The sequence below is a fragment of the Macrotis lagotis genome, chromosome 1, assembly GCF_037893015.1.
Source record: "Macrotis lagotis isolate mMagLag1 chromosome 1, bilby.v1.9.chrom.fasta, whole genome shotgun sequence".
In the NCBI taxonomy this organism is placed as follows: domain Eukaryota; kingdom Metazoa; phylum Chordata; class Mammalia; order Peramelemorphia; family Peramelidae; genus Macrotis; species Macrotis lagotis.
The window spans coordinates 866,789,384-866,933,562 of record NC_133658.1 but is presented as its reverse complement, the minus strand read 5'-3'; the positions used below and the strand labels follow the sequence as shown (position 1 = coordinate 866,933,562).

Below are 144,179 nucleotides of genomic sequence, written 5' to 3'. Positions count from 1 at the left end.
ATTGTAAAAATGACTTAATGTCAACTGGCAAATAAGCAGTGAGAACACATCAGCTGGGGGCTCATGGAAAATAATATTAAAAACTCAAACCCTCAGGGTTATGCATGGAATACTGATCTTTGGAGATCCAGTGGGGTGGGAAGGAAAGGGAAGAAAATGAGGCCAGAAGGGGTGCTATAACTCATCCTTTCCACCACTAACTTTAACCTTTCCTGCAGCCTCCTTAATGGAATAGCAGCTACAGAAACAAACTGGAAAGTCCTTGAAAAAGCCTAAACTCACTACCTCCACTCCCTGAATCATTTATTAGCCCTTCGCAATCAGGCTTCTGACCTCCTTGCTCAACTGAAACTGCTCTCTCTAGAGTTACAAGGATTTTTTTCTCTCTTTTTTCTTTCTCTCATTTTAAATTGTGAATTTGAAAATTATAAACAGAAAATTTTAACATGCAAAACAGAAGAAAATTGAATATGAAACTGAATTCTGTTACAGAGTTCTAAAAAGTGCAAATAAACCTAACCAGATAACAACAAAACTGCCTGTGTACTCCTTCTAAGTATTTTGAGGTTTTTCTGGATGTTTTAGACATGCTTTATCATGCTCTCTTAAAATTGTTCTGTACTTCTATCACTACCTATTAATTAACCTTCCACCCTTAACAACTTTTTCGGGGGAGTGGTTTCAAACCACACCTTCCTTGTCTTAGATTTCTGAGGTTGAGTTTTTGAATCTAAGCATAAGACTTTCCATTATCCCTAATAAATTTTATGTCATGAAATTCATTCTAATGTTTTAGCCTAATAAGATGTTTAGGAATCCTGTCCATCATCAAATATAGTCAGCTAATCCTCCCAGGGTCAGCTGACCTGAAAATTTGATAAGTATGACATCTATGTCTTCATCAAAGTAATCTGGTATTAAACTTCCAAATATGAATATTTATCACTAATATTAATAATTATCAATACTATTAATTAAATAATGGAATAATAAAACCACTTAGATTGAAATACAAATTATTGGAACACTCTATTTCAGACCTTCCAATCTGATGTTGAGTTATTAATATCTTCTCTTCCAGTCTGACCATTCAATTAGCTCTGGATGTCTTTAATTGTGCTTATATCTGTCCCATGTTTCTCCAGACTTTTTCTATGTAGACAATTCAAATGTTTTCTTAAAATCTAGGGTGGGGGGTAGCTAGGTGGTGCAGAAGATAGAGCACTGGCCCTGGAGTCAGGGGTTCCTGAGTTCAAATCTGGCCTCAGATAATTAATTGCCTAGCTGTGTGACCTTGGACAAGTCACTTAACCCCATTACCTTAAAGAAATATATGTTTTAAAAAAATCTAGGTAAACCATAGCTACAAGGATACATACACACCAAATTAGTGATCCTGTGAAAAAAGAAAATAAGACTAGCACATAACTTGTGATTTAAAAAAGCTAAATAATGATTTCTTATTTGCCAAAGCTAATGGTCCTTTCCCAATCTTTTTAACCTATCCACTACATTTGACATGTTGATGACTCTCTCCTCTGGATTTTGGTGACACTGTTTCTTCTCCTATTTGTCTGACTGCTTCTTCTCCATCTTTTTTACTATCCATATCGTTCTCTTTAATTATCTATTGCTGTTTGCTTTTCATTCATTCATTTATGCCAACCTCTGTGACCCCACCCAGGCCCTTCTATCCTCCACTCTCTCTCCAAGTCTATCCAAGTTCATGTTTGTTGTTTTTATGACGCTATCTGTTCCTCTCATTCTCTGCCATTCCCTTTTCCTTTTGCCTTCAATCTTTTCCATCATCCATTTTCTAATGAGTCCTGTCTCTCACTGTGTAGGGAAAGAATTTAAGCTTCAACTGCAGTATTTGACCTTTCAGTGAATAACTTGAATTAATTTTTTTTTTAATATTGACTGGTTTGACCTCCTTACTCTCCAAAGGACCCTCAAAACTCTTCTCCATCACCAAAGCATTGATTCTAGTACTCAGCTTTCCTTATAGTCCAACTCTCACAATCATACATTGTTAATGGAAAAAAAAAACCTTTGAATACGTGGACCTTTGTCAGAAAGGTTATGTCTCTGCTTTTTAGTATGCTGTCTAGATTTGCCATAAATCTCCTTCCAAAGAGTGTCTTAATTTCATGGCTGAAGTCATCATCTGCAGTGATCTTTGTGCCCAAGAATATAAAACCTTACTGTGCTACCATTTCTTCTCCTACTATTTGCCAGGAAATGATGGGACCAGTTGCCAAGATTTTAATTTTTTTTTATGTTGGTTCAAACTAGCTTTGGCACTCTCCTCTTTCCCCCTCATCATAACCCTCAAGGCTATGCATGGAATACTGATCTTCTTAGAGACTTAGAGACTTCTTAATTTTACTTGATCTTCTGCCATCAGAGTGGCATCAACTGCATATCTGAGATTGTAGATATTCTCCTGGCAACCTTAATTTCAGCTATTGATTTGTCCAGTCTTACATTTCACATGATATACTCTTCATATAAGTTAAATAAATAAGGTATAATAATAAATAAATAAATCTACAGCCTTGTCACACCTCTTTTCCTATCTTAACCAATCAGTTCCTTGTTTGGTTCTTGACTCACATACAGTTTTCTCAGGAGACAAGTAAGATGATCTAGTACTCCTGTTTCTTTGAGGCCTTGGTACATTTTGTTGTGATCCACCCACTCAAAGACCTTGGTATAATCAATGAAGCAAAAGTAGATATTTTTCTCCATAATCTGGAAAAAGTTGGAAATTTGGTCTTTAGAAAAAAGAACAAAAAAATCCCAGTTTATACTTCTGGTGATTCTCAGTTTATATACTGCTGAAACCTAGATTGCAGAATCTTAAGCATAATCTTACGGGTGTATGAAATGAACACAATTATTTAGTAAACTGAACATTCTTTGGCATTGCCTTTCTTTAGGTTTAGCACATAAATTGATCTTTTCTTTTCTTTTCTTTTCTTTTCTTTTCTTTTCTTTTCTTTTCTTTTCTTTTCTTCTTTTTTTTTGCAAGGCAATGGGGTTAAGTGGCTTGCCCAAGGCCACACAGCTAGGTAATTATTAAATGTCTGAACCCGGATTTGAACTCAGGTACTCCTGACTCCACTGTGCCACCTAGCTGCCCCCAAATTGATCTTTTCTAATCCAGTTGTGTTTTCCAAATTTGCAGGCATATTGAGAAATTTAATAGCATCGCTGTTTTGGATTTTTAAATAGCTCAGTTGGCATTCCATCACTCCATTAGCTTTATTTTTAGCAGTATATTCTAAGGCCCACTTGACTTATTTCTTCATGTCTGCCTCTAGATCATTAACCCCACCATTGTCGCTTTTCAGGGATGTTAAGATTTTTCTTATATGGCTCGTTTGTGTATTCTTGCTACTTCTTACCCTCTTCTGCTTCTGTTAAGTCCCTAACATTTTTGCCTTTTATCTTGCCCATTTTTGCATTGAATATTCCTTTGATATCTCTAATTTTCTTGAAGAGATCTTTTGACTTTCCCATTCTATTGTTTTCTTTGCCTTATTCACTAAAGAAAAATCTTTTCATTTCTCCTTGCTGTTCTCTGGAATTCTATAGGCATTTAAGCCTATCTTTCTCTTTCTCCTTTCCCTTTCCCTTTCCTCCCTTTCCTGTTTCATTAGATACAAATTTTGCTTTCTTACTCTTCTTTTTCTTTGGTATATTTTCTGTTGCTGCCTCCTGTGCAATATTGAGAACCTCTCTTCATAGGTCTTCAGGAACTCTTACTTATCAGAGCTAATCCTTTAAATCTATTCATCATTTCTACTTCATAAGGGATATACTATATAGATTGTACCTATATGGTTGAAGGATTTTCCCTACTTTTTTCAATTTGGAGCTGAATTTTGCTATTAAAAAGCTCAAAATTAGAGCCACAGTAAGCTCCTGGTCTTGTTATGTCTGACTTTGAACTTCACCTTTGACTGAAAAGTCTATAATCAATCTGATTTCTGTATCGATTATCTGATGATGCCCATGTGGAGATTTGCCTTTGAATCATTGAAAGAGAGCCAGTTGTCTTGACAGAACTCTGTTATTCTCTGCCTTGCTTCATTTTGTACATTGAGCCAAAACTTGCCTATTATTCCAATTCTTTTTTTGATTTCTTACTTTAGCATTCCAATCATTTATGATTAGACATCATAGATGACACATATAAATGTGACATATTTGGGGGTGTTATTTCTAGAAAATATTGTAGGTCTTTGTAGAACTGATCAATTTTGACCATCTTTGGCAACAATGGATGGAGAATAGACTTGTATTACTGTGTTGTGGAGTGGTTTTCCTTGGAGTCAAACAGAAACTATTCTGTCATTTTGTGACAGCTCTGGCTGTCCCCTATGCTTGGAATGCTCCCCAACCTCATGTTCAAGTCATGGAAAGCTTGGATTGTACATGAAAATATTCAGGGTACCCTCTCCCTGAGGGTCTTTCCTGATCTCTTCACTCCTTAGAGCTCCTGGAGGGCAGGGCCTGTTCATCTTGGTGTCTGCATCTCCAGTGTCTGGTGCATGGTAACCATTCAGTAAATGTTTTTGCAATAAGGAATAATGTTTTTGATTGCACTGCATTGAATTGAATGAATGGCACACATAGCTTTTTAGGGTTAGAGTCATTTCTGAACCCAGGTTATAGGATTATAGATTTAGAGCTGGAAAGGATATTAGAGATCATTCTGGCAGTTAGGTGACTCAAAGGATAAAGTTTAGAATCCAGTCCACACCATCAGGAACAATGGCATTGCTGGCAAGCATCCCCTACTCCCCATCCTTGAGCCCTCACACCACTGATCCCATTGACTCTGTCTTCCTCTGCCTCCTTTGTGAGTCTTACCCCCTCAGTGGGTTTTTATCAGCCTCCCAAATGTTGTTCCCTCTGGATTAAACTCTTAAGGAAGGACAGATCCCTGATTCTTCTGGGCTTCTATGCAATTGAACCAACCTTTGTAAAGCAATGCTCAGTGTTGTGGATACAAAGATGTACAGACCCTACTTTAGTAGTGAGGAGAGGAAAGGATACCTTCCTGGAAGACTTGAAGTGAGTTCAAATTTTCCCAACCTAGTACATCTGACTAGTCCTGGACACTAGACTGAACAGAGTTCTTTCACCTGCACTGTCCATTTGTCTAGTTGGGCCATTTTGCCATCTGTCTTCCACCACTAGCTTCTTCCCCCTGGGATCATTGACCTCTAAATGGGATGTCCATTATCCAGGTCCCCAGCTGGGAGGAAGTTAACACAAATCTTTGGAATTCATCTCCTGGGACCAAACCTTCTTCCTTGGTGACAATTCAAATTTATCTAGCCTACAACTTCTAGGAAGAGATTTGTCAATTGATCACAGTATGGAGAAACTCATCATGTGTGACTCCCTCCCCAAACCAAAATTCCCTTCCTACCAATCTCTTCTGTGAGTTATTTCTCCCATTAACACGTAAACTCTCTGAGGTCAAGGACTGTCTTACTTTCTGTATTTTGAATCTTTAGTCCTTTGTGTAATTTGACATAAATGTGTTTAAGAAAAGCTCATTCATGTATTCCAGGCCTTTCTAGTTTTCTTACACCTTACACTCTCCATCAGACCCAAAATAAGTTTCCTAATAAGTCTTTATTAATTGATATTCATCTAGAAGGCATCTGTGTCAAACCTTGGCAGATTTAATAGGCAGAATTGTATATGGAGAAAGTCACTCAATCAACCTCAAACTATTAATTAAGAGTTTACGATGTGTTAGTCATTGGACATTCTTCCAGGCTGGGGATTCCGAGAAAAGGCACAGACACCAATAAAAAGGAATCAGAGATGAGTCAAGTTTGTTTAAGAACATCAAGTATATGAAAAATAGTCCAACTGTCTAATACTAGAAAAGTCTGTTGGAATAAGATTTCAGATAACCTTGAATGCCAAGATTAAGAGTCTGCGTTTCTTATTTGGTTGGTTAATTGGTTGGTGTCCTTTGGTTTGAAGAGGACCAAAATGACATCACTGTGTTAGAGTTTTTGCCCTATATCAGACTGTGACTGATGAGACCAATATGAGCTTGCAATAGTCCACCCCAGGAGAGGCCCAAATGTTCATGTGACTTTGGGGATGAATTCTCTAGATTTGCACATCTTGTTTTTCTTTTGAAACAATGGGGAGCTACTAATGTATTTTTTTTTGTTTATTTTTAGGTTTTTGCAATGTAAATGGAGTTAAGTGGCTTGCCCAAGGCCACACAACTAGGTAATTATTAAGTGTCTGAGACCGGATTTGAACCCAGGTACTCCTGACTCCAGGGCCAGTGCTTTTTCCACTACGCCACCTAGCCGCCCCTGCTACTAAAGTTTTTTGAGTCAAGGATTGGCATGATTATAGGGGAATGGAATAGACATTTATATAGTGTTTTTTTTTACAAATATCCCCTTTTTAGCTGTACATCATCAACCCTAGGATTTATATGCTGATTATCCTCATTACACACTTGAGAAAACTGAGGCAAACAGATTAAGTGACTTGCCCAGGAAAATTCAACTAGTAAGTTTCTAGGCTGAATTTGAACTTGGGACCCCTGGAACAGGGCTTTTAAACATTCCACTATCAGCTACTTCAGGTAGGTTCTAATGTGAGTGATATGCTGGAGAGATGAAAGAGGAAAATAGAGGACTTCCCCTAATAGCAGAATAATAATAATTTGAGACTGTTGTTTGTCCTTTGTTCTTGAAGAGGACCAAGACATCAGGGAGGAGATACTATGGCAAGCATGTGAATTGTATTTGAGAGAGAGGAGGCTGTGCTAAGTCATCAGCCTCACTTTCTCCTCTGGGGCCATCTGGGGCCATTGTCCAGATATCTATCAGGATGAAGGGAGATGGCCTGGATGCATTTGGAGACCTTGGTCTTTTTGAAAAGCTATTAGAATAATAAAGACAGAAAGAGATGAAACCCAGAACCGGAGTGGTGATGAAAGGAGAAAAATGCAAGATATTGCAAAGGAGGAGTCTGACAAGACTTGGCAATGAATCAGAGCCCAGAATTTAAGAGTTGGCAGGGACTTTGGAAAGCACCCATATTCAAAAGGAATTTCCACTCCCAAGTGCATGAGTGGTCTTCTGTTTTCTGCTTGAAGTTGTCTAGTAAAGGGGAACCCACTCCTTCCTGGGGGGAGGGAGTTCAACCTATTTTGGGAGAGCCCAATTTGGAGAGTTTTCCTTGGGGACAGACAGAACAAAGCCATCCCCTCACCCACAAGACAGTCCTTGGATTACACAAAAATTTTCATCCTAAGCAAGCTAAAGAAAGATGGTGGGTTTCTTTAACTAACCCTCACAGAACACAGAATGTGAAATATAGGTGGCACTCCTCCCGAACTCCTCTATTCATTGACCTCCGTAAAATGAGGATGCCCAGAAATGAGCACAGCGCTGTGAGGGGTTGCAAAGGGCAGAAGAGTGAGGGACTCTCTCTCTCTCTCCTCTCTCTGTCTCTCTCTCTCTGTCTCTCTCTGTCTCTCTCTGTCTCTCTCTCTGTCTCTCTCTCTCTCTCTCTTCTCTCCCCCATCCCCTTCTGTCTCTCTCCCTCTCTGTCTCCATCTCTCTGTGTCTCTGTCTTTCTGTCTCTGTCTCTCTCTCTCTCTCTCTCTGTCTGTGTCTGTCTCTGTCTGTCTCTCTCTTTCTCACTCTCTCTCTCCCCCTTTGTCTCTCTATCTTTATCTGTCTGACTGTCTCTCTCCCTCTCTCTGTCTCTGTCTCTCAGTCTCTCTCCCTCTCTCTCTCTCTCTCTCTCTCTCTCTCTTATTTACGATCTCTCTCTCTCCTTTATCCCTTCTCTCTCTCCCTGCTCTTCCTTTTCTCTGTCTCTGTCTGTCTGTCTGTTTCTGTCTTTCTCTCTGTATCCTTCTTCTCCCAAGTGCAGCCAGACCAAGGAAATGTTTTAACAAAAACAAATAAAAAAAATAAAAAGGCAACATAATATAGATAATGTTAGCTTGTGGTTTTTCTAAGACAATATGGGGCCCTGGTATCTGTTTCTGTCTGAGTCTGGCACTGCTCGTGTAGAGGCATGCAGACCCCAGGGCAGCTAGGTGGAGCCCAGGACCTGGAATCAGAAAGAGCTGAGTTCAAATCTGCCCACAGACCCTCCCTGGCTGTGAGGCAGGTCACTTCACCTCTGTCTGCCTCAACTATAAAACAGGGATAATAATAGCACCTAATTCACAGAATTGTTGTGAAGATCAGAAGGAATAATAATTGTAAAATGCTTCATGAAGCGCTGCTATGTTGGCCACAAAGTAGGTGCTAAATAGACGCTTGTTCGCTTCATTGCCTCATCTGTAAAATGGTCACAATGTTTGCCCTATCTCAGGATCCTTGTGAAGCAATACAGATTTTAAGGCACCAAAAAAACCCAAACAAACATTTGTTATTGTTAATACAGGTATATATATATATACCTACACATTTACTAGTTGTATGACCCTGAGAAGTCACTTAAAAATAACTCTGCCTCAGTTTTCTCATTTGTAAAATAAGAATAATAATAGTACTTGCACCACAGAGTTGTTATGGGGAACAAATGAGATTATTGTAAAGTATTTAGTGTAATACCGGGCTACATACTGGATAGTTGCTGCTCCTGTTGCTGCTGCTGCCATCACCATCACTACTGCTAGTGCTTCTGCTGCCACTTTCACCACCACCGGCGCTGTCACTATTATCACCACGACCACTACCTCTCCTACTGCTGCTACTACTACTACTTATAGTGCTATTACCACTATTGCTACTACTGTTACTACCACTACTGATACTACTACTACTACTACTACTACCACTACCACCACCACTACTACTACTACTACAACTACTACTGCTACTACCACCCACTACTACTACCGCTACCACTACTACTACTACTACTACTACCACTACCACCACCACTACTACTACTACTGCTACTACCACCCACTACTACTACCGCTACCACTACCACTACTACCACTACCACTACTGCTACTACAATGATGTCCATTCTATTTTTGTTTTATCCTCCTACCAACCCTTCTATATGTTCCTTGAGAGCAGGGTCTGGGTCTTAGCTATCTCTGTATCCTGCTCAGTCATAGGGCCTTTGCCCAGGGTAGTTGCTCAGGAAATGTCTGTGACTGGTACTGGGCTGTTGGTGAGCGTGACAGGACAAGGGTGTCCCTTCCCTCATTCCCTCAAGGGAGCAGAGTCACAGGTAGCCTGCAGAATGACTTTTACTTATTGCTTTGATTCACAGAGGATGCTTGCTGGAGGCCTAGCAGGCACCAAGGAGATACTTTTGGGGGGCAGGAGTAGGCAGGGGAGGAGCAGAAGCCATTGGGTGTCAGGGATTCTGAACTGGCTGCTAAGAATCCTCTTGTGCCCCAGATCTCATAGAACTTCGTGAAAAGCTGCTGTAATCCTTGGCTCCCACAAGTGAAGTCCAACTTTTGGAGACCTCTCAATAAAACTAAGTAAATGGTTCAGAACACGCTCAGACTTCCAACTCCTCACAGTGGCTGAATTTTGCCTTGTATTTCTGTGGGTTCTGGCACCTGTTTCTTCCTGCAAGCCGTAAACCTTACAAATACTTGACAAAGACTAAGTTAGGGAGAAGGTAGAAAAAAATTCTTTTTAAATTGAGCTCCCTTACCCCCAGTGTCCCAGGACTCTAACCTTGTCATCCTCAACTCCTCACTCTCTTCCGCCTTTGTATCATCTCTGCAGCGTGACCCCTTCTCATTCTGACCCTGCCACCCTTCCGGGGTAGCCCCTCACCTGGACTATTGCATTAGCTATTGTCTGCCCCGATCATGCAGTCACTGAAGTGATTTTCCTGAGTGACCTTGCCACCTTACTATTCAATAACCTCCACTGGTTCCATATTGCCTCCAGGATCTGCCATGCCTTCCTATCTAGCCTCATCCTACCCTTCCAGTTTTCTTATACTTTCCTCTCCCACCTAGAAACTCTGTGACCCAGGGACATTGGCCTTCTTGTCATTCCTTGAACAAGATATTCCCTCTCTCGGCTCCGGCCATTTTCTCACCATGCCTGCTGACCTCCCGGCGTCCTTCAAGTCCCAACTCAGACCCCATTTCCCACCGGGCCTTCTATTCCCAATCCCTCTTCATTCCGGTACTTTCCTCTCTTCATTATTTCCTATTTATGCTACATATAAATTGTGGGTATCTAGTTATTTGTTATTTACTTGTGAACAACAAATGTGAAACGACTTGTGAAAACTTGTGAGTTCCTTCAGGAGTGTGACTTTTTGTGTCTTTGCAGGTATCCGACTTGACACTGTGCCTCACACACTCACACAAACTCACACACTCAGACTCACACTCATACATATGCACATGGGGACACATTCACACTTAGAAATATACACATGTTCTCACACACACAAACACACCCTCACATTGAAATACACACTCACGCTCACCCACAAATTCTCACATTAAAGAACACAATTACTCACAAATACTCTCATACACACTCACAAACACATTTACACACACAAATGCAACCACACTCACACATAAACACACACAAACACACAATCACACTCTCACAAACATTCACACATAAATACACATTCACAAACATTCACATACACAAACAGAATCAGACTCTCACAAGCACACTCACACATAAACATACACACTCACATACAACCACACTCTCACAAACATACATTCACACAGAAATACAGTCACACACGCAAGACAACCACACTCTCACAACCACACATTCACATACAAACACACTCACACATACAAACATACAACCATAGTCTCACACATTCACACACAAATACATGCTCACACACACAAACACAGTCACAGTCTCACAAGCACACATTCACACACAAATACACACTCACACACATACAACCACATTCTCACAAGCACACATTCACATACAAATACACGCTCACACACAAACACACAATTAGTCTCACAAACACACATTCACACACATACATACTTGCACACACAGAAACACACAATCACAGTCTCACAAGCACACATTCAGATACATACACGCTTACACACAAACACACAATCACAGTCTCACAAGCACACATTCACACACACACACACACACACACACACACACACACACACACACTCTCTCTCTCTCTCTCTCTCTCTCTCTCTCTCTCTCACCCCGCCCACACAGAGAGGCGACTCATAAACACGCATGACCTCATCGCTGGTCTCTAAGCCCCGCCCAGGGGCGGGGCCAGCCATCCTGGCCCCGCCCCGGCCCCGCCCCTGGCCCGGGCGGGGTCAGTTTCGGAAGCACGCCCCCCCCCGCCCCCCACGTGGCCGCCCCCCTCCGGCTCTGCTAGGGGCTCCCCTGGGGTCCTCCCTGGCCCAGGCTCTTGGGAGCCACGCCCGCTTTCGGAGCTGGTCTCCCCAGGCCCAGGTGCTGCAGGTGTTGCAGGTGTTGGCGGGTGGGGTGCTGGGAGGGGGAAGCCCGTTCCCACACCCAGACATGCAAAGCCTGGGGCTCCCAGCCAAGGCCTGGTTTTGCCCCCACCACTGACTCCATTAGTCTTTGGCAGTCACCCCGTCCTCCCCTACCTATTTCCCAAGGGCTTTACTAGTTGTGGATTAAACCTCCTGGTCACTCCTATGAAGCTGGTGTCGCCCCCATTTTATAAATGAGAAAACTAAAGACCTAGGTGAAGAGTTGGGGGGGGGTCAATGCACTCTTTGGCCAGCTGAGATGGGGAAAAGCTCATTTCACTTCTCTGGGACTTGGGTCAGGAGCCTAAGGACTCAAATCCCAGCTCTTACCTTTAAGGCAGAGATGTTCCTCATCCCTCTAAGTTCTAATGCCTTCTCACTCCTGATGATTTCCAATTTATCCTGTTTAGATAACTAACTTATTTGTACACAGCTGACTGCATGTTCTCTCTCTTATAGCTCCTCAGGGACAGAAATGGTATTTTACCTTCCTTTTTATATATCAGGAGTGAATTCACAGTGTCTGTCACAGTTGTTACTGTTAACATCAGGAAGGTGATGCCCTGACAAGCAAATGAACTGGATTTGAGTGAGGGGGTGCTGTACGACGTCACCAACCTCATTTTTTTCTTTGGAGTCATCTGGGGCCAGTGGCCAGATATAGATCTGGCCAATTAAAGATGGCCCTGGATGCACACAGTAGGTACTCAATAAATGCTTATGGGGTAACTGAATAAAGCCTGGACCTATAATTTCAATAATTCATCAGAGGACCTCCCTCCCCCACAAAGATGAAGAAACTCTACCAAAACAGACTGGCATCTTCTTTCACCCTTTTCTTTTTTTTTTATTTTTAAAATTTTACTTACTTAAGGCAATGGGATTAAGTGACTTGCCCCAGGCCACACACAGCTAGGCAACTATTAAGTGCCTGAGGTTAGATTTGAACTCAGGTCCTCCTGACTCCAGGGCCAGTGCTGTTATCCACTGTGCCACCTAGCTGCCCCTCACTTTTTTCTTTCCTTTTTTTTTTAATTTTTAAAATTCGGCATCTTCTTTCAACTGAGTATTGAGAGATTTTAGTGACTTACCCTTAGTTACAGAACCAGTATGTGTCAGTCTGAATTTGAACCCTGGCCTTTCTAGCTCTAAAGTCAGGATCTTTCTCCACTCTATCAGGCTGAATTGAACTGAATTAAAATGATCTGTAAAAAAACTCTGGGCTTGGAATCTGAAATTCATCTTCATGAGTTCAAATCTGATCTCAAATACTTAAAGGTAGCTGCGTGACCCTGGGCAAGTCACTTTACTCTGTTTGACTTAGTTTCCTCATCTGTAAGATGAGCTAGAGAAAGAAATAGCAAATCACTCCAGAATCTCTGCCAAGAAAATAGGGTCACAGAGAGATGGAAAAAACTGAAATAACTCAACAACAATAACCATTATAGACACTGGCCTGGACTCAGGAGGACTTGAGTTCAAATATGACCTCAGACACTTAGTAGCTATGTGACCTTTAGCAAGTCACTTAACCCCAATTGCTTCCCTCTATCAAAAAAACAAACAAAAAACCCAACTCACTATAGAAAAGCAAAAGTTGTTATTAATTTGTTACTTTTCCCCAGTTCAAGTCAAGAATTTATTGGGGAGCGGGGCATGACAGATGAATGAAAAAGGGGGGTCAAGGAGGGGCAAGCCAAAGCTGCACAAGAAAACAAGTCCAAAGTTACTTGGGAGGCGGCTCCCCCTCCCCCAGCTCCTTCTCTAGATCCCCGGGGATGAGGGAAACAAAGGCTTCATTGAACAATGAACTTGCTGCTGGCAGGGGAGGCTTGCAGCAGACAGAAGGCCTGGCTGTCACAGTGAGCTCATTGAGGCTGCTTGGACCCGGTTTGCCCGATGCCTACGGGGCCATGGGGGTGATGAGCAGTGGGGGGGGGGGGGAGGCGGGCAGGGCTGATGCAGGACTGCCATATAAGGATGCCATCTTGAGCAGAGGCTTTGTAGGAGGCAACTCTCCTTTGCCAACGCCTTGTACTTCCATTGCCAGGCTCCTAAAGCATTTAGACAGCTGCTTCTCATTTGTGTTTCCCAGCTGCTGCTCGGGTCTCTCTGGCCTTGGTACCTGGCAGTCTCTTTTACTTGACTTTGGACTTCAGTTTAACTTTTCTCATCATGTCTTGGACCATCACCTTTTCTTTACCCCCAACTCTCTTGACTCTTTTTCTTTCTCATAACATTACTTATTCCTGATCATCAGAATGCCCCCCAAGGGAATCCCTCAGAAAAAAAATCCTCCAAGTTCTAGAACATTTCCAATTAGTATTAGTTTCTCAGGCCAATCTCAGAAGCCATCCATAATCTAGAGTCCTGACCAAAGACCGTGACTGTATCTTTCCCAAATTCAATGCACATTGTACTTAGGTTTTTAAAAATACCAAATGAAAGAATAATCATTTTATAAAAATTCATGTAGCTGGCTGGGCCTGGAGTCAGGAAGACCTAAATTTAAATTCAGCCTCAGACACTTACTAGTTCTGTGCCCCTGGGCAAGTCACTTCACTCTGTTGTTGGTGGTATAAATTACTTGACTTCTCAGTCTTTGCTAGATTATCTTCCTCCTCCCACCCAGTGTGAGAATTCCCTAAGATTCTTTCCTATCCCTCCTGTTCTTTCTCTATACAATCCACCATCCTTGTCTTTTTTTTTTTTTTAGGTTTTTGCAAGGCAAATGGGGTTAAGTGGCTTGCCTAAGGCCACACAGCTAGGTAATTATTAAGTGACTGAGATCAGATTTGAACCCAGGTACTCCTGACTCCAAGGCCGGTGCTTTATCCACTACGCTATCTAGCTGCCCCACTGATCCTGTGGAGTCAATGACTATTTCCACGAAGATTATTTCCATATAACCAGCCATAGTCTCTTTCCTGAGTATCAGCACCACATAACCAAATACTTGTAGATACTTCAAACTCATCACATCCAAAAGAGAACTCATTACATTTTCCTCTGTATTTATCCCTCCCCCCAAATTTCCTCTTTTCTGAGAGGATACCACTATCCCTTCAGTCATCCAGGTTTGCAACACAGGCATTGTTATAAACAAATGAAAGAAAAACCTGCTAGAGTGAGAGAAAATTGTACATTTTATTCACGAATCCTGCAAGATACAGGTACCTCACCTAGCATGAGGCACAAGGTAGCATTTGAAGGTCAGATAATTTATGGTCTTCAGAAACTCTTTCCCCTCCCTCTTGGATTTTCATAGGCTCTCAGAGTTTGAGTTACAATCTAAGAGGTCTGCCCAATCCATGACATGCCCTTAATATAATCCTCCTCCCCATCATACGATGCATGATATGCTGATGAACCCCAATCATCACAGGTTTGTGTGGGATAATATTCAATTACCTAATTGCGCAAACTCAATTGTATTAGGTCTAGATCTCTAGGTCACTGAGGACTAGTTTCTTCTAATCTTGGGTTTGTCATCTCTGGAATGGGATTAGGAAAACTCTCCCAGTTTTGTGATTGGCTGGACCATTCCTCCTTTGTAATGGATTCCATAGGGACTCCCCTCCACCCTGTGAATACCAACACCCTACATTCCTCACCGGTACCATCCTTGACTTTTCCTCTTCCTTCATCCACCATGGTCAACCAGCTGCCAAGTCTCATTTATTCTTTCTTCACATCTCTTAACTTGTGTTCCTTGCTCTCCAGTTCTAACACCCCATCTCTATTTAGACCCTCATCACCTCTTAACCTATATTATTGAAATAGCTCAATAAGCTATTGGTTTTCCCTTCCTTCATTCTCCTCTCTCTCTCTGTGCTCTATTTTGAGCCTATGCTCTTGAAATAACTCATTGGTTTTTCCTTCCTCCAAGACTCTTCTCTCTCTGATCCATTTTGCTTACCTGCCAAATGATATTCTTTTTTTATTTTGAGTTTTACAATTTCCCCCCCAATATCGCTTCCCTCCCCTACCCCCCCCCACAGACGGCAGTCTGATAGTCTTTACATTGTTTCCATGCCATACATTAATGAAAATTGAATTTGTTGAGAGAGAAATCATACCCTTGAGGAGAAAATAAAATATAAGAGATAGCAAAATTACATAATAAGATACCTTTTTTAATATTAAAGGTCAAAATGATATTCTTAAAACACAGATTTCACCCTGTTGTGCCTTTCCTCCCACTAGAAAAAAATCTTTTTATGCCTCAAGGATCAAAAATGAAATCTGTCCTGCATTTTATATTCCAGCTAGTTTTCTCATCTCATTTTATCCCCTTTTACATATTCTCCAAACCAAGTGGCCTGGACTACCAGTTGTTCTCCCATACATGATGACTCATCTTACTTTCATACCTTGGCACAATGGTCTCCTCTGTCTAGAATACACGTCTTCCTCACCACCTCCTCAACAGAGTTCTTAGCTTCTTTCAAAGTGCAGTTCAGATACTCCCTCCCATGTATTGCTTTTCTTCTAATAACTAGAAATCTCTTTTCCTTGAAATTACTTTTACATGCTTATTTACTGATTTGTTAGATTCCACCTCCACTCCAATCTCTAGAGGTTGAGCTTCTGGAGGCAGGACAATTCAATTTCTACTTTTGTATTCCCACAGTTTCTAGTACACAGTAAGTGTTTAATCAATGCACATTTAATTGCACTAAAGTTTCTTTGCTTCATTTCTTCCTTACCTGCCTTAATCATGGAATCATGTAATAAGGTATTGCCTCAGTCAAACTGAATCCTGGGAAAGTCCCCAGCTTAAAAAGGCACACGTCTCCCATTGCATCTAGGACCATCTCTAGTCATTCTGATTCATATCTGGTCCCTGGACCCACATGGCTCTGGAGGAGAAAATGCGACTGGTGACTTAGTACAACTCTCCTCACTCAAAGCCAATTCATGTGCTTGTCATGGCATCGCCTCCCTAATGTCACGGTCTTCTTGGAGAATGACGGACAAACAACAACAATAATTGCCTAAAGCATGAAAGAAGTCCTGGTTGCTCTTCCCCGTGATGCCTTCTCCTGCCCTTGATCTCCTCCTCTAAAGGTGAGATGCATAAGATGGCCCCATTCATTGTCTGTATTCTTTCCCTGGATCTGTTTACTTCATAATGCATCAAGTCATGTAAGTCTCCTGATGTTTCCTTGTGCTCATCATATTCATCATGTCTTACAGAACAATAATATTCTATGAGATTCATGTCTGATCACATGTTTAGTTGTGCCCTATTCTGTGGACATCTACTTTTGTCTCCAGTTCTTGGCTACCCCCCAAAAAGTGCTGCTATAAATATTTTGGTATATATGGGGTCTTTATTTTAGTCACTGACCTTCTTTGAGTATGTAATAGGGATTGGGTTCCTATGTCCCAGATATGAACCTTCCAGATGTCAGAGGCATTCATAGGAAGGGCTATCCACTTGACCTTCCATAACTCAGGGGCTGACTGCAGGGCTCAGGCTCACTCAATCACTTTGCTGGGGCCAGAGAGAGCAGGGTAGATGTTAATGGGAGTGGGAGAAAGTTAGATGGAGGAGTTAGAAAGTCCATGAGTGCTATCAGAAGGAGGATGAGGAGGGGAGAGGAAGAAATTATAGAGTGGCAGAATCTCAGAGTTGAAAAGAACCTCAGAGGCCAGACACTCCAACCTGTGCCTGGCAAAAGATTCCCTCTACAGCAGCATTTGCTTGCAGATAGAGTCTGCCCAAGGCAGCCCATCCTCCTTGGGGGAGGGGGTGGGTGGACCTGCGATTTCTGGCCTAGAGAACTCCCAGGTGAGGGAACTCCCTCTACCAATATAGGTCACCACCTTCTTCATTACCTGTTCTCTTAGGCAGTAGAGCCCTAATGGACCCCATGGTCGCATGACCAATATGCTTCAGAGGCAAGACTTGCATTTGGGTCTTCCTGGCTCCATGGTCAAATCTTTATCCACTTTGCCACAGTGTCTCTTCTTATTGTCCCTGGGAAATTTCCTCTTGACAGTAAGCCTAAAATTGTCCCTGAAATTTGTGGTCTCCTTCTTTTGTCTATGAGATCCTTAAGAGCAGGGTATATCATTTATCTTTCTTTGTATGCCCAGGCAGAGCTGCTGGCATGCAGTATGTGTTTAATAAATGCTTATTTCTTTCCTTAGCAGAGTTCCTAGCATCTTACAGATGCTCATTTCCTTCCTTAGTGCAATTCCTGGCATACAGTAAGTGCTTCATAAACATTTGTTTCCTGCACATAGTGGGTACTTATTAAATGCCTGCTGACCCTACCAAGGGTCCTATACAGACTTGGTTTATAGTTATAGACTAGTTATATACAGACTTGGATTCAATCCTGAATTAGGGGAATGATCATTTATAAAGCACCTACTATTGGACAGACACTGTGCTAAACATTTTATAAATATTTACAAATATCTTATTTCAGCCTCATAAGAACGCTGGGAGGTGTAGGTCCTGTTATCTTCCCCATGTTACAGCTGAAGAAACTGAGGCAAATAGAGTTTTTTTCAAAGTGACTTTTCCAGAGTCACACAGATAATAAACATATGAGACCAGATTTGGACTCAGGTCTTTCTAACCCCAGACCCAGCACTATCCACTGTGCCACCCAACTGCTTCTAAGTTGGGAAGGAGGATGGAAGTCACACCAAGCTCTAGACCACGGGAGGCTTTGTATTATTTTTCGAAAATTTAAAAATTAATTTTTAAAATTTAAATCTATTAAATTTTATTTGTTATGTTTTAAAATAAAATTGTATTACTATCTTTTATTTTTATATCACCTACATTTCCTTCCCCACTCCCTCTCCCAGAGAGCCATCCCTTATAAAAAAGGAATGAAAAATGACATCAAAACTAACCAACAGTGCCAGCTAAGTTGTTTAGAATACTGCCCTTGTGTCAGGAGGGCCTTAGTTCAAATCCAGCCTCAGACACTTTACACTTACTAGCTGTGTGACCCTGGGCAAGCCACTTAACCCTGATTGTCTCACCAAAAAAAACCCCAAACAAATCAAAAATAAACAAAACAAAGAAACTAACCCACATATCCCAAAAGTCTGATACTATCCATGATCCTCTGCCTCCATACTGAAGCATAGAGAATGTCTGCTCATACCACTTGGGGCCAAGCTTGGTCATTATAAATTCACAACATTCTATTTGGATTAGTTTATTGTTCTTTTTTTCTATTTTCATTGTCTATAGTCTTTTCCTGGATCTGTTTACTTCATAATGCATCAGGTCACGTAAGTCTCCTGATGTTTCCTTGTGCTCATCATATTCATCATGTCTTACAGAACAATAATATTCTGTGAGATTCCTGTCTGATTACATGTTTAGTTGTGCCCTAATCTGTGGACATCTACTTTTGTCTCCAGTTCTTGGCTACCCCCCAAAAAGTGCTGCTATAAATGTTTTGGTATATATGAGGTCTTTATTTTAGGCACTGACCTTCTTTGGGTATGTAATAGGGATTGGCTTCAATGATGGCATCTCCCCATGTGGAAGAGACCCTTGAGTCTGGGAGAAATGTGATGAAATGTAATAGAAATAACTTGTAGAGACTATTGGAACATTAAATAGACCTTCTGCAACTGATGACAGGACAGACGTGCAAATTTAGAGACTCCACCTAAATGTTCACATTTGTGACCAACCTATGGCAGAACAGTGCTTGTATTGGTCTGGCCAGCCACAATCAGACACACCATAACTTGACTTTAACATGGTGGTGCCATTTTGGTCTTCTGACTCCACTGATGCAGGACGATACATAAGAATGAGACCCTGGACCCTCTTCAGTATGCTCAACTGCAACTCTTGGGGACCATTCATGCCAGTCGCATAGCATTTGTTATTGTATCATTTGGTGGTATGGGTTGTATTGTATTCATGAATGGGTATTGAATTCTGTATGTGGCCCTTGATGGTTTTTGTGTTTTTGTTGGGTGATAAGAGCCAGAAGAGTTAAAAGGTTGGACACCTGTGGTCTAGGATATAACTGACCTGGTTCTGGTAGAGTGAGCCAGAATGAATCCACTACATTTGCCCCTCATAGCTCTGGGGTAAGCTGAGAAGTTCCAGGGTATTTCTTCTTTATTATCATTGGTCTTTGCCCCACCTTTGTGTTTCTTTCACTGAGAGGTACCAATAACTAACTAGCATCCGCGTTCCATTTAGTCGCAACATCAATTAGCTTTTTTTTTAGGTTTTTGCAAGGCAATGGGGTTAAGTGACTTGCCCAAGGTCACACAGCTAGGTAATTATTAAGTGTTTGAGGCTGAATTTGAACGCAGGGACTCTTGACTCCAGGGCTGGTGCTCTATCTGCTGTACCACCTAACCGCCCCTATCAATTAGCTTTTACAAAAAGTTTTTTCCTTCATATATAAAGCTCCAAGAGACATTCTCTCCCCTACCCCTATTGCAGCCTCTGAGGAGAGTGGACTTACTTTAGCACAGTTTTTCTATAAGCTCCACAATCAAAGACCACATTCAAGTTCAGATATGGGACCATTCCAGATGAGTTCTTATCTCAGACACATTGACCTGGGTCTTGGACTGTTAGTTGGGAAGGTCATTCCTTGCTCCTTGGCTTGGCTATGAACGCACCAAGATGCTGGGACTCTTGTTCTGCCATTTGAAACTCCCAAGACTGGAGTCTCCAATGCTTTCATCTAGAATGGAAAAGCTCAAATGAGAAGCCAGTGACTGAGGTCAGTTCATGGGGATTGTGATGGCTTCATTGGGAAGAAGTCCATAAAGAGAAGAGCAGCAATAAAGACCTTTTTGAAGGCATTTACAAAGCCAGTCAAAAAGGCTTCTCCTAACCACAGGGTGAACAGACTGGCACCAGTTACAGAATGTCTCCTCAAGCTCCAGTATCTCCCTAAAGCATTTCTATTACAAGTCAGCACTATTCTCCTCTCTACCCAGAGAGATAGCATCAGAAACATTCTGCACATGGGCAGCCATACGAAACTCTAGGTCTGAACAGACTTCTCATGTCCAAATCTTCTTGGATTGAGGTCTGCAAAGAATCTATAAAAGAATGGTACCTCTGGGACCAGGGAGGGCCATTTTTTAAAAATAGATTCTTCTGTCTTAATGATGAAAAACCCTTCTGCTTCTAATCTCACTGAGATAGAAGACGCTGCGATATCTTGTTTGCAGTAAGCAGACCGGTATCATGGTCAGAAGAGTATATGGTGGGGAGTAATGTGTAAGAGAACTGGGAAGGGAGGAGGGGGACACTTTGTGAAGGACGTTGAATATCAAACAGCATTTTGAATTTGACTTTGGAGGTGATATTGGAGTTTATTGAATGTGAAAAGTGACAGTCAGACCTATGGGGTTTTTTGTTTGGTTTTTTTTGGTTTTTTGCAAGACCAGTGAAGTTAAGTGGCTTGCCCAAGGCCACACAGCTAGGTAATTATTAAGTGTCTGAGGCCGGATTTGAACTCAGGTCCTCCTGACTCCAGGGTCGGTGCTCTATCCACTGCACCACCTAACCACCCCCAGACCTATGTTTTTGCAAAAAATAAAAATAAGCAGGGCCTTTGATACAGGCATTGTGAGACTTCATAAAGGTCAGGGAGCAGATGTCCAAGGATGGGGGTCCATATTAGGGCCATACCAGCATCTAAACCCAGTGCATTCACCCTGTGGTCTGCATGGTCCAACTTAGCTACAAGTCCTGGAAGTGGTCTTGGAGAAGTGAATGCTTTGTAGCAATTGATTTAAGCTTGAATCCACTCTCCCCAAGTTGGTAGAGGGAAGATTAAACACCCTCTTTGAAAGGACATTTTTATACAGTAGTTCTTGTTTTTCAATAAAGTAAGCATCCCTTTGTAGTAACTTTGTTATAATAACTAATTGACTTTAATCATTAATTACTGGGTCAATCAATAATATAGGAGAGGAGGGGGTGGCTAGGTGGCCCAGTGGATAAAGCACCGGCCTTGGAGTCAGGAGTACCTGGATTCAAATTCGGTCTCAGACACTTAATAATCACCTAGCTGTGTGGCCTTGGGCAAGCCACTTAAAACCCATTTGCCTTGCAAAAATCTAAAAAAAAATAATAATATAGGAGAGGTGATAATTGTAACTGATGATTGATATTGGGGAGGAGACACTGAGTCAGGAGCACAAACCTATAGCTTTAGAAAAATCACCACAACCCTCTCCTGCAGGGTTACCTCTAAAACTCTGAAGGGAAGATAGGGCCAGCCAAGCTCTGAGGACCTGCTGGCACCAGAGTGAGCATGAGATGTAATAAGGACCCCCAGGGCCATTCACTACACTTACATAGAGATAGACATAGATACACAAATAGATATATATGTCCATATACATAGATACTCAATACATATATACATGCATGTCCATATATTCACATACACACATACATGCATGCATGCATGCATTGTCCATCCATAGAACATTCTTGAAAATAAAGACTTTTGTACCTGTATTCTTAGCACCCACAGCACAGTGCTGATACACAATAGGAGTTTAATAAATGGTTTGCTGATTGGTTGATTAATTTGATTCAAATCCCAGTTTTTCCTACCTGACCTTAGTAGGAGCCTCAATGTTCTCATCTGCAAAATGGGAGAACTTTTGGGATCCTAGCCAGCTCTAGCTCCATAATCCTATAATCCAATAATAATAATAATGAAGATCCCCTTGTGAGAAAGAGGGGAGATAAAAGGAGCAGTCACATGGAAAGAATCCCAGATCTTTGAAGTACTGAACCACTACCAGCCAGATTAGTTCTAGTACCAGGCTGATTCTACCCAGGATCATGGGAGGCGTACAGACAAAAAGTGCTTTTAGGATCCAGAGGAGGGAGGCCACTTCCAACTGAAGAAATCAGGATTCCTCACGTCCAGATAGGGAAATTAGGGAAGGGACTGTTTTTGTCCTTGGGCCTTAAAGGATGGAATTCTGTAGAGGAAGACCAAAAGAAAGTAATTGAGGAGTGAACAGTAGAGACTTACTTAGCAGAGAGGTGGGGAATTCAAATACTGAGAATGACAGATCCTCAAATCCAAGTTTATTTTTTCTAACTCTTTGAACCCAATTATTTTTCTAATGATTGTTCTTTGTTCTAGAAGAAGACCATGACATCAGGGAGGTGGTGCCATGACAAGCACAAGAATTGGATTTGAGTGAGGGGGCGCTGTGCTGTCACCAGCCTCACCTTCTAGAGTCATCTGGATCCAGTGGTCAGATATGGATCTGGATGATTGGAGATGGCCCTGGATGTGAGGCAATCAGGGTGAAGTGACTTGCCCAAGGTCACACTGCTAGTGTTATGTCAAACTCAGATCCTCCTGATTCAGGGCCAGTGCTCTACCCACTGTACCACCTAGCTGATAATTCCTTGAATACATCTTGCACCTTTTGCTCAAGTCTAAAATTCCCTTCCTAACCAAGACCAAGCTCAAACCCCTTCTTCCAGGAAAACCTTCCTTGGTTTCCCCAACCACACTGATGTCTCCTTCCTTCAACTGAACTCCAACAGTATTTAATGTCAGCATCACTCTTAGAGATTTCCCATGTTGCACCTTGTGTTATCTCTTTATTGTTCCATGGGATCTTTATTCATTGTATATAGTTCTGCAATTTAATCAGCCTTCTGTTTCATGTCTTGCGTTTCTCCAGAAAAACTACAAAGATCCTTGGAGGCAGGGCAGCTAGGTGGCTCAGGGGATAGAGCACCAGCTCTGGAGTCAGGAGTACCTGAGTTCAAATGTGACCTCAGACACTTAATACTTAGCTGCCTTGCAAAAAAAAAAATTAAAAATAAAAACAAAGATTCTTGGAGACTAAGACACCATGACTTGGACTTCTGTGTAACATAGTCCATAAGAGGGGTTCAGTAGCTATCAGAGAGTCAAAGGATTTAGAATTCATCTAAACTCAACCTCTTATTTTCACAAAGAAGGAAACTGAGACCGAGACTCAGAATGGGGAAACTTGTTTGTTTGATGTATAGTATAGTATAGTATAGTATAGTATAGTATAGTATAGTATAGTATAGTATAGTATAGTATAGTATAGTATAGTATAGTATGGTATAGTATATGTATATGTATATATATACTATAAGGTCTATACCTGAACTTGAGTCCTTTGAGCTCCATTTCCAACCCCCTCCCTTACCTGAATCTTTTTCTTTTAATCTAGATATAACACCCCCTCCAGGGCTTCTTCCCCAGCTTTCCCTGCCATTGATGGAACAAGTCCCAGAAGATGGACAGCTCCTAACTTTAAGGTTCTATGAGGTAGGTCTGAGGGGCTGAAGTTTCTAATACTATTCTTCACAAGCCCCTTCTGGTATGATTTCCATTTTAATCAGTCAATAGATATTTGTTAACGTTTTGGCTTTTAGTTTAACTTTTATTTACTAGAATGGTACAATTAGAAGGGTAGCTTCAAAAACATTCCCCTCAAAAGTCTGGAAGAGTATCCATAAAGACACGCAGGGTTCATTGTGCTGGGAGTGAACCCAAATATAAAGTATAAAAATGGTGACACACATTTAGAGAAAGATGTCATAGAGATAACTCCTGTCTCCTAGTGTTCCTGAAGTCCTTTACTCCCTTCCTAGAGTCCCCATGAAACTCTTCTTAGGGAGAACTTTCTACTGGGGCCCAGTGGTCAAGTGCTTCTATAGAATTCATAGGAGGTTCAGCTCTCTGTCATAGAGGTCATGCTCGCTAAAACTATCTCCTCCTTCAGTTGGTCATGTTTCTGTTTGGATTTTTCCTCAGAGAACCCCGAATATATTTGCCTTTCATACTGATGGACTGGTTGCTTCCTACTCATTTAGTCTCTAATATTATGGTCATGGGAGTAAGGTGGAGTGTGACTACTACTTTTTCCTCCACCCCCCCCCATTGCGCCCCCATTCCCATTTAACTGCCCTATGGCACAAGGATCTGATCTCTCAAAGAATGCTGGATCCTGGATTGCACTGATGTTGAACTGAGTAAATAATGAATCTGCTATTTAAAATGCCTCTAGAGGCACAGTCAGTGTGTTTAGCTAGCCAATCATATTAATCTCTTCGTGAGCCAAACAAAGAGATTCATATTTCATAAGGGAATGACAAAATATAAACTATCTTGTCCAAATATTTAAACTTTTATCAAAACCTCTTATGGAATGCATTACATCAATGAGATGGGGGTGGGTAAGTAGTAGAAGAGAATGGAACTGCATTCCTGATAGTAGATATAAAAAGAATCCAAAAGAATCTTAATAGCTGACATTTATATACTATAATACTTTCGAGATTTGCAAAGTGATTTGCATTCATTTGATTTTCTAGCAACCCAATGGCCAGCTAGGTGGCTCAGAAGATAGAATGCCAACCCTGGAGTTAGGAGTACCTGGTTTCACATCAGGCCTCAGACTCTTAAGGGTTGTGTGACCTTGGGCAAGTCACATAACCCTGGTTGTCTCCATTCCTCATCTGTCATATTAGCTGGAGAAGGTAATGGGCAAACCACTTCACTATCTTTGCCAAACCCCAAATGGAGCCAGACATGACTGAAATGACTCAAGAATTCAGAGTAATGAGAATGCTGTAGGTTCTACAGCCATAATTATAGCTTTTTTGCAGATGAGACTGAGGTTTATGTTAAATGATTTGTCTAGGGTCAATCACTTGTCAGATGTGGGGTTTGGCACATCTTTCTCCTGACTGCATGTTCAGCACTGCCCTAATATATAATCCTCTAGAATGGTAGAGCCTGGAATATCTGAAATAAGGAAATCAAAGTTTGGAGAAGGAATTACAAGTGCTTCAGAGCACACATCATACCTTCTTGTAATTTATTACTTCAGGTTTATAAATGAATTTCACATATGGAACACTGCCATCAGCCAAGCTTGGGCAGCTCACTGCGGGACAGCCTATGACTTTGCATTTTGGAAGAGAGACAAGCCTTAGGGACTGAGATTTCTGAGAGTGGAAGAGAGAAGGTGGAGTCAAGAGACAGACTTTCAACATCTGATGGGGACTGCAGGTACTTAGGGTAAGCCGGCACCCCTCACGTCCCTTGGTTCCCCACTTCCATACCCCCCGCGGCCTGCTAAGAGCAGACCTCAGTTCCAGTCGTTCTCTCCAGATCTGAGCTGAGATTGCATTGTTCTCCTATCTCAGAGCTTCCTGACATTTGTGTGTCTTGCTACACAACCTAATGTGTCATTTCCCCATTTATTGCTTGCTTTGATAAATATTGACTTGTTATCTGTGATTGTCTCCTGTGGAATGTTTGGCGGGAGGGGAGCCAGGGGAGCCAAGTTTCAGCTGTTCCCCCAAAGGTAGGGGACCTTCTGGAATGATCCAGCAGAGCGGCTGAGATCCCAGACTCCCCAAACCGCTCATCTCTAGACCATGACGACCTGGCCGATGCCATCCGGAAAGTAGGATTACTCAGTCCTTGCCCTCCTCTCTGCCAAGGTGCAGATCTCAGTCTCCTAGAAGTGAGATGGGGCGCGTGCAAAGATGCCCGAGCAGCCTGTGGGCACCCTGGCATCCGCAGCCCCAGTGAAGCTCGCATTTACGGGGCGCAGGCAGGGGGTCTTCTCCCAGTGGACGGAGCACTAGGCCTTGAACCAGAAAGATGCGATTCAAAGATGACCTCAGACGCTTGTTAGCTGTGCCACCCTGCCCCGGCTGCCTCAGTTTCCTCCCGTGGACATACCGATAGCAGTCGCTTCCCAGGGGAGATGGGAGGCTCAAATGTGAGACTTTTAAAGGGACTAGCAGAGTGCTGGGGGGCAGGACCTGGGTTCCAATCCCTGACCCGGGTGTGCCCCCCTCTCTTGCTGGGGGCCTCGACTGTAAACGGGAGGGACGCCGGCTCCCTTGGATTTAGCAGCGGACCCCACTGTGCCCCTGGGCAGAGGTGGGGGGCACCCGGGGCGGGGCCGGGGGGCAGCGCGCGTGGGCCCCGCCCATGACTCACCCCGCCCCGGGGGCTCCCCGTGAATCGAGCTTTTGTGAGGCTACGCGGGGGGCGGGGCGGGGCTCGCCCCCCTCTGTTCCCCAGCTCCCTCCCCCCGCACCCCCGCAGCGCCTCCGGCTCCCCCATCTCCTCCCCTCTCCCCCCATGTCTCTCTCCATCCTCTATCTCCCCCACCCCCTTTTCTATACCCTTTGGGTCACTCAGGCCGGCCCGTTACACTGGATGCCATGGTAGCGCCAGCAGGGGAGGGGGACAAGCCTGGACTTGGGTGAGATGCCTGCCCATTGGCAGGGGGTTGAGAGAACAGGGGACGAGAGCAGCCAGCCGGGCACCTGCCCCCTCCCCTCCTCCGGCCCTGGAGCCTGGGAAGCCCTGGCAGAGGGCCAGACTCTCCAGGGCCCGGAATCCAGGCAGAGCTGGTGACTCGGCCAGCCTGGGTAGCTTCATGTCGGCCAGCGGCCCTTAGAAAGTGTCCCCTGACCTTGTTCAGTCTGGCCAGAACCTTTGGAGCCTGAGCCTGGCTTTCCCAGGATCCTCCTTAGAGGGGACTCAAGGAATGGGTGCTGTCCTTCCTCAGGCTTCCAGTGTTCTCTGCCTTCTCTCTCTCCCTCCCATCTGGGAGAAAAGGGGATTTGAGTGGACAAAAGAAATGGGGAATCTGAAGTCCTGGAGGCTTGGAGGTCTGAGTTCTCATCCTGCTTCAGAGACTTTGTATGTCCTGCCTCATGGAATATTCGAGCTAGAAGGGACCTCTGGATCCATTCCATCCTCAAAGATAACCAGTCAGCATTTCTAACAAGGGGACTCCCGACTTCTACTAGGAGACATGCTGTGACGGGTATTTCCTCCAAAAAAGGCATCAGTTAGAGGTAGCAAAGTGGTACAGTAAACAGTGGGAGAAGTCTGTTCAATCCAGGCCCAGACATTTGCTGGCTATATGACTCTAGAAAAGGTCACTTTTCTTGTCTGGGACCCCCTCAGGGTCCTCATCTGTGAAATGGGGGTCATGACATCACCAAGGTTGTCGGGAGAACCAGTTGAGATAATATTTGTAAAGTGCTTGGAGAACCTTAAAGCACTTTCTCAGACCAGTGATTATTGTTGTTGTTAGCCTCCTTGAGGGAAAAAAGGGGTGCATTAATGAGTTACTGGAGGAGTAGTGAACTGGTCCAACCATTCTAGGGAATAATTTGGAATGAAGTCCAGAACTGTTGCTTGCTAAGTCCCAGAGATCCAAAAAAAAAAGGGAGAAGGACCTACATGCACAAAAATATTTATGGCAGCTCATTTTGGGGTGGCAAAAATTGGAAATCAAAGGGATGTCCATCAATTGGGGCATGGTTGCACAAGTTGGGGTTTATGAACAAGTTGGGGTTTATGATTGTGATGAGGGATGGTTTCAGAAAAACTTGAGAAGACCTGCATGAACTGATACAAAGTGAAATGAGAACTGATGAACAATATGGTCCTTGGCAATAGTAATATAACAATGATCCCCTGGGAAAGACTTAGCAACTCTGATCAATACAAGAATCTAACACAATTCCAAAGGACTCACGATGATAAAATTCTTTCCACTTTCAGAGAGAGAACTGATAGACTCTGGATACAAATTTTCTCATTTTCTTTATTTTTCTTGCTTTTCAAAAGAGACTAACATAGAAATGTTTTGCATGATTTCAAATGTATAATTGATATGTTGTTTATTCAGAGGTTGTGGGAGAGGGATGAGAGGGAGGGAGAGAATTTGGAACTCAGAATTTTAAAAGTAAAGAATATTTAAAAAATAAATAATAAGTTAAAATGTTTTTTAAAAGCCCTCCTTGTCCAATTTTTTATTATATGAGACAAATAATTTCTCTACAACTTTTATCCATGAATTAGTGAATGAATGATTGGATTTTAAAAATTATTATGCCCTTTCAATATACCAAGCTGCTAAGCAGAGATACAAATACAAAATCCAAAGAGTGCTTGCTCTCAAAGGATTTTCATTCCAACAAGGTGATATAGATACAACTATACACACACACACACACACACACACACACACACACACACATATATATATGTATATATGTATATATATATATATATATATAGGCTGATATGTAACATATATATTATATATGGAGAGAGAGAGGCAGAGACAGAGAGAAAGAGAAAGACAGAAACAGACAAAGACAGAGAGACAAACAGAAGGAGACAGAGAGACAGAGAGAGACAGAGACAGAGACAGAGACAGATAGAAATGATTGAGTGAGCAATAGGGCAGTAGATTAACACCCTTTAATCAGAAACAAAGGTATTGTTTATTTGAAAACTGTTCAAGATCAGTCAACTCTCAGTAAACATCTATGCTTTACTGTGAAACCCAAGACAGAAAGGGACAGGCCAGAGGGTATGTGGACATGGTGGGTGGGGCAGAGAACTATGTTGTGGGGAGAGTCTGGGTCTGGCACTAGCCATGGTGGATTCTTACCAATCCAGACAGCCCAACCTTAGGTGTTACAAAACTGTGTGACTTGGTTCCTCTAGGAGGGGCTGGGGAACCTCTGGTCAGTGGTCTATTGGACTGGTGTTGCCATGGTAATCACAGATGGGGGGGCTCAAAACTCAATAAATCTAGTTTCTTTTTAGGGGTGAATTAATTAAATGTTTGAACAAATATAACCCACAAATGATATCATAAATATTCAAATAGTCCTTGGAAGAAAAAAGGTTCCCCACCCCTGATCTAGAGTATTGTCTCTGGACTGCTTTGAAGTATAGAGCAACAGAGTAAGTGGCAAAAAGATGACTGGAGGGGGGCAGCTAGGTGGAAAGAGCGCCAGTCCGGGAATCAGGGAGACCTGAGTTCAAATCCAACCTCAGACACTTAATTGCCTAGCTGCGTGACCTTGAGTAAGTCACTTAACCCTATTGCCTTAAATAAATAAATAAATAAAGATGGCTGTGATAAAGATACCTAGTTCCAGTTGTGCCTACTGGGACCCACTGAACAAATACTTGACAAATCCTATGAATCCTACTTCCATAATAATTTTGTGTCTTGCAACATCTTTCCTATGTCTACTGCTACTCCCATTACCAGCTGCCTGTGTTATTGCAGTGTCCCCCCAATAGATCTTCCAGTCTCCAATTCTCTCCACCCCTCACCTGTCCTTCCTATCAGGCCAGAAAAAATTTTCTTACCCATATGTGGATCTGCTCCTGCTGTTCCTCTATCCAAATATCTCTGATGGCCTAGAAGCAAGATTTCCTGGCAGAGAAAGGTATGGAATTTATACACTTTTATGAGCAGGTGCTAACATACTTTTGAAGTTCATTTCTATATTAATTTTTTCTCACACTCTATGCTACAGTCAAACCAGATAGCCCTCTGCCCCCTGCCTCTCTTGAACCCAAAGAGCAAGATGGAGACTGGAATTTGATAAGTCTGGAGATCTTTATTCCCAGGGACTGCCTGGTGATGAAATACCCAAATCAGACAGTTACCTGAGTGCTTAGGGGATAGGGTTTTTATAGTGTTGGGGGGGAATACTGAGAGTAGGCAGGATACATAAGCAAAGAACATGTCTTATCATATGTAAATATGGGGTTCCATATAGACAGAAAGGGTCTTTGTTTGAACATATTTCCTGAGATAGGGGGAGTCACATATTCATGAGCTTCCCACGGTTGGAGGAATTTACTATCTTATTGTTCCAGCCACACCTGGGGAAGGGGGAGGCAGTCCTGGAATTTAACAGATACAGCAAGATAATTAGGCTGATGAGAGTGCTTTGTGATTCTTCAAACAATTTTATGGTATATCCTGGATCCCAGGTCAAGTACTTGAGTACTTGATTATTTTCAGACTCAAAGGCACCTGGCCAAATTTGTATTTCTAAGGAATTCCTCAGGGCCCAGAGGATGTTGGGGACCCCTTTCTATACAGGAATGTCACAAACATTGATATTGTACTTCACCGCTATTAACCCATCCTGTGACTTATATCACTTCTGTGAATGGCTCATACAACCCCCATATGTGGGGGCTCCAGAACTTTGCCTTCTGAACTCCCCATTTCAATCACCACCTCCTTAAAGAAGTCTTCTTTAATTCCAAATGGAGATGACCTTCTTCCTCAGACCATACAGCTGTTTGCATCCCTCTAATGTACTTAAGATTTTAACATCATGTGTTTTGTGTGTGTGTGTGTGTGTGTGTGTGTGTGTGTGTGTGTGTGTGTGAGACTACACTAAACTGAGAGTTTGCTTAGCACAATGCTCTACACTGAAAGTTTATCATTCAACATGGCAGGCCCTCATTTACATGACTCTTCTAGCTCCTCATCCTTCTTCCCCATATGGCCTAGTTTCAAATTATCCTACATTATTGCCTAAATTACCCTAAAAATACTGATCATCTCCCGCTGTACATAGTACGTAGTTCATTAATACTCTTCTCATCCAGAATATTCATCCATTAATACTCTTCTCATCTCATCTGTGGCATCCAGACCCAAAGTAGCCTGGTATAATGACTTAAAATCAGGAAGACCTGGGTTGAAATACCACTCTAGATATTGAATGTGTGGTCCTAGCAAATCATTTAAAAGCTCCATGCCTCAGTTATCTCATATGTAAAAGGTGTTGGATTAGATAATGTCTGGGGCAGCTAGGTGGCGCAGTGGATAGAGCACTAGCCCTGGAGTCAGGAGGACCTGAGTTCAAGTATGATTTCAGACATTAATTACCTAACTGTGTGATCTTAGGCAAGTCATTTAACCCCATTGCCTTGTAAAAACAAATACTTTTTTTTTAGGTTTTTGCAAGGTAGGTAATTATTAAGTATCTGAGGCTGGATTTGAACTCAGGCCCTCCTGACTCCAGGGCTGGTGCTCTATCCACTGTGCCACCTAGCTACCTCAAAAACAAATAAATTTTTTAAAAAAGATAATGTCTAAGGTTCCTTCTAGGTCTAGAGCTGGGATCTTAGGTTCCCATGTGATCTAACCAGGGTAGGAGTCAATAGAACTTACATTCCCCTTCTCCAGGATGCTTCCATCAAAGTAACCCAACATCAATCCAATGCTCCAGGTCACAAAATGATGGTGGGGTACTAAATGGAGGCTACTGGTAAAATGGAGAAATGTAAAGTACATGAAGCTGGAAGGGTCTTAGTCTTATTTTACAATGGAAGCCCAGGGAGGGCCCATGGTCCATACCAGGAGTAAATGGCAAAGCTGAATTCAAACCTAGGTCCTCTTCAAATGCAATATTCTTTCAGCTATTCCAGTTAGGCAGGAATCTTAACAGCTTTTCCCCATTCACTCAATGGAAATATTGAGGGTTATCACCCTGGGGCAGGAATCAGAGTATTTGGAAGCTCCCAAAAAAATGAATTTCAGGGCAGCTAGGTAGCACAATGGATAGAGCATGGGCCCTGGATTTAGGGGGACCTGAGTTCAAATCCAATCTCAGGCCTAGCTGTCTGACTTTGGGCAAGTCACTTAACCCCATTGCCTTAAATAAATACAAAAAAAAAAAAATTAAGCAAAAGAATGAATCTCTAAAGGTAGAATTGGTTGGAGATTTTGACCAGGGGCTCCTTCCTGAACTTTTCAGCTCTAGGGTGTTCCACCCAGGACCAGGGGCTATGCTCTCTTCTGAGTAGGTGGAGGTTGCTAGAGCAGTCATATCTACCCCTTGGCCCCCCTCCCCCAAGGGAGATAGCAGGTGGACCAAGGAGACATAGGAAACAGTGAACAGTAGAACTAGGCTATTAAGTCCTGATGAGTCAGTGCAGATGGTGGTGGAGGACAGACACATCAAGCCAGCTGTGCAAGGGGCCTCAAACAATACAAGGAAGCAGTCCTTTCTTCTTGCCCACCACAGGGACCCAACCTCATTGTTTGGATTCAGGAGCAGCTAGGAGCAGGGAAGACCCAGGTATTGAGGCCAGGCCATGCTCTTCCCTCTTTCTGTATTCACCATCAAATTTGTGGGAAAAAACCATTGCCCTGGTGTGCTTTTGCAGGCTCTGCTGGGAGCAGGGGGGCTTCTCCATTCACCTTGGCTCTGAGGTTTGCAAGAATAGCCCCGGTCAAGGCTTCTGGCTGAGGAGGAGTTGGACACCTGGGTCCAGGAAGGCCCCTAGCCAAGCTGGAAAGGGAACAGCCTTTGTCTTCTGGCCCACCTCCTTCCTTTCAGTATTTCCCCTGGAGCAGAGCTGGGGCTCTGAGCCACATCCCCAGGTGAGTGATCAGTGTGAGAATACTTAAAACTTCAAGAGAGCTTATGGGGGGCAGCTGGGGGGCAGTTAGGTGGCCCAGTGGATAGAGCACCAGCGCTTGAGTCTGGAGGACTTGAGTTTATTTATTTATTTATTCTTATTTTGTACAAATGATGTTTTTTTATACATTACTAAAATATTTTTGTTTAAGAGTAACATAGTACCCCCTCCCTCCAAAAAAATATAAACCCACATGAGCGATAAAGGAAAGAGAAAAAATTAAAATTAAAATTAAAAGAAATAATAATAATAATAATGATAATAGGTGCAGCCAGGTGGCACAATAGACAGAGCACTGGCCCTGGAGCCAGGAGCACCTAAGCCTAAATCTGGTCCCAGACACCCAACAATCACCCAGCTGTGTGACCCTGGGCAGGCCACCTCAACCCCATTGCCCTGCAAAAACCAAAAAAGAAAAAAAGAACCAAAATAAAATAAAATTATAATAATAATAGTAGGGGCGTCCAGGTGGCACAGCGGGCAGAGCACCAGTCCTGGAGCCTGGAGCACCCGGTTCCAAATCTGGCCTCAGACATCCAACAATCGCCCAATTGTACAACCCCAGGCAAGCTACCCAGTCCCATTCACCCTGCAACCCCCCAAAATAATAATAATAATAATAATAATAATAATAATAATAATAATAATGATGATGATGATGATGATGATGATGATGATGATGAAAAATTTGCTTCAGTCTGTGTTCCAATACCTCCAGCTCTGTCACAGGTGGATCACATTCTTTATGATAAGTCCATCACGAAAGCTACTTCCATATTTTTCAAGGACCTGAGTTTAAATCTGACCTCAGTCACTTAATAATTACTTAGCTGTGTGACTTTGGGCAAGTCACTTAACCCCATTGTCTTGCAAAAAGAAAAAAAAGAAAAAACAAAACAAAACAAGAGAGCTTATGAGAAAAGGGAAGGAAAAACTGAAGCCTTCATCTTGAACCTTGTCTGTACCAAACCTTCACTTCTCAGGTCACCCATAGGTAACACAGTGACTAGATCTGGTAGGATCTGAAGTCAGGAAAAGCTCTTTTTTTAAAAACTCTGCTCAGGTACTTACTTGTCAGTTCTGTGAGATTCTGGAAATCTCTGTGCTTTGGTTTACTCATCTCTAAAATGGGGTTAAGATCACTTGTTCTACTTACTTCAAGGAGGATTTACAAACCATAAAGTACTCTATAAATGTGAACCCTCCTCCACTAGAAGATCCCACCTCACCCTGTAGGGAACAAATTGAGACTTCATATAATGAATTTCCTCTTTTCCCCAGATCTATACTTAATATCCCCTTAACATCTTCTCTTATAATATCCCCTTAACATCCTCTCTTATGCTCTTATGCTCCAGTCTCTGTTGAAGTGGTTCCCCTCTTCATCACCAAGGTCAACTCTTCTCCAAGGGCTCTTGATTCTGCCCTCTCTCATTGGTTTTTGGGCTAAGATCATAATGTCTTTGTAGAACAGACTCATAACTTCTCTTCCCCTCCCCTGTATCCCCACTCCCTCATTGAGTCTCTGTCTCTCTGTGCTTGGCTTTCTCTCTTTGTGTGTGTCTGAGTAGCTCTCTTTCTTCTTTCCCTCCTTTGAGAGAATGGTAGAATTGGGATTTCCAGCGGCTTAGCCTCTGTCCATTTCCTTTGTGACCATGGGCACTGTTGACCACCCCATCCTCCTGAATATTTTCTTCTTTGCAGAGTTCCATGACATTGTCCTCTCCTTTATAAATTAGCCTCTTTTGTATCATCATTATCCCTCTCCTATCCCATATACGTGGCTATATCCCCAGAGCTCTGTCTTGGGTCGCATCCTCTATCTTCTCTTCTTTTCTCTCCCCATAATCTCAGAGAGATCTCATAAATTCCTGTGAATTCAACTATCATGGATCTGGAGTCAGAAAGATTTGGATTCAGATTCCACCTCTAAAATGGAACCTCATGTGGTCATGGATAAGCTAATGTCCCTGGATAGCAGGTTATTCATTTGAAAAATGATCTCTGCCTAGCTGTGTGACCTTGGGCAAATAAATCACTTAACCCCATTGCCTTAAATAAATAAAATTTTTTAAAAAAATATGGTCTCTTCTGGCTTTGGATCTCAGATCTCTGACATCTTTGCTGATGACTTCTAGATATACCTGCCTCAATACTACACCAACCACCTGCTGGACATCTCCAAGTGGAGGCCTCCTAGACATCTCCCTCAATCTGGCCCTCATTGCCTCTCACCTGGATTATTGCCCTGACCTTCCCAATCAGGAAAACCCTACTGATCTTCAAGCCTCTCCCCTCTCTACTCCATTCTCCATACACTACTGCCAAATTGTTGGGTCTGACATCCCCCCCCCCCACCCCCGTTCAGGAGGCTGCCTATTATTTCTAGGCAGGGGTTCCTACCCAAGCATCCATACATAGATTTTGGGGGGCCCTAGAGTGTGGGGAAGAAAATGACAGCATTATCTTCACTAAGCTTTCCCTGAGACTGAGCATTTCCCTCAATTATGAACGTGGGCAGCCAACCACAATATACCAAACTGCCAGAGGTGTCTGAGTCACACACACCCAACAGCTAGGAAGTTGTTTTCGGATCAGACACAAGCTCCTCTGTTGGACGTTTGAAGCCCTGCACAGTTGAGCTCCAACCTGTCTTTCCAGACCGACTTCACAATACTATTTCCTAGAGCCCTTGATTCCAGGCAAGCCAACTTGCTGCTTCCCGTCTGCTGCTCCTCTCCAGCCCCTTTTCTTTGCTTGGGCTGCCACCCAGGCATGAATGCCCTCCTCCTTCCTTCTGCCTCTTAGACTCCCTAGAGCCCTTCAAGGCTCAGATTGCCTCAGTTCTTAGCAACACCAACTCCTGAGTACTATATCATCCTAGCACCAAGCCTGGCGAGGGAGGCTTCCTCCGCTTGGGGCCGGGCCTGGCTGGAGAGGGGCTCCCCTGCCCCCTCCTTCCGCCCTCCAGCTGGAGTCTCCTGGCAGCTGGCAGGCAGGGCCTCTCCCACCCAGGATGGGCTGTCAGCCTGGATTCATGGATCTCCTTTGGGCTCCCTCTACCTGGGCCAGAGACACAGAAAATGGTATCTGGTTGGATCAGGAGCAGACTGGCTGGAAAATGCTAGGAGGGCTAGGTTTCATGAGCTTATTGGGGGTGGGGGTGAGAAGGAGAGACCCTGCTTGATGCCACTGGAAGGTCTTTCATTCTGAAGATCAGGGCTTAGATTGTGCTTTGCCAGCCTTCAAGTGCTATATAAATGGTAGCTATTAGTAGTGGTAATTTTGCTGTTACTATTAGTATTGATCAACCATAATAACAGTATGTCTGTACATGCTTAAAATCAGAAAGGCATGAGCTCAAACCCTATCTGCTTGTGGGCAAGTCATTCAACTTCTCTGGGTCTCAGTTTCTTCATCAGTAAGATGAAAGTATTGAACACTCTGGCCTCTAAGGGCCCTCCTGGCTCTGAAATCCTGTGTTCTAAGGGTCCTCCCAGCTCTGACAACCTGTGTTCTAAGACCCCTTCCAGTTCTGACATTCTGTGTTCTAAGGACCCTCCCAGCTCTGAAATCCTGTGTTCTAAGGGTCCTCCCAGTTCTGACATTCTGTGGTCTAAAGGTCCTCCCAGCTCTGACATCCTGTGTTCTAAGGGCTCTCCCAGCTCTCATATTCTGGTTTTAAGGCCCCTTCAGATCTAATGTAAGTCACTCCTAACTCAAGCATCCCCTGGTCCTATGATTTTCCACAGAAGACTCATATCATGGAGTCATAGACTCTAGGAGATGGCTGAAATTTAAAATAGTTTAAAAACCAGTTTAGGTCGAATGGAAAAAAAACATTCCAAAAGGTCAGCATCTCTGACAAATGCTCATCCAGTCTCTGCTCATTCTCATATCCATTAACAAGAATTTATTATGTCCCTGCTATGTCCTGAACATTGTGCTAAGCAATGCAGGTATGAAGAAAATCGAAAGATATTCTAAAGGGATAGAGACCTCATGAAGACAGCTATATAGAAACTAGACAAATACACAAATTGGAGCTGATTCCAGAAGGGAGGCATTAGGATTAAGGGGGATAGTAGAAGATTTTTAGTAGGAGTTGGGGTTTTAGTTGGGACTAAAAGAAGCCAGAAAGTGAAGATGAGGACAGAGAACATTGCAGGCATGGAGACAGTCAGGGAAAATATCCAGAGTCAGATGGAGATAAAGCATCTTATGCAAGGGACAACAATGGGACTGATGTCACTGGATCCTGGATCCTGGATACACACACACACACACACACACACACACACACACAAATATACAAAATTGGAAATATAGAAAGGGTCCCATTATAAAGGGTTCTAAAAACCCAGAGAATTTTCTATTTGATCCTGCATATGATAGGGAGTTTTTTGAATAACAGGTGACATGATCATACCTATACTTTAAGAAGATCACTTAGACAGCTGGAGTTGAGTTGAATGAGGAGAGACTTGAGGTAGGGAGACCCTGTGAGCTGACTAGGGCAATAGTGAAAATGGGAGGGCATGTACCAGGTTAGAGCTGCATTCGAAGACCTAAAGGTACAACATTAACAGGCTTTGGTAGCAGATGGGAGCTGACAAGTGAGCAAGAATGAGGTGTTGAGGATGATCCCTAGGTGGTAACTCTGGGGGAGCAGAAACATGGTGGTATCTTCAATAGGTAATTTAAGAAGAGAGAAGTGTTTTGGAGGAAAGATAAGGTAATCAGAATTGGACCTGTTGAAGTTTCAGAGGTCTATGGACCTTTAATAAGCAGTTAATAACACCTCAGAAGAAGGGTTAGGACAAAATAAGACTATTTGAGACACATCTACAAAGAGATGGTCATTAAATCCATGAGAGTTGATGAGATCACCAAGTGAAATAGTTTAGAGGGAAAGAGAAGAGGATCCAGGACAGCATATTAGGGAACCCTCAAGGGATGACTCAGATGAAAATTCAGCAAAGGAGAATAAGGAGTAGTCACAGACAGAAGGAGAATCAGAGGAAAACAATATCATAGAAAGACACAAGTAACCAGGAAAAGAGGATGATCAACAATGTTAAGGTCTGTTGAGGTCAAGAGGGATGAAGACTAAGAAAAGGGCATTAGATTAGGCAATTAAGAGACCACTGGTAACTTTGGAGAGGGCCATTAAAGGATGAGGTCAGACACCATGTAAAGAAGGGAATGGGGTGGCTAGGTGCCACAGTGGATAGAGCACTGGCCCTGGAGTCAGGAGGACCTGAGTTCAAATCCAGTCTCAGACACTTAATAATTACCTAGCTGTGTGGCCTTGGGCAAGTCACTTAATCCCATTTGCCTTGCAAAAATCCTAAAAAATAAAAAGGGAATGAAGGGTGGGGTAAAGTCAAGATGGTGAGTGAAGGCAGGAAATTCCAGAAGCTCTCCCCTAGAACACTCCAAATGCCTTAAGGGCCATAGGGCTTGGAATATGATATTCCAGAAGGCAAAAGAGCTTGGGTTACAACTGAGAATCAACTACCCAGCAAAACTGAACATACTCTTTCAGGGGAAGAGATGGGCATTCAATGGAATAGTGGACTTTCAAATTTTCCTGTTGAAACGATCAGAACTGAACAGAAAGTTTGATCTTCAAGTACAGGACTCAGGTGAAACATAGAGAGGGTAGATGGCAAGGGAAAAATATGAGGGATTTAATGATATTGAACTGTTTATATTTCTTTTTTTTTAGGTTTTTGCAAGGCAAATGGGGTTAAGTGGCTTGCCCAAGGCCACACAGCTAGATAATTATTAAGTGTCTGAAACCGAATTTGAACCCAGGTACTCCTAACTCCAAGGCCGGTGCTTTATCCACTACGACACCTAGCTGCACCTGAACTGCTTATATTCTTGCATGGGAAGATGATATTGATAACTCACATGAACCTTCTCATTTATTAGAGCAGTTAGAAAGAGCATGTATAGACAAGACATAGGAGGTATTTGAATATGAAGGTATAATATATTATAAAGATAGAGTTAATGAGTGAGAAAGAAATGTACCTGGGAGAAAGGGAGAGGAGAGGTTGAATGAGCTAAGATAATTCACAAAAAGAGGCATGAAAAAACTTTTGCAATAGAATGGAAGTGGGGGGGGAAAGTGAGGGGGAATGAGTGAACCTTCACTCTCATCGTAAGTGGCTCAGAGAGGAAATAATATACACGCTCAATAGGGTATAGAAATCTATCTTAACCGAGAGGAAAGGGAAAGGATGAAGGGGACAGAGGGAGGAAATGGGGGTGTAGGTGATGGAAGAGAGGGAAGATCACTGGAGCGGGTAGTAAGATACAACACAATTCTGAGGAGGGTGAAAGGAGAGAGAGAGAGAATAGCATAAATGGGGGTGGGGAAGAAGAGGATGGAGTGAAATACAGCTGGAAATAGCAACTGTGGGAAAAAATACTGAAGGAACTTCTCTGATGGACTTCAGATAAAGAATGTGATCCATCCCAGAGACAAAGCTGATGGTATCTGAACACAGATTGAAGTATATACTTTTTGTTTTTCTCTCACTTTATTTTCTTGAGGTTTGTCTATCTCTGTGGGGGGAGGTGGGATTATATTTACTTTTACAACAACACTATTGTAGCAATGTGAAAACAAATAAAAAAAATAAACTGCTTGAAAGCAAGGAAGAAGAAAGTTTACTAGTCAATAAGAGCCTTTGCATGATTGATGAATGAGATTGGAACATGAGTGTCTTGATTCAGAAAGTGCAGTCAATAATATATTTCTTCCATTTGCATCTGTTAGTCTCCTGAGTATCTTCCTTCACTAAATATAAAAAATTTGAAATAGGAAAAAAAAAGAAAGGAATGAAAGGATGTGGAGACATTGACTGTCCATGACCTCCTCCAAGGACTCTAGTCACACCCTTTCCTAGGCTGTAACATCAATCCCAATATCCTGCAAAGCCTAATGGCTCTTCCTAGACTTAATCAGTGAATGGGCATTGCTTCAGGCAAACTGAGTTCTGTTAAAGACCTTAGCTTTAAAAGATCAAGGGTTCCCACTGTATCTAAAGTCACCTCCAATCATCCTGATCCATATCTGATCCCTGGACCCTGATGGCTCCAGAGGAGAAAGTGAGTTAAATCCAAGTCACTTACATGCAATGGCATCAGCTCTCTGATGTCATGGTCTTCTTTGGGAATGAAGGCAAACTACAGCAGGAGGAAAGACAACACAGAGAAGTGGAAAGAGAAATGGCCTTGGGGTCTCCTGGTTCAGATCTTATCTCTGACACCTTCCATGGCAAGTCACTTAATCTCTGGGTGCACCAAGGCAGCTCTCTAAGAAGTATCGACTTTATAGAGTTGTCCACATACATCAGTGATTGGAATTTCCACACATCAGAGTTTCCTACAAAAATGAAATCACCAGGGGAAAAAAGTCATCATACTGGGAATAAAGAAAAATAAAAGTTTCAATATTTAAGGAGCATACCTTTCCTGGGATGATTCAACATGCATTCTGATAAGTAAAAATATAATCATTTTGAGGAGGAAAACCTAATAACTTGGATAGAGGGAAGGAAATCAGAAAAGGTCTCATGAACGAGAAGGCACTGAAGTTGCACTGATTGCTACTCCCTTTATCTTAGGAGAACAGTAAATCATCTATAATCTGACCAGAGGAGGCTGTCATCTTCTTAGTCTTGGAAACCATGATTCTCTCAGTATAACTGAAAACAGTTTTTTTGGCTGTCCTATTACACTTAAAATGAAATCATTATCCATTAAGACCCCAAGAACTTTTTCAAACAACTCCTATGTCTTCCATCTTCTTCCATCTTATATATGTGAACTGGATGTTTAGAACCACAGTATACAAATTACACTTAGCCCCTATTAAATTTTATTGTTAATGTGACTGCCTGTTCTGGCTTGTCCAGATTGTTCTGAACCATTGCCCTGTTATTTATACCTCCCAGGTTTGGATCCTCTAATTCAATTTGTCAATCTGCTGTCTTTACCTTTGACCAAGTTATTAAAAATTTAACAAGCACAGGACTATATATGGATCCCTGAATCATTCTACTGGAGATCTTCCATGTTCTTATTAGTTGACCCATTAACATCTATTCTTTGAGCCTCATCATAGCACAGTGCTTAGTCCTTAATAAATGCTTATGACTTGACTGATTGAATTCACCTAATAGCATACTTTTTTCCAACTTTTCTACAAGAATGGAATGAAAGACTCTATCAAATGCATGGTCAAGACCTTAAGTAAATTGGATCTAGACTGTTCTTAGCTAGTTTAGTTGATGATGTTTGTCCTTTGTTCTTGAAAGCCAAAGAGGTGATGCCATGAAATGCATGTGAACTGGATTCAAGTGAGGGAGGCTGTGTTAAGTCAACAGCCTCACTTTCCCCTTTAGAACCATCTGGGTCCAGTGGCCAGACATGGACCAGAATGACTGGATGCAAGGCAAGTAAGGTTAAGTGACTTGCCCATGGACAATCTAAGGACAAATTTGAACTCAGGTCCTCCTGACTCCAAGGTCAGTGCTCTATTCACTGTACCATCTATTTCCTTCATCCATTTAAGTAACCTTGTCAATTAAGTAAACAAAGTTAGCATCTCATCCTTGACAAAGTGATTCTGACTCTTTGTGACCACTAGTTTGGAAAGTACTTTCTGAATATTATCTCCTTTGGTCTTCATAACAACTTTGTATTATTTAACAGATAAAGAAACTGAGACCCTGAATTAAATGATTTGTTCAGTTAGTAAAAGCCAGAGGCAGGAACCTAACCCTGGTTTCTTGAAAGTTCCATTCTATTTCATATGGCCCGGATGTTTAACTACCCCTTTCATTTTATGTATATAAATTCACCAGCCTAAAGTTTATTAGACCCTATTGTGTTCCCCTTTGGAAAACCTAGACAAAAATTGCCCTTTTTTAGTCCTGTGTTACTTTCTCATTCTCAAAGATCCTGACAATGGTTCGGCAACCAAATCTATTGGTGTTTTCAATCCCCATAAACAACATTCATCTGGACCAGGTGACTTGGACTCATCTAGAACATCTCAGGGCTTTTTTCAAAAACCCAGATAGAGAAACCGGAGGCACAAAGTTCCACTAGCAGATGGTTTCATTTCACAGATCAGACCACATTAGGAACTGTTTTGCTGAAATAACTTTCAGGTTAAACATTAGTCAAGCCTTCATTAAACCCCAATTAGCACAGTGAAAAAAGGGAGCTAATTCATACCTTCTAGAGCCAAGAAAAGTGACAGGGAGCAACTGCTATTTCCCACACAGGGCCAAATGAACACCTTCTGTTTGGGAGACCTTGGAGGATACAAAGAGTGGAGTTACTACCTATTGCCTCCTAAATAAGGGCCAAACTTGTTAGCCTGTCATTCAAGGCTCTCTGTCTGCCAACATTAGCTCACATTAATCCTCTGCTCAGGCTCTGTGCTCCAGCCAAACATATGCCTGGTCTGCTTCCCCACTATCTGCCTCTTGTTTAATTAACTAATGAAGCAAATCACTTATTTACTAAGTACCTACTACAGTGAGGCCCTGAGGATGGAAAGATAAACTGACCCAGTCTGCCCACTGGGAGCTAGTATTCTGGAGAAGATGGGGTTAGACTATGTGAACAAAGGATGAACATGAACTCACAAGATAAATGAGAATAAAATATGTAATTTGTAAATATAAAGTCATTCTATGGCAAAAGAAAATATTGCCTAGACTCTAGAAGAAAAGCAGGATTTCAAGAGATAGTCTAATAGAGGACAGATATGCTATTACTTATTTCTGGAGCTATAACTATTGGGGGGGGGTGCTGCCTTAGCTTTGTCCCAGGCTGACAAGTGAATAGACTTCCACCTCACTGTGGTTTGAAGTCTAATTAATGTCTTTGTGCATTGAAATTTTCCATCAAAGAGGACTTCCCCTTCCTCTACAGGTATAGAGGAGGAAAAATCAGAGACAAGAACAGGTAGAAATTAAAGAATGGGACAAATGACCAATAGTTAGACTTTGTACTAGCTCCTTACTTTCCTCCCCCTCTTCCTTCTACCTCCATTACCCCCACCTCATGACTTCAACACAAAGAGTCAGTTGGTCTCATCTTGGAACTTCAAATTCTCTTGATTATATTGGTTCTCCTGAAATCTTGAAAGGAGTATAAAAATGCTCCTATGTAGTGGATAAATCTTTTATGGAACTATGTTTAGGAAAAATAAGACTTTTAGAACCATACAGGATGGGGAGAAGAAAGTAGCTGGGACCTTCTTACCTGGGAAGAAATATCCCTTCCTTCTTCCATAGATGAGTTCCTCTCCAGGCATCCATTTTGGAAATTGGTCTTAAATTCCTTCTCCTCCTAACACTGTTTTTTTTGACTCTTAAAACTTTGCTTCCATGCCCCACTGTGGGTATCTTCCTGCCCCCTTCTCTTTTAGCCTTCTTTTATTTTTTTCCTCTTATTAGAATATAAACTCCTTGAGGTTAGGGACTACTTTTTAAAAAAAAAAAATCTGCATTGATATCCCCAGGGCCTACTACATTACCTAGTGTATCTTAAATGCTTAATAAATATTTCTTTCCTTTCCTTTTGGACCTAGGTGAAAAAGTTTTTATTTATACTATCTGCTTATATGGATATTCAGTCCCCTGGATGTGAGTCCTTCTTTTACCAGTGCAACCCACAACCTTTCCTCTTTTCATCCTGCATATTTTTTTTTCTAAAAAATCATCCATAAAAGATTCATCCACTATATTGGAAACTTTTCTCTGCTTCTTTCAAGATTTCAGGGAGACCAATATAATCATAGCAACCCTGGTCTCTCGTCCTCACTGCATAAGTGACCCATGTAAGACTGAGAGATCAGTGAAGATTAGCCATTTCTTGATTCATAAATTGCTCACTTCTGTTTTCACTCACATATCTTTAATTTTATTCTTCAAGCTACTTCTCAAGGGCAAGACATTGTTGGTAACAATGCCTACTGACTGACCTCTTCCCCCTCTCCTATCTCTTCATTGTCTATGAAATTTTTAACAAGTGTCTAACCCCTGGTTCAAAGTCCTTTTGCAACCGACTCTCCTCACTGGGGAAGAATGACTGCTCAATGGTTTGCCCCTCAGGCATCTATCATTAAATGAGGAAAATCCACTTTTGAACCCTGGGTTACATGAAGGGTTTAAAATACAGGATAGTAGTGAATATCCATTAATTGGGGAATGGCTGAACAAATTGTGGTATATGTATGTTAGGGAACACTATTTTTCTATTAGAAACCAGGAGGGATGGGAATTCAGAGAACCTTGGAAGGATTTGCATGAACTGATGCTGAGTGAGATGAGTAGGAACTAGAAGAACATTGTACACCCTAACAGCAACATGGGGGTGATGATCAACCTTGATGGACTTGCTCATTCCATCAGTGCAACAATCAGGGACAATTTTGGGGTATCTGTAATGAAGACTACCATCTGTATCCAAAGAAAGAGTTGTGGAGTTTAAACAAAGACCAAAGACTATTACCTTTAATTTTTTTTAAAAAGGTATCTTATTACATAATTTTGCTATCTCTCATATTTTATTTTTTCCTTAAGGATATGATTTCTCTCTCAACACATTCAATTTAGATGAATGTATAGCATGGAAACCATGTAAAGACTAACAGACTGCCTTCTGGGAGGTGGGGGGAGAGAAGCGAGATGGGGGGGAAATTGTAAAATTCAAAAAACAAACAAACTACGGGATAGTTTAGTGCATGGGCCCAGTGGAAGGAATGCTGAATCTGGAGTCCAAGAGAATCCTGGTTCAAATTTTCACTCTACTTATGTCACTTGGGCATGTCATGTAATCTCATTCTAAAATTAAGGTGGTGTTGTCTGGCATATAGCACTAGGAGACACATGGCTCAATCAAAAAAAGATAGAAAAGCTCTGTATTCATATTCAAATACTTATAGCAACACTTTTTATAATAGCAAAGAACTGGGAACAAAGCAGATGTCCACTGATTAGAGAATGACTAAACATGTATATGAATGTAATATGATTAGTACAGAGAAGCATGAGAAGACTTACATGAACTGCTGCAAACTGAAAATAAGCAGAACCAGGAAAACAATATACTCTTTGACTATCATTATATCAATGGAAAGAATAACCAAAAAATTGAACCTCAGAGAAGATCTGTGAGAAGACATTTCTTCATTCTTTTGCAGAGGTGGAAGATTCACATAGGGATATGTGAGTAAATGTTTTAATAGTTGCTTTTCAAATAAAAAAGTATGCAAAACATACTTTGAGAAAAAAGTATGCAAAACATACTTTGAGTCTAAGTTTAACTAACAATTTCTTCACTTTCTTAAATCTAGATAATCAACAGAGAAATAACTCAAACCCTGACTGGTAGGTTGCTGACTTCCAAGGCATACTCATACGGAAAATTTAACAGTCTGTTCTCTTGATTTGGTATCAGCTGACTCTAGAATATCCCTAAAAATAAAGGTGCAGGACGTTGCATACACTGTTCTAATTTTCCAATGTATTGGTTGTTTTGTCTGACTCCCCCCGCCTTCCTCTTCTGCTTTAAAAAAAAAAATCTTTGTTGTAAAGGATAATCCTCTAGGAGAAATGAAAGGTGGGATATTGGGAAATTCTAGGTGGTGTTAAAGTAAAAAATATCAACAAAATTTATTATTTTTTTTTTTAAATGAAGGTGTTGGATTAGATTGAATTCAGTTCAAAGGTGGTAGATACTGTATTAGACTTTGAGGACATAAAGATAAAAAACTCAAGAAAATTGAAAAGTGCCTGCCTCAAGATCTCTGAGGTTCTTATCACTCCAAGTGTCAGGGAACTTGCACACATTAAATAAAAGTTTAGAAGAAGGAGACAAATAGGAAAACAGATAGACAAGCAGTCTTTTTTCAAGCCTAAAGAGAGCAGGATAGGCTAGGGGTATTCAGGGAGGGCACACTCAAAATCTAGTAAATTTGACTCTGGGCAGGGCTTTATCTCAAAAGTCCCAAATCAATCTATGCCAGACTTTCTACTTCCTAGCATGCAACTCCAGCTGGTACTGGGAGACTCTAGTCTGGCTCTGTATCCCCTCCTGCTTGTGGGATGCTCTGGAAGCCAACAGTCCCCTGGGGGCTCTCTAGAACAAACCCACAGTACTCGAAAAGAGGGAAACTTGTGTCTGAAGGGGAATGACAGGACTCCCCTTGCATTCTTGTGATTGTTCCTCCCAAATGGATTTCAAAGCAGGACAATAGAAGAAGCATCCCTTAGGTTCAGGTCACCTTGGAAGACTTTCATGCTAATCCATACTTGTTGGATTAATTAGGTTAAGAAAATAGAAAATCTTTGTTACAGCTTTAACTGGTTGCCCATTTTAAAAAATCTTTGGTCCAGTTTAAAAAAAATGAACTTTTGGGGTCAATTCAGGGCTTAGTCAATTAGGGCAGTTTATTTTAAGACTTTTTTTTTTTTGGTTGTTTTGTTTTTGCTCACAGTTCACTTTGGTTCAAAGCCTTGTCTGAAAAGGCATTTTGCTTTCACTTGCAGTCCTGCTTTAATCGGACACCCTGTAGGTGCTGCCTGGAAACTAAAGTGAGGTGAAGATGGCACTTCAGTAGGCCCATCCAAGGCAAAACAAGAGGTCAGAGCTCTAGGAAGAGGAGAATGCCTCTTCCTGAGAATTTTCTGAAAAAAACTTAAAGTGTCAGCACTGGGAGGTATCTTATTATTTTTAAAAAACATTTTCCTTTTCTAACTACATGCAAGAATAGTTTTTAACAATCATGTTTATTGCAAAGCTTTTCGTTTCAAATTCCTTCTCCTCCCCCTGCACCCTCCCTCACAAAGAAAGCAATCTAATAAAGGCTAATCAAGAGTAGCCATGCTAAATACAGTAATCATGTTGTGAAAGAAGAATCAAATCAAAATAGGAAAAAATATTAGAGAGATTAAAAAATGTAATGCCTAAGAAAACTTTTAAAAATTGAAAATGGTAAGCTTTGGTCTACATTCAGATTCATAGATCCTTCTTTGGTTGTGGATGCTATTTTCCATCACCAGTCCTTTAGAATTGTCTCTCGTTTTTATACTGCAGAAATGAACAAGTTCATCACAGTGCATCAGCACCTAGTGCTGCTGTAAGTATGTACAGTGTTCTTCTGTTCCATTCACTTCATTCAGAATCTGTTCTTGCAAATCTTTCCAGGCTATTCTGAAGTCCAGTCCCTCATGATTTTTTTTTTCTTTTAGTTTTTGCAAGGCAGTGGGGTTCAGTGGCTTGCCCAAGGCCACACAGCTAGGTCATTATTAAGTGTCTGAGGATGGATTTGAACCCAGGTACTCCTGACTCCAGGGCCGGTGCTTTATCCACTGTGCCACCTAGCCGCCTCTCCTCATGATTTCTTATAGAAAAATAGTACTCCACCACACTCATATACTATAACTTGTTCAGCCGTCCCGTTGATGGGCATGCCCTCAATTTCCAATTCTTTGTCACTACAAGAAGAGCCGCTATGAATATTTTTGGACACGTGGGCTTTTTACTGTCAGTATCTCTTGGGGATACAGATCTCGTCGTGGTATTGACAGATCAAAGGGTATGCCCAGTTTGATTGCTCTCCAGGAAGGTTGGATCAGTTCACGATTTCACCAACAATGCGTTAGTTGGGAAGTACCTTAGAACAGTGAATGGCAGAGCTGGGAGGGACCCTGGAACATAAAATGTCAGAATTGGGCAAGATTTACATAGATCTAGAGTGTCAGAGGAGTTGGAAGAGGCCTCAGAACGTAAGGATATAGAGCATTAGAGAAGGAAGAGGCCCGAGACCACAGAATGGCGAAGCTTACAGGTGCCCTGGAATACAGAATATGAGAGCTGGAGGGGGGCTGGGGCAGGGGTGGCAAAGCCGGCAGGTGCCCTAGTGCCCAGTGCTAGAGATGGGGGCATCTTGGGCCGCAGCGTGCGGCAGCGGGCGGCCTTAGGACAGACCCCGGGCAGCGGGCAGGGCGAGCCGGGCAGATTACTGCTCTTCTCCTCCCTGAGCTCAGCTGTGCAAAGGGGGTCCCGGGACCCCCAGCTCCGCCTCGGGCCCCCGCAGCAGCGAGGAGAGGCTCGGCCTTTTCCCTTCTTTCCGCTTTCTGCAAGGCGGTGGGGTGAAGCGGCCGGTCCGAGGGTCTGAGGGCGGATTCGAATTCAGGACCCCCGACAGCCAGCCGCCCGGGGGTCGGGTCTTAGCCCCGGTTGGGTAAGGCCGGGGGTGCCCGGGGGGAGCCGGCGCTCCGGGGCGCTTTGGGGGGCTGCCGGGGGGCGGGGCCGAGCGCCCCCCCCCCCCCCGGGGCTCCAGAGAGGAAGGGCGGGGAGGGGAGGGGGCGCGGCGGAAGGAAGGGGGCGGGGGAGGGCGGGGCGGGGGGCGGGGCCGGGGCGGGCGGGGCGGGGAGGAAGGAGGGAGAACAATGGCCCCGGGCGGCCCCGCCCCTTCCTCCCGGCCCGGGACTGGGGGCGGGGGCGCGGCCCCGCCGAGGGGGGAGGGGCCGGGCGGGGCCGGGGGAGAGAGCAAGGAGGGCGCGGGGGGGGGGGGGGGGGCGGAGAGCGCCCCCCGGGGGCCCGGGGGTCCCGGCCCACCGACAGAGAGAGAGAAAAGAGAAAACGAGACAGAGAGAGAAAAAAGAGGCAGAGAGAAGAGAGAGAGAGAGAGAAAAAGAGAGACATAGAAGAGAGACAGAGAGACAAAAAGAGACAGAGGGAGAAAAGAGAGAAAAAAGAGAGAGAAAAGAGACAGAGAAAAAGAGAGACAGAGAGAAAAAAGAGACAGAGAGAAAAAAGAGACACAGAGAGAAAAAGAGACAGAGAGAAAAAAGAGACACAGAGAGAAAAAGAGACAGAAAAAAGAGAGAAAAGAGACAGAGAAAGAAGAGAGACAGAGAGAAAAAAGAGACAGTGAAAAAAGAGAGGAAAAAAGAGACAGAGAAAAAGAGAGACAGAGAGAAAAGAGAGAAAAAGAGACACAGAGAAGAGACAGAGAGAGAAAAAGAGACAGAGAGAAAAAGAGAGACAGAGAAAAAAGAGACAGAGAGAGAAAAAAGAGACAAAGAGAGAAAAAGAGAGACAGAGAAAAAAGAGACAGAAAAAAGAGAGAAAGAGACACAGAGACAGAGAGAGAAAAAGAGACACAGAGAGGAAAAAAGATAGAGAAAGAGACAGACAGAGAGAGAAAAAGAGAAACAGAGAGAGAAAAGAGAGACAGAGAAAAAGAGAGAGAGAGAAAAAGAGAGACAGGAGAGAAAAAGAGAGACAGGAGAGAAAAAGGAGAGAGAGAAAAAGAGAGAGAGAAAAAAGAGACAGAGAAAAGAGAGACAGAGAGAGAGAAAAAAAGAGAGAAAAAGAGAGACAGAGAGAAAAGAGACAGAGAGAGAAAAAAGAGACAGAGAAAAAAGAGAGAAAAAGGAGACAGAGGAAAAAAGAGAGAGAAAAGAGACACAGAGAGAAAAAGAGAGACAGGAGAGAAAACAGAGAGAGAGAAAAGAGACAGAGAGAAAAAAGAGACACAGAGAGAAAAAGAGACAGAGAGAAAAAAGAGACACAGAGAGAAAAAGAGACAGAAAAAAGAGAGAAAAGAGACAGAGAAAGAAGAGAGACAGAGAGAAAAAAGAGACAGTGAAAAAAGAGAGGAAAAAAGAGACAGAGAAAAAGAGAGACAGAGAGAAAAGAGAGAAAAAGAGACACAGAGAAGAGACAGAGAGAGAAAAAGAGACAGAGAGAAAAAGAGAGACAGAGAAAAAAGAGACAGAGAGAGAAAAAAGAGACAAAGAGAGAAAAAGAGAGACAGAGAAAAAAGAGACAGAAAAAAGAGAGAAAGAGACACAGAGACAGAGAGAGAAAAAGAGACACAGAGAGGAAAAAAGATAGAGAAAGAGACAGACAGAGAGAGAAAAAGAGAAACAGAGAGAGAAAAGAGAGACAGAGAAAAAGAGAGAGAGAGAAAAAGAGAGACAGGAGAGAAAAAGAGAGACAGGAGAGAAAAAGGAGAGAGAGAAAAAGAGAGAGAGAAAAAAGAGACAGAGAAAAGAGAGACAGAGAGAGAGAAAAAAAGAGAGAAAAAGAGAGACAGAGAGAAAAGAGACAGAGAGAGAAAAAAGAGACAGAGAAAAAAGAGAGAAAAAGGAGACAGAGGAAAAAAGAGAGAGAAAAGAGACACAGAGAGAAAAAGAGAGACAGGAGAGAAAACAGAGAGAGAGAAAAGAGACAGAGAGAAAAAAGAGAAAGAAAAGAGACACAGAGAGAGAAAGAAGAGAGACAGAGACAGAAAGAGACAGAGAGAGAAAAAAGAGAGAGAGAAAAAGAGACAGAGAAAAAAGAGAGAAAAAGAGAGACACAGAGAAAAAAGAGACAGAGAAAAAAGAGAGAGAAAAAAGAGAGAGAAGAGACAAAGAGAGAAAAAGAGAGACAGAGAGAAAAAAAGAGAGAAAAGAGACACAGAAAGAAGAGAGAGAAAAGAGACAGGAGAGAAAACAGACAGAGAGAAAAAGAGAGATAGAGAAAAAAGAGAGAAAGAGAAAAAGAGACAGGAGAGAAAAAAGAGAGAGAGAAAAAGAGAGAGAGAAAAAAGAGACACAGAGAAAAGAGAGACACACAGAGAGAGAAAGAGACAGAAAGAAAAAGAGAGACAGAGAAAAAGAGAGACAGGAGAGAAAACAGAGAGAGAGAGAAAAAAGAGACAGAGAGAGAGAAAAAAGAGAGACAGAGAGAAAAGAGACAAAGAGAGAAAAAAGAGAGAAAAAAGAGAGAAAAAGGAGGCAGAGAGAGAAAAAAAGAGAGAAAAAGGAGACAGAGAGAAAAAAGACAGAAAAGAGACACAGAGAGAGAAAGAAGAGAGACAGAGAGAAAAAAGAGAGAAAAGAGACACACACAGAGAGAAAGAAGAGAGACAGAGAGAGAAAAAGAGACACAGAAAGAGACAGAGAGAAAAAAGAGAGACAGAGAAAAAGAGACAGAGAAAAGAGAGAGAAAAAAGAGACAGAGAGAAAAAGAGACAGAAAAAAGAGAGAGAGAAGAGACAAAAGAGAGAAAAAGAGAGACAGAGAAAAAAAGAGAGAAAAGAGACACAGAAAGAAGAGAGAGAGAGAAAAAGAGACAGGAGAGAAAACAGAGACAGAGAGAGAGAAAAAAGACACAGAGAGAGAAAGAGACAGAGAAAGAGAAAAGAGAGACAGAGAGAGAGAAAAGAGAGAGAAAAAGAGAGACAAAGAGAGAAAAAGAGAGACAGAGAAAAAAGAGAGAGAAAAAGAGACAGAGAGAGAAAAAGAGAGACAGAGAAAAAGAGAGACAGAGAAAAAAAGAGAGAAAAGAGACACAGAGAAAGAAGAGAGACAGAGAGAGAAAACAGAGGAAAAAGAGAGAGACAGAGAGAGAGAAAAAAGAGACAGAGAGAGAGAAAAGAGAGACAGAGAGAGAGAAAAAAGAGAGAAAAGAGACAGAGAAAGAAGAGAGACAGAGAGAAAAAAGGGACAGAGACAGAGAAAAAGTGAGACAGAGAGAAGAGAGAGAGAGAAAAAAGAGACAGAAAGAGAGACAGAGAGAAAGAGAAAAGAGACACAGAGAAAGAAGAGAGAGACAAAAAAGGGACAGAGACAGAGAGAAAAGAGACACAGAGAAAGAAGAGACACAGAGAGAAAAGAGACAGAGAGAAGGAAAGACAGGAAGAAAGGCAGAAGGCGCGGAGACTCCGCAGCGCGGCGGGGCCGCGGGCGCAGGACAGCGGGGGGTCGGGCGGGCTGGAGCGGAAGGGACGAGGCGCAGGGGCGGCGGGCGGGGCGCGGGGGGGGAGCGAGGGGAGCGGGGACGCCGAGGCCGGAGAAGCGAGGGGGCGCGGGGGCGGGGGCGGGGGCGGGGCTCGGGGCGGGGCGGCCTGGGATAGGCGGGCGCGCGGGCGCACGAGGCGCAGGCCCCGCCCCGCCGGCCGTTGAGCGGCCCCGAGCGCCGGCCGCCGCCTCCTCCCAGTCGCGCGGAGCAGCCGGAGCGGCCGGACGGTGCCCAGGAGCCCCGGCGACCCGGAGCGAGCGCGAGCGCGAGGCGGCACAGCGCGCGGAGCCCAGCGGCCGAGGAGCCCGAGGACCCGGGAGCCCGAGGAGCCCGAGCCCGGCCATGGCGCTGTCGATGCCGATGAACGGGCTGAAGGAGGACAAAGAGCCCGTCATCGAGCTCTTCGTCAAGGTGCGGAGGCCCGACGGGAGGCTCGGGGGACCCTCGGGAGGGCGCGCGCCGCGCGGCCCCGCGGATGCCCGCCCGCCCGGGGGCTCCGTCCCGCCAGCCTCCGCGCGGAGCCAGCGTGTCGGACGGCGGGGCCCCGGGCACCCGCTCGTGGGCTGGGGGAGCCTTTGTTAGAGTCGGGGCGCGGGTGTGGGCGGGGGGCGCGCGGAGGGCCTTAGGACCCAGACTGGCAGAGCGGGGAGGGTCTGGCGGGCCCCTAGAACACGGGGCTTGAGGGTGGGCGAGGCCCGGGCCGGGCCCCGGAGCTGCCCAGAGCTGGGCGCAGTGCTGGGGGCCGCCGGAGCCACGGCGCCCGCCTTCCCTCTAACCCGCTTCGCACACGCTGACCCCCGCCTCGGCCCCCCTCAGACCCCGCTCAGACCCCCCACCTCAGACCCACCTCAGACCCCGCTCAGACCCCCCACCTCAGACCCAGCCTCAGATCCCCCTGAGACCCTCCCTCAGACCCCCCCTGAGACCCCCCTCAGACCCCCCTCAGACCCACCTCAGACCCCCCTCAGACCCTCCTCAGACCCCGCCTCAGACCCCCCCTCAGAGCTGCCTCAGACCCCGACTCAGACCCCCCTGAGACCCCCCCTCACACCCGACCTCAGACCCCCCTCAGAGGCATCTTCCCTGACAACTAATGAGGCGGAGTGAGGCCCGGACTCGGATCCTTTGATCTGAGTTCTAAGCTCCGCTCGGGCAGGTCCTGAGGGAGGTTTGTGCGGGTAAGACGATTCTTTCCCCAAATTAGAATCTATCAAGCGGGATTCTATCGGAAATACCTTGTGAGCGAGGCAGCTCGCCCAGAATCAGCAAGCCCCTGGGTTCAAGTCCAGTCTCAGCCCCATGCAAGTGGTATAATCTGGGGGCAAGTCGGGGGACCCCATTGTCCCAGCGCGGCTTCCTGGGGCTCTCTGTGAGGCTTAGCTCGGGCCCCCCAGGAGCGGGTCTTCAGTGTATGCTTATCTCCTTCCTTCTCTTCCTTGCCGCAGTTTTTCCAAGAACCTTTCTGTGCAAAGTTCTTCCTCCGCTTGTCTCCTTTTCCTCTGGTTAGACTAGAGCATTCCTTGTGGCCCTTAGCCCACTCCGACCTTCTTCCTAAATTCAGCAAAAGGCCCTGAAGCGAAAGGATCTATTTACTGACAGCTCCTTTGACCAGGGAACCAACCAGGGGAAGCTTAAGATAGACACAGAATCAAGACTATCCAGCCTAGACACTTGGGAGGAGAGAATCAGTTTTTTTCTTTTTACTTTTTTTGGTGAACCAAACATTCTAGGAAATTACAATCTAGTGGAAAGATTTCTGGTTTTAAAGCCAGAAAGTAGCTGAGTTCTAATTTTTCTGTTGATTCATAGTTATATGGCTGAGCTAAGTCATTGGACATCTCTGAATCTCAGTTTCTTTATCTGTCAAATGGGAATAAGTGATACTTCTGGTGCCTACTTCATGGGGCCATTTGTGAGCTTCCAATGAGATAAAGTATATTTATAATTTTATTGACCTTAAAGTGTTGTATATAAATTGTGATTCATAAAAATTAGAAAAAAAGTATCTCTCTTATTGAACTAATTAATTTGGCTGGCTGGGATCAAAATATAACTTTTTGAAAAAATGTTATAAAAATGGATCAATTCCCTAGCCTCTGGAAAAGATAATAGAACTTTCCTAGTTAATTCTTTGACCATCTGGTTTTCTTCTCTCTCATACATCGAGTATTTGCATGATTCAACATTTTGGACACTCTAGCATGTGTTGCTGTCACAGGACCATTGTGTGTTGTCTTTTGTTTTAGCCGAGAGGTTGTGATGACAAAAACATCCATAGCCACTGTGGAAAGGGGTTTTACACTACTCTTCTTTTATCCCTTGTTGCTATACACTTTTTGGTAGTTTCTTGACTACCAGAACAATTATTCATTATATTTCTCTTTTTTTTTAAAGTTCTTGATATTTTCACTCTAAAATGGGAGGAGAGAAATCTTCTAAGAGTCCAGGTCTGTAGTTAGCCTCTTTAACATCTTTGACATTTTCAGCTTGGTTTGTTGAGATTCACTTAAATGTTAACAGTAATTAATTCAACACTCACTCCCTCAGCAAACTTTTTACAGTGATGGTCAGTTGTATACTGAGTTTGCTTTGGGCTCTCTTAGGAAGGAAATATAATTTTTAGATCACTGTTTCTGCCCTTGTAAAATCATCGACACAACCCCAGGTCACTTAATGTAGGATGTTATGTGATAAGTTGAAGCCCAGTGCTTATAGGAAGATGGCTAGGGGAGGGGTAAGGGAGGCTGGCCTTCATCATTCCAGTGACAATGTTATTTGAAATTTTGAATTCATTTTTCTCCCTTTCAGGAACTTTCTGAGTGAAACAAAGGCAGGGAGGGGTTGGTTTTGGAGAGTGTGCTATTTTCCAAGTGATATAAATGTCCTCAAATGGAAGATTTTCTTTCATCACCTTTTGACTCAGAGAAATACCAGCCAGTTAAGCAGCTCCGGCCATCCCATGGTTTTGAGAGTACTTGGGGTGGCAGATTTTGCGAGGAGATTTGGAGAGAAGGGAAATTGGGGACGGCTTCTGAGCCTGTTTTCTCCTTGAGCATCTGAAACCTTGACTTTGAATTAGCTTGGTATGGGTATGGGTCAGTCCCCTTCATCGTTTTGTGAGTCAGCCTGCATTGACCACCAGTCTGGCACTTTTTTAGTTTTTGGGGAGACAGTGCCTGCTCTCCAGGAGCTCCATTGAAAAGAGTGAGAATACAAGACAGCTGTAGGTAGAGGAAGGATAATCCCAGAGGGAAGGAGGACTGGAGTTAAGTCTTTCTGAGTTGATCATTGTACACTAGTGCTGTTACAGTGTTTTCCTGGGTCAGCCCATTTCAACTTGCGTAAATTCATAGAAGTCTTTGAGTTTTTCTGAAACTTTCCTGTAGTAGTTCATATACTATATTCACGTACCACAACTTGTTCAGTCATTCTCTGGTTGATGGGCATCCTCTCAATTTCCAATACTTGCCACTACAAAAAGAACTGCTATAAATATTTTTGTATAAATAGATTCTTTTCCATGGTCTTTGATCACTTTTGGGGCACAGGCCTAGTGATGCTGCTGCTAGATCAAAGAATATGCACAGTTTTATAACTGTTTGGGTGTAGTTCCAGAATGCTCTCCAGAATAGTTTGAACTAGTTTACAATTCCTCCAACAGTGCATTAGTGTTTCAGTCTTTCCACATTCCCAGTGCTGTCCAGTTATTTATTACATGGTCACTATGTCTGGAGTGTACTTGAGAAGTAGACCTTCCTCTCCTTGAGAGGGGAGTTAAGACTCCCAGTTCATTGCATAGACAGGAAGGTCTCCGGAGACATCTAAGTCAGTGGGGATGATGGTTGGACCTGCCTGGACTCAAGGCCTTTCAACTTCCTGTTTGCCCTGCTATAAACATTCTCCAGATTATCAATGTCCTTTCCCAAACGTGGTGCCCAGCACTGACCAGCTGGAATCAGAGTACAGCACTGAGTAAGAGAGGAGGGCTGTCTTGCCTGGAAGTCATGAGTTTCCTGCTGCACACCAAGATCATGCAGACTTTTTGGGCTGCCATAGCACTTTTCCAGTCCACTTAGATCCCTAGCCCTTTAACTGAAGATTAACTGTGATTTAACTTTGTCTCCATCTTTTACTTGGAAAATGAAGTTCTTGAATCTGAGGGTTGAATTTCATATTTGTCCCTGTTGAATTTCCTCTTAGTAAGTTAAATCCAACTTTTTGGATGCTCTCTGTAACTCTATGTGTTCCTTTGAGCTTTGTGTCATTTGCTGATTTGAAACACATACTGTGTGGGTCTATCCAGGTTATTGATAAAAACTACAAACAGTACAGGACCAAGCCCTGATCCTTGGGGCCTGCCACCAGACACCTTTTCAGTTGCACCCTCAGGATTGCAAGTTGCATGTCTCATTACTTCTGTCACAGTAGCATCTCTCTCATCCAGCCCCTTCATATGCCCACTTCCCAAGTTGAGGTTTTCATTCCCTCTTCTTAAAACTATTGAAATAATCTAAGTGGTCTCCTTGTTTCCTGTTTCATCCTTCAGACTCTTTCAGACAAAATAATTATCGTAGGAAACAGCTCTTCTTTTTTACTTCCCTGCCCCAAAGTCTAAGGCGACTCCATGGTGGCTAGGACAAACAAGACAGACTCCTCAGTTTGGTGATTAAAGCTCTCCAGATCTGCTTCCAATCTACCTTTCCAAATGTATCTCTTATTTTCTCCTGCAAACACTGTATTCCTGCCCAACTAGCCCCCATTGCTGCTCCCCAAATTTCTCAGTCTGTTTCAGCTACTTTTGCCCCCATTCCCAGAGTACATTCCATTCTCACTGCCATTCAAAAACTTGACTTTCAAGGCTCAATTAGAAACCATTCCCTGCAGGAAGCGCCCCCCACCCCAACTCCTCACCCCTTCAAGTCAGGGGATCTGCCATCTCCTGTCCCAAATTATCACATATTTACTTATCTGAATCCTTATGATTTTTCTCCACTAATAAAATGTAAACTCCTTGAAGTTAGAGATTTTCCTTTTTTGTTTTTATGCCCTCAGTGCTTGGCACAGTGGATTTCATATAGTGTGTGGACTTAATAGATGTTTGTTGAATTAAACTGAACTGAGTGCAGAGGAGGAGGCAAACCATTCAATAGAAAGAGGAAAAGCAAAGAATGGCCAGGGTGCTGGCTCTTGACATCATTGAGAGGCAGGAAACTGTTGCAGGATTGATAGCCTTGGAAGGAAGAAGGCTGAGGATGGGAATGATTCAAACTTGTGGTGCCGGCCAGGCTACTATTTATAAAATGATGCCGACAGTCTCGGAAAAACCTCCTTCAGCTCTAGAGAACTTGCCTAGCCCACGTCCCCCTTCTCAGGATGCAGCCTTCACTCTGGATCTCTTTTCCCAGGCTGCCCTGGTCAGTATAGCTAGGAGAGAACAAACATCCACAACAGATGGGATCTTACTTTACCAGGCTAAAGTTGGGCCAGGCCATTTCCTGTCACAGTGAGGAGGGCGTAGAAATCCTCTGGGAGAAGTTAGTGAAATAACGGAACAGAAAACACCCAGGTCAGTTGCAGAGAATGTTCTCCTGGGGCTAGAGAGGTTGGTGAGCTTCTGAAAGGAGAATTCAGGCTTCTAAGCTTTGTAGCTCCCCAGTTCTTGCTCCCTAGTGAGAATGGCAAGGATCTTTACCATTTTTCTTTTTTTGCTTAGACCAATTCTGAAGCACTGATAAGTGCTTCTCTTAATGCGCTAAGGTGCAGGGTTGGCTTTTTAAAGATGAGAGAAGTGCAGCCAGCTGTTTGTCATTCAAGTTTACCAAGAAATGTGAATTTCACAGTATTACAGAATCTCAACATTAGGACTAGACTGACTTTTAGAGATCATCCGATCTGTTGCTCCCATTTTTTTAGATGAGCTATGACAGCAACTTGCCTAAAAGTGGCAAGTTCATTCTTAATCTTGGAGGCAAAATAATAAAAGAGAAATTTCACCCCTTCTCTCCATGCTATTGAACCTTTCTAGTAAAGAGTAAATAAGAGGAAAATCTGATTACAGTGTGCTAAATGAGCCTTGTGAGGGGGACTTGTAGGAGGCAGAAGGGTGAGGACTGACTGGCCCACTTCCTGTCCTGTGAGCCACAGCAGCTTGGATTTTCTTGAGGAGGGACTTAGAAAAGCCATAAAAGGGAATTGCATTAGGCAGGTCAGGAAGTGATTAAGGCATGAATAAAAAGTTCTTCCAAGAAAGGGGAAAGTTGGGGTGGGTTTGGCAGTTCTAGAACTGAACCACCAAGCAGCCTTGCAGAGGATGGAAATAACTGTTGGAAAATAGCAGCCAGGTCATCATTGCCATGGTTTCTAGCTATAAACTATGACATATAAACTATATGTCATTAAGGTAGATGTTGAAGTGCATAGAGCCTTGAGCCTGTCCTGAGTCAAATTCGGCCTCAAACTTGGACTATGTGACCCTGGACAAGTCATTTCACTCTCTGCCTCAGTTTCCTCATCTGTAAAATGAGCTAAAGAAGAAAATGGTAAACCATTCCAGTATCTTTACCATGAAATGAAGTCATGGAGATATGTACTTATTCTGATGAAGTCTAATTTTTTCGTTTTGTCTTTTTTTTTTATTCTGGAAATTAGTTCTAACTCTCCTCAGATCCCAGTTCTAGGCACTGGTAGTGGGAAGAGCAATTAGTCATATTTGAGGCCTCTTTCTGCTTTTCTGTCATTCCTCCTTTCTCTTCCGGTGTTGTTTTTTAAAAGCACAACTCGTCTAATTGTAGCCTTGTGAGAGCACTGTTCGGCAGCAACAACTAGGAACTCTGGTCTGGGCCCAGTATGAGAAGATGGAGCTCTTATTGCCTTACCTTCATAGCATTCAGGGTCAGAACTGGGGACCAACTTTGGGGACCTCACCCCTATGCTGCTGCCTTCAGAGGGACTTGCAGCTGACTCCAGTTAAGAGTTAGAGGGAGTACATCTATCTAGTATTTATGAGGTAGACCTTAGAATCGTTGATTATGTTGAATTAGATGCTAGTACTATATAATCCAGTTAGTTTTTGACTTATTCCCAGGGAAGAAGTAGGTGGGGTGATGGAAGCTGCAGAGGTGGATGATAAAATTAATATGAAATGACTCTATGACTTATTGGAAGTACCTTCCAAGGGAAGTTTCTGGAGAGAATGCTGATTCAGTTTTAGGTTCAGAACACCTTGTGAAGAAGGCAGGCAGATGTTACCATCCTGAATATGACACTGGTTCTGACTTTTAGTATCTGGGTGACTGGGTACAACCTCAGCTTCCTCATTTAAAAAATAATGTTACCTCCTCATAGAGTTGTGAAGATCAAAGGAGAGACTATTTGAAAGGGCCATAGACATCTCCTGATTTTGCAGGACTCTTTTCATTTTGCTTTTTCCTTCCTTGTAGAGCTTTATATGGAGGCTAGATTCTTGGAGGATTCTTACTCCCTTGTGATTTGTACTTTGAGGTCCCTTCAGATGCTAAGATTTTGTGAAACTTTGACCAGGAAAGTGTGTGGATCTGTCACTGGGGTGATAAAGTAAATGTAGGGAGGAAAGAGTTTGAACAGTGAATATAAAAATCAAATAATTGAGTGGATGGTGACATAATTCAGTGTTATAAAATGGCATCTATTTTTAAAGGATCATAGAATTTGGACTAGAAGGAATATAAAAAATCATTTAATATTTTATAGATGACTAACTTTAGACCTAGAGAGCTTCAGTGATTTCCCAAAACCATAAGGTCAGTAAGAAGGAAAACTGAGATTTGAATTTGGGTTATTTGCTTTGATAAGTAAGGAGTGGAAGATTAACATGGAATTTTGCTAGATTAGGAGTTCACTTCTTGAGAGCAAGGACTATTTTTTAATCCTTCTATTTTCACAGTCTAGCCTCAGTGCTTTGCCCATAGAAAATGAATAGTATAGATTTGATTTAGACTATATTAAAAAAATCATAATATTGTGAGTTATTTTTGTTTATTTGTTTTTGGTTTTGTTGCCATGTTAACTAAAGGAGAAAGAGCTGGTCTAGGAGCCCAGGGACCTGGATATGAGTCCTGGTCCCTAGTTGTAGCAGGAGGGGGAACATTGGGATTCTCTAATCTAACCCTCTTATTTTATAGTTTAGAAAAGGGAGATCTAGCAAGTTGAAATGACTCAATCGGTGTGTGAGAGATAGAGTTAGACAGAGCTGAGATTACACTCGGGGTCACTGACTCTGCCAAGTCAGTGTGCTTTCCTCTACTCCCTTTCCTCCAGGCTTCAGTTTCATTGTACATCACTAAGAGCCTTGCATGATCTAGTTGTCCTTGTGATCCCTTTTCCTCTGATGACTGACAGATGATTCTAAGCCATCAGAGCCAGAAATGCAGAAAGGATGCCTGACTTTGCCGCCCATATTCTTATAAGAGTTCATGATGGCAAACTTCTTGGGTTTTTTTTTTCCTGAATTTAATTATGGGAAGACTTAATTAAAAAGATTTTTTTTAGTCCCACTTTGATTTCCTTGATATAGGAGACTCTTCTCTGGTCATGTCATTCATACTCAAGAGCTGAGGAATTCCCAACAAGTTAAGTGATCTCTCCAGAGCCTGCAGCTAGGATTTATCAGGAGCCTGTTGTCTGCCCCCTTATCCACTTGATTCTCTTGGCAGTTGTCAACTTTTTGGTTACTGAGTTGCCTATTGGCTCACCATATATGACTTTTCCTGGAAGAGTAATGACTTTCTCTTTCTAGCCTGGGAATAGGTATGTAGTATTCTTTATGACTCAAATGACTCAAAATATTTGAAGACTCCTCAGAGTGGGAGTGAATGGAAAAGAGCAGCTAGCTCATGGGAGATGGGAAGAACTATCTCCTCTCCTCCCTATTGATATTTTCTGGGTTGGATGTTCTAACAAGCCAGAGATCCCATTGATCTGATTTGATCTTTTCAAAATTGGCACAGATTTACTTAATTTTGTGAAATCTGGCAATCGCCAACATGACTCCAGGTGGTGGGGGACAGCCTTGAGACTCTGAGGAAGATTTAGGGAGGGTTGGAGGTATCAGTCCACCTTCTTTGTTTCAGTTTTCTAGGTTCTCCTTAAATTGTTTTGTGTCTTTCTTTTATACTAATTGTGTGAGCTCTTTTAAGGAAGCTACCTCTGAGCCAGTAATTGCTATCTGTATGCAGTGGATGATTAATAAGTTTTTGTTCACCCAGTGAACAGGAAATTTGGGGCTAAAGGAGGAGAGGAAAGACCTCATTTTTCAAGTAACTTGAACTGAGTGATTTCCTTTTTAATCCTATCAAGTGATTATTCCATCAAGAAAGTTACAGTGTCTTGTTTAGAGATGAAGACTACATATAAAATGGAGATGGATGGGCTGGGATTAGCATTCAGTCTTTGTATTCTCTGGGCTTTAAAAATGTGTGGCCCAGAACCGGTCTTTGAATTAGAAGGGACTTTCTAGACTATCTCTACTGGTCCCGATAGGAACTGGGTGTTGTTGTGACCAATAGCCCTTCCACTTTTGTCTGAAGACTTCCTGGGACTCTGTTCTTTTCCAACCGAATTAAAACACCTTGCTTTTCTCATGTTTAATTGGCTATGAAAATGGAAATAACAACTTGGAAAATGATTGACATCTCTTCTCATTATCCCAGGAGAAAGTTAAAGCAGTTCAGGATTGCTTTTTAGTTAAGGCCTTTACAGACCACATTCTTCTTTCTTTGGGCAACATACTTTAACTTCAAGAAAAACAAAGCACATAAAAAAAAAGAGGGCCTAATGGCATAGTACACGTATGTGCTAAATGGCTGGCTTTCCAAGATCACAGATTGTAAATTGGAAGGGACTTCTGAGCCATCGAGTGCAACCCTTAATTTTACAGTTGAAATTGCTTTCCCTTCAGTGGTGCTAAGCCAAGTTACAGGCTCAGATTTTTATTTAGAACCAATTTTGTCTACCAGGCGTCTGTTTTATAGGTTGCCATGTAAAGAAACAAAAACAAATATCCTGGTAGCCAGCTCCTATTCTGCCTTCTGTAGGAGACAATCCTTTCTGAGATCACCTTCCGTTTACTCTTCCTGCATCTTGAATGACCTAATTATTTCCATGGTACCTGCCCTCATAGTACTAGAGCTTATTAAAGGTAGGACTATTTTTTTGTATATGTTCCCAGAACTTAGGAGATGTTATTGGATGTTTGCATGTTTATTAGATGATTAGCTATTAGATGATTAGTAAAATGTTGATAATGAACTTCTCCATCATGAGCTCAATTGATGAATAGTGTCTGGGCATATACTGGACCCTTGCCTTTTGGTAGAATTGACTAGAGCTCAGACTTGAGTGGCCTACCTTTGATAGTCAGTTTAGAGCAGCCTCTGGCCTCTTCTCCAGCCTGGTATTGAGGATTATGACCTGCCAGGTCTGAGCAGGTACTCACATTGGTGAAGGGAGTTTGTCAGATGTGGGCCTTTATGCTTCAGAACCCCACACCCTGCTCAGTGATGCCAAACTGGGTACTCCCTCCAGTGGAAGAGATGGCAAACTACCCAAGTATTTTCATCTTTACTACCCTTGTCCATTTTATTTTATTTTTTATTTTGGTGGAGGGGGAATGAGGGAGAGATGATGGACCCAACTTGAGACTCCCAATGAGGAGGATCAGTCTCTGCCAATGTTAGCCATTTCTAGTTTTAGAGAGAGTTGATTTGGGCTCCTGAGAAAGGTAATGACTTGCTTTTGTTCACAGAAACCTATTTGAAAGAGTCTGGGGGGCAGCTAGGTGGCACAGTGGATAGAGCACCCGCCCAGGAGTCAGGAGTACCTGAGTTCAAATCCGGTCTCAGACAATAATTACCTAGCTGTGTGGCCTTGGGCAAGCCACTTAACCCCATTGCCTTGCAAAAATTAAAAAAAAAACTTGGAAAAAAAAAGAAAGTCTGGACTTGAATCTGTTAGAGATTTCCTCCCAATAGGGAACTTTCTCAGGGAGAAACTGCCCTGCCATCCCCTGCCCTTAGCTTCCAAATAAAATGGACAAGGGTCATGAAGGGTGATGAGAACAGTTAAGGGGTTTACAGTCTGGGGGGGAGGGGGAGGTAGGGGGATGAAAGGTGGGAGGTGGGGGAGTGGTTGGGGTCATTATTCATATTGAGGAGAACCTGGAGCCTCTAGAGTGCTGAAGAACAGAGCCCACATCTGACAGACTCCTTCTGACTCTAAAAGGCTGTGCCAGGGAAGCCTAGAATCTGTTATACCATTTATTGGTTGTTGTTTTTTTGGAGTTGTCCTGGCACTGAAAAGTCAAACTGCTTACAATTCTAGCATGTGTATGAGTCAGGACTTGAACCCATTTCTTCCTGCCTCAGAGGCCTGCTGGAGCTGACATCTCCCATATAATAAATGTACAGAAAAAAAAAATACCCAGTCTTTTTTTTTCCTTTGTTGGAAAGGAATTGAACTCAGGAATGATCAGGAAAGACCTCATATCAAAATGGACATCCGGGCTGAGTCTGCAGTGTGGGGCCAGGACCCTAGGTAGGGAAGTGAGGAGGAAAGGAAGCCCAGGCATGTGAATGATGCTAGAGAGCTAGAAAGTGGCTGTTTGGAGCCAGAATTCTCTTAACTTCAGCTCTCAGGTCCTGGGCCAAGGAGAACAGATTACACTCCTCCTCTTCTGCAGTTTTTCTAACACTGGACTACAGTTCTCATCCCCCAGCCTAGACTTCTTTTTTTTTTTAACCTTTTTTACAATTTATTTAAGGCAATAGGGTTAAGTGACTTGCCCAAGGTCACACAGCTAGGCAATTATGAAGTGTCTGAGATCAAATTTGAACTCCGATCCTCCTGACTCCAGGTCTGGTGCTCTATCCACTGCTCCACCTAGCTGCCCCTCCCCTATTATTTTTTAAATTTCCTTCAGTTGGTACTTTCATGGCCCCTTTTCCAGTCCTCTTTGTTATCCTTGCCTGCCCTCATCTAGACACCCCCTATGTTGTTGACATCCCTTGTCCTGAGGACTTGAACAGGACAGCATGCAGGATTACCCCTTTCCTTCATTCTGGATTCTGCTCTTAGTTTTCTGAGAATGCGGCTTGCCTTGACTTCTAGATTGAATCAGAAGCAACAACTTTTAATGAAATCTCAGACTTTCCTAGCTCTGACTGCCATGTAGTGCTCCTGACCTGGTTTGAGCTTACCAACTTGCTTTTACTAACCTTTTCAAGGATTTCCTTAAGCCCGAAGTTGGGAAGCCTCATTTTCTCTGGTCAGACTTGGGAATATTTGGTCCTCGGTCCTCTATTTACAGGAAAGTTATGAAAGGATGCCAGTATTTGCTGATTCTGTGTTTAGCATTGCCCCTTCTTCATACCTGGGTGCCCTGGACCAATGAAGGACATGGCAACTTAATAGAGCAATTTGGCTAGAAAAACTGGCTGGGAAATGACTTATCTAAAGCTGTGGAGGTAGCAAGTAACAGAATGAGCATTTCAATAGAGGTCATCAATTTAAATTGTAGGAGGATCCAATTAAAAGCTTGGCTTTTGTGCCAAAAACAACTGGTAAAACCTACCCTCTTTTCTTCCCTCCTCCCCCTTTGACTGGCAATATATTGTGGAGACTTAAGCTTAATGGAAAGGAAAGGACTTGTGGCCCAATGAATTTGCTGATTCTTAGCCTTCCTCAGAGGCTATCTTCTGGCTTGATACTTCCTAGTTTAAAATCTGTTAAGAACCCTCCTTCCCATAGAGACAGAGCTCATTTATTGATTTTGTTTAATTGTTCTTGAAAGCATGGCTTAATTACCTCTTCCACTCATGCTGCTGCTCTCTGGAGGACTCCGCCAGACCCTGCATGTTTTCTCCTGAAGTTGGTGCCAGGCTCTGCTCTAAGATAAGCTTATCAGACGGAGGCCTTGACCGGCCTTTTCTCTGGGAGGGCTCTTAGTCTGAGTAGAATCTTTTAAGGATAATGTTTTCTGCACCTCAGAAATGACACTTGGTCATGGGGAGAATGCATCTGTTTGACATGCATTCCCAGATTAGTATTGTCTTATTTGCTAGCACCTTGGAAGATGTCTGATGTTTCTGATGCCTGTTCTTCCTTCCTCCTTTTTCATTGGGAATTAGTACCATCATCATAGCTAATCATTTTATAATGCTTTTAGATTCACATAGAGATCAGCAACTTAAATTTCAAAGTTATTTGAAAGTAGGAGTTTGGCTTTTGTGCCAAAAACAACATTCCCTGGTCTAACCCTTTTTTCTCCCCTGACTCCTCATTGAGAAACATCCAAGATAATAGCACCAAGGCTGCATTTGAAAGCCCTGGAGAAAGGCATTTATTACCTTGCCCCAAGAATTTCATAAAGCATAATGGTAACTGCTGTAGGGCTAGAGCTGAAAGAGATCTTGGACATTACTTGGTTTGGATTCTCAGGGAACTCTGCCTATCCCTAAAACCCAAAAAGCTGTGTACCATAGAGGGAAACAAGGGTAGGGGACAGAGAGGAAGACAGTCCATTCAGCTCCCCCAGCATTTCTTTAGCATCCTAAGGCCAGGCATCTGTACTTTTCTGCATCTCAAGTAGAGACCTCTAAGAACCCCAGGTCAGGAGGGTGAAGGTTGCTGAGGGAAGCTCAGGAGGGCAAACAGATTTTCTAAAGCTCCTGGGGGGGCCACAGAAGGAAGAGGGGAGAGAGCTGCCAACAGTAACAAGGTCCACATGCTGACCCTTTACTCTGAGTCTGATCTTTGAACCAGAAAGGGCAAAACAAAGGGCTGATTGGGAATTTTTATGCTCAAGTTAAGTGAGGAGAGAAAGTAGTGGGAGACCTGCTAGCCTCTGATGAGTTCAAGTCATGGGGCCAGATGAACTGTAGGAAAGAACTGGTGGGTGTGATTTCTGAATCATCTACGTGTAGTGAACTTTGAAAAACTAGAGAACAGGAATGATACTTTTGATGTGGATCCAGTGCTAATTTTTTTTAAAAATGGAAGAAAATAGAATCTCTAATAGACTTCAGAGTTCTTCTGAGTCTGCAAAGGCTTCACAAAATCCAGCTATGATTTCTCATTTTGGTCCGGAGGTTACTTTGGATTAATGAAGGCCATGCTAATAGAATGTTGACTTGGGGAGATTTTGTCATAAGGAAAAGAAGGGAAGGGAAGGAAAGAAGTATTTGTACAGTGCCTACTGTGCCAGACACCATGATAAGTATTTAAAGATGATCTTATTTGTTCCTCACAATACCTCTGTGAAGTAGGTCCTTTTATTATCCCCACTTTACAGTTGAAGAAACTGAGGCAAATGGATTAAATGACTTGCCCAGGGTAACATTGCTCATGAGTGCCTGAGGCTGGATTTGAACTCAGGTCTTCTCATTCCAGGCCCCAGAATTCTGTCTGTCACACCATTTAGCTATATCTTTGAATATGGGCATATTGTCTAAAGACTAACCTAGCTCAGTACAGCAAGGCATTTTACCAGGAGGCTGGACACCTGGACAAATACTTTTAGCCATGTCAACTCATGAAATAAATAGAAATTCAAAATAGCCTCCAGTCCTATGTGGCCGGGACATGGTGGTCTTCTCTAAAGAGGACTGCAGGCTGGAAACACTTTAGTACAGGATTTAGACTCTGCAAATGTTATAGCCTTGCACTTGCTACTCTAAATAGGAGATTCCTTTTTTAGTGACCAGTGTGTGGACACGGAACTGAAACATGACAGAGAAAAGATGCCCCCAAATCTCAATAAGTTTACATACTGACCTGAACCTGATAGAGATCAATGTAGATACACAGTTGAGTTCACAAAACCAACTCTCCAAGTAGAAGGTAGAGAAGACATGGCTGGACAGTTGGTCATCAGAAAAAAGATGTATCCATCTGAGTGGCCTGCAAACTTGGCCACTTGAATGTAATTGGGATGCTAGGGCCAAGAGGGGGTGGATTCAATCTTGAAACCAAAGGGGGAGGGGTGAGCCTGCTGGACCCTGTCCTGGGCCTGAGGCCAAAGAGCCTGAATATCTTGGCCAAGGTCACAGAGCTCTTCATCCTTAGAAGTGTCCCAGCCACGGCTTACTAATCTCCAGTCTTTTGAATTCAGATCTGGTGTGCTGTGTTTTTCTCCTGGATCATGCTGCTTCAGGCTGAGTTTCTTTTGCCAATTGATTATTAGTACACTAAACTTGACATGGAAGTTAAGAAGGGAAAATCTTTTCACAGGTCTACTTGTTTTATTTAGAATGGGTGGATTCCATTTAAGTCTGTACATTTTTACTGCATTTCTCCCTGATGTGAGATAGTAGGGTTAGAGCAGAGAGTTTCTTTAATGGTGCCTTTCCAGTGGGGCTTGGGAGAAAGGGAGAAATCATGGGATTGCTGCTTGAATGCACCCATTAACTTCATTTTGTATTGGAAGCCAAAACAAATAGCTGAGCAGGAATTGCATGGTGGTTTTGTACAGTTTAACTGATAGAGGAGTGACTGTCTTAATGGGTCTTGATTCTAGTGGGAGAAGCACCTTTTCTGGTTATTCAGATTATCTTCCAACCTTTGAAGGAATGTGGGTGGACTATAAGTAGGTGATTGAACTGCTCTCTTGTGCCTTTTTCTTGTCTCCCTTTCCCTCCAAGTCCAGAGAGCCCAGAGTCAGCATAATCTTCATCAGCATTAATGAAGGTGGAATGAGGGAGATGATGGTCCTGGTCAGGCCTCACTAGGAGCAACATTTACAGACTGTAGCAGTTTTAGTCAAAGCTGTCTGGGATCAAGAGAGCACTTGCAACAGCAAAAATCTATTGGGGGAATCTCTGGGAAGGTTCAGCCTGTGGAAAGGAAGCCTTGAAGAAAGGCAGGATTATTGTTTTCAGGGTTAACTTCATCCCATTCAGTTTGACCCTGGTGTTAAAACTAATCAATGAGAACCATAGAATGGCAGATTGAAGCTCAGTGTGGGGGAGATCCATCAGTTCTTTAGGACAACTAAAACTGACCCAAAGTAGAATGATCCTATCTTGGGGGGAGGGGTGTTTCACTAAAGGTTTTCAAAAGGAGGCTGAGTGAAGGACTGTCAGATGTGGTGGTGGGGGACCACTCCTACTCAGTATATACCATATATACACACAGTATATATATATACACCATATAGTGATATACATACACATATATGTATAGGTAACATGCATGTGCTATATAATGTTATATGATATATATATGCATACATATGTACCTATATCTATATAAACTAGGTGAATTCCCGGGTTCCTTCCAATTTTGAGATTTCTGACTTGTTTCTGATAGGAGGAATTATCGAAGACCCTGATCTTAGAGCAATTCTTTTTTGGCCTAACAACAACCTGATGGATGCCAGTATTTTCTATGTTAAGAAAAGCAAAAATAAAATATTCTGAATTCTAAGAAAAGGATTGTTCTTGACCAAGGGAATCAGAGTGTTCTTCCTGGAGGAGGTGGTTTTGAACTGTCTTGGAGAATGAGGTCAGTTTAACAGAACTGGAAGGGTGGATATTCCAGGTTTAGCTGGAAATAATATAAATGGTGGCAGGAAGGCACAGGATGAAGGGGGCACGAATAGTAAGTATTGAGTCCAGTGAAGAATAATAGGATGTCAAATGGAGGGGACCACATGGGGCAGGTGGCACTAGATTGTAGGAAGCCCAAGCGTAATACAACCTAGCATCCATTGATGTGAGAAAGAGACTGGGGCCAGGTTGTGGTTGGGAGACTTTGGGATAGTTGAGTGGTCTGGACAGTGATGTGACCAAATTGAGCTAGAAAGGAAGAGGAGAGTTATGAGGAGAACATTTTCAGACGTTGTGGTCACCACAGCCTGTTTGGAGTGGGAGTTAAGGAAGGGCAAGGAGCCAAAGATACATTGACGTATCACCAATAGGATTGCTTTGGGGGAAAAAAAACTAGGAAAACTAAAGGAGGAGTGACTTCTGGGGTGAAGAAGCTCATGGTTTGCTTAGACTCTGAATGCCTGCCCCATGGCTCTCCAGGTGGGCAGGAGGTAGAGTTGGGAGACAGCCTTATGGGTTTCTGAAGGGAGGTAACATTTGTGATCCTTTTGTCAGGTCCTTACATTGTGAAATTAGGGCTGTGTAGATTGAGATTATTCTACACACTTCCTGATGGCTCATTTCTCTGGCAGACTGGATCTTGCGCTATATAGTGATTCTTGAGGCTAACCTGGGCTGCAGGAGTTTCCTGAGGGAAGTAGAGGTGATCCCGTGCTGGCTGGTACTCACTTTATCTGTGCTTTTGTCTGTGGGATGACCCAGGAAGAAGACTCTGAAGAGAGGCTATTTCTGTTGCTGGACCACAACTCCATGGGTTCTTTTGGGCTGCAACCAGAAGAGAGATGGGAGCTTCCTCTGCTCCTGATTGGAATAGATTTGTAGGCTCAGCACAGATGAATTCCTGGTTTAGTTTTGTGTGTATTGCTGACACGTGGTTGTAAACCCTGAACTGGCCAGTGCTCATTCAGCTGCTTAGGAAAGCTAAGTTAGGTTGGAGTCGGCAGCCTCTAGGCTGGCTGAATGCATGGCTCCTTCAGACTTTGGAGCAAGAGATGAGAACACCAGCCCTTGTAAGCAGTTAGGTTGGTTTGGTGTGAGAGAACAAAGGAGAGAAACCTGGCAGAAAGGAGAGAAGGAGAGAAACGTGTGCAGGCCTGTGTGGTGGCTGGCCTGAAGCATGCCAGAAGAATACCTGGGAGCTTCCCAAAGAGCATTTCTGTCCCCTTCTGTGGGAGTGGGTGCATTTTACAAGGGAGAAACTGAGGTTTTGGAAGAGGAAGTAATTCTTGGCCTCTACCCAGGGTGTCCTGATGCTAAGCCTAGGGTCCCCTCTAGGCATGCTGTGGAGCCAGGTGACGTGGGCCTGAATCCTGGTTCTCTGAGCTTCAGCTTCCTCAGCAGTAAACCCATGGGAACTCATAACTCTCAGGCTTGCTAGGAGGGCCAAATGAGATAATCTTTTGAAAGCATGTTGTGCCTCTTAACATGCACATAAAAGTGGCAGCTAGGTAGTGCAGTGGAGTCAAGAGGACCTGAGTTCAAAATTCTCGCTCAGATACTTGATGATGACTCTGTGTCCATCCAAGGCCATCTCCAGTCATCATCATTCATATCTGGCCACTGGACCCAGATGGTTCTGCAGGAGAAAGTGAGACTGGTGACTTAGCCCAGCACCCCCTCACTCAAATCCAATTCATGTGCTTGTCATGGCATAGCCTCCCTGATGACATGGTCTTCTTTGAGAATGAAGGACAAACATCAAAGGTAGTGATAGCCCTAATGATTAAAAGCCTTGTAGGCTGTTGAGTCTACTTATGAACCTGAAAAGATCCTGTTGTAATAACTTGGCTTTGTGTAATGCTTTTCCCCCTCAGGTTCTCTAGACATTTAAAACATTTCTTTTTTTTTTTTTTTGCAAGGTAGTGGGGTTAAGTGACTTTGTAACTGAATCCTGGTCACTCAGTCATCATGACTTTGTCTATATAGATTTTTTCATGTGAGTTCTGTTGTGGCCTTTTGTTCTTCCCTGACTTGAGTTTCCAACTGCTATTATTCCAGATTTGTCCCCTTCCTTCCTTTCCCTGTCATGTCTTTAGAAGAAAATTGGTTCTTCTTTAATGAGTTTGTTATCTCATTCAAACCTGGAAATTCCTCTTTATCCTTGTCCATTTGCCTTTCCTTTGCTGCAGCCTCTTTGGAAGAGATAAACATTTTTCTTGTTGAGACTTCAAGTCACTTTAGTTGTACAGTCTGATTGTTATCCTTGACTTTCCTCTCCCTTCACTGTCAGTTGCCAAATCTTGATGATTCTTCCTCCCCCAAATCTCTTGGATCTATCCCCTCCTTTCCATTAGTACAGATACTGCCTCTTGGTTCCTATCACTCATAATTCACTGCTGGAATAACTTCCTAAGGGAGGTCTTCCAGCCTCTCCCCTCACTAATTCACCTTCTTCATATCTAACATCTTTATATACAGAAACAGCATCTGATCATCCTGGTCCCCAAGTCTGTAGTGGCTCTTCACATTTTAAACCCTACAGATGTTTCTCGTCTTCCATTCTTTGCATCCCTAGTATCCACCCTGCAGCATCCTCAGACGGCCTAAGCAGACTGCTTGCAGCACACACACTCCATCTTGGTCCTCTGTGCTCTTTTCCTCTGGAACTGAAGACTTGACAACCTTCCCTGGCTTCTAGAGACAGCCAAATGTCAGCTTTTTGTTTTTGTTCTTGTATTCCCAGCACACACACACACACACACACACACACAGTCTTGATCAGTGCTTGTCAATTGATTATTTAACCATGAAAGAGGCTAAAACAGGTTGTTCTCCCCCCACCCCCAACCATCTTGTGTTTGTGTGTGTGTGTGTGTGTGTCTGTCTGTCTGTCTGTCTGTCTCTGAATATTTGTTTGTAACTCCTGAATTTTCACCTCACTGGTGCTTTTTAAATTTTATTTTCCTTTCTGGATCATTGCAAATCATACTTTTAGGCTTGGTGATTTTGTTGGTAGAAGTTCTTTTGCCAGTGTAAACCCCTGCATATGTTGATCACTCTTCTTCAGAGTTCTGGTGACTAGCCTTTCTGAACTCAACTAATGGACCACTAATGTTAACATAAGCATATTCTTCTTTAGGTCTGTGGTCAAAGGTCTCCCAACTTTTCCAGAAACACTGGAAGTTGTGTCCAACTGTCAGAGCTACTATGAAGCATCAGAAGAGGACTTTGGTGAATGATAAAAGCAAGAACAAAGCACCAGAGCCTCCTGAAAACAAGACAGGAGAGTGTTAAAGCATTGGCTGCCTTAGGCAGATGAGGGCACCAGGAGGAGCTGGGTTCTTCTTTGGTGGCTAAGGAAGCCAACTGGAAAATTCCATTACTTTGCCTCTGTGTTCCCAAGGCCTGGTTAATTAGGGTTTTGTAAAGGCCTTTTAAGGACTTCTAAAGAGACTGGCCAGGAGCCTCTGCCTTGAGGGTGGGATTTTCATGTGGTAGTCAGGGATTGTCTTTCTGACTTGGAGATGCTGGGGTCTTGCTCACTGAGGGAACTGCCTGTTTATTATTGGCAATCTCCTCTGCAGGGTGTTCTTCAGAGGAGCTCAAGCCTAATCCTTTTATTGTTGACAGAGAGCCAAGCAGTTTCTTTTTTTGGATGGAGGAAATGCCTATCTGTTTGGAACTTTAAATATCCATATTAGGTATAAACTAAATATAGGAGTGTAATCCAGGGGTGAAGTCACATCTGTGAAGTTTCTGGAGCTTGGCTAGTGAGATCAGTGGGTACTTTTGGGTCAGTTTCAGATTTTTGCTTCCCCTCCTTTTGACTCATTTGAAAATATCACCAACTTGATGAATCCTAGAGCCAGATTCCTTTTGTTCCTTATTTGGGGAGAATAGAAGAAAGAGAGGAACCAAGAGTATATTTTAGCAGCTTTGGATAATGGGAAGAGGTCAAGAGCTTCTGTTTCCTTGGCAGTGCTGGCCTGCCTGGTCTGGATTCAGGAAACCCAGGTGCCGGTGCAGCAGCTTCTCCCTTATGCTTGGGATCCTCTCTTCTAAAAGGCTGTTTCCTTCTTTGTGAAATGGAGGGGAATTGGGATGTGTGATGTAGTTGAGGCCTTCTTTTCTTTTCATCAATTTCCAGGGTTCCCCTTATTGTACCCACATTAGCACACTGGTTTGTTTAGCTTTGTTGAACTGCTTGGCAATTCAGTTTTGGTCAGCCTGGCACTCCTCTTTTGAGCTAGTAACATTTATGTCACTCAGTTGTATTCAAGCTGTTCAGATTTAGCCACTTCAGGAAAAGGTCCTCACTGTTGGTCAGTGAAAGCAGGTTCTTCTGATGTGGCTCGTTGATCCATTAACTAGAATTAGAAATTCCTCTGGAACAAAAAGGCAGTGGGTCTGGGGTCAAAGCAGGCATGCAGCTCTTCTGTTACAGAGACCCTCATAAGCCCCCACACTTTTATAAGCTTGTTAAGAGTGAGCTGGTGTCATCTGAAGAGCAGCCAGTGTGGTGGAAGGTCCTTGGATCATCTAGAGCCCTGGTCCTGCCGCTGATTAGGGAGTGGGACCTTGGGCGATCATTTTATTTCTGGGTGTGTCTTTTCATCTACAAAGTGAGGGCAAGATTTTGTGACACAGGATTAACAATTCCTTCACTTCCTGTAGTGCTCTCAGGAGAGCACTGAGGAATCAATCAATCCCATCCATCTCTAGAATGCTTGACAAATGTTATATGTGAATGGTTTATTGTGTCTAATTTGCACGTTGTATATAAATTTGATGAAACTGGGCATCTTCCCAAGCATTTGCCACAGTGCTTTGACATGGACACTTAAATATGTTGGTGAGATGACTGACTGAATCTTATTTTGAGGAATTCCTGGGGGACCCCTGATAAATCCCACCTAGCCCCTTAGGGAAACCTTTATGTGACACGAAGGAATGGTGATTGTTTCTGATTATGACTTTCTTATTTTTAAAAGGTGGAGGACATGGTTCAGTGTTGGGAATTCTTCATTTCAACCTGTATCCTTTGACCAGTTAGGGTTCAAGAAAGGAGTAGGATTCAGTGTTTTTGGACTTAGGAGCCAAGTAGTATAGGTTGTCGACTATGATTAGTTCTATATATCTACTACGCTTGCACCAGTGGGTTAGTGGACCCAGAGGACTCTGTTCTTCCTTTGATTTCTCATCTGTTCTCTGGAGTAATATTGAATGTATTTTTCTGTGTCAATGGCTGATTGATGATCATGTAATAATTTTGTTTTTAATTTATGTACAAAAGCAAAATTGCCAGGAGGCAGTGTAATATAGAGGGATGTGCCTTGGGAATCAGGAATCCGGTCTGGAGGATGCACAACTTGGTAGCTATATGACTGGGGTTCTTTGAAGCCTGACTTTGCTCCTGAGAAAATTAGGTTAGACCAGATGACTATTTTCTCACTCTAAGTTTTATGTTCTTTCCAGTTCCACCATATTCAGAACCCACTCCACTCCATTCTTCTACTAGACTGTAAAGGTGATTTTCTTAAGGGTTATATATAATTCTGACCATATCACCTTTCTGCTCACCAAGCTCTATTATTGCCTGTTACTTCCAGAACAATGTCCACTTAGGTATGGAAAGCTCTCCATTACCCTCCTCTCTGTGCTCCTCCCACCCCTTGACCCTGGCTTTCCCCATTCCTGAAATGTTCTGCCTTCTCTTAGTTTTTCTTGACTTTCTTTAAGGCAAATCTCACCTTTTCAAAAAAACTTTCCCAAGACCCTTTCCCTTAGGTGACCACCTCCCATTTGTACCCATCTTATATCTACTCCATTAGAATGTAAGTTGCTTGAGGACAAGGACCATTTTTGACTTTTTTAGTAATTCCTGGTACCAAATCTAGAATGTAGTATGTATCAGATGCTTTAATAAATGCTTATTGATTAAGAGTAGGGTTCTATGTTCAAAGAATTTAGATCCAGAAAATATAATTGTCATTAATACTAGCTCATGTTTGTATAGTCCTTTTAAGATTTGCCAAGTACTTTCCTCATAAGTTTCTCAGCTAGGTGCTGGAAGTATTGGTTAAATATACTCCCTAAAAACCAGATCTGAACATAGGACTTGTAATGTTAAGTTCTCTTTCCTTTCCATGATTATCCTGCCTGTCATTAGATGCTCATTATTTGGGGGAGAAGTATTATTTGTTAGCACACTTGTTGCTTGATAACAATAATGCTGTCATATAAGAGATGTTTCAAGACTTTTGTCCACAGGACATGGTTTTATTTTCCAGTTCATTCATGTAGTTCTAAAAAAAATTTTTTAAAATCTTATTGGTACATGCCTTTATCTTGTTTTTAGAGGGTCTATGAATTGAAATTCTAAATAGAAAATTCCAATACAAGTACTATGGGGACCAACCAGGATTGCCCAGAATTGGGCATAAACCTACTAAGAGGACTGTAGGATTTTCACAATTTCTGGTCTTCCCAACTGCATGTTGCCCTTTTGTCTTTTTCTTGCCCATAGTGGAAAGAGGGAGGCCTCCCTTTTCCCCTTTGATTAGGGAGGACCCTTGGGGGCTTGCTTGTTAGTGAACTCTTGGTGAGTTTTGGTGAGCTCTAATGAGAGGTGGCCCCACAAGCACAGGTTCACCCATGAAGTCTGGGAGCTACTGCTGATGCAGCTTATGGCCATTGCTTCTTGGAGACCTCATTGTTCACCTCCCCGCAGGATCTTTTCCATGAACTGTTTAATGCAAACAATTAGAAATAGGCTCTTTAGAAGCTCTTTCCCAACAGAAGAGAAAGTTGGAGGCTCCCTCAAGAACTTAGCTTGTTTGTTCTCAGGAAGTAACCAAGTGAAGGCTAGTTAATGAGTAGATTATCTTGGGGAGAAGATATCTAAGGAATGAGGCCTGGACTGGAAATAGCTATGGCTCATGGAGCAGATGATGACAGCCAGAACAGTCTATGGAAAGGCAACCCAGTCATTTTCTTAATAAAGTTAAGTACTCCAGGACATGAGACAGATCAGTCCTTGTCTTTTGGGACTGCACGTGATGGTCCAGTAATGATGTCTATGAAGCTTTTGGAGTGCCTTCAGATTTTTCTTTTTTCTGTCATAGTTGTCAGTGCAGTGTCCTCCGGCGTCAGCCCCTGTTTTCCTATCCTTTAATTTGTTATTTCTAATCTGTTGTTAAATAGAAAACCAGATCCCTGGCTTGTTAGAATTGTGTTTGGACGAAGAGTAAAAACATTGTGAGGGCCCAAGGAATTTTTAGAAACTATGGTGCCTGGGCTTGGTAGCCTCCAGTTTGGCTGCTCAGAGGGTCTTGGCTGTTTCAGCTAGGTGAGATTGCTTTATAAATGCCATTCCTCCCCCAGAAGTCAGGAATTTTATTATATTCTGTTTTGTTGTGTTTTTTTTGTTTTTATTTTTTTCAAGGCAATGGGGTTAAGTGGCTTGCTCAGGGCCACACAGCTATTATTAAGTGTCTGAGATCAGATTTGAACTTAGGTACTCCTGACTCCAAGGCCAGTGCTCTATCTACTGCGCCACCTAGCCGCCCCAGTTTTATTATATTCTGAATTCTTGTTCCTTTCTTTTTCTGCATACTGATTTAGGGGCAGCTGAATTTGAGAACTTTCCCCTTTAGAGCAGTTTACACAGAAGCATCATTTTTCCTCTGGCATGTATGATGGTTGGAGATCCTTCCTGAAACACAGTGGCCCTACTCCGGGGAGGTAGCAGTTATTATATGGAGCTTCAGTCTCCTGGGATCATTTCAGGATCACATGATCTGGTTCCCAGATCTTCTGGGAGATATTTGGCTTAGAGTGAAACAGTTATCTAGGAAGGGGAATTCCATGAAGAGGTGGTGGTGGTGGTGGGGTTAGGGATGAGAGGAGAGCTCTGTTCTTTTGCCTATTCATGATTTGTATCATCCTCAGAAAAGATAAGATGGTTTTGTTCTTGCTAGTCAGGTTTTTGAGGGGATCTTGTAGACTGCATTTTGCATTACTTAGGTTATTAAATCCACTTATTATAAAACTAGAACTTTTGCTTTAAAAAAAAATGTTCTTGGTACAAGCCTTTCAGATTAGGGTTGTTGTTTTTATGTGACCTGGGCTTTTTTGTTGCAGCAGAGAATTCTTTCAAATCCTTCATGTTATGGGTCTCTTGTGTCATTGATTTTCTATCCCAATATTTCTTGAATGTTCACTTTTTGCTTAATATTGTTATACAGGCAGTAAGTGACATTCAGACCATTTATCATGTGCCTTTTTTTTTTTCTTTTTAGTTTTTGCAAGGCAATGGGGTTAAGTGGCTTGCCCAAGGCCACAACAGCTAAGTGTCTAAGGCTGGATGTGAATTCAGGTACTCCTGCTTCCAGGGCCGGTGCTCTATCCACTGCGCCACCTAGCCGCCACCACACCCCCCCTTTTGCTGCAAGGCAGTGGGGTTAAGTGATTTGCCCAAGGCCACACAGTATCATGTGCCTTTTTAGGCAACACCTACTACGCTCCCTTTGGAAGTAGATGTTGGAACTTCAGGCAGGAGGAGAGGGGTATCTATCCAGAAGGTGGCCTTGTCTAGAGAGAAGACCAGCGGGCTGGCAGGCTAGCATGAAGAGACTGAGGATGCTGTGAGATAGGAAGCTGTTATGCTTTGGATAAAGGAACACTGATGAGATGTGAAGATGGGAGAGAAAGGCAGCAACATCAGCTACAGGATGAGTTGGAGGGAGCACGCTTGAGGGGCCAAGGACCAATGAAGAAAAGCAGGAAGAGCTCTAGGGAGAGAGATCCCTGTGGCCCAGTTCTCTCCCAGCAATAACATTACAATAAGGAAAACTGAGCAGTGTCTGATAAAAGACCTAGCCTGGGAACTCAGGCCTTCTGTTCTGTTCGAACTGATGGTTTTATCACTGTGGGGAACTCCTGGTTTGGAAACTGTTTATCCTGATGTAACTCTGCAACAGAATTGTGACTCAAGTTGAGTCATCAGGTGTTTAATTCTGGGCCAGGCCTTACACACCGGGGATATGAAGCAAGGCCCAAAGAGTCCCTGCCCTTGAGGGTCCCACTTCTGATGAAGGAGATGGCATGCAAACACCCATGTTCCAAATACTTACAGTCACTTCACCCTGATTACCTCACATCCAGGGCTATCTCCACATCTAGCCACTGGACCCAGATGACTCCAGAGGAAAGAGTGAGTCTAGTGACTTCATAAAGCCCCCCTCACTTAACTCCAAATCATGGGTTTGTCTTGGCATTACTTCCCTGGTGTCATGGTTGTAGAGAATGAAGGATAAACAACAGACAGGATCATGTGCAGAAGGAAAGTAACTGACTTTGAGGAGGACCAGGATTGACTTTTGGTAGAAGGTGAGACTTTAGTTGGAACTTGGAGGAAGTCAGGGAGTCCAAAAGGCAGAGAGGAGGAGGAGGAAACGTGTTCCAGGCCTGGGAGGAGCTAGGGCGCTGAGACCTGAAGTGACTTGGCCTAGACCTGAGAAATTTGGTCTTCTGACTCCATGTCTTCTCCTCTCTTTACTCAGAAGGCTTCCTGCCCTCCATTGTGTGTACAGAAGTGTCTGAAGTAACTGCATGAAAGATTAATCATGAATCAATGCAGGTGAAAAGGTTAGTTTATTAATCAGGAGAGCTGAAGTCATAGCCTAGAGTATCATGGAGCAGGGGATGAGTGGACCACGAGTGATGTTTGAAAAAGGAGGGGACAGATACGCATATCTTGGAATTTGGTTTTTTTGACTATTGCTGTTACAAACATCAAAGAGCAAAGTCTCATAGCATCAGGAGGAAAAGAGCTGTGGCCAAAATCAATTGAATAGCCAAGTGACCTTTTGGGAGTGGGGGTGGGAAAGGGGAAATTGGTTGGACTTTTCTACTTTTTCAGCATTTTCTTCAACCCTCATTTATCTTGGTGGCAGTGTTCAGAACAATGTTAATGCATCTTTTCTGGTTTTCTAACTTTGCTTTCTCTAAAGTAGGAGGTAAAACTTTAAATGAGGATTTAAACACCAATCAGGAAGAATGTAGTGAATCAGGTTTTATGTCAGCAGCATATTACTTGATATTTCTTTAAGGAAGTCAACATGATACTTTGGAAAAAGTGTTAGATTTGGAATTAGAAGACCTGTGTGAAAATTTTGACTCTGCTATGTACTACTAAAATCTCCTGGGGTCTTGATTTCTCCGCTTGCCCAATGAAAAGTTTTTGGTCTTTTGTATCAGTAATTTGTATAAGTAATAATCTTATATAATCCTGTTTTTTTTAATGTTTAAAATAAATTTATTTATTTATTTTTGAATTTTTACAATTTCCCCCCAAATCTCACTTTCCTCCCCCCACCCCCACAGAAGGCAGTCTGTTAGTCTTTACATTGTTTCCATGTTATACATTGTTCAGAATTGAATGTGTTGAGAGAGAAATTATATCCTTAAGGGAAAAAAAGATAAACTATAAGAGATAGCAAGAGATAACTTTTTTTTAAAATTAAAGGTAATAGTCTTTGGTCTTTGTTCAAACTCCACAATTCTTTCTCAGGATACAGATGGTATTTTCCATTGCAGATAGCCCAAAATTGTACCTGATTGTTGCATTTATGAAATGAGGAGGTTGATCATCACCCCATGTTGCTGTAACGGTGTACAATGTTCTTCTGGTTCTGCTCATCTCACTCAGCATCAATTCATGCCAATCCCTCCAGGCTTTCCTGAATTCCCATCCCTTCTGGTTTCTTTTTTTTTAGGGGTTTTTTTTTTTTTTGGAAGGCAAATGGGGTTTAAGTGGCTTGCCCAAGGCCACACAACTAGGTAATTATTAAGTATCTGAGACTGGATTTGAACCCAGGTACTCCTGACTCCAGGGCCAGTGCTTTATCCATTGTGCCACCTAGCCACCCCCCCCCTTTCTGGTTTCTAATAGAACAATAGTGTCCCATCACATACATATACCAGTTTATTAAGCCATTCCCCAATTGATGGACATTAGCTTGATTTCCAAATCTTTGCTACCACAAACAGGGCTGCTATGAATATTTTTGTACAAGTAATATTTTTACCCTTTTTCATGATCTCTTCAGGGTACAGACCCAGTAGTGGTATTGCTGGATCAAAGGGTATGCACATTTTTATTGCCCTTTGGTTGTAATTCCAAATTTCTCTCTAGAAAGGTTTGATGAGTTCACAGCTCCACCAACAATGCATTAGTGTCCCAGATTTCCCACATCCCTTCCAACATTGATCATTGTCCTTTCTGGTCACATTGGCCAGTTTGAGAAGTGTGAGGTGGTACCTCAGAGATGCTTTAATTTGCATTTCTCTAACAAGTAATGATTTAGAGTAATTTTTCATATGACTATGAATCTCTTTGATTTCCTCATCTGTAAATTACCTCCTCATATCCTTTGACCATTTGTCAATTGGGGAATGACTTTTTTTTTTAAATAAATTTGACTCAGTTCTTTATATATTTTAGAAATGAGTCCTTTGTCAGAAACATTAGTTGTAAAGATTGTTTCCCAATTTGCTACATTTCTTTTGATCTTGTTACAGTGGTTTTGTCTGTGCAAAAGCTTTTTAATTTAATGTATTCAAAATTATTTAGTCTGTTTTTAATGATGTTCTCCATCTCTTCCTTGGTCATAAACTACTTTCCTTTCCATATATCTGATAGGTAAACTATTCCTTGATCTCCTAGTTTACTTTAATATTGTCTTTTATGTCTAAATCCTGTATCCATTTTGATCTTATCTTGGTATAAGGTATGAGGTGTTGTTCTAATCCTAATTTGTCATACTAACTTCCAATTTTCCCAACAGTTTTTATTGAAGAGAGGGTTTTTATCCCCAAAGCTGGATTCTTTGGGTTTATCAAACAGCAGATTACTATAATCATTTCCTGCTATTGCACCTAATCTATTCCACTGATTCACCACTCTATTTCTTAGTCAATACCAAACAGTTTTGATGACTGATGCTTTATAATATAACTATAGATCTGGTGGGGCTAGGCCACCTTCTTTTGCACTTTTTTTCATTAAATCCCTGGAAATTCTTGACTTTTTATTTCTCCATTTGAATTTATTTACAATTTTTTCTAACTCATTAGTTTTTTTGGAATTTTGATTGGTAGGGCACTAAATAAGTAGTTTAATTTGTGTAGAATTGTCATTTTTATTATATTAGCTTAGCCTGTCCATGAACAGTTGATATTTGCCCAGTTATTTAAATCTAAATCTAAAGATAATTTAAAGTGTTTCGTAGTTGTTTTTCATAGAGTTTCTGAGTCTTCCTTGGCAGGTAGACTCCCAGATATTTTTTTATTGTCTGAAGTTATTTTGAATGGGATTTCTTTTTCTAGTTCTTGCCGCTATATCTTGCTATTAATATATAGAACTGCTGAGGATTTATGAGGTGACTTTGTAACTGTAACTTTGTTAAAGTTGCTAATTGTTTATAGTAGTTTTTTTAGATGATTTTTTAGAATCCTCTAGGTATAATCCTGTTTGTTGTGTTGTTGTCTAGGTATAATCCTGTTTGTTGAACCCATGTTCACCTGAGACATGTTTTATATCATCTTATATGATATAAGCTAGGTGGTGCAGTAGATAGAGTCCTGGAGACAGGAGGACCTGAGTTCGAATCTGGGCTCAGGCACTCACTAGCTAATTGTATGATCTTAGATAAGTCATTTAACCTTCATTCCTTGCATCTAGGGCTATCTCCAGTCATCCTGGTTCATATCTGGGCACTGGACCCAGACGGCTTTGGAGGAGAAAGTAAGACTGTGGTGACTTTTCCATGTCATCTTCCTGTCATGGCATTATCCCCCTGATGTCGTGGTCTTCTTCTAGAACAAAGGATAAATAACAATAATATCATATTCTAGCAACAATATGAAAGCCAACAAAGTTGGTTGCTTGTGACAATTCACTGCTTCTTTTGACCTGTCTTAAACTTTTTAGAAAAGTTTATAAAAATATGTTACCTCAAATACAATATCAGAGTTGAAAATATCTCTATTTTCTGATATCTTTGAATATTGATTTAGATGATGGTAATATTCTCTGTTTAAAGGCATGAAGACTATGGGTTTTTTGTTTTTGACTTGTAGCTTCTCCAGAGGACCCAGAATGACATTACATGTCTGTTGACCATGCAAGGTTACTGGGAGCCCTACTCCCTGCTATGGGTTAAAATTCTCTTTTGGGGCTCTCTTCTTTTTCTGTTTTTTCGTAATTGGATTTCTTACTCTTGTGTTATCAATGTTGAAGCTGAAGAGTGGCATAGTCACACCATTGCACTTAATATGTTTGTAAATGGATCTTTGGGATTCTCTGGGGTTTCCTGAGATGGCTTGTGGATTCTGCTCAACTCTTACCAGGATCACCATTTAGTACTGTTAATTTTACTTCCAAAGGTTCTTGCCTATGTTGTCAGTTTGAAGAGAGTGCCTCAGGATGGCAGTAAAATTTGCTTTTTTTCCTTTGCTTGAGGAAGCAAGACATTTGTGTGCTGCCATGTTGGAATGATCATTAGAGACTGCACCTTTCCCCACCCCTGCTCTGCCTTGATGTTACCTTGTGTGCATTGTCTGGACCTTAGAAGATGGTCTTTTTTTTTTTTCTTTTTAGGTTTTTGCAAGGCAAGTGGGTTTAAGTGGCTTGCCCAAGGCTGCACAGCTAGGTAATTATTAAATGTCTAAGGCTGGATTTGAACTCATGTACTTCTGACTCCAGGGCTGGTCCTCTATCCACTGCGCCACCTAGCCACCCAAGAAGATGGTCTTGATGAGATGCTAGAGCTGAAAGAATATGTTCTCCTTCAGGCAACCAAGTGATGAACTTAGCTGAGCTTAGCTCACGTGGTCCTCAGGGGATAGAGGTACCTGGATCTCTAGCCAGGGTGCAGACTGGAGGGTTTGTAAACCTATTCACTCTGCTAGATCTTGGGCTTCATTGGCACAGCCTTTTGAAAACACAGTTGCTTCCACATATCAGTGAAGGTTTGGAGGAAAATTTTATCTTGAAATACAACTTGACCTCTCACCAAATAAATTTCTACATACATATCTTGGAGAAAATAATTTTAAAGTATTTAATAATTATGCATTTATTTTTTTAAAAGGTAACAATTAAAAGTATTCCTCATTGTATTTTCAATGTCTGTTGCTACTTGGCCATCTGTCTCCCTTTCCTCCCTAGTCCTAGCTCAGACAATGATACCTTCACCTTTGGGCTTCGTGGTTAATCTGCGTGTTCCTGGTTTGTCTTATTCTGAGAAAGCTGATATGAAAAGAGAGAGATGTTCAGGTCATTGGACAACAGTGCAGAGTCCAAATGGTGTCACAAGGAATTCAGTGTTAATGAATAAACTCATTCTCATTTTAAATGCCTTTTCTTGCATTTTCTTCCTTAAATATGCCTCTGTCAGCCTTCTGCCCTCTGGAACGTCCACCTTACTCCTTTGGGCCTCCTTGTGCTCTCACTCTACCTGCCAATCTCCTTTCCCATTCTTCTACATCTAGGTGTTTCCAAAGCTTGACTCTGACCATTCTGCTTCTTCCTGCATCTGGATAAAATGCACAGTCATGTGTGAATGTTTAAAGACCTTCTCAGCCAGGTTCCAGGTCTGCTGGATGGCTGGAGCTTCCTTTATGTTTCTGAAATCCACCTCCCCCCCAAATATCCTGGAGTGCCACTCTGGACCTGGCACCTTTTTCACGGGCACACTGCCCCCTTGTAGGGAGCACTTCCCTCTTGACTGTTTGCCTCTTCTTTGAAGAACTTAAAAGCCTATGAGGCTATTCCTGATCTCCCCAGGGCCCCCGACATATGTTGTATTTACTTTGTCCATATGTTGCATTTATTTAACTGTGCACTGTTGTACACGGGAGTGCACTTTCTTGATTTCATGCCCCACCCCCCAGTGATCTAGGACCTTTGAGGCAGTATGGATGGTCTCCCATTGCCCTTGCTGCTCCTTGTGCCTAACCAAGAGCCTGCCATGGAATGGGAATTGAAGAATGCTTGTTGGATTAGTGAATGAGAGATCACAAGTGGACTTTAGGCATTGTTAATAGTTGATTCCAGGGAATATTAATGATGATTAAAATGATTAAAAATTCATTTTTACATAATTTTTTAAGCTTTTTTAAAGCGCTCTCTTCACAACAGCCTTGTAAGAATTGTGGGTTTTATTCTCATTTTACAGATGGAAAAAAAAAAACCGAGTCTTAGTGTGGTTAAAACAACTTGCCCCGGGGCAGCTAGGTGGCACAGTGGATAGAGCGCCGGCCCCGGAGTCAGGAGTACCTGGGTTCAAATCCAACCTCAGACACTTAATAATTACCTAGCTGTGTGGCCTTGGGCAAGCCACTTAACCCCATTGCCTAGCAAAAACCTTAAAAAAAAATATAGTGGGAAGAACCATCATACAGAGTACCTGGGTTCAAATCCAGCCTCAGACACTTAATAATTGCCTAGCTGTGTGGCCTTGGGCAAGCCACTTAACCCCATTTGCCTTGCAAAAACCTAAAAAAACCAACAACAACAAAAACAATTTGCCCAAAGATATGTGGCTAGTAACTTGTAAAGATGGAACATGAAACCAGGTTTGCTATTCTAAAGTATGATGGTTCTTCCCACTATATTTTTTTTTAAGGTTTTTGCTAGGCAATGGGGTTAAGTGGCTTGCCCAAGGCCACACAGCTAGGTAATTATTAAGTGTCTGAGGTTGGATTTGAACCCAGGTACTCCTGACTCCAGGGCCGGCGCTCTATCCACTGCGCCACCTAGCTGCCCCCCCCCCACTATATTTTTCTAATCTAGATTTTGGACAAAGTAAAATTTAACTTTCTGTTTCCTCTCAGAGTTGTTGTGTTGTGGAAAGTACTTTTGGAAACTCTAAAGCATAAACTTGAGTTACTTTGCTTTCCTTCATTTATACTTTTAAGCACAAGAACCTGCATTTCAGAGCAAATGGATGAAGGGGAAGCACAGAACCTCTCTCAGTGGAAGGATCTGAAATTCAGGCTAATGCCCACTATACTTAACAGTGTCATGGGGAATTGTGGGGCTCCCAAGGAGCCCATTCTATTGTTCCTAATTGTTAGGAAGTTTTTTCCCTTTCACCTTGTACGTTGTTCTGAGGTCTAGGCAGAACCAAGTCATTCCCACTTTCTAGTAGCAGCCCCTTAAGTTCTGTAAGACTGTATATTTCTTCTTCTGGCCCGACCCAACACACATTGTTTGGATTAGAGGCTGTTGAACTCTTCATCCTGATATGCTGCTCATAGCTCCTGTCAGTGGAACTTGCAGTCTCATTTATCCATATTGATCTATTTTTCTTGTGTCATTCCAAACCAATGAGAATGATCACTCACATTTAACTCATGCTGTGCTTAGCCTTGCCTTTCTTCTCTGTCAGGCTGGCTTCAGTTCACTTTGGTCATGGGAGGGCCTTGCATGTTTTGCCTTTCATTGGATATAATTTACACAGGAAAGGCCTGGGATATGGAAATTCTTCTATGCATGCCCTTTGATTTATTGAATATTTATTTGTTACTTTTATGTTTTGCTTATGGTAAGAAGACAATTCCTCCTTTGTGTAAGAGTAATGCAAATTCTAGTCCAGATAATTTCTACCTTTTCCTATCTTTATGAGACTCATTAATCTCATGTGAGAGAGTTATTTTTTCCTCAAAGTACAGTGCTCCAGTACAAATTTTTAGAATGTTCTAACAGGGAAGTGCCAAAACCCCTTTTAGAATTCAACAAACATGTTGTGCAAACACATATGTGCAAGGCCAAATAAAGGAAAGAAAGGTCCTGGAGCTAGCTTTCTTCTTATCTCTGACCCAAGAGCTTTAATTAATGGTTATAGAAAGGAACTGAAACCCTGTTCCAGGAATGAATTCTCCATGACAGGTGAATAGTTTGGAGAGTCTACAAGTTTGAAAACCTGATTTCTGCAATGATAGAATCACAGGATTTCAGTAATAAGGGGGTCTAAGACTAGTCCTGAAGTAGAATTTTCTCTACCTTATACTTGACAAGTAGTCATTTGTTCAAAGACTTCAAATAGGAGGGAACTAAGTTCAACTCTAGCCTCAGAATCTTATTAGCTGTGTGAACATGGGTAAGTCACTTCACCCTGTTTGCCTCAGTTTCCTCATCTATTTTAAAAATGAACTGGACAAGGAAATGCTAAATACCTTTGCCAAGAAAGCTTCAAATGAAGTCACAAAGTCAGAGACGATTGAACAACAACAAAAAAATGGTTAGGAAGCTTTCCCTTATGGCTTTTCTAAATTTTTGTCTTTGGAACTTCTCCCCACTGACAACTGAACACAGCTCAGTTGGTTTTTTGTTTTAGTTGGTATAGAGAGAACTGGCCTTTCTAGATTCTCTGTACACATTGATACCTGCCTCGACCTGGACAAGTTAATGGTGCTCTTAGCAATTTATGCCATTTGCTGCCTGCCTCCCCATTGATCAAGGGCAGAACTGGGATTTGGCCTCAGATATTGTGGTTCTAAACTCACTGCTTTTATTTTATTTTTAAAATTGTTTTACAATGCTAATAAAGAATTGAAAAGAAACATTTTACCTGTGTGATTTTGGTCCATTCACATTGACACTTTAGGACTCAGTCTTTTCAACTGTAATTCTGTTGTCTTTGAAGTCCCTTTAATTCTAAATCCCACAATCTCACAATCTTTTGACCTCTTTTGAGAAAACTATTCTAACAGCAGAGATGAAAGGAGAATGAAATCCTTTCCAGGTCTGAACCTCTATTTCTTCTTCCTTTTGCTTCCTCCCTTTCCTCTCCTTTCCTCTACAATGTTTTAACCTTTCTTGATGGGTTAAGCTTAGTTTTCTAAGTGAGCAGTCTTTTAACCTTGAATGAGTAAAACATTAAAAAAATATTTATGGCATCTACTATTGGCCCCCTCTCTACTCTGGGCAGTACTGGAGTTAATCCATTGAAATGCCTTTGTTTCCATACTAGTGTTGTGCAAATTTGAATCAGTATTACAACATCTTTTGGAAAACATGGGTTAAGGTTAGGAATGTGACCCTGACAGTGAATGGGTATCAAAGAGGAAGCCCTTCTTTAAGTCCTGGGAGACTAAAAGAATAAGAGAATCTCAGTGTTGAAAGAGACTTTAGAAATTATCTAGTCTTCTACATGAAAAGGACTCCCTTGTACAGCATCCTTAACAGTGAGTTCTCCTGATGAAGTCTCCTAGTTATAGGGAGCCAGTTACCAAAAGCAGTATTCCCCATTCCATATCTGGACTGAGATAAATGTTAGGAAATCATTCGTTATGTACATCTAAAATCTTTCTGCTGTGACCTTCCTACTTCTGTTTGACTATCCTAATGCACCTTCTAGGCTCCCCACTACTTAGTATTCTTTTCCAGGCTAAATGTTCCCACTTCCTGCAGGTAAGTCTTATTTATAGTATGATTTCTAGCTCTCTCACTGTCCTGGACTTTGTCCTCTGTACCAACTCATTTGTCCTTGTCCTTCCTAAAATGTGATGTCCAGAAACACCCTCCTCCCCTCCCCTCTCCTCCTCTCCTCTTCCTTCTTCTATCCTTTCCCCTCTTCTTTTCTCCTCTCCTTTCTTCTCTTTTCTCCCCACCTCTCCTCTTTCTCTGCTTCTTACATTCATTACATTCATGGCTTCTTAGAAAACAACAGTATTTTGTTACATTCATGGACAACAATTTGTTTAATCATTCCCCAGGCAATGGGCATCTTTTTTTGTTTTTAGTTTTTTGTTACCATAATAAGGGTTGCTGTAAATATTTTGGACATTTTTTTATTTTGACTTGTTTGTATTATATGCTGAGTAGTAAAATACCTAGGCACAGATTATGGGCATATGAGTCACTCTCTGCATAATTCCAAATTGTTTTCCAGAATATTTGCATCAAGTCACAGTTCTATCAACAATGTATTCATATTCTCATCTTCCCACAACTACTTCAATGATTTAGCTTTTCAAAGATTTTTACATTACGGCATCAACTTGTTACATGTGACACTGTCATCTCCTGGATCTTTTCCTTTGCACTGGCTCTCTTTCCCCAGGCCTCAAAGGTACCCTTCCCTCAGTTCTACCTTTATTTCCCTAAAAGCAGTACTCAAGTGATGCCTTTCAAGTGTCCTTTTCCTAATGTCCCTCTCCAGTTATTAGTGCTCCAAAATTGTCCTTGTATTTATATCAAGTATATTTTGCCTAGGTGCAAGTTATTTTCCCTCAGCAAAATGTAAACTTCTTGAGGGTATGGGCTGTTTTGCAACATCCTGCTTTAGGAAACTTCTAGGCCAAATAAACATCCATTTTTCTGAAATGCTGCCCAGGATCCCAAGTTCTATTTCTGGGCAACAGAAAGTTGCCACTTCTAAAGTTTGAGAGTCTTAAGAAGGGCATGTTTGTCTTTGTATGCCCAATACCAAGGAGAGTACTTCCCAGCACATAGTAGTTCTTTTATAAATAATGACTGATTAAATGATTAAGTCCAGGGCTCTATCCAACCCAGACTAGGGCAGTTTATTGAACCAAGTATGGGACTGGTACCTATTTCTCTTTAATCTGATTTATTAGAGACTCCACTTATCATTTTAGTCTGTTGAAGATATTTTTTTAAAAATTCTTTGTTGAAGATGTTAATTTTCCCTTTGAAAAACTTTTAAAAATTTGAATAAGTAGTAACTTAAATCAGAAAGTATTTTAGGCTTCTCCTCATTAACTTTATATTCCCACCTCCATTACTCAATTTTGATTTCAAAGTGTATTGATAGTAAGAGTAGTACCAGGTCCCACTTTTAGTGTTTTGTACTATGCCAATCATTTTCTTTGTAGCAGTCTTCTGAGAAAAGGAGGTGGGCAAGCCATGTCTGTGGAGGACTTGGGGTGGCCAAGGACAGGAATAAACAGTAGGAGGAAGCAGGACTGGAGCAGGCTCTGCAGGGAGGACTCTGAGCAGAAGCTCTAGGTGTTGCCTGCGGGATTCAGATCGGTTTTATGGATGAGAAAGTAGACTCAGCCTTGGCCTTAGTCACCCTCTTGCTCTCCAATCCAGGTCTTCTGCCTGGAGGACAATGCTCTTTGCTCTGGGTATCTCGGATTGGGGCACTGCAGCTTGTGCCCAGGCTTTGTTCTCAGCCCAGACCACATCTCTCTTCCCTGGACTATCTTGACTCTGGGAACCCAACAAAACAGTCTTTGAAGGGTTTTGTTTTTCTTTTACCTTTGCTTTCAATCTTCACCCGATCATGTCCTTAAACTTACCCTTTTCCAATGCTAGTCAGGCATGTGACAAATCCAGATCCTAAAACAAGGGCCCTGAAACTTGACTTTCTGTTGCCCGGAAATAGAACTTGGGATCCTGGGCAGCATTTCAGAAAATGGATGTTTATTTGGGCTAGAAGTTTCCTAAAGCAGGATGTTGCAACCAAGAATTGTTCTACAAGTTTTAAAGCATAGTGGTTCCCTGTTCTTTCTCATAGTTAAATGGTAAAATTTCATTTTAATGAATGTAATTTATGCTATGTTTTTGTTTAAGAACATTATTTCCAGGGCTTAGCAACCAGCCTCTTTGCTGATGTGGTGTCAGTGATCTTTATAAATAAAAAGTTTTATAAGACAGACAAATTTGTCATATCGGCCCCTATTCTATTGGAGATGATCCTTTTGTGACTGGTTTATTACTTTTTTATTTCTGTTTTTTAAACTTTTTTTCTAATTATATCTTAAAGCAATTTTAAAAATTCATTTCAAATTATCTCCTTTCCCTCTCCTTTCCCTGAGATAGCAAGCATTTTGATATAGCTTATAAACATGTAGTCCATGTAAAACATTTCCATATTAGTTATGTTGTGAAAGAAAACACAAAGAAAAAAATAAAGAAATTAAAAGTAGTATGCTTTAACCTTTTTCATATTCTTTCACTTCTCTATCTGGATGTGTATAGCATTTTTCATCATAAGTCCTCTGGAACTCTCTTTGATCATTGTATTGCTGAGAATAGCTGTCATTCATACAGTATTATTGTTACTATGTACAGTGTTTTAGTTATGTTCATTTCTCTTTGCATCAGTTCATGTAAGTCCAGGTTTTTCTGAAAGTATTCTGTTTATCATTTCTTATAGTACAGTAGTTAAATAACAGAAGAAAATGTGAAATATCTCATAGCAATAAACAATGATTAGAAAAACAGATTGAGGAGAAATAATTTAAGAATCACTGGAGGGGCAGCTAGGTGGCACAGTGGATAGAGCATCAGCCCTGGAGTCAGGAGGACCTGGGTTCAAATCTAGCCTCAGACACTTAATAATTACCTAGCTGTGTGGCCTTGGGCAAGCCACTTAACCCTGTTTGCCTTGCAAAAAAAACCTTGGAAAAAACCAAATAAGAATCACTGGAGAGCTTACATATCATATTTCAGGAAGTCATAAGAGAAAACTCTCCTGCTATCTTAGAACCAGCAGACAAAGTAGAAATAGAAAGAATCTATTGGTTACCTTTTGAAAGAAATCTTAAAATGAGAATTCTCAAGAAAATCATAGCCAAATCCAGTGCTTCCAGGTAAAGGAAAAAATATTGCAATTAACCAGAAAGAAAGACTCCAGATACCACAGAATCATTATCAGGCCACACAAGATTTATCAGCCACCATTATATAGGAACTGAAGTCTTAGAACATGGTATTCCAGAAGGCAAAGGATCTAGACTTAGATCCATGAAATATTAATTGCTTATGGGTAGGTCATGTCAGTATCATAAAATGACTAGAAAAATAACTAAATTCAACTGGAGGAACAAAAATTCAAGAATGCTAATGAAAGAAGAGTACCTCAAATTATATTATAGTTCTATAATCATCAAAACTTTTTAGTACTGGTTGATTAGCAGAATAGATTTAGGTGCACAATATATAGAAGCAAATGAGCATAATAACCTAGTGTTTGATAAACTCAAAGATCCCAACTATTGAGGCAGGAACTCACTATTCAACAAAAACTAGTAGTCTGACAGAAATCAGGCACCAACATGTGACACCAAAATAAGTTCAGAATGGCTAGAGGATTGAGAGTCATAAAAGGTGATTTCACAAGCAAATTAGTGAATCATGAAAGAAATTATATGTCATATCTGTAGATAAACCAACCAAAAGAAAAATGTTCACAGGAGACAAAATTAATTATTTTGATAACATAAAATTAAAAAAGATTTTGCACAAACAAAACCAGTGCACCTAAAAATAGAAGTAAGTTTGTAGTAAGTTTCTTTGATCAAGGTTTCAGATAGCAGATATAAGCATATATGACACATTTGTTCCCCCTACACTTCAACTCACAACTGGAATGGAATTATATTAACAATAGTTGTAAATTAATGGGTTGAATTAGCTACATGTTTGGTTTTTCAAGGATGATAAGTTCTCTTTTTAAGAAAATCTCCTTTTAAGTCAAGAAATGGTTCTCCTACATTGTTGGGGGAACTGAAGTTTTCTGAAGAAATTTGGCTTATTCATAACATCAGGTCGCCTAAGGACTCCTGCCCCTGTCTGATGAGAACATTGTTGCTCTTTCCCTTCTGTCCAGACTGCCTCCAACTCCAGACAAGTTTCCTCATGGGAATAGAAAGTTTGTCTCCGGCCCTTGACAATTGGCATAGAGGTTCCTTCCCAGCCTTGTGGGGAGGAGTGAACCCTGTTTACTGAGCAGCTCCTCCTGGACTTGCAGAGTGTCTATGTGTTCAGGCTTCTTTTCCTTCTTACCCTGGTAGGCTATGGTCTGGCCCAGAGAGCCGGCTGACCTTGGCACCAGCAGACCTAGTCTTGAACCCTGCCTCAAGCCCTTCCTAGTGCTGTGACTCCCCTCCTTTGAACCCCACTTTTCTCAGAAATCCCTAAAATGGGCTTGATAAACTATTCCTAAAGTCCTGGGGAGAAAAAGCACTTAGAATTTTTAAAGTGCTTATGAAATGGGAGAGAGGATTATCATTGCATACATTCAGTAGAAAGGGAAAAGCCTGGGGCTCCTTGTTGTTGACTTAGTTACAAGAAGCTGATAGGACAAGGATCTCTCTCTGTTGGGCTGAAAACTTTGTTAGATGAAGAGTTAAGAGAACTTGTTTTCTCAGTGAGAACAGAAAGTAAAAACATTGCTATGGGGTCATGTGGTGGCAGCAAGGTGATGATGATGGTGTGCTGGGGGTGGGGGCTTGTTTTCATTGGACTTATCTGTACATGTGAAGAGAAGGCTGACCCAACTCTGCTCAGTTTGAGTATATTGTCAGTTTCTTTTCTAAATTACTCCCAGCAACCATGCTTTTTAAAAAGAGTTTATGGGGCCGCTAGGTGGCGCAGTGGATAAAGCACTGGCCCTGGACTCAGGAGTACCTGGGTTCAAATTCGGTCTCAAACACTTAATTACCTAGCTGTGTGGCCTTGGGCAAACCACTTAACCCCATCTGCCTTGCAAAAACCTAAAAATTAAAAAAAATGTTTATTTAGAAGAGTCTAGAGAAATTTGATTACTCGAAGCATAATAGGTGATAGAAGAGAGAATGGATTGTTAAAAATGTAACAATTTAGAGGTACTCGATACCTTCTGGAAATGTGTCATATTTCTCGTCCAAAGATTTTGAACAAAACCTGAGAAATTTTGGACAAAGAAATGTGACCCAGATGCCCATTTCTTGTCTGTTAAATAGTATTTATCATTTTCATAACTTTTAGCAGAATTCTTGGTAAATGAGAAGCCCTTAGTAAATTCTTCTTCATTCATTTCCTTATCTTACCTCCAAGTTACTTGAACTGTTCTGACAAATTAGTTTCCTCATCTGTGCAGTGAGAAGGTTGAATTAAGAATTCTATTTTGTAACCATTTTGTAAAATTGAATGTGGCTTGATTATTTCCAAGGTCATTTTATTTCATTTTTTTTTTTTGTGAATTTAAAAACATCAATAAACATGACATTTCCATATAAAAAGAATAATAAATAAAATATGTAAATATGTACATTTTTACATTTTAAATTATATTTTAAATTTGACATGCTAAGACTGACACTGCCTTGCTTTTCTTTCTTTCTCCTTCTGAACTTATTTTCCTCTTCTGTTTCACTAATACTTTTCTTTCTTATTTTCTTTTCTTTTTTTTAGTTGTTTTTTTTTTTTTTGCAAGGCAAATGGGGGTTAAGTGGCTTGCCCAAGGCCACACAGCTAGGTAATTATTAAGTGTCTGAGACAGATTTGAACCCAGGTACTCCTGACTCCAAGGCCGGTGCTTTATCCACTGCCATCTAGCCGCCCCTTATTTTCTTTTTTTAATGATGTAATTAATCATTATTATGTCATTGAAGCTTTAGGTATAGTTTCTAACCTAAGTCCTTTCACTCTTTTGGTTACCAGTTTATTGCTATGATAGAAAGAGCTGCTCTAATCCCCCCCCCCCAACAGATGGGTCCTTTTCCTCCTTTTGAGTTTTTTTAAAAGTATAAATTAAATCAAAATACATGTGCAGTTTAAATTCACAGTTCTACCAGGAGTGCATTACTGGGCTGGACCTTCCAACAATCTGCCAACAATTGTCCATTTTTCTTTTTTTTTAATTGTTTTAATTGTTTTCTCCCCCCCCCCAATCTTGCTTCCCTCCCCCCCACCTCCCACAGAAGGCGGTCTGATAGTCTTTACATTTTTTCTATGCTATACAGTGATCAAAATTGAATGTGTTGAAAGAGAAATCATGTCCTTAAGGAAAAAATAAAATATAAGAGATAGAAAAACTACATAATAAGGTAACTTCTTTTTTTAAATTAAAGGTAATAGTCTTTGGTCTTTGTTTAAACTCCACAATTCTTTCTTTGGATGCAAATGGTATTCTCCATCACAGATACCCTAAAATTGTCCCTGATTGTTGCACTGATGAGCAAGTCCATTAATATTGATCATCAACCTCATGTTGCTGTTACGGTATACAATGTTCTTCTGGTTCTTCTCATCTCACCATTTTTCTTGTTATCTTCACCAGTCTGACAAATTTCTTTTATTTTTGATTTGGGGCATATTTTCATATTATTGTTAATAACTAGAATTTTTCATTTTGAAAACTATTAATATTCCTTAGGTTATTTCAGATTTACTGGTACAGCTGCAATTTGAACTCTGGTTTCTCACCAAGTTGATGTGAAGTACTAGACTCTCTATTGTTGAGGGTCAACATTCTGCATTTGTGGTATGAAAAGTGCTTGGATCATTTTGAAAACATTAAACATATTAATAACTGTTTCATTTTTAGCCAAAAAGTTTTGGGAGATGCACCTAGATAGATCAAAAACAGACCCTGGATACTGTCCCTTTCAGTGCTTAGATTTCACAATGAGAAGTTTTAAGTATCCCAGGGTGGGTGTCAACAGATTTTGTCCATATGTATAACTATCGCTGGTTCTTCTCTCTGGGATCTGTCATACAGTGATGGTACATCTGGTCCAAAGCATCATTTTAATAATGATCTTGATTGATTCTGTGGACACTGTCCATTCAGGGCAAGAGAATTTCAACTCTTTTAGGAACTGGAATGAGCTCACTCCCTTCTTTCAATCTCAGTTTCCTCATTTGTTAAATGAAGGGGATGAGATTTTTATACCTAAATTTGAATCATTTTCAAACTTTTTCCCTCCCAAATTGAGCTCTTCCACACTTATAACATGGAAGGAACAGACTGATCTATGTAAGTTGTAATAATCTGATGTAAGTTGTAATAATCTCAAATTATCTGGAAAATTATGTAACAAGAATTGATATTACCCAATTACCTTTTTTTTTTTTTGCCAGTGCCTGAGTACTCCTACTCAGGGGATGTATCACTCATCATGCAGAATATTTTTTGTAAGGCTTTTGGGAGAACAGCTTCAAGTAGTGAACTTTGGAACACATTTTTGTGTTGTTTGTATTTGCAAAATTAAGTAATAAACCAAACTGAAGTATTTAGATCTCTGAAAATAACAAAGTGGTGTGAAATGAACATTTGAATTCTTAGTTCAGTGGTCAGAAAGGTTACTAAACTGAGGCAACCAGCTTTGTCTCTCCTAGCTTATTAAATTACTTAGCTCATTAGAACTGCCTATGGCAGGTGGGGAATAGCAACTTTGAGAGCCTTGTCTTAGGTATAGGTTGTAACATCACTCAGTCAACCAAAAAGAATTGAGCTCCTGTGCAGGGGATATGGTCTCCTAACTAATTATTTGAATAGTTTTAGGTTATCATCACCTGTAAATAATTTCAAGGTAAGATTCAGTTATCAGTCTTTATTATTTGAGAAACAATTCCAGACTGATAAATAGAAAGGTAAACAGACAGCCAAATAGTTAGACAGACACTCATAGACAGTAAAGCAGCAGCATGATCTGGTGGACTGGCCTTAGAGATGAGAATCCTGGGTTTTACATTAATATAGTTGTGATCGTTATAGGAAAAATTAACCATGTGGATTAGACTGGAAGGTGTGTGGAAAAAGAAATGACCTAGGACTTGGGTCTGGGCTAAAGTGGTAGCCTAGGAATGATGAGGGAAAATTAGAGAGATTGTTTCTATAGAATTGCCAGGACTTGGCTCCTGATGAGTAAGGAGAAGGAGCCAAGAGATAACTGAGACTGTGGGGATGAGAGGACAATTTTGGGGGGGGGAATCTGATGATCTTTGCCCTTGTGAAACAATAGATCACATTATAATTGAGAAAAATCATTAATTGTGCAGCAAAGTACCTAGCATATTCCATCGGAGTCCTTAATGTTGGCTAAATTTCATCAAGTTATTCTGCAAGCATTTATAAAGCACCTTTACATGTGCCAAACATCATACAAAGCCCCAAGGATAAAGAGAAAGGGAAAGACAGTCTCTGACCTCAAAGGGGGCTTACATTCTAATAGGAAGACAACATGGAAAAATATATAAAGATATATGTGTGTGTATGTTTAAATATATATGTGTATATATGTGTGTGTATGTGTATTTGTATCTCCCAATCCCATTCTCAGATGCCTTAGTCTCATTCAGGTTAGGTTCTTCCAATTCTTTCCTCCAGAACTTTTAATTTCAATTTTTCCCTTTTAATTGAAATTTTAATTTTTTCCAATCATGTGCAAAGGTAGTTTTCAACATTCATCCATTTGCAATTTTATTAGTTCCACATTTTTTTACTGTTCTGTCCCTATAGTGGTGAACAATCTGGTAAATGTTTTACTTGTTCAGTTGTGTTTAACATAACTTGTATTAGTCATGTTTTGAAAGAGGAATTAGAACTATGGGGGAAAAGTGAGAAAAAAAGGAAAAACACAAGAAGTTTTAAAAAAGTAAGCATAGTACACTTTGCTCTGCATTCAGCATCCATAGTTTTTTCTCTGAATATGGATGGCATTCTCCATAGCAGGGTTGTCTTTGATCACTGAACTACTGAGAGGAGCTGTGTCCATGATAGTTGATCATCTCAATCTTCTCTTGGTTCTGCTCCCTTCACTTAGCATCAGATTATACAACTCCAAGCTTCTCTAAAGTGAATGCTCATGGTTTCTTAACAGAACGATAGTACTCCCTAACATTCATATACCATAACTTGTTCAACCATTCTCCAATGGATGGGCATGCCCTCAATTTCCAATTCTTTGCCACTACAAAAAGAATTGTTGCTATAGTTTTGAATATGTGAAGCTTTTTTTTTTTAAGTTTTTTGCAAGGCAGTGAGGTTTAAGTGGCTTGGCCAAGGCCACATAGCTCAGTAATTATTAAAGTGCCTGAGGCTGAATTTGAACTGAGGTACTCCTGACTCCAGGGCTGGTGTTCTATCCACTGTGCCACCTAGCCGTCCCTTGAAACACATATTCTTTTAGGGGTTTTTTTGCAAGGCAAATGGGGTTAAGTGGTTTGCCAAGGCCACACAGCTAGGTAATTATTAAGTGTCTGAGACCGGATTTGAACCCAGGTACTCCTGACTCCAAGGCTGGTGCTTTATCCACTACGCCACCTAGCCGCCCCGAAACATATTTTTTATAATCTCTTTGGGATACAGACCCAAAGAGTTCCAAATTGCTTCCCAGAATGACTGTTTCCTACTCCACCAGCAATGAAGCAGTATCCCAATCCTCCCACAACCTCTCCAACACTGACCATTTTCCTTTTTTGTCATTTTATCCAATCTGATAGGTGTGATATGATACCAGATAGTTGTTTTAATTTGCATTTCTCTAATCAATAATACTTTAAACTTTTTTTTTTCTGCAAGGCAAACGGGGTTAAGTGGTTTGCCCAAGGCCACACAGCTAGGTAATTATTAAGTGTCTGAGACAGATTTGAACCCAGGTACTTGTGACTCCAGGGCTGGTGCTTTATCCACTGCGCCACCTAGCCACCCCTAAACTTTTTTTATATGACCATAAATAGCTTTAATTTTTTCATCTGAAAACTACCTGTTCATATCCTTTGATGTTATATCAGTTGGGGACTGACTTGGAATCTTACATATTTGATTCTGTTCAGTATATATTTTAGAAATGATATTTTATCAGAAACACTAACTGAAAATTGTTTCCCAGCTTTCTGCATTACTTGGCTGCATTGGTTTTATTTGTGCAAAACCTTTTTAATTTCATATAGTCAAAATCATCCATTTTGTAATTTATAATGTTCTCTATTTCTTTTTGGGTCATAACCTCCCTTCTTCATAGATCTGACAAGAATATTTCTTGTTCTCTTAATTGGTCTATGGTATCACTCTTTATGTCTAAATCCTGTATCTATTTTGACCTTATTTTGGAATGGGGATGAGATATGAGTCTATACCTAGCTTTTGCCATACTATTTTACAGTTTTCCCAGAGTTAGTTTTCTTTGAGTTTATTGAACACTAGATTACTGTAGTTATTTACTATCATTTCTTTTGTGCCTAATATAATCTACTGATCCATTATTCTATTTCTTAGTCAGTACCAGATAATTTTGATGACTGCCACTTTATAATATAGTTTTATATCTGGTATAGCTAGGCTATCTTCTTTTACAATTTTAAAAATTAATTTCCATGAAATTTTTTAGCTTTTGTTGCTTCAGATGAATTTTGTTTCTATTTTTTCCTAGCTCTATAAATTTTTTTTGTAGTTTGGTATGGGATTGGATACGTTTTTAATTTGGGTAGTTATCATATATCTATTAATTCAGCTTAACCATGAGCAACTGACATTTCCCACTTGTTTAGATTTGACTTTATTTGTAGGAAAAATATTTTTTAATTATGTTCATACAGTTTCTGGTCCTGGGAGGTAGATTCCCAAGTGTTTTATGTTATCTACAGTTACTCTAAACGGAATTTCTCTATTTCTTGCTCTTGGGCTTTACTTATATAGAAAGTCTGGTGATTATGTGGATTTGTTTTATATCCTGTTACTTTACTAAAGTAACTATAGTTTTTTAGTTGATTTCCAAGGGTTCTCTAAGTATACTGTAATATCATCTGCAAAGAGTGAAAGTTTTCTTTCCTTATTCCCTATTCTATTTCCTTCAGTTTCTTTTTCTTTTCTTATTGCTAAAGTTAATTGTGTTGATAATGGGCATCCTTGTTTCACCACTGATCTTACTGGAAATGCTACTCTTTATGCCCAATACATATAATGTTTGTTGATCATTTTAGATAAATACTGCTAATCATTTTAAGGAAAACTCCATTTATTCCTATACTCTAGTGGGGTTTTTTTTTTGTTGTTTTTTTTTTAGGTTTTTGCAAGGCTTGATCATATCCTTAAAGAGAACAGAATTCTCAGAGGTAACCAGATCAGACAATAAGATATCTGGGGTTTTTTTTTCCCCCAAATTAAAGGGAATAGTCCTTGTACTTTGTTCAAACTCCACAGCTCCTTATCTGGATACAGATGGTACTCTCCTTTGCAGACAGCCCAAAATTGTTCCCAATTGTTGCACTGATGGAATGAGCGAGTCCTTCAAGGTTGAACATCACTCCCATGTTGCTGTTAGGGTGTACAGTGTTTTTCTGATTCTGCTCATCTAACTCAGCATCAGTTAATGCAAATCCCTCCAGCTTTCCCTGAAATCCCGTCCCTCCTGGTTTCTAATAGAACAATAGTGTTCCATGACATACATTATATCACAGTTTGCTAAGCCATTCCCCAATTGAAGGACATTTACTGGATTTCCAATTCTTTGCCACCACAAACAGGGCTGCTATAAATATTTTTGTACAAGTAATGTTTTTACCCTTTTTCCTCATCTCTTCAGGGTATAGACCCAGTAGTGGTATTGCTGGGTCAAAGGGTATGCACATTTTTGTTGCCCTTTGGGCATAGTTCCAAATAGCTCTCCAGAAAGTTTGGATGAGTTCACAGCTCCACCAACAGTGTAATAGTGTCCCAGATTTCCCACATCCCTTCCAACAAGGATCATTATCCTTCCTGGTCATACTGGCCAATCTGAGAGGTGTGAGGTAGTACCTCAGAGAAGCTTTAATTTGCATTTCTCTAATAATTAATGATTTAGAGCATTTTTTTCATATGGCTATGGATTGCTTTGATCTCATCTGTAAATTACCTTTGCATATCCTTTGACCATTTGTCAATTGGGGAATGGCTTTTTGTTTTAAAAATATGACTCAGTTCTCTGTATATTTTGGAAATGAGTCCTTTGTCAGAATCATTAATTGTAAAGATTGTTTCCCAATTTACTACTTTTCTTTTGATCTTGATTACATTGGTTTTATCTGTGCAAAAGCTTTTTAATTTAATGTAATCAAAATCATCTAATTGGCTTTTGGTGATGTTCTCCAACTCTTCCTTAGTCATAAACTGTTCCCCTTTCCATAGATCTGACAGGTAGACTAGTCCTTGATCTTCTAATTTGCTTATAGTATTGTTTTTTTATGTCTATGTCCTATAACCATTTGGATCTTATCTTGGTAAAGGGTGTGAGGTGTTGGTCTAATCTAAGTTTCTTCCATACTAACTTCCAATTATCCCAGCAGTTTTTATCAAAGAGGGAGTTTTTATCCCAGTGGCCGGAGTCTTTGGGTTTATCAAACAGCAGATTACTATACTCCTCTCCTGCTTTTACAACTAGTCTATTCCACTGGTCTACTACTCTATTTCTTAGCCAATACCAAACAGTTTTGATGACTGATACTTTATAATATAATTTTAGATTGGGTAGTGCTAAGCCACCTTCGTTTGCATTTTTTTTTTTCATTAAGCTCCTGGAAATTCTTGACTTTTTATTTCTCCATATGAATTTACTTACAATTTTTTCTGACTCATTAAAGTAATTTTTTGGAATTTTGATTGGTAGGGCACTAAACAGATAGTTTAGTTTTGGTAGAATTGTCATTTTTATTATATTAGCTCTCCCTATCCATGAGCAGTTGATATTTGCCTAGTTATTTAAACCTGATTTAATTTGTGTGAGAAGTGTTTTATAATTGTTTTCAAAAAGATTCTGAGTCTGTCTTGGCAAATAGACTCCCAAATATTTTATATTGTCTGAGGTTACTTTGAATGGGATTTCTCTTTCTAGCTCTTCCTGCTGTTTCTTGCTAGACATATATAGAAAAGTTGAGGATTTATGGGGGTTTATTTTATAACCTGCAACTTTGCTAAAATTGCTAATTGTTTCCAGTAATTTTTTAGATGATTTCTTGGGATTCTCTAGGTAGACCATCATGTCATCTGCGAAGAGTGAGAGTTTTGTCTCTTCCTTCCCAATTCTAATTCCTTCAATTTCTTTTTCTTCTCTAATTGCCCATGCTAACATTTCTAATACAATATTGAATAGTAGTGGTGATAATGGGCACCCTTGTTTCACCCCTGATCTTATTGGGAATGCCTCTAGCCTCTCCCCATTGAATATAATGCTTGCTGATGGTTTCAGATAGATACTGCTAATTACTTTAAGGAACAGTCCATTTATTCCTACACTGTCTAGTGTTTTTAACAGGAATGGATGCTGTATTTTGTCAAAAGCTTTTTCAGCATCTATTGATATGATCATATGATTTCTGATAGGTTTGTTATTGATATAATTGGATATATTAACAGTTTTCCTAATATTGAACCAACCCTGCATTCCTGGAATAAATCCTACTTGATTATAATGTATTATCCTAGTGATGACTTGTTGTAGTCATTTTGCTAAGATTTTATTTAGGATTTTTGCATCTATATTCATCTAGGAAATAGGTCTATAATTTTCTTTCTTTGTTTTAACTCTTCCTGGTTTAGGTAACAGTACCATATTGGTTTCATAGAAAGAGTTAGGCAGAGTTCCATCTTTCCCTATTTTTCCAAAGAGTTTATATAGGATTGGAACCAATTGTTCCTTGAATGTTTGGTAGAATTCACTTGTGAATCCATCAGGCCCTGGAGGTTTTTTTTAGGGAGTTCAATAATGGCTTGTTGAATTTCTTTTTCTGAGATAGGGTTGTTTAGGTATTTAATCTCTTCTTCATTTAACCTGGACAACTTATATTTTTGTAAATATTCATCCATTTCACTTAGATTATCAAATTTATTGGCATAGAGTTGGGCAAAATAATTTTGAATTATTACTTTAATTTCCTCCTCATTGGTGGTGAGTTCACCTTTTTCATTTATAATACTAGCAATTTGGTTTTCTTCTGCCTTTTTTTAAATCAGATTGACCAGAGGTTTATCAATTTTATTGGTTTTTTCATAATAACAACTTTTGGTTTTATTTATTAATTTAATAGTTTTTTTTGCTTTTGACTTTTATTAATTTCTCCTTTAATTTTTAAAATTTCTAATTTGGTATTTGATTGGGGATTTTTTATTTGTTCTTTAATTTTTTTAGTTGCATTTTTAGTTCATTGATTTCCTCTTTCTCCAATTTATTCATATAAGCATTTAGAGCTATAATAGATCCCTTGAGAGTTGCTTTGAATGAATCCCATAGGTTTTGGTATGTTGTTTCATTATTATCATTACCTAGGATAAAAATGGTTAATTCTTTCTATAATTTGTTTTTTGGCCCACTCATTTTTTAAAATCAGGTTATTCAGTTTCCAATTTGCTCTGGGTCTATATCTCCTTGGCCCAGTATTGCATATGACTTTTATTGCATTGTGATCTGAGAAAGATGTATTCACTATTTCTGCCGTTCTGCAGTTGATCATTAGGTTTTTATGTCCTAGTACATGGTCAATTTTTGTATAAGTTTCATGTACTGCAGAGAAAAAGGTATATTCCTTTCTATCCCCATTCAGTTTCCTCTATAAGTCTACCATATCAAATTTTTCTAGCAATCTGTTTACCTCCCTAATTTCTTTCTTGTTTGTTTTATGATTTGATTTATCTAGATCTGATAGCGGGAGGTTGAGGTCTCCTCCTAGTAGAGTTTGCTGTCTATGTCTTCCTGTAATTCTTTCAGCTTCTCTAGGAATTTGGGTGCTGTCCCACTGGGTGCATATACATTCAATATTGAAATGACTTTATTGTCTATGGTACTTTTTAGGAGGATAAAGTTTCCTTCCTTATCTCTTTTAACACTATCTATTTTTGCTGCTTTGTCTGAGATGAGGATTGCTACCCCTGCCTTTTTTACTTCAGCTGAAGCAAAATATATTTTGCTCCAACCTTTTACCTTTACTCTATATGTATCTCTCTGCTTCAAATGAGTTTCTTGTAAGCAGCATATTGTAGGATTCTGGTTTTTAATCCACTCTGCTATTTGCTTACGTTTTAAGGGAGAATTCATCCCATTCACATTCAAGGTTATGATTACTAATTCTTTATTTCCCTGTGTGTTATCTTCCCTCTGTTTGTATTTTTCCCCCTTCCCCCCCTTTATCCATATTCCCCAGTATTTTGTTTTTGAATACCACCCCCTTCAGTATGTTTGCCCTCCTATATCACCCCCTCCCCTTTCTTTCCTTTTTCCCTTTTCCCTTCCCTTCCTTTGGTTATTTCCCCTTATTTCCCCCACTCCCCTTCCCTTTCTCCATCCCCCCTCCCCTTTTCCCCTTTTAATACTTGAAAGGTTAGATGTTTTATAAGTTAACTGAGTATGTGTAGGTTGACTTTAAGCCAAGTCTGATAAGAAGATTCAGGTGTTTCTCCTCTGCTCCTTCCTTCCCCTCTATTACCACAGGTTTTTTGTACCTCTTAGTGTAATGAGATTTGTCCCATTCAATCCCCTCCCTCTTCCCGTCTCTTTCCTGTCCCCCTTTTTAGGGAGGTAGTGTATTTTTTTAGATCATTCTATCTAGGTCATAGAAAATTCTGAGTGTCTGTCCCTTCTAGTTCAGTATATTCTATTGGATACAGTCAAAATTCCTGAGGGTTATTAGAGTCTATGTCAAAGCTTTTTCAACAGCTATTAAGATATATGATTTCTGTTAATTTTGTTATTGATATGGTCATTTATGTTGATTGTTTTCCTAATACTGAACCATCTTTGCCTACCTGGTATAAATCCTACCTGATTATGGTATATTGCCCTAGTATTAACTTACGATCTCTTTGTATCATTATTCATTAGGGAGATTCGTCTATAATTTTCTTTGTCTTTTTGACTCTTCCTGGTTTAGATATAAGTACCATATTTGGTGTCATAGAAAGAATTTGGCAGAACTATTTTTTTTTTAAATAGCATCTATAGAATTGGAATTAACTGTTCCTTAAATGTTTGGTGGAATTCACTTGTAAATCCCTCTGTTCTAGAGATTCTTTCTTAGGGAGTTTATTGATTATGTTTTCAATTTCATTTTCTGAAATGGGGTAATTTAAGTATTTTATTTTCTCTTTTATAAATCTAGGTAGCTCATTTTTTTAAACTTTTTTTTCTAGGTTTTTTGCAAGGCAAATGGGGTTAAATGGCTTGCCCAAGGCCACACAGCTAGGTAATTATTAAGTGTCTGAGGTCGGATTTGAACTCAGGTACTTCTGACTCCAGGGCCCCTGGTCTATCCACTGCGGCACCTAGCCGCCCCCATATCTAATATATTTTTAAAAATATTCATCCATTTTATTTAGATTGTCAAATTTGTTGGCATACAATTGGATAAAATAGTTCCTAATTTTTACTTTACTCCTCATTGGTAATGAGTAATTTCATTTTTAATCCATTAGTTGACTCCAAGGATTTCCACTATCCACATGCTTGTCTCTGGACATTCTGGGAGCAATGGTCTGGTTTGCCTGTGCAGGTGCTGGCTTTGATGACTTCCTTCTTCAGTGCCTGGTTGCTTCTGGCTGACTTTTTGTGTTTTGGGGTATTGTAGTTTGTCATTGAATTTCTTTCTTTTATATTTAAATTTTATTTATTTGTTTTTGTTACATTTTAAGTTCCAAACTATCTTCCTCCCACCCCACCTCACTCTGTAGAAGACCACTATTTGACATGGATTTATAAATGTATGTAAAATCATACTAGACATACTTCTATTTATCAGTTCTTTCTCTGGAGGTGGATAGCATGTTCCTTCATATGTCCTTGGTGGTTAGTTTCAGTATTTGAAATATTTTGAATAACTTAGTTGTTCAAAATTGTTCTTAATGTAATAGTGCTTTTGCTGCCTAAAACATTATCTTGGTTCTGCTCATTTCACTTTTCGTTATTTCATGTGAGTCTTTCCATGTTTTGGGGTGTTTTGTTTTTTTTTAGATTTTTTGCAAGGCAATAGGGTTAAGTGATTTGCCCAAGGCATCTAGGTAATTATTAAGTGTCTGAGGTTGGATTTGAACTCAGGCCCTTCAGACACCAGGGCAGGTGCTTTATTCATTGTGCATGCTAGCTGCCCCCATGTTTTTCTAAAAATTAACCAGCTCATTTCTTACAACACAGTAGTATTCCATCACAATTATATGCCACAATTTGTTTACCCATTCTCCAGTTGATGGACATCCCCTCAATTTCAAGTTCTTTGCCAACATAAAGAGATCTGCTATAAGTATTTTACTTTTCCTTTTTTATTCCTTACCTTGGGAAACAGACCTAATAGTAGGGTTTACACAGGTTTATAACTCTTTGGTCATAATTCCAAATTGTCCATAAAAATTGTTGTTATCAGTTCACAATTCTACTAATAGTGTATTAGTATCCCAATTTTCCCATATCCAACTTTTATCATTTTTCCCTTCTATCATTTTAGCCAATCTGATAGGTATGAGATGATATCTCAAAGTTATTTTAATTAGCATTTCTATAATCAAGAATGATTTAGAGCATTTTTCATATGATCACATATAGTTTTTATTTCTTCATTGAAAAAACTGCTGGTTCATATCCCTAGGGAATGTCTCATTATGTTTCTTGATCATTATTAGATCAAATCCAAATTTCAGAGTTTTGCTTTTTTGGGCATGTGGGAACTGGGAGGTACCAGCCTTTCCAGTCTGCTTTTCTCCTCCAGAGGAGCTCTTTGTTTTGGTCAGAACCAGTCATCTGGGCCCCTGAGAGGTTTTAGCTTCTCTCCAGTGACTTTAATTCATCCTTAGCAGTGAATCTGAGTATTCCATTGAAGACAAACTTGAAAAGGTGATCTACTCCAAAGTGGTTAAGTCAGATAGAGTTACTGATTTGTAATACCCCACAGTCTATCTGCGCATTCTTTACAGAGAGCAAGAAGACATCTGCTAAGGAAGATGTTTTTCTTCAACTCATCTTGGGGAAATTTCCTAAAAATCACACTGGAGTAGGCTTCACAAATCCTCCTCTGTGATTCAGTTGGGATGAGAAGGGACTGTTTTTGTGGGGCTTTGTTTCCTCCTGAGCCCTTGCCATCACCACTCCATTAGTGAGGTGGGTATTTCCAAGAAACTTGTTAGGTATTTTCTCATACAAGTGATGCTAGCACATGTTCTTATGACCTTCACTCCAATTTTTTTTTTATATATTAAAAGGCATCCTCTTTATTGGTGTAGTGCAAAAAGTTACAGAAATAGCATTCTGGAACCTGGTTTAAATCCTGCTTCTGACAGATAATAGACATGACCAAAGTCACTTAACCTCTTTGTATCTGTTTCTGTGCCTGAAAATGGGAATAAAATGAGAATAATAATATACCTCTAACTTGTGCATAAGTCCTGTTCCAAGTGAATTGTAAGTTCTGGTCATTCCTTCCAAACTGGAAAGGCTTCAGATAGGGGACACAGGACATTTGCTTCTGGATCAATCCAGCTAAATTGTGGAAGGCCCATCACCACCTGGGCTGCAGGTTCAGCAAAGCCTCCAGCTCCAGTGGCTCATCCAAGAAAACCTACTAAGGTCCGGGGTTGATGGAAGCCTTTCAGATGGAGGGAGGACCCTCTCAGCCAAGCCTTCAAGGAGGGGCATAATAATGCTCCTACATGTGATGAGGAAGAAGCTATATAAAAATCTTAAGACACAAATGAGTTTTGATATTATCTTAGCACAAGAAAAGACAGTGGATAACAGTCTTTATGTGGTATGTGCAATTACATTGTTGTTTCATAAAACTTAAAAATATTTACCCTTAGGCAGATAAAAAGCTTACCCAAAGGGACCAGACTTGATTATTATATCTTCTCTTTAGCTACATCTCTCATGGTGGGGGGGGACAGGAAGAATGACCTGGATCTCCCCGTCCTTCCTTTCATTTTGTCTTCTGTTTGCTAGTGTTTCTTTAAACTTGATTAAATTTACTAAGAGGTAGCATGGTATGGCATAATGGAGAGTCATAAAGACATGCAAGGTTCTGTGGCTCCGCAGAGGCCTCAGCCAGCACTTTCAAACAATAAACTGTGAAACTGCTGGTCCACAATGCTAGGGACAGGTCCCCACCTGAGCACCTTAAAGAAAGGAAGTTGTCCATCACAAAAGTGACCTTTTGGGACAGTCCATTCCTTCTAGTTTCTTCCCCTTTTCCTTTACTGTTGACCATACAAAAGTACTGTACAAATGATCTTGCCTAGACTTCATAACTAATGTAACTCTCAGTGAATAAAAAAATCCTCGATGTTTTAATTCTATTTCTGATTCTTAGATTCGTGACCCTAGACAATTTACTTATTGTCTACCAAGCAAAGTTCTTATTTCATAGACTGATACTCAAGACTGTTATAATCTAGGTCTGCTTTGTCTTTTCTAACCTGAATTCATATGATTCCCTTTCACATATGAGAATAGTATAAGGTTGAGTTTTCAACTTGAACTAAAAATTTTAATTCTATTTCTGATTTTTAGATTCATGACCCTAGACAATTCACTTCACATCTTGAAACCTCAGTTTCCTTATCTGTAAAAGGAGAGGGTTGGGCTAGATGTTTCCTGAGAGGTTCTGATTTGGGAGTTCTTAGCCTTTCTTAAAAAATTAAAAATAATTTTTACCCTTTTGGCAGACTAATGAAGCCTGTGGACTTCATATCAGAATAATGTTTTTTAATGTATAAAATAAAATAGGATTCACAGAAATTCTATTAAAATATAGTGATAAAAATATTTTAAAAAATAAGACATGTTTGCAGAACCTAGGTTAAGAACATAGCTTCATCTCTGATGTTGTGATTCCTAAACAGATATTCTTTTTTATCTCAGTGTCTTTGCTCATGCTACACCTTATGTCAGACCGCTTCCCTGATCATCTTTGCCTGAGTATATTATAACCATTTTCCAGACCAGATGTCACCAAGTCCATAGAGCTTCTCTGTGCCTGCCCCACCCACCTAAAACATGCTTATAAATGTTCTCTCCTCTGACTCATGATCTCATAGCACTTGAGTCCATTTAAATAGTAAATATGTTCTAATATGTTTTATCTGTGCATACATTTTATCTCTCCCTATTAGAGAAGTAGCTTCTTAGGAGACAGGGGCATATTGTAGAGATAATCCTTTTTTGGGATATGTTGAACCTACTAGCTTCTGAGATCCCTTTGAATTCTGAGATTCTGTGTTTTATCTCTCAACACCTAAATGATCAAATTGAATTATTATTACTCTGAATGTCCTTTCTCCTTTCCCCTTTATCCTGGGTTGATTTTTGACCTGACCTTGGTCTCTTGTGTTTCTCAGGCTGGCAGTGATGGGGAGAGCATAGGAAACTGTCCCTTCTCCCAGAGACTCTTCATGATCCTTTGGCTCAAAGGTGTGGTATTCAGTGTCACGACTGTGGATCTGAAAAGGTAAGAAAGTTTGACACTTATCTTGAATAGACTCCAGATCTCCTGAATTATTTCACAAATATTGCTTGGTTTTTCCCCTCCTCTGTAAATATCACAGCAGTAATGAACGCTTTGGATGGATTGGAGCCTCTGGAATATAATCCTGATTCAGTTTCCAGAATCAGCTCCCCTCTCAAGTACTCCTACTAGAAAATTCCTCCACTTCTACCCTAGTTTTATTGAGTAGCTCATAGTTTAGCTTGAAGCTCATGAAATCTTTTCAAGGATACTTTCTAAGGATAGCAGGGAACCCTTAAGAAAGCTGGGTTTTTTTTTGTTTTTGTTTTTTAGATTTTTCAAGGCAATGGGGTTAAGTGGCTTGCCCAAGGCCGCATGGCTAGGTAATTAGAAAGTTGTTTTCTTGCCGGGCTGTCCGGACACTTGAGTGGTGGGTAGGACAAGCTGAATGCTGAGCCTCTAGAATACTGCTGCTGTGTCCTCTTGAGTTCCTTACTAAGGGACAGAGGCCATTTGGTGAGAAAAACACTGGACCCCCAGGCACTCCTTGTACCACTCTGTACCACTCCTTAGCACCTTGGCACCTTGGACTGAATTCTCTCTAGGCTCTCTCCCCCCTTTTTTATCTGCAAAATGAAGGGAAGGGCTGAAGAATTTCTTGGGTTGACTCCATTTCTAAAATGTGCAGATGGAAAATATGGTTGCTTTTGAGGACTGAGTAGAGCATGACCAGGATGATCTGTCCTGTGCCTTGAAAGATGTTTGACTCATGTAATGTTAAAATAATCCTTATCCATGAGCTCACCATTCATGTGGAGGAAGCTATTTCTAGCCTCCTGGAGGAGGGGGTCTTGATAGTCAGGAGGCACGTGCAGTCTGAACTGTGGGTCTGATGTGCATAAGGACTTGTCCTGATATGATCTTATAGAGCAAATGGGAATGCAGACAGAAACCCAGGGCAGCTTCCAAATGACCAAGACCACAGTAGCCATTAGGGATTATGCCCAGAAGGCCAGTTGTGGTGGGGCACTGCATTCATGCCAGCTAGCTTTTTGATGAATGGTGAATGATTAATGCAATAATGCACAGTGAGACTTCTTGGTGTTTGTGACACTTTGGACATTCTTGTGGGGTTTCTCTGTGTCTTTGGTCTTGTTCAGTCTTGTTCTTATTGCAAAGACAGTGCTCTCCAAGTAAGCATTGGGTTAGAGTTGTCCAGAGGTGAATATTTCAATCATTCTGGTGTTACCCAGAACCTTTGTTTGTAAAGCTTCCTGCAAATAATTATTTTCTTCCCTCATGTTTCATTGATGTGAAATTTTATTTACATCAGACAAGTGGGAATAACTTGTAGGTAATTTATTTTCATATGAGTGATTTTAGTGGCTTAGTTGCCCTGATTTAGCTAATGTTCTTCCCTGATACTGTTGTTAGGTGTACTGTGAAGAAATCTCTTCTTGGCTGTTATGACTACTTTCACATGGGTATAGAAATGGAGAAAGATTCTGAGAGGCCTTCATAATAAAGACAGCTACAGAATGAGAAAGTAAGGAGGTGAAGAGGTGCATCGGAGAAAACTCTAATGAAGCAGATATCTCCTGAGGACATCTAGGGCTGGGCTCTCCTTGCAGGCAGTGTGGTGAATGGCTCAGATGCTCCCAGAATTTTCTCCCAACCTTGTGAATTCCTGAGGCTGTCATTACAGATGAGGAAAGTGTATCCTATAGGGAAACTAACTGATTGGACCAGGGTCCCACAGCCTTGAGGAGCAATGGGATAATAAGAGTTAACTCCATGCTCCCAGCCAAGATGACCTCACTCCATTGCTCTCGGAGGAGGGTAGTCATCTATGTGACCACCCTGCATTTGGATGGAGTTTCCTACACAGTCAGATCTCTCAAGGAGACCAGGTTAGAACTGGATGTATTCCAGCCCCAAAGGAAACCTCCCTATACAGCTCCTAAGAATAGACCCTGCTGCCAGCACACACCCTGGCTGCGTCTGAAAATACTGGCATTTTTTCCTCTCCCATTTCTGGCCTGGAGTGAGTCTGCTGCACTCTGAATGAGCCACTTTTCTCCATACAGTGCTCCATTGTGATGCTTTCCCAGGAATTCTAAAATGAGCTATGGAAATCCACAGTTCCAAAAAGGACCTGGACCCAGCCCTGATATTTGAATAATGCTTTTCACTCTTCTACCTTTCCTGTGCCTCAGTTTTATTAGTTGACACTCAAATAGGGCTATATATATCTGCTGAGAAACCTGCACAAACACCCCCAACACTAGAGGCTACTCTATTGGGAGAGGTAGAGCTTTCTAGCATCTCCCTCTGTTCCAAATTCTTGGCTTTGGAAATCTTTTTTTTTTTCCCCTCAATACACTCATGAAGTAGCTCTTAAGCATAAGGTGGTTTCCCCAGGAAAAGTGAGGAAGCAACTGAGCTCAGCATATACTCTGCATTGCTTTTAAAATTCAAATTCAGTGGAATTATTTAAGAAGAACAAAATTATCTTATAGCCCAACATGCTCCTGTATGTCACTGAGACCATGAGCTTTCCCAGGGGTTCCTGCTCCATGTGCAGGACCTCATATCCTCTGCTCATCCTACCCATGTGCTTCTCTCAGTCCTTCATAACTAGTCTGTCTACTGGGCCTTTTTCTCATTCTTGAAATGGGGTGGGGGTGGGGGTGGAAAGAGTAGCTGCCCATCCATTATCCCCTCCTTTCTAACACATGACTAGCCTTTTCTGATTAAACATATCCTAGATAGGCCCTTTATTTACATCATGTGATAGGTTACCAATATGACCCTTGGCTTTCTGAGATCATTAATTCACAGCCATTTCCTAGGAGAGAATACTGGTCTTAAAAAAGTGAACTTTTGCATCAGCGAGGACTTTGAGATTATTGAAAATGTTGCACAAAGAGCCTAGTCTTTTGTAAAATATCTTGGGGTTTAAAAAAGTATGATTTTTTTTTTATGTGTGTGGGTGAAAAAAGGTCCATGGTGTACTTGATTTTTCTGCCTTTAAAGATAAGTGCTCAATTTAGAGGGTTTGAGACAAAAGCAGTCCCCTAAAGAGGCCGATGGGGAATCATAGGGCTCTTAGAAACCCATTCTACATGAGGTTAAGACAATTGTCACATGACATCTTATCCATAAGAACAAATTATTTCCCAGCTGTGGTTGGCCCTGTGGGATAGCTTTTTTGAGTTTCAGTCTATGCTAATAACTCTGCCAGTATTCATAGAACCCTATGGAGTCTTTGAATTACTTTCCTTAGTTGATTGCCAGTATATACATGGGCTGGTACCTTTGAGTGCTTTTGTGGGAGTTGATTCTGTGAAAAAAGTGAAAAGTAAATCTAAACCTCATTTTCTGTTCTTGTTGCATGTTGCATTTAGAGAACTTAGAGGCATAACATATCTCAGTGAATCAAAAGCTCAAAATGAATTTAGAGTTCCCTTTCATGGCCCAAAACTGAGATTGCCCTTGACTGAAGGATAAAGAGTAAAGGGACCCAAGCTACCTGCTGTTGGCAGCTCCAAGTCTGCATTGACTCTAAAAGGTTGACATGTTCTAGGCTGCAGCATGAATGAAAATGGTGCTCAGCATGTCTGTCATTGAGAATACATTGGATGAGAAAAGTAGGTGGGTTATTCTCAACCCAGGAGGGAAACCTCCAGTATCTCCTCTGAGGAGGGTATAGGAAAAAGAGCAGGGATACTAGAAGTACAAAGACTTGGGGACCTGGAACTGCCTGGTGGAAGAGGATTGCCACCTAGGTTCCTATTTCCACCAGAGTGTTAAAGCATCAGTGTGTCTGTTAATAATACTTACTTTACTCAGATATAGTGTCATTGTCAGGTATACAGAGGACTTGATCTTTGATTATCAAATAAGGTAATATCTTTCTTCCTCTCTCCTAGTTCCCTTCCATCTGACAAGTGTCCATAGCAATGGTCCAGTTCAGACTGGAGCTTGTTGCTCAGCACCTTCCACCTTCCAGGGTATCTTAAATTCTCCACATCAGTTACCAGCAGGTATTATCTCTATATTATCTTTAGTATCAGCAGGCACAGGTGTAGGCCACTGTCATACTTGAGAGAAAGGACTAGGACCAGAGGGTCCTACAAGGGGGCAAATAAAAGGGAGAAGATAATCCTTAAAATTTGAAATGTTCAGTAATGAAATAAACTGCCTGAGGATGTAGAGAAATCCCTCTTCCAGAAATTTTCCAGCAAACTCTGGATGCTCAGCTGTAGGGGAGGCAGAAGAGAATCCTAATTAGGGTCTAGGCTAGGTCCTTTTTACCTGAGAGTCTGATTCTAAGAAAACCCTAATGCTGTCTTGCATCTCTGGTTTATAAAATATTTTTTCTTGCAGTAGGTAAGGAGTTCAAGGATGGTTCTCTTTTGAGAGGATAAAGAAGTTGAAATACTGAGCAAATAGTAGGCAGAACTAGATTTGTACCTGGTTTTCTTATTCCCAAGGCTAGGGGATTTGAAGGACGGGGGAAGGGGCAGAGCTCAGGGAATTGTTGCTGGGACATGGTAGAGGGACGGGCTTAAGGGATCAGTTACACTGATTTTCAGAAATGAGAATTAGAATGGTAATTGTTGCATATGAGAGATACAACCTTTTTCAGCATTGTTGACATGTACCACCATCACTAATGAGAATTTCTTTTGTGTTTGGTTTGGCAGAGGCCTCCACTTCCAGTGTTATCTCTTTTCAAGGGCAAGGCTGGGATGTGGGGATATGGGAGCGGGGAGAGACTTGGAGGAAGAAGTGATCTCTTCCTCTTTGCTGTCTCTCAGACTTCCTTCCTCTCCCAAACCAAATATCCTGTTAGGAACTTGTCAGTGCAAGGGCCAGTTGTCTCTGCAGTAGAGGGGTCAGGTTCCAGTTGGCTTGTTTGAAAGGTTATTTGTCCACTCTAAATGGGAATCACTTTAAAGTGTTTTTCTTAGAGTGTGCTGCTTCTGTTGTCATCCCAGATGGTTCTGTGATGGGTGGAGGCTGAACTGGAGAACTGAGGTACAAAAAAGAATGTTTTCAATTAGAGCCTTTGTGACTGGCTGCCGAAGATTCACAGGTAGCTACACTAGATCCTGTTCTTGAGGAACTTGTAGTCTAATGGAGTGGCCTTGACAACATAGGAGAGAGGGCTAACTGTAGAGGGGAAAGGTGCCATTGAAGTGGAGGGTGAGGATGTCCTTTTCTGATGTGGTAATTAGTAAAGGAACAGAGGCAGGGGAAAGGCAGGGTGAAAACAAAGGGTAGGAAGTTCTAGGGTGGCTGTAAGAGGAGAAATATGAGCTCTGAGTATGACTGCAAGACCGATGAATTGGAACCAGACTGTGCAGGGTCTTGAATGCTAGGATCATCCAGAAGTCCATGCTTTATTGAGGAGGGTGTGAAGAGCCTCTTTAAGGCATTGACCTGCAAATCACCTAATGATCTGGGTTCCCCAGAACACCTGCATTTCTTTCTCTTGAGTGAACCTGACAGGGAGAGTCAGCGGCCACAGCCACCTTGTAGAGGTAAGGAGCCATCCATTCCCCAGCAGAAAGATTTCCTAATTGCATTGGACATTGCTGTCCAGTTTTGGGGATGCAGCTTGTCCAAGGTCTGCTCCTGGCCCCATAGATGGTATTGATTCCAAATTGATGGATCCTGCAGAGAGGTGACAAGGTACTGGAAGAGAGGGGGCACTCCACAAAGTCCTTTTTGTGTGTGAGCAAGTGTATGTGAGTGTGCACATGTGTATTTGTGTAGGTGTTTACACACACCTGTGTGAGAATGTGCTGTGTGTGCATGTGTGTAGATATGTATGTGAGCAAGTATGTAATTTGTGAGTGTGTTTGTGAATGTGTGTGCACATTTGTGTATGTGTGTCTATCCGTGTGTGCATGTGTGTGTGTGTGTGTGTGTGTGTTTGAGGGGTGAACCAGTGGGAACAAAATTCATATGCACATGATATCTGGGCTGTCAAACTGCAAATGCCCCTATTCCTCTTTAGAGTTCCCCTCCCAAGAATAAGTTTATATTTATATGGTGCTTTATCCCATATCTTATGTCTTTTGATCCAACAACTCTTAAAGGTAGGTATTATAAACGTCCAACTCAATTTTCCTAGAATAAAGGATCTGGAGCCAGAAAGAACTTTTTAAAGAGATAATTTAGATACTTTGCTCACAAAAATCCTGTTATGTATTATTATCCCCATTTCCTCTAGAGAGGAATCTGAAGATCAGAAAGATGAAGTGATTGCCCTTAGTATTAGATGACAGAGTCTGGAAAGGGATTCCTCATGACTCCCAACTGCCAAATCTAGTGTTCTTTCTACTAGTTCGTTACTTTCCAAACAGTGGACCTGGAAGAAGATTTCTTTCTCCTTTCTAAATCCAGGATTCCTATTTTCTCATAATTTTGCATTTTATTTAACTTGTCAAACTATTGTCAAATTGGTTGCTTACTGTATGACCTTAGGTAAGTCATTTAATCTCCATGAGCCTCAGTTTCCCAATCTGTAAAATGAGGGAGTTGAGAGTGGATATTTTCCAAAGGCTGCTCCAATTATAACATTTTGTATTCTAAGATCCTTTTTAACTTGAATTTTTCTCTCTCTATTTTTTTCTCACTCTCCTTCTTCCTGCTCTCTCTCCTCCCTCTTCACACATATACATATATGTATATGCTATGTATGTATATATGCACATATGTGTAATATTTCAAGCAGTACATAATGAAAGCCATGGTTGAAAAAATAGAAAGTCAAAGAAAACAGTAGGATTTTAGGACCTTTAATTCAGTCCTGAAATTTCACTATACTGAGAACCATTGCATCATCATAATGCATTTTTTCACTGTGATGTCAATTTGTTTTTAATCTGAGTGAAGTAGGACACAATTTACTTAGAAAAATAAATTTCATCTTATCAATTGCTATAATTTAATGCATTTTCTTTGTAAGAACTATTTTTCTGGGGAACTGGAGAATATTCCTTCTCCCTGACTAAGAGAAGGAATGATTAGGTTTTGACAACTTTTTCTTTTTTTTCCCTTTTTTGGTCACTAGGAAACCTGCAGACCTACAGAACTTGGCTCCAGGGACTCATCCACCATTTATAACATTCAATAGTGAAGTCAAAACGGATGTGAATAAGATTGAGGAGTTCCTGGAGGAAGTCTTGTGCCCACCTAAGTGAGTATTAAAGAGGAAATGAAGCTTGGAAATAGTGCCACTGTTGAAGTTTCCTTTTTTTTTTTTTTTTGAATGGATAGTTGGAACAACTGGTCCTTGAGAAAGAATCCTGTTTTCTGATACATTAAACATCTGGTTAACAAGCAAATAACAATTTTTTTAAAGTTTATAATTACTCATATTAGAGGTAAATAAGAACCTTTCCTCCCAGAGTATTGACTTTCTGTTGAATATAGCTGAACAGCTGTCTGAACTGAGATGAGCCACTCCCCCGTTCCCTTTCTGACATGGGTCATCATTAGATCGAAGAGTTGATGTCAGAAAGGGAGCAGAGGAAGTGGCTCTGCCCAACAGACTGTTTTGTATTTGATGCTGTAGACAGCAGGGAGCCAGTGTGTGGGGGGAGATCCCTAAAGATTTGTGCTTTAGGAACTCACTTTAGTGACTGAATGGGGGAGATGGATAGAATTGGGGTGAGGCTTGGAGCTGGCAAATAGGCTTTCAGGTTATTGCTATAGTCCAGGTGTGAAGTGATGAGGGCTTGCATCAGAGTGGGGACACATTGGAGAGATTTTGCAAAGGTGGAACCAGCAGACCTTGGCAATAGCCTCGATATGGGAGGTAAGAGAGAGTGACAATCCAGGATGACTCCTGAGGGATGGAAAGATGGTATTATCTTCTACAATAACAAGGAAGTTTGGAAGGTAAGGGAAGGGAGGGAGGGTTTAAGAGAAAGCTTATAAATTCTGTACTTCACTCATTCCCTATTAACTGAGGCCTTCAAACAGGCCAGTTTCCCCAGTCTTAAAAAAGCTCTCTAGATATTACCCTTTCCTTAAAATGTTTAATTAACTTTATAACTCCTCTTCCTTAATTGTTTCCACTTGCTGCTTCTACTTCTTTTCTCACTTGATCTTCAATCTTTTGCAGAACTTCTGACCTCATCACTCAACTGCGACTGCTTTTTTACATATGATTTCTTAGCAGACTTTTAAATATATTTGAACTTTATTTTTCCTCCAATTACATATAAAAATAATTTTTAATATTTAAAAAATTTTGAGTTTCTAAATTTTCTCTCTCCCTCCCTCTCTCCCTTCCAAACCCCCCTCTCTAGGACAGCAAGTAATTACTGTTAGTGTTGAAAGTAGCAAATTATGTTATTGAAGGGCTCAACAAAACAAGTTCAGGGGGCCCTTCCTCAATATACAGACATTAGTAGGCTTTTTTAAAAAAAATTATGGCAATAGGGTTAAGTGACTTGCCCAAGATCACACAGATAAATAATTATTAAATGTCTGAGGTCAAATTTGAACTCATATCCTCCTGACTCCGGGGCCAGTACTCTCTCCACTGTACTGTCTAACTGCTCCTCATTAGTAGACTTTTTAAAAAAGTTTTGGTATTTTACTGTTTTTTAATTAACAAACAATTATTTTCTCTCTCCTCTTTTTACAGCCCTTTGGTAAAAGAGAAATAAAGCTCTTTTAGCAATTATGGTACTTAAAAACAAACAAATTCCTGTGTTGGCCCTGTCCGAACACATGACTTCTTATGTATCTCTCTGCAGAGGTGATCCTCTAGAATAATGGTTGGTGACTGCAGTGATCTGTGGTGCTGCACAGGACAAAAAATTTCAACAATTTTTTGCATTTACAGTATTATTATTATTGTCTAAATTGTTCTCCTTTTTTCTGATCACTTCACTTTGCCTCAGATCACACATATTTCTCTGAAATGTGCTCTCATCATTTTATCCAGTGAACTCATATTTCATAGCAGCTATATTACATCATCATCAGGTATTCTCCCAGGAGAAGGAAACCTTAATTGCTAGATCTTTGTTGTTACCAAGAGTTGCTTTATTTTTGTTTATATGGATCTTTGTCCTCTTTCTTTGATCTTTTGGACTCTTGGGAGACTGGGGTGGCCCAGGCCTCAGAGGCTTTTTGTTGTTGCATTGATCAATTTCTTCCTTTTTTTTTTTTTTGAACTCAGGTACTTCTGACTCCAGGGCCCATGCTCTATTCACTGCGCCACCTAGCTGCCCACATTGATCAATTTCTTAACTGAACTTGGTGATTCCTGAACACTGGTTTCCTGTAGCTCTCCCTTAGCTTCAGGCTCAAACTATTCACTTCACACTTACCTCCAGCTCAGAGGGCTTCCCTGGACCAGAACACAGAGCACATGCCTCTGCCCTAGGGTCTTGTAGAGTAGGTAGATGTTGTCTTTTCCCTGACTTTACAGTTCTCTGAAGCCAGCTCCAGAGAAGACTCATGAAGTAAAAAAAAAGTTCTGGGCTTTGGGAAAGAGTTAGGAACATGCTTGCCCTGGAGGAAGAGGTTTTTTCCAGGTGGCAGGGACCCTCAAATTCCTGTTCTCCGTTTCCTGCACAGTCAAATTGATCATCCATTAAACAGAGCCACTTAAATCAAGAGAACTGGATTTTTATGGGCCACTTTCTGCAGAATTCAGAATAGAGATAATTCACTTTGGCTTGTTTTAGTATCACATATGGTACATATACCTATTCAAGGTGAAACCAGCCTCCCACTAAAAAGTCATTCTGGGCATAAATTGTTAGGGCTTGTTGTATAATTGTTTTATTGTGTATCTTTCAATAACATACTGAAAAGATATTTATTTGCTTGGTTGGTTACAGTAGTCAAATCAATTGAATTAATATCTAACAAATAATTATAATCTAAGTTCACTTTATCCTGTAGAATATAATAAGGGATTTTTTTGAAAACAAATGAAGCATATTCAGTTATGTTCTCACTATTCAAAAATATTTTAATGAGAACCAAAAAACCTTTTATATCACTAATTCAATAAAAAAATTAAAAAAATTAAATATTTTATCCCTTAAATCTTTTAAAATGTCAAATTTGTTATGGTTTATATAATAGATTATAGCATAATATAATCAACTATTAATAAAGAAGTACATATGTATAATTTATATATGTAAATATATATATATATGTATATATATATATTACATATATATATATATATATGGAATGGTTGCTAAAAACCTTTTTGTGCTGATAGTCTTTTAATTAAAAAAATGGAGATAAATTATATGAGACTTAAAACTCCAAGCCTATTAGAGGCAATCTCTTCTCTAGCCTCTTTTACTACTGCCCTAAGTAATTTTACTACTATTTTTCCTTTAACCTCCTTTACTGGCTTTCAGATACAGTGATCCTGGCACATAAGGACCTGGGAGTCCCTGGTTCCAGGGGGCTTTTCTACCCTTATCTTATGTTGTTCCCAATCACACATTTCTCTATTTCAGCCAAACTAGATTATTCTCAGTTTTCTGTTGTCTCATTTTTCTGTCCCATATCCTATTCTGAGCTCACACTTTCCATCTTGCCTGGAATAAACCTCCCCTTTCCCTGCTCCTCCCAGTTTCTATCCCTTTAGTCAAGGGGCCAGCTGAGGAGCTACTTCCTTCATGAAGACTTTCCAAGACCCAGATGCTGCCTTCTTTCTTCCAGGGGAAGCAACGTGGCATTGTGTTTAGAGTCAGAACTTTGGTTCTGACTTATTGGTCTGCAATGGTATAATGGTGACTGTTTCATTAGCTGTGGCACCCTAGGCAAGGCAGTTTAAAATGGGGATAATAAACTTGTATTAGGCTAATTCCAAAGGTTGTTAAGAGAAAAAAGGGGACAGTTCCATTTAAATGTGCATTATCCTTGGCATTTGCAACTTTCTTCAAGATTTGGCTTATGACCTGGCTCTCCTCTGAAGCCTTTTCCCCCTTACCTGTCTTCTTCCTCCCAGCTGGTTTGGTTCTCTCCTCAGATTTCTTGCACAACTTATTTGGACTGATCCTACATAGCGTCCTCTGCTGTGACTCCTGGTAAATTGTGTCTCTTCCTTATTCCCCAGGAGGGTGACAACTCTTCATTTTTGGCTGACCCCAGAGGGCATCAGTGCTCTGCTGATCTCTGATTTGGGGGCAGAGTTCATTCTCCTTATCTTTTCTCAACCTGGGTGACCCTTGCCTGGATCCTCTTCTCCTAGCATTCTGGGAGCCTTGTCTGGCCTGCACAGCATATGTGGGTCCCGGGGAACACGTGTGCTGTCTATCTACCTTGCTAGATGACCAGTTTGCCTTCTTTTCTGGTCATGCATTTTTTTTTGCTATCAGAGCATCAAAAATTTGGAGCTAGAAGGGGCCTCTCCCTGCAAACCCAGAACTCCTTTCCCTTCCCCTGCTCCCTCTGTGCATTGGTCATTGTTGCAGCCTGCTCAGGGGCAGAAACCCAGCTCCACATAATAAGTGTTTAGGTAATTCCAGAAATAGAGATAAGTGCAGAAGAAGTAAACAGTGGGGCAGGATAGGGACTGAACTTTCCAAATAAGATTTGTTACTGAATTGAACAAAATAGATATTTTTTAAAAAGCATATTAGGTTTGAGAATACTTTACCTTTGGCCAGTCTGTAGCTGTGTGTATGGAAAACTGACCAAACAGTGTATAATTGTCCTGCTCAACACTTTCTCCTTTGAGAATGTGCAAGAAGAAGAAATATTTCAAGGATCCCATTATGCACCTTCTCTGCACTGTCCTGCCCTGGCATTAACCATTGCTCTTCCTTCTTGTTCACCTTTACCAGTAGCTTTCTCATTCAGAGGTGGGCTTAGGTGCACCTCAGCAGCTTCCAGGAACTAAACTGGGGATGTTTTTGTTCTGTTTCATCATGACCATTGACAATAACTGGAGTGATTGAAGAGACAGCTTCCAATCAAAGCATTCTCTAAGTCTAGGAGAAGGATCAGAATTCGGACCCTTGGTGAAAGAACTGACTCCTCCCTGTCTGTGTAATTACAGGTTTGACCACAGACTCTTTTATTTGTCAGTACAGTGGGTTCTCTGCCCTGGGGAAAGGACTTCCTCCCTCCAGCTGCTTCATAGAATATTTGTGACTTGAGTTTGGAGCAAGAGCAGGCCCCTGAGGTCCAAAGAAGGATGGGCTAGCTTGTCTTACTGGATTTGTAGACAGCATCCCCAGCTTTTGCTCTGGGTGAGAAACTGAGAAAGGAGATCTCCAGTAGGGTTGGTAGCTAGAAAAGGGACCTTAGAGGTCACCTAGTTTAGTCTCCTCATTTTAAAGATGAGGAAACTAAGGGAGGGGAAACAAGTTGTTCAGGGTTGTATAGCTAATGAAGGGCCATCTTTGGGCTACAAGTGCAATCATTGTTTGCTCTTTTCCAAAGAGAATTCAAGTAGACTGGCTGACCCTCTGAACATTGCCACCAACCCTAGGACACTTATATTAGCGATTAGAGAAGCTGACCCCTTCAGCATTTGCCAGCAGCCTTAGGACACTTGTGTTGGTGATTCCAGTTGCATTCAGTCCTTCTCACAGTAGCCAGGAATGCTAATTCATAGTCATTAGGTCTTTAGCAGACAGAAAAGGTGAAGGAAGACTTGCTAACCTTTATGTTATTGGTCTGCAATGGTATAAGATTTCCATAGGTTGTGGGGGTACCAAAATGCTTGGGTTCTAGTGCCATGAATTGTGGACCTAAAGCTGGAAGGGTCTTCTGGTGATCTGGTCCAACCATTCCATTTCACAGATGAGAAAATTGAGACATGAATTATTTAAGTAACTTGCCCAAGTAATATATGGCAGAACCAGGGTTCAAGTGAAGGCCTTCTGGTTCCAGAACTAGTGTTCTTTTGTTGTATTTGTCCCTGTTGACTTGAACCTGCCTTGACCCAAGACTAAGTAGACTGTTCCAGCCCCTAAATTTCCCATTCCAACCAAGCATTCACACTGTCTCCCATTCTTCAGAGTATGTGTAGGGGGCAGGATAGAGGAGTGTCTTTGGAGTAGTTCTGTTTCTGTTCTATTCTTTGAGTCTTCTCTGTCCCCAAAGATGCCCTATACTTCTAAAAGTGTTGTTCACACTAAACATCTTCATGACCTCCTATTATCCACCAGTTGTTGGTTCAACAGCATCTTATTACTTGGCATCCACATATTTAGACATTATGCTCTTCTAAAAAGAGATTGAGCTGATTTACTTTTGAGAAGCAGAATGTCAGTGTTTAAAAAAATGTATTAGGGCAGAGCTTGTTAGCCTTTATTTTATCAAGCTTCCTCCCTCCCTGATGAGGAAATGCAGTCAGAGGTGAAGTGATTGTTCCAGGGTCACCCAGCTAGTGTCTGAGACCATATTTGTACTCAGTCTTCCTGACTCCAGGTCTGGTATTCTAACCACTTACACCACCAGTTGCCTCTCTGTCCATTGATAGTGTACCAAAGTCTTTGTATCTCTTCTTGTTTTGTTTGTTTTGTTTTGTTTTGTTTTGTTTTTAGGTTTTTGCAAGGCAAATGGGGTTAAGTGGCTTGCCCAGGGCCACACTGCTAGGTAATTTGTACTCCTGACTCCAAGGCCGAGTGCTTTATCCACTGCGCCACCTAGCCGCCCTGTATCTCTTCTTGAAAGAATGTTTTTATAAAATATGTATCGCGAAGGAAATCACTTATGCTAAAATATAGTTATTAATTTTTTTTAAACATTCACAGACCCGAGGTCAAGAATCTCTGTCCTCAGAATTAGAAGACCTCTGTTCTGGGCTCTGTTATCAACTAGACCTTTCCTTGAATTGGTCATCTCTGTTCTCAGGACCTCTATCTCCTCATCTCTAAGAGGAGGGGGTTTGTTGGAAAATGATTGTGCTGTTAAAATGATGAAGGGGATGGTTTTAGAAAAACTGCAGAATTTTGTATGAGCTGACGCAGAGTGAAAAGAGATCAATTTATACAATATCAACAACAATGTAAAGAAAAAAAACTTTGAAAGATTAAAGAACTCTGATCAATACAATGACCAACCCAGGATTCCAGAGTACTCATGACATAGAGGTCATAGGGTGCTGATTGACACAGATTTTTTTTTAAACATAGCCAGTGTGAGAATTTGTTTTGTTTAACTAGAAAGTCCAAACAAAAAGTGGGGGGCCGGCTTAGATCATCTCTGGTCTTCTATGAATGAATATTTCAGTGCTCCAAGGAATCACACTTTCCTCTGGTTAGGTATTCTTTGTAGTAATACAGAGAACAGCCCCTCAGGCTAAGGAACACGCAGTCCTCATGAGTTCATTAAAAGGCTATCTGCTCTTCATTGGGCTGGTCTTTGTTTTACAGACTGCATTCTCCACCAGGAAGCATCCCCGTGCTGAATTCTTCCCCGCTTAATGTCTGTGAGAGTTGATGCTTGGCTCTGTGGGCTTTATTTTTAAGAAACCAGGGTTACCTTACAGCTTAGCCTATTCTCTTCTACCTTTTTCCCCACTTTATTCAAAAAACTACTTTGAATAAGTTCTTAGGGAGTAATCGATAGAAGAAAGGAGAGTTGTACAGTAAAAAGAACCCCAACTCCAGGACAGGAGGGTTCAAATTCTGCCTTGTAAACTGATTGCAGTGTATGATTATGTGACAGTGCGACAGTCAGCTAGCTGCCATAGGTCTGTTTCCTGGTCTGTGAAATGAGCAGGTTGGATTCCTTGCTTGGACTCTGAAATCTCTTTGAGCTAGTTATTCTGAGAAGACCCTAAGACAACCTGTTTAGTAGCAGGTAGAAAGTAGCAGCTACTCAAGCTCCTGGGCCCACACGGAGGAGTTCTTACCAGAAAACATAAACATAACAAAATTTTGGTAGGTAAGGGGAGGAGAAGTGATGTAGAGTTGGAGACAGTCGTGGCGGTGACTGTGCCATTCACATTTTGGAACTAGTCAGCAACTTCATGGTCTAGTCATTGATCAAAACATGATTTCAACTTAGAACTTATTGACTTAGGAAGGGGAACAACCTCATGGTCTACTGCAAGGGAATGGGATTAGATTCCTCCTTCACTCTTTTCTCTCACCTTTGCTTAGCTGTAAGTCAGGAGAGTAAAGGCTTCATCTTTAGACTGGGAGCTGTTAAGCGGGATACCCCTACTTAAAGCCCCTCCCTTCCAGGGTCAGTGAGACCATCAAATGAGATAACATTTATTCAGCAGGTGTCCAGAGCTTGGCAACTAGGGCTAACCCCTGCACCCTTGCTCTGTATTCACCACCATGCCTGCGGTTCAGTGCTCCACCTCTAAGTCAGCCACAGCACACTTGACATTAGAGTTGGTTATTAAGTTCTGGAAAGAGGAGAAGCCTTTGGAGTGACCTTACCCAAGGGGCTTCCCCTCTCAGGGCCTTCAGTGCAGCATACTTTTATTTAATTATGGGATCAGATTTGATCTTTAAGTATCTTAGTATCACCTTGTCCTCCTCCAATTTACCCATGGTAGTACTTTGTGGTCATAATTCACCTTTAAATAGTGCTTTGAGACCCAGAAGGCACCCCCCCCCCAGCCTTTTTTTTTTTTTTGGTTTTTGCAAGGCAGTGGGGTTAAATGACTTTCCCAAGGCCACACAGCTAGGTTTAAGATGTGAACTCAGGCACTTCTGGCCAGTGCTTTTATCCACTCAGGACCAGTGCTCTTATCCACTGCAACACTTAGCTGCCCCTTGACAATCAATACTTAATTGTTAAGAAGTTCCCCCTTCTTTTTATTATAGTAAATATAACCTGAGCTCACTTTAGCTCTAGACAGGGCTTCATAATCTCCTATTGAAAGCCTATATTGACTGGCCCACCAGGAATGAATTATATAAGGTTGTTAAGAAGGAAGCAATGTGAAGTGGAAATAGACATTTTAATATTTAATCTCTGTTATTATTTTCTGTGCATATGAAAATGTTCTTTTTTTGTTTTAAGTTATGAATTTTTAAAAATCAGATAAGGTCACCTCTTAGATGGCCAGTATGACCAGAAAAGACATTGATCAATGTTGGAAAGGATGTGGGAAATCTGGGACACTAATGCATTGTTGGTGGAGCTGTGAACTCATCCAGCCATTCTGGAGAGCAATTTGGAATTATGCCCAAAGGGCAACAAAAATGTGCATACCCTTTGATCCAGCAATACCACTACTGGGTCTATACCCTGAAGAGATGATGAAAAAGGGCAAAACATCACTTGTACAAAAATATTCATAGCAGCCTTGTTTGTGGTGGCAAAGAATTGGAAATTGAGTAAATGTCCTTCAGTTAGGGAATGGCTTAGCAAACTGTGGTATAAGTATATGATGGAACACTGTTGTTCTATTAGAAACCAGGAGGGATGGGAATTCAGGGAAACCTGGAGAGATTTGCATGAGCTGATACTGAGTGATACGTGCAGAACCAGAAGAACATTGTACACCCTAACAGCAACATGGGGGTGATGATCAACCTTAATGGACTTGCTCATTTCATCAGTGCAACAATCAGGGACAATTTGGGGTATCTGTGATGGAGAATACCATCTGTACCCAAAGAGGGAATTGTGGCATTTAAACAAAGACCAAAGACTATTACCTTTAATTTAAAAAAAGGTATCTTACTATGTAGTTCTGCTATCTCTTATATTTTATTTTTTCCTTAAGGATATGATTTCTCTCTCAACACAATTTTAATCAATGTATAGCATGGAAACAATGTAAAGACTAATAGACTGCCTTCTGTAGGGGGTTGGAGGGTGGGAAGTGAGATAGGGGGTGAAAATTGTAAAATTAAAAAACAACAACAACAAAAAAGAAACAAAAAAAAAAGGCCAAATAAGCATTCTGCCAACAAATTATCCTAACTCAAATAATCATGAGTTAGTTAATGAATATTATCCCAGATTAAATAAAACATTGAAGACAGTTAAAAAAAATCAGGTGAAGTCACTTTCAAATGAGGACGAGAATTAGGAAAAACTTCATAGTGAAGGTGATATTTCAAATGTATTTTGAAGAGTAGATTGAATGAAAAAGTGATCAGCAATGTGAAAGCATAGAACATGTTTGTGAATGAAATTATTTGTTATCTGAAATATAGTACTCAAGATTCTTTGGAAATTGTGTAAACCAAAATACTTTTTTTTCTTCTATGCAGATACTTAAAGCTTTCACCAAAGCACCCAGAGTCTTACACTGCTGGAATGGACATCTTTGCCAAATTTTCTGCATATATTAAGAATTCAAGACCAGAAGCTAATGAAGGTAAAAAATACTAATTATTATGACGATGATGATGATGATGATTATAAATGAGTATTTTGAATCCAAAGAGTCTTATGGCTTATTAAAAGTTGACTAAGACGGTTGCCAATATAGATATTCCCCCTATTCTTTTCATGAGCTTTTAGTAGGAAGCTGCTATATGGGTAAAGCTGGTATAGACTGTCTGGAAACCAACTGCCCAAAGCTTTAGTTCCTTCTAGTTTGTGGAATTTATAATGTAGGTCTGTAATTAAAAATGTAAAAACTCTTTTTTAAGCTTTTGAGATACACAAAATCTAACAGCACCCCCTGAATTAGAATCTACAACATTGTTAGTCTGCTGCCAACCCCCAAATGGGTGTGTGTGTGACTGAGTGGCACTGGGTCGGTTTGGCAGTAGTGCTGCCCAGGCCTAGGCTAACTATCGACTGAAGGCAGCAGACCCGACATTGGCCTGAATGGTGGTCAGTCAAGCCCGTCATTGCCCGGGGGGCTTGTTGGGCTGGGTGAAGTTAAACTTTGCTTCAGAGTACACCCAAGATGAAGAATTTCTCACCAATATTAAAGGTAAAATTTTGAGGATTCCTCTCTTTTTTTAAAAATGATGAGTTTCTTGGAGTTTGTAAATGAAGGGTTTGTAAATGAATTTTCTAGTATTATAAAATGTGAGAGTACAAGTTAGAACCAGAAGGTAGCTCAAGTAGCTTCTTACTGAACACCAGTCCTTCCCAACCTTGTCTCTTTGTCTCTGAAGAGTACTAGACCTTTCTGTCTCTTGGGCTGATTCTTTATCATTGTGGTCTTCTTCACCCACCCCTCTCAGTTTTAATATCTGGACTTAATCCTACCTAATGTTAACTGGTTCTTCCAAAGCACTAATTCTATAGGACCAGTGTTATGACAAACATGAAAAACTTGGCAGGGGGAATTTGGTTAGGAGGGGTTGAGGAGGTGCAGGGAAGCCTGTGGTGGAGTGGGCAGGACATTGTCTTAGGAGTCAGGAGTCCTAGGAGACAGTCCTGGCTCCTTGAGCCTCAGTTTCTTCCTCTGTAAATTGAGGGAGTCGGACCAGATGACCTTTGAGGTCCCTTCCAGCTCAAAATCCTGGGACTTTAAAAAATAAGCTCCAGTTTTGTTTCTTTTCTTTTCTTTCTTTTTTTTTTGCAAGGCAAATGGGGTTAAGTGGCTTGCCCAAGGCCACACAGCTTGGTAATTATTAAGTGGCTGAGACCAGATTTTGAACCCAGGTACTCCTGACTCCAAGGCCAGTGCTTTATCCACTGCACCACCTAGTTTCCCCTTCCAGTTTTGTTTCTTAAGAGATTCAAGATTTTGCCTCCCATTCCTCTTCGAAGGCTCCTGGCATGGGAAACATTATTGTTGGTCAGGACAGACTAAAATCATTCTTTTCACCTTAAACTCTCAGCTGCTCCCAGAGGATGAGCTAAGTCAGGGGCCCCTCAGGTGCAAGCTTCTGGGTTTGTTGCTAGACACAAATGGATTGGGGATGCTGAAGAGTGCCAAGAGAAAAGAGCAAGACTGTTCACAAGTAGTGAGGGACTGGTTTTTAAGGTAAACTTGGCCCTGACACTTGCTAATATTAGGCTTTTGGCCATTCCTTGGGCAGGCAGTCATCCAAGGGAGCCGGGCAGTTCTTGCCTTGATTATTAAGTAGTGTTCCTTTGTTTTAGGACTTCTCAATTTGGAGATTGAAGTCCAGCCTTTTTTATCTTGGTTTTAAGAAATCTATTTCATGAAATGTTTTCCTACAATTAGAGGGAAAGGAAAGAACTTCCAGCAGGCAGCCCTTACTCCCAGTTATTAACCTGGCTCTCATAGCAGTTTTAATTTGAGCCATTTGTTGACTCTGAGGAAGGTTTGTATGCGGACAAGCCCTGGGCTTGGAGGGTTCCCCCCCTCACGCTGCCCAATTCTCAGGCCCTCACCTAGAGTTGTCTGTCCTCCTCAGTCATCCCTCTCTGTCCCCTTTTCTTCTCTGTGAGACTCCAAGACATTGGGACCACCTCTATGTGACCTCAGTTTCCTTTTCTGAAAGGAAAAGGCTGCACTATGATCCCTTTGAATTGAAAATATTCTTATGATCTCTTCATTATTGTTCAAAATTTTAATTGTTTAGCTTTCCTTTACTTACTTTTTAGCTACTTTTTCTCACTACTGAAATTTTAAAATGGTGTTTATGGGTTTGGAGTATAGTTGGATTTCATCTGATACTAAAGAAGAAAACCTTTTTTCCCATTTTAGAAATAATTGCCTTTTTGTGTGTCTTTGGGGGAAGGTGGGGAGGAAGTGACTCATGTGACTGTACTTTCTCCACTATTCTATTCCCTCTGCCCCTTACTAATTTGCTGCTGTCCGAAGTATATAGCCCACCTTGGCCAGCCTCAGACTCCTACAGCTGGGAGAAGGACCAGCACAATGAGCCTCCCGGGGCGGGACTTGGAGACCTTTAGATTAAATTACCTAGTAGTAAATAAGAATGTGCAGTTGCTACGTAACCCCCACTGCAGGGACCTGTTAACTGCTTGGAGACTTGAGAAAACAATCTTCCTTCTCACTCTTGAGTGTAATGGGTCTCCCTCATGGACTTTTGTTTGAAGGTCACTCATCTTTAAATGCAATTAAATCTTTACATAAGTCTGGCAATCCAGGACTGCCCAGAGCTCTCCCCTTGATGATCCCAGTCTGAAGGCTGCCCTGCCTGACTGTCCCAGAAGGCTTTCCTGAAACAAGCCCCAGAGAACCTGAATGAACACAAAGAGGTCTGGCTTTTGTCTTAATACTCTTGTTAAGTGTCTCTGACATCCGGGTGATCCTGGGTAAGTCCTTTCACCTCTTGTGGGTTCAGGTATTGGCCCAAAGGACTTTGGAGACCCAGGAGGCTGTGCTCCTGTGGAGGGACCTGCACCCCTGGCTTCCGACTCTAGGACAGGGCCCCCTGCCCTCCTCCCCATCTGTAGGCAGGCCCAGCCTCTGAGTGATGGAGTAGACATCTGTCAGCTCCAGCAGTATCCTGACTTGGGAGTGGTTGTCTCTGAGTTCTGATAGGGTCCTGAGACAGAAACTGAAGTGGCAGGCAGGACACCCTCTAGTGGGTCCCAATGCTTAGGCTCCCTAGGGTGTTTGAGCCCCTAGACATTTTGAGTCTGGCATTCGTGACCCTCCTTCCACCTCCCCTGTGTCTTCTTTTGATCCTATTCCACTCAGTTCCCCTTTATGCTCTGTCTCTGTGTGCATGACCTCGCTGCTCATGTCTGAACTTGACATCCCCCTCCTTGTCTTTGCCCAGGTGCCTTCTTGAATCCTCTCTGGCCTTTGTTCAGGTTTTGTGAAGGCTCCTCTTCCTGGTTGTCACCTTAGTCCAGCTTTGCCCTGCCCTCCCCCCGCGGCCCTAGGGTATGGCTTCTTTCCCTCTGCATACCCACCCGCCAGAGCTAGGCCTCTCTTAGGCCTCATCTCTCTGTCCATCTGGAGATTCTGGTGAGGGCCCCTCCCTCAGAGCAGGGACCACCTTGGCTCAGTATTTGTATCTCTTCCACCCAACACAATGCTTATCTACACTAGGGCTTAATAAAGAGCTTAGAAATGAGATTATGGAATCTCTCTGGGCTGGCTTGACTGTATCCTTGCTTGGGAGCAAGGGGATGATGTTTAATTTAGGAACAGATATTAAGGCTCATTTAGTCCCCCTTTATTTTACAGATGAGGAAACTGGCCTAGAGCCAAGATTTGAATCTATATCTCCTGAGTCCAGGTTGGGCATCTTTCCCATTACATCACATGGCCAGTCACCCCTTTGAACCAGACTTGGCGCTGAGTCCTGGGGATGCCACAGAAGGCCAAGGGCACCTGTCCTTAGGGAGTGGGCCAGTCACTTCAGGCTCTGCCACCTTCTCTGGAGGTCTTTAATACTGGGACCAGTATTAGAGGTCAGAGGTGGTACTGCCTGTGTGGTTAGGAATGGAAGCAGGCATGCCCCTGCTTCCCTAGGGTTCCCATCGTTGTGTCTCCCAGTCCATCCTTGCCCTTCTATCTTTAAAATGAAGCAGAAGCCTGGTGGAGTGGGGGCTGTGTTCCACATTGACCAAGTGCTTCTGTTTATTTTTAACTAGGAGGAGGGAGGATTCTCATGGACTTTAGGTTGCTGGAATGTGGTCCTGAGAAGGGAGCAGCTCTGAGCTTTCCAGGCCTCATGCTTCTTCACACTTTGTCACAACCCTCTGGAGTCCTGCCCCTGCAAACTGAGGCATCTTTCTAGATCCTCGGGGGTCTGGAGCTATTGTGTGGACTCCAAGGCCTCCCTCTGGCTCGTTCTCCTTCCTCCTGCTTGGGTGTAGCTTGCCCACCTCCTTTTCTAGACCTCCATATATATAGTAAGTGATTTCTGTACCGCTTGTGCAAGCAGAATGATGCCAGGCAAGAATAGCTGTGCTTTGGGCTAATCATTATAGGAGGCCATCCACCCTCCAGAGACTGCTTGTGAGTGGTTATGTCTTAACAGCTCCTAAGTCTTCTCACATTGGTTGACTAGTAGCTTACTTGTGAAGTAGTGTGCTGCCATGGATAGAAGGATGCCCTGGGAGGCAGGAACCCTTGGGTTCTAGTCCTGCCTTGGACCCTTTCTGGCCCTGTGATTTTTGGCAAGGTGCCTAATGGCCCAGCTTTCAGTTATGGAGAGTTGTTGATTCAGGTTGGTTGAGGGGAGTTTTCTCATATCCATGAAATCCCAAGTCCAGACTGTCCTCCACTCCTCCACCCCAACAGCCTACTTAAAAATTTGCCCCTTGTAAGTGTTTAATATTGTGCATTATGTATAAGACTTGATCATCAGTAAGTCCCTTTAATCTCCCAGCGCCCTAGAACACTAGGAGGCTCGAGGAGGTGGCCAGTGGGCTAGTGCAGAGGGGGAAACTCAGAAAGAAATGGCCACAGATTGAAGGTAAAGATCACCATGGCTTCACATTGACTTAGAAAATCACATATTAACACCATTGATATATTAGTGTGTTTTTATTTCTTTTGTTAAATATTTCTCAGTGATCTTTTCATCTGGCTTAGGAAACCTGGGAAGTGTCAGTGAGTGGACTGGGGTTGGAAACCTCTTAGAGAGAGGGTTTCCACTAGGAGCTCCTATAAAGAGGAAGGCATAGGTCTGGATCCTCCTCTCTGCCTCCCCCACGGCTCATTGTCTTCTAATATCTGTGTTTGCCATTTCTTCTGATAATCAACTGTAATGCACTTTGTCACTGTGAGCTTTTCTCTGTGCAAAAGAGATTGATGCTGCAAAAGGTTAAAAGAATAGAAGCTGAAGACCTTTTGGCATTGTACCCTCAGGGAAGCTGAGGGCTAGCTGATGGAAGGAGGGACTCAGGAACAGGGCCCAGTGAGCCTTAGAGCGGGGGCCTCCATATTCCTCAGCCAGGCCTCTCTCCACAAGGCTGAACTGACTTCCACAAGCTCTAATGAATCTGATCATGTGTTTTGTCTTTAACTCTGGTGGTAATTAGTGACCAAAGCCCAAGTACCAACCATCTGTAGAGTAAACGCCAAGGACAGGAGTCAGCTGGACAACCCATTTTTAACAGAAGAATACAGAGAAATACTAGGAATGAGGAGGATAGGGTCTGAACCTCTCACTTCATTACTGAGAGTGGGGCAGGCTGGCATCTCTGCTGCACTGTAGGTCTCTGGGATGACCCTGTATGTGTCAGAGGAAGGCATCGGGCCCAAGGCTGGTTGTTATGAGGCCAGCTCTCCATATCTGATACCATGCTGTCTGTCTGTATAGGAGAGTTATAAGGACAATTTTCATCTTAGGGGAAGAGAGGATCAAAAGTTCAAAAACTTTGAGCCTTGAATCAGTGGTTGTGAAAACTGGAATGAACTTCACAAATCATTTAGTCCATTTTGTAGGAGAGAAAAGTGAGACTGAGAGAGGTTCAACATCTTGCTCTAAGGTCCCATCTGGTTTTCCCAGGCTCTTTGTAGCTACCATGAAACCTTTCTGACTTGGGCACATTCCCTGCTTCACTGTCCCCGTTGCAGCTGCTGGCCTGAGATGCATTAGTTACGTTCCAGGACAGGGAACATTAGCCCCTTCCTGGGCTGAGATTGGATCCACTAAGTAGGCTAGCCTTCCTTAGCTCTGCATCTGTCCTGTTGGCCTCTTGCTGCTGCTACTGTTTCTGAAGGATGGTCTCAGAGCTGCTGTGCCCCCCCCCCCCCCCCCCCCCCCCGCCCTCTGCCCTTTGACTCCTGGCTCTGGGCAGCTCATCTCTCCTCAGATGCTCTCCTGGAAGCAGCCTTCCAGGGCACATCCTGCTCTCTGAGGAAACCATGTCTTCTAATATCTGCTTTCTTCTGACAAGTGTTTATATTTGGGAGAAGGCATGGACAGCTGCCTGTGTTGAATAACTGTAACTATGGATGTGTTGATGGTGCATTGCAACATACATTGAATGTTTGCATCCATCGTTGGTCACTGCTCAAGACTCCACTCCTGCCTCCCAGAACTGTGGAGTCCTGAGCAGTCCATCCAAGACCAGCTGGGCTTTCCCTAGTGGGGCCCCCACCTAGTACTCTGGGCAGATTGAGTGGAGGGAGGTCACTTTTGATGGGGAAAAGGAAAGACTTCCTGGAGGTTTCCCCTGGGCTGGGCTTGGACTGTAGAAGAGAAAGCTTTCATCAGGTATAAGGGGGGGGAGGGAAAACGAGGTGGGGAGTGGGGTGGGGTGGGCAGGGAGATGTCTTTGTGACTGGAGGGAGGTGGGAAGAAGGCCCAAGGAGAACCAGGGATAGCCAGGAGACCAGTGAGCCTCAACCAGAGCCAGGAGGGCTTGGAAAACCTCTGTATTTGCTAGAAGAAAAGTAAACAGTCTCCATTGTCCTGAATGTCTTTAACTTTTTGCTCTGAGCACTGCGGTTCCCTAGTTTGAATTCTTTTCTTAAATGAATGTTAGTTTATTTAGTGATCTCTAGTGCCCTCTGCTGCCTTTGAATTTGAATGTCTTTGGAGAAATAAAGGTGCTGCTTCTGGAGCTTCCTCAGCTGCTCCCTGCTCCACTTCTCATTTTCCTTACAGCTAAAGGCACCACTGTCCTTTGCTCATTGAGAATGGGGGGGAGGAGGGGGAGGAGGTAGCTAGAAGATGGAGCAGAGATCTTCCCCTCAGGTGAGCCTCACCACCTTCTGATACCCAGCAGCTGGACTTCATCATAAAGTGACTTTTGTGTCCAAGCCTGGGCGGCCTTATCTTTTAAATAAATGAGTTGGAATGGATGATTGTTCTCTTTCAGCTCTAATGCTAGTCAGTTCTAGAGATGAGACAGCATCCTTGTGGCCAATGGCTGCAACCATCAGGACTGGTGTTCCAAATGTTGATTTAGGTCTGGGACAGGTTGGGGGAAGTGTGGTCAGCCAAATCAAATCTCTCAGGAAGGCAGGGAGTTTAGTTCACTATTTAGGAGCAAAGCCACTGGACTCTACTGAGCCAGGGGACTTAGAACTAGATTCCAACATTCCTTCTAGCTCTTGTTCAGTCCTTTTGGTCCTGTCTAACTCTCTGTGATCTCAATTAGAGTTTTCTTGGCAGAGATACTGGAGTGGTTTGTCACTTCCTTACCCAGCTCATTTTATAGATGAGGGAAACTAAGACATATAGATGAAATGATTATCCCAGGGTCACACAGTTAGTATCTGAAACCAGATTTGAATTCAGGTCTTCCTGACTCTAGGGTCAGTTTTCTATATGCTGTGCCACTGAGCTGACTCCCCTTTGATTTTTACATCGATTATTTGGTTGTTTGTGTTTAGTATCATGCAATTAACACACACACACACACACACACACACACACACACACACACTCCTTTATTTCAGAAGAACATAAGAAAAAAAGGCCTATTTTTTCTTTTCTTCATACCTTGGCATTCCCCTTTCCCAGACTGAGCACCGATGTCCTTAGGTGTAGTGTGTCTGTCCACAGAGAACTTGCCGGTCTTTGCTGTGTCCATCTAAAGTGCCATCCCCTTCTTCTTTCAGCACTGGAGCGGGGCCTCTTGAAGACACTGCAGAAACTGGATGAGTATCTGAATTCTCCCCTTCCTGATGAAATCGATGAGAACAGCATGGAGGACGTGAAGTTCTCCACCCGTAAGTTCCTGGATGGCAATGAGATGACGTTAGCCGACTGCAATTTGCTGCCCAAACTGCACATCGTCAAGGTGAGCTGAGCCCACCCTCTGCCCACACCTCCCCCATCTGTTGCCTCACTTTATCTAAAGGCGTCAAGATGGGCCCCAGGAGGGCCATTGAGGTCAGGGCACCCAGTGGTGAAGGGGTTATATGATTGCCCTCCCCCAGTGAGGACCCCCAGGTGGAGGCCCTGCATAGCAGAGCAGGGTGCCCCAAGAAGATATTCAGTGGAGGAGTCTGAGTGCTTATCCATATCGTAGGGGGTATTGGGGAGCTGAGCAACCCTAGAGGAAAGGCCACCACAGCTGCCTTTTCTGAGTGTTTACTGCCATGATACAGAGTTTAAGTTGAGGTATGAACTAGAAAATTGAACTGAATTTTAAGTCAGAGGATCTGGATTCAAATTCTGACTCTGTATGATAAAGCCCCTTCTCTTTCTGGGCTTCCATCCTTCATCTGTAAAAGGAGGGGATTGGATCAGATGGCTTTACCCAGGGAGCCTTCTGGCCCTGAATCTATATACATGAATGCTGGGGGTGTGCACTTGTGGACAGAGGGAACATGGCCCTGCTCCCCACGATCTGTGTGTTTTAGGAGAGAACTTGACTCGCCTCCCCTGGGTCCTGAATTCCCCAATTGCCCAATCAAGACTTAGAGGGGATGGGAATGCCCTTAACTCTCTCCTAGGTCTAGCACCCTGAAGTTCTCAAAGATGCGTGGCAGCTGCCTGGATTGGGCATCCATGTTGATTCTATTGGTTTTTCAGTGGAATTCTCCCCATGGTTGATTCTGATGGGAAAAGTCATGCAGTAGGAACTGTTCCAGACCCATCTTTGCCTTGGCTGTTTCTTCTTCTTGCCCTACAACCAGATGTTCAGGGCCAATCCTCTGTGCATCCAGAGAATTAGTGCTTGGATATGGAGGAGCAACAGAAAAGTGGCTTGTCTTTTGATACTTCAAGCCACGTGTGGGTGCTCTACACAGCTGAACCCTTAGGAACCTGCCTTCACGAACTGCTGGAGTTGATATAACAATTGAACTTCTGGTAGCCACTCCCTTGGTGTTCACCCATCTCTGTAAGCCAGAGCATGTGCAGCCTTGGCCTGGCCTTGGAGAAGCTGGGGTTCCCTCTGTGCCAGGGCAGAACAGGAGGTTATAGAGGAGGCGTGGGAAAGATAAATCTGCTCACTGTGGCGTCTGTGTTTTTGTGTTGTAGGTGGTGGCCAAAAAGTACCGCAATTTTGTTATCCCGAAGGACATGACGGGCATCTGGCGCTACTTGACTAACGCAAACAGCCGTGATGAGTTCACCAACACTTGTCCTAGTGATAAGGAGGTGGAGATAGCATATAGTGATGTAGCCAAAAGACTCACTAAGTAAAGCAGCCTCCAGAGAGGGATGGCTTCCTGTCCCCCCCCCCCCTAACAGAACACGCTTCTTAACAGAAATCCTGCTCCTCTTCCTATCACATAGAGGTCATATTTTGCATGAACATGCAGTTACTCAAAATTAGGATAAAGGATAGGCCAGGTACAGTAGCTTTCAAAAATATACACTCCTGCGAAGTGTTGAAGTGGTCTTTTTTGGTGTGTTTGTTAACCCCATTTTTTCCTGCCCCCCCTCCAAATTTTGTTGAGTTTGGAGATAGTCCATCACAACAATATATTCGTCTGTAGGTGTTTGTCAGCTTTTCAGGGCACTCTGTCTGTTCCCTGTGGAGGTCATGAAGTTACAAAGAATTGAATTTACTTTTATTAAAATGATCATGGGAAACTTCACAAACTGTTGAACCCTCAATACATTCTATACTGAATATATGTGGATTTGGACTTCCTTCATTGTGAGTAAGGTTGTGCTGAGAGGCCACCGCTGCCTCAACAGCATCCAGCTGAGCCTCTCTTAGCCCCCTATGTAAGTGGGAAAGGACTTGCTTCCCCAGAAAAAAGATTCTCCAATAGACAAGCCCTTCCTTGGCAAGCTTTGTAGAAAAATTCCTTTTCCTCTTTTTTCTCCCTAAAAGCATTGATTAATTTCTTCATTTCAGTTGTAACCTCTCTGACAATGTTGTATAAACAGAATTTTGTAGGGAGAACTGGTGGTGCTGAGACCTTCCAGAGCATTATATTGTGACAGGAGGTGCCCATGGTGCGGGGGCTCCTTCTCACTAAATCTAACTTTTCATTTTTAGTCCTCACAAGAGAGCCTGACTCCATTTGGTTTGAATGGAAACAGGCTTCTTTTAGGTGGCTCAGAGCCTTTGCTCTGCATTAGGTTTTTCATGAAAATTTCAGTGAGGAAGTTCACTAGAATCTAGGTGACCTAGAGAGACATGGTCTGCTGCAACAGGAGTGTGATGATCAGCCACATGAGACACAGCATTGAAGGAAAGTTTGGAGGGACTCCAGGAACGTCTTGGGCAGTGTCTTGGCTCTCCATGACTTTCCCTGAACCTCCAGGCTCCATTGTTGATCCCCCTGCACCCCTCTCCACCTCCATCCCCACCCTGACCCAAGCTAGTTGGGGCCTCGTCACTCTTTTGGGGACATCTTGTAGCCACTGTCAGTGGGGGTGATCACCAACCACCTCTGCTCTTCTGTGAATCATCTCATGTGTCACCACCATAAAAACTATCCCCACCAGTCCAGAAAGAGCTGCCTGCTTCTAAGTTGAGGGTCAGATTTGTCTCCCTGAGGGATGGAAAGCAAGGATGGTGGGGGCAGGGGAACATTGGCCGTGTTTTATCAATCTAATTTTTTAAAAAGCTGGCATGACTGGTAGACAATGATTTGGTGTAGTAACCTTTTATAGTTTATAAAACTTGGAAGTGCTATTTCTTCTCAATTATAAAATGGGAATTTTCAGACCTCCTAATTAAAGTGGCAGTGCTCTCAGCCTTTTGTAGCCTAACATTTCATAAACATTAGCTTTAGGGCAGCAGCCTGGCTCTTCAGAGGGCCCTGCTTGTTCGTGTGTGTGTGTGTGTGTGTATGTATGTGTGTGTGCTACTTTACATACTATAAAGTTAACCCCATGTAGGAAAAATACAGAATCCTCAACAAAGGCCTATTTTGTGTTCCCCTGGCTTGGAAAGAAACTGGAGTCCGGCCACTATTATTAACCCTCTCGCAGATCAAATATGGGTAGATGGGTTCATTTTATTCCTGTTTCAAAAACTGTGCATGAAGACTCTTCCAGTACCAGAAGAAACAACTGCAGATCAGATCTCAGGCCCAAGGGGAGCCTTGGTCAGAGGGCCAATTCTACTCCCAGGCATCTCCACCAACCATCACCCTCCTTAGGAGATTGAGGCATTGCTCTTCTCTTGAGTCACAGGGGCTAAAGGAAAAAGGGAGGAGGAGGAGGAGGAGGGCATTTTATTTCTAGTCAAGATGAGAAAGGGAGGGAGGTAGTTTCTGGGGTGGCCCTGCCAGAAGCTGGGAATTCTCTGATCACATTTGGGTAAGCTGGGCCTTGAACCACAGGCACAATCAGCCTATATATGGCCTGTGCCCACCTCGTGTCAGCTTGACAGGGCTTGTGTCCCCTGGATACAGCTCGGGAGAGCCCAGGGGCAAAAGAGGACAAGGGAACTCTGACAGTGAGAGAGGGTCTCCTAAAGCTCTGCATTCCCTGACTTCATCTCAGCCTTTTTCATCACCTCTTGTCCCCCCTTCTTCATGAGAACTCAGCCAATCTGACAGGACTCAAGTTGAAGCCATCTTTCTCATTGTAAGAACGTAAGTTTCACTGCCTTTAGCTCTGTCTAAACAAGGATACTAAATAGTTAAGGAAAGCTGAGACTGTGGTAAATGAGTTCAAGCTGAGAAACTGAAAATTATAGGACTGTTGACTATAATCCTTGGCATGACCCAAGTGTCTGAGTCATCTCTGTTCTCAGATGCATGGTTGAATACCTGGAGGAGGGGAACAGGACCTGTTACTTTGTCATCTTAGTTTACTATGAGATGTCTACTGAATGGATCAGCCCAGGGGCAGTCAGGTGGCACAGTGGGTAGAACCCTGGCCCTGGAGTCAGGAAGACCTGAGTTCAAATTTGGCCCCAGACACTTAATACCCACTACATGACTTTGGGCAAGTCCCATTAACCCCACAAAAACCAATACCAAAAAAATTAAAGGATGAATCCTGAATGAAAAATTGACTTCATTGTTTCAAGTGGTGCAGAGTGATCCACTGGTGTGCCAGCAGCCACTAAAACTCTCACCCCTGGATGAATTTCCAGCACAGATATCTAGAGAACCCAGAGGCTCTGCCCACTCTCAGTGATGCCAGAAGGCATCCACACTCAGCTTGGGAAGCCTGTGCACAAGCTGACCTTGGTGAGGGAATACCAAGTGGGAATGTCATTGTGTAGGCAGCTGTACCCACCCTTGTCCACTATTGTTAAAAAAGATGGAAGATTGCTCTTTGTAATAAAAGATGAAAATGGTTTTGTATTTCCTGACTAGAACTCTTTAAGGCCTGTGTACTCTGCTTGTGGCAGGGCCTTCTCATCTCCTTGTTCTTCTTGCTATTGTTGAGTTTCCCCAAAGCTAAATGCAGTTGTTGTGTCATTTTTATTTCCACATGGCTATCATTCATTTAGAAACTAGCAAAGAAAGCAATATTTAGGACAAATAGGTGTTTATTTTGTTCTATGCCTATTTTGATACCCATCTCATATTGCAGTTAGGTGTGCTGAAGAACCTATTTTTTTGTGTGTTGTTTATAATCAGCTTTTAATTCAAAGAGAGAGACAAGTTTGTTAAGATGTAGTCAGTGTACCAGCCCATCTATGGCCCAAGGGAGGCTCCTGTGACCAGGCTTATGTTTTTGCCATGACAATAGGCTTAGCTCCTAAAGCTATTTCGTTGGACAAAATTGGAATATTTTCTGCAAAATTACTTGAATATTTCAATGGAAAATGTATTGTTAGTAGGTCTCTGTCATCCTTTCTCTCTGGAACCTCTTTTACAGATATACCAGTATACTGCTGGCAGCTATTGTTTAAAAAATAAAAATTATATTTTCACTACCAAAAATGATTTTTTTTTCTTCTCCCCTGTGGCCTGAAAACAGAACAGCTGAATCTATCAAGAGCAACTGTGGGATTAAGATCTATAGTCAATTGATCCCCAATCTTGTAAGTGCTTGATATGTATGTCCTAGTTTTATTTAGAATAGTTACAGAATGTAAAAATTGCTTGGAACCTCTGCGTACCAAAAATGGGCACTTTATGAATACAACTTCCAAAAGCTCTTTACACATAATGATGTTTCAAAGTAATTGGAGGAATAGCAGGTGCCCAAGAGTAGGCCAAGTCAACATAAGAAAAAGAGCAGCACTACTTGAATTGATTTGCTCAGTACTGTGCCAATCAAACTAACAAAGGATTTCTTTTGGTGTTGGAAAAAATACAATTTTTATTTTACTTTTTGTAAAGATAAAGTATCTCAGGGAAAATGGCAAAAAAATGGGAAGGAAGGGAATCCAGAAATAGAAGTGGTAGCAAGTAATATTTTTATCAAGCATACTATCAATCAAGCACTTTACAAAAATCTCAGTTGATCCTTATAATAACCCTGGAAGGTAGGTTCTATTATTAACCCAACTTTACAGATGACTAAATTGAGGCAGACAAATGACTTGTTCAGGGTCACAAACTGGTAAGCATTTGAAGAAATTTCAACTTGGTTCTGCTGCACTCTGGGCCCATTCTGTCCATTGCACCACCTACCACAGATGTAGAACTAGATTTCAAACTAGTTAAAAACAGTAATCGTTAAAAAGGCTTTGGTTCGAGTTAACTCCATGAGTAGACAAACAATATACAGAAACAACTGAATACAGTAGACTAGTGTTTGATAAACTCAACTACTATAGTAATAATTGGAAATAGCTTGGCGGAAACTGGGTATAAGGTCTGACATTGTATATCAAGATGAGTTTCAAATGGGTGTGACTTAAATATAAAGTTTGATGTCATAGAGGCACAAGGAAGAAAATCTTTCAAATCTAAGGATACAGGAAGACTTAGTAACCAAGCCAAATGAAACAAAGGATAGAGAGGCTTGCAGAATAGGATGGGCAATTTTGATGATCTGTAAGAAAGTTTTGACACAAAACCAATTTGCTAAAATTCGAAGGGAAGCAGATGATGGAGAAATCTTTGCAGCAAGTTTCTCTAATAAAATCTCATTTCAAGGGGTGGAGCCGAGATGGTGTAAAGGCAGGGACTCATCTGAGCTCTCACCACTTCAAATACCTTTAAACAATGACTAACCAAATTCTAGAGTAGCAGAACCCACAATAAGACTGAGTGAAACAGTTTTATAACCCAAGACAACTTGGAAGATCCACGGGAAAGGTCTGTTGCACTGGGGTTAGAAAGGGCCCACGGTGCAACCTGGGCCATGCTAAAGCAAACTGGCTCTAGTCATCTAGGAATAGACCACAGGGTGCCTGGGTCCCTGGGGGCACCTGAGTATATGGCAGTGGGGGCAGTTTCCAGACTGAGCCTAGAGATTGCCTAGGGAAGGTCAGCAGGAAAACACCAGGACGTGAGTGGAGCTCAATTCATCGTAGGCTTCAGTGCAGACTCAGTCCCTGGGGACCAGGAGCAGACCTAGGGAACCACCTGGCAGGGAGCCACCAGCAGCTGCTTACAGAGCTCTCAGCCCACAGATGAATGGTAGGGGGGGTCAGGGGAGACTGCAGAGACCTCTTTACTATCCCTGAGGCAGGGCTCTGTTATGCCCATACTCAGATCCAGGTTGTAGTCAGGGCCCCAGTTTCAGGAAAAGGAGCAGAAGCATGACAGCTCATTGCCTGCAGTAGAGCAGGGACTTTCCTCACGGTTCCAGGACAGAGGGGAGTGCTTGTGGTCACCCACAGACCAGAGCACAGGCCAGGAGAGCAGTCGGAATCTCTCATAAGACTTTGGAGAAATCAAGAACTTTCAGGTTCCTGGAGGAGTGTCCCTGCAAACAGCTTGGAACTGTGCATCCTCCATCCTAGAAGCAGAACCCCACTTAAACAAAGAATTAAAATCAAGTTATAGACTAGGGAAATGAACAAACAGCAGAAGAAAAAAATCTGACTATAGACAAGTACTTTGATATTTTGGAGCATCAAAATACACAGAACATTAAAAAGTCAAAAGCTTCTAAATCCAAAACCTCCAGGAAAAAAAATGTGAATTAGTCTCAGGCTATGGAAGAGCTCAAAAAGATTTTGAAAATCAAGTAAGGGAAATAGAAAATTGGGAAGAGGAATGAGAGTGATGTGGAAAAATGAAAACCAAGGCAGCAGCTTGGTGAAGTATATACAAAAAAAAAAAAATACTGAAGAGACGATCTTAAAAACCAGTCTGCGTCAAATGTAAAAGGCAGTCCAAAAAGGTCAATGAAGAAAAGAATACCTTAAAAAACAGAATTAGAGGGGCAGCTAGGTGGCATAGTGGATAAAGCACTGGCCTTGGAGTCGGGAGTACCTGGGTTCAAATCCAGTCTCAGACCTTAATAATTACCTAGCTGTGTGGCCTTGGGCAAGCCACTTAACCCTGTTTGCCTTGCAAAAAACCTAAAAAAAAAACCCCAAAAACAAAACACCAAAATTAGCCTGATGGAAAAGTTGATACAAAAGCTCTGAAGAAAGCAAGTCCTGGGGTAGGTAGGTGGTACGGTGGATAGAGCACCGGCCTTGGAATCAGTAGAAGTTCAATCCAGCTTCAGACACTTAATAATTACCTGTGTGACCTTGGGCAAGTCACTTAACCCATTGCAAGTCACTTAACCAAAATTAAAAATAAAAATAAATAAAAAAAGAATTTTTCAAATGTAGAGTGGAACTAAGGGAAGCTGATGACTGAGAAATCAAGAAACAATAAAAAAAATCAAAGAATGAAAACTAGAAATTGTGAAATCTCACTTGAAAACAGATCCAGAAGACATCATTTAAAAATTATCGGACTACCTGAAAGTCATGAAGCCTAGACTTCATTTTTCAAGAAATTCTCCAGGAAAACTGCACTGATGTCTTAGAAAAAGAGCATTCCACTGATCACCTTCTGAAAGACATCCCAAAATGAAAACTGCCAAGAATGTTATAAACAAATTTCGAAATTCCTAAGTTTAGGAAATATTACAAGCAGTCAGAAAGAAACAATTCAAATATCGTGAAGCCTCGGTCAGGATTACAAAGGATTTAACGGCATCTACATTTAAGGGCTCATAGGACTTGGAATATGACATTCTATAAGGGAAAAGAGCTTGGATTTCAAATAAGAATCGGCTACCCAGCAAAACAGCATACTGTTTCAGGGGAAAAGATGTTGAACATTCAGTGAAATAGGGGACTTTCAAACTTTCCTGATGAAATGACCAGAACTGAACAGAAAATTTGATGTTCAAATACAGGACTTGGGTGAAGCATAGAGAGGGTGAACAGGAAGAGCTAATTATGAGGGATTTAATGATGCTGAATTGTGTGTATTCCTGCATGGGAAGATGATACTGATAATGCATATGAACCTTTTCATTAGGGCAGTTAGAAGAATGTATAGACAAGACACAGGAGGAAGTCAAATTTGAAGGCATAATATATTAAAAAGATGGAGTTAATGAGGGAGAAAAGGAAAGGAGAGGTAGAATGGGGGTAAGTTATTTCACATAAAAGAGCAAGAAAAACTTTTGTAATGGAATGGAAGGGGGGAAGGTGAGGGGGAGTGAGCGAGCCTCACTCTCATCAGAAGTAGCTCAGGGAATAACATACACACTCAACTGAGCATAGGAATCTTTCTTATTCTAGAGGAAAACAGAAGGAAATAGATGGAAGAAAGGGGATGGGGGAGGGAGAGGGGATGTTGATAGAAGAGACAGAATATTGTGGGAGGAGTGAGTCATATGCAACACACTTTTGGGGAGAGAGAGGGTAAAAGGAGAGAATAAAATAATTAGAACTGAGGGAAGTAGGATGGAGGGAAATACAGCTGGCAGTAGCAACTGTAGGGAAAAAATATTGAAGTAATTTCTCTGATGGACTTATGTTAAAGAATGCTATCTAACCATTTTATCCCCAATTGACAAATGGTCAAAGGATATGCAAAGGCAATTTACAGATGAGGAGATCAAAGCAATCCATAGCCATATGAAAAAATGCTCTAAATCATTAATTATTAGAGAAATGCAAATTAAAGCTTCGCTGAGGTACCACCTCACACCTCTCAGATTGGCCAGTATGACCAGGAAGGATAATGATCATTGTTGGAAGGGATGTGGGAAATCTGGGACACTATTACACTGTTGGTGGAGCTGTGAACTCATCCAAACTTTCTGGAGAGCTATTTGGAACTATGCCCAAAGGGCAACAAAAATGTGCATACCCTTTGACCCAGCAATACCACTACTGGGTCTATACCCTGAAGAGATGAGGAAAAAGGGTAAAAACATTACTTGTACAAAAATGTTTATAGCAGCCCTGTTTGTGGTGGCAAAGAATTGGAAATCCAGTAAATTTCCTTCAATTGGGGAATGGTTTAGCAAACTGTGGTATATGTATGTCATGGAACACTATTGTTCTATTAGAAACCAGGAGGGATGGGATTTCAGGGAAACCTGGAGAGATTTGCATGAACTGATGCTGAGTGAGATGAGCAGAACCAGAAAAACACTGTACACCCTAACAGCAACATGGGAGTGATGTTCAACCTTGAAGGACTCGCTCATTCCATCAGTGCAACAATTGGGAACAATTTTGGGCTGTCTGCAAAGGAGAGTGCCATCTGTATCCAGATAAGGAGCTGTGGAGTTTGAACAAAGTACAAGGACTATTCCCTTTAATTCGGAAAAAAAAAACCAGATGTCTTATGGTTTGATCTGGTTACCTCTGAGAATTCTGTTCTCTTTAAGGATATGATTTCTCTCTCATCACACCCAATTTGGATCAAGGTACAACATGGAAACAAAGTAAAGACTGACGGAGTGCTATCTGTGGGGTGGGGGTGGGGGGAGGGAAGCAAGATTGGGGGAAAACTGTAAAACTGAAATAATATCTTTAATAAAGATTAAAAAAAAAAGAATGCTATCTATTCCAGAGACAGAACTGATAGCATCTGAATATAGACTGAAGCATAAAAGTAATTGAGAAAATAAGTGCAATAAATAAAACTATAAATCAACATAAAAGTATGCCCAAGGTTCTACCTTTAGCCCTCAGGAAAAAAAAAAACCCAAAATCTTTGAGACAGGGTCAGAAGAGTTTTGTGTTTGCTATTCTTCCAGAAATTTTCTTCAACAAAAACAAAATAAAGATTCTTTACAGAAAATGCCTAATCAAGATTCCATTTAAATAATGATTAAAATAACCCTATACATATATAATGGATTTTTTTTCATTCTCTATTTCACTTGACCTTCAAAAAGGTAGTGGTAGGCAAAAACATCAGGGATTGTTGTTCCCAATTTTATGGATAAGGAAACCAAGTCCAAAACAGTAGAAATGATTTATATTGGATCATAGACCTAGTCAATGACAAAGCCTAGAACAGAAACCACATCTTTTGACTCTAACTCCAAGAATTCTTTCATTAGACTATATTTTCTACCTCTAATAAAAGTTTAATGAAATGGAAAAAAAAGTAATTTAAGAGAGGCTGGAGCCAAGATGGTGGGGAGAAGTCAGGAACTTTTTTAAGCTCTCCCAGGGTTTCCCTCAAAAACAACTAATCAAGCCTCTAAACAGATTTTGGAGTAACAGAATCTACAAAAGAACAGAGTGGAGCATAAGTTCTGACTCAAGTGGAACATGAGTGTGCCTGGGGCAGGACAGCTGTGTGAGGCAAGGATCAACCAGAGGTTTTGAGTACAGGATTGATCTCCAGTGAAGGCCCTGGAATCTGGGTTCTTCAGATCAACTGCACAGCAGGCCAGCTAGAACTCCAGAACAGGGATTCCAGACCCCCATTATACTAGCATGACTGGACTGGATAGCCCAACCCAGCAAGCTGCTTGAATTCTCAATCAGGAAGGTCTATCCCAGTGAGCAAGTCACTGGTCTTCTCAACACAGACTGCCCAGTGACAAAGTTCCTAATTCTGATGCAGACAGCCCAATGAACAAGCCCCTGGAGTTCCCAATGCAGACAGCTCCAGGGAGATGAGGAGGCCTCTAAGGTTCTTAATCCCAAAGGTCTGTGAGTGATCCCTATCCCAACAAAAGAACCTTGGG

General features: G+C 41.6%; 1 protein-coding gene across 3 annotated transcripts; it reads left to right on the top strand.

Moving 5' to 3' along the window:
- The first annotated feature begins 51,846 nt into the window (after positions 1 to 51,846).
- On the top strand, positions 51,847 to 135,958 carry CLIC4 (chloride intracellular channel 4). 3 transcript variants are annotated; one of them, XM_074218098.1, is made up of 6 exons: positions 51,847 to 52,068; positions 107,324 to 107,433; positions 114,518 to 114,643; positions 124,635 to 124,741; positions 132,800 to 132,981; positions 134,169 to 135,958. In XM_074218098.1, exons 1-6 carry the CDS (start codon positions 52,000 to 52,002, stop codon positions 134,331 to 134,333), a joined length of 759 nt encoding a protein of 252 aa, XP_074074199.1. In that variant the 5' UTR covers positions 51,847 to 51,999; the 3' UTR covers positions 134,334 to 135,958. The 3 variants fall into 3 exon arrangements, with proteins under 3 accessions (XP_074074199.1, XP_074074197.1, XP_074074200.1); XM_074218096.1 differs by lacking the exon at positions 51,847 to 52,068 and adding an exon at positions 76,133 to 77,448; XM_074218099.1 differs by lacking the exon at positions 51,847 to 52,068 and adding an exon at positions 77,476 to 77,624.
- The last annotated feature ends 8,221 nt before the right edge of the window (positions 135,959 to 144,179 follow it).

Bases quoted from the DNA above. Each gene is read 5' to 3' on its own strand.
- CLIC4 (XM_074218096.1), top strand. From the start codon at position 77,326: ATGAAGGAGATGGCATGCAAACACCCATGTTCCAAATACTTACAGTCA. The intron at 77,449-107,323 runs GTGAGTCTAGTG...TGTGTTTCTCAG, and splicing joins AGATGACTCCAGAGGAAAGA to GCTGGCAGTGATGGGGAGAG. The intron at 114,644-124,634 runs GTGAGTATTAAA...TCTTCTATGCAG, and splicing joins GAAGTCTTGTGCCCACCTAA to ATACTTAAAGCTTTCACCAA.